Below are 144,179 nucleotides of genomic sequence, written 5' to 3'. Positions count from 1 at the left end.
TTTTCTGCATTTCTTGAAATGATATGATTTTTCCCCTTTATTTTGTTAATATGTTAGTAAATTGATGTTTTTCAAGTGTTAAATCAATCTTGCACTCCTGGGATATATCCCACTTGGTAATGTTATATTATCTTTTTATTTCCAATATTTTGTTGAATATTTTTATGATTATGTTCACGAAGAATACTTGTGTGTGTGCATATATGTATCTATATACACATGTACGTACATACATATATTTATGTCTTTGTCATATTTTGGTGTCAGGGTGGTATGGACTCATAAAACCACACACACAAGTATTGGGTATATTCCTCCTTCACTTACATTCTGTAAGAGTTAGTGTAAATTTCCATCATTTCTTCCATCATTCCAGAATTCACCATCTGGGCTCAACGCTATCTTTGTGTTAAGGTTTTTCAATAAACTTGAATACAAACATTCAAACATTTTATTAATGCATAGCTATTCAGATTTTCAATTTATTTTTGTGTCTATTTTAGTAAGCTATCTCTGTCAAAGACTTTGTTCATTTCATCTAAGTTATCACATTTATTGGAATAACTTTGTTTATAATATTCTCTTATAATCTTTCTAAATTATGTAGACATTGCAGTGATTTTCCCTCTTTTATTTCTGATAATTTGTGTTTTCATTCATCTCACTAGAGAGTTATCAATTTACTATTCTTTTCAAAGAACCAACTTATAATATTTTTGTCTTTATTGTTTGCTTTTCTCTGTTTTACTTATTTCAGTTCATCTACTTATTTGGTTTCAATTTACCAATTTAATTTACATTACTTTTTCTAGTTTCTTATGTGGATACGTAGAACAAATTTAAACAATTGGTCTTTTCTAATATCAGCATTAAAACTGGAAATTTCCCTCTAAATGCTGTTATTACTATATTTATTTTCATAAAGTTCAAAAATTTTCTAATTTTTCTAGTGTTTTCATCCCTTATCAGTGAGTTATTTAGAAGTGTGCTGTTTAGATTCCAAGTACTTGGGGGCTCTTGTAGAACTTTTTTTTTTTTTTTTTTGGTAATTGATCTTTCATTTGATTCTGTTTTGATCAGAGAACAGAAACTGTAAGATTTCAGGCTCTCAAAAGTTGCTGAGACTTATTTTATGGCCCAACATGTGGTCTACCTGGGAGGGTTCCAGCTGCACTTGGAAAGTACGTGTATGCTCTAGTTGTTGTGTGGAGTGTTCTATAAAAGTAAAATAGGTCAAGGTAGTTGATAATTGTTTAAAATTTTCATATTCTCATTTTTTGTCTAGTTATTCTATGAATTACCAAGAAAGGGGTGTTAAAAATCCTGTGATTTTGGATTTCTCTGTCTTCCTTTCATTCTCAGTTTTCTTGTAAAAAGAAAGTACTTTGAGGTTTATATTTAGAAAATTGACCATTTTGTATTTGTAAAATGTTCCTCTGTACCTCTGATAATAGTTTCTGTCTTTAAGTCTACACTATCTGGTACTAAGGTAGCCATATCAGCCTTCTTATACTGATTGCAGATATATCTTTTTCAATCCTTTTACTTTCAACCTATTTTTTATATTTACAGTCTCTTGTAGGCAGGATATGTCTTTTTTTCTATTTAGTCTATTTAGATAATCTCTGTATTTTAGTTGGAATATTTGACCCATTTACATTTAACAAAATTGCAAAACAGTCATACTTAATGAGGCTAAGCTAGCCTGAAAAATGTAAAAACAGATGGAGAAGAACCTAAGAATCTCAGCTGAAAATGCGCTAGCCCCTGCCAACTGTTCACAGATGAATGAGAGAGCCCTTCAGAGACCAACTGAACTACCTCAAGCCTGAAGAACATCAGCTAACCCACAGAATTGTGAACTAAATAAACAGCTATTGTTTTAACTGCTAAGTTTTGATTACACAGCCAAAAACTAGCTGATACACTACCTCACTGACTACTGTTTAATTAATTGACTGTTCTAACTACACTTTCCCATAACTGTCTCATCTTTAAGTTAGTCCAAATGTTTCTTTGCCTGACACTTTTCCCATGTTATATATCTGTAGAAAATCTGTTAAGTCCACTTCTGGTTGAAAACAAAACAAAAAAACAAACAAAAACACTTTTGCTAAATTTCATTCTGTAGATGATTTCATTTGAGTATGGTCAACTTCTAAGATCTCTGCTCATCTTCAAGTAATGTTTTCTTAGATGATCCCAAATTATCCACCTAAACTTCTATTTTAATCTTTAGGAGGCTGACTTTTTTCTTTAATATATTTGCCTATTCTTGACTTTTTCCGCTTCTTTCAAAAATAGATCTTCAATATTCCATCAGTTAGAGTACTTTCTTTGGGCAGCCAGAAAATCTCACCCATGTCTATTTTTGAATGCTGTTATCGAGTCAGTATATAGGTGGGGACTGTAACGTCTCTGTGAAAACTTAATGGTGCTAAAAATCAAAATACATGGAAAATCTATACAGTTGACCCTTGAACAACGAGGGGGTTAATTTGAGTATAATTTATATTTGGCCACTGTATCCACGGTTCCTCCACATCCGAGGGTTCAGCCAACCATGGACTGTGTAGTCCTGTAGTGTTACTGCTGAGAAATATCCAAGCGTAAGTGGACCCACGCAGTTCAAGGGTCAGCTGTGTATTTATATATGGTTATCCTGAGGTTGCTCTAGCAGAGAATGAAATGTCTCAGGGAAAGGATGGGACCCATTAAAAACATCATTGGTCATTAACTCACAAATATTCTAAATATAGCAAGCTTGTATATGCATCTCACAGGCACACTGTCTTCAATATGTGTCATTGATGAAAAACACATTAACTTTCAAACTCACTTTCATCAAACAGTTGAATCAAACAAAACAAGAACACAAACTGCCGGGACCTGTGAGAGGGCACTAAGCCGTGCTCATATGTTATCAATACTTGTAGGAGCGCCCGTGCTCTTATTGATGATGGTATGGAACAAGATTTTGTACACAAATACTTTTAACACTTCATGTATAAATAAAAAAGAAATGAAAATTTCAGTTTAGTAACATTTTGGACCCTGAGAATCATTTTCTAATATAAAATTCAGGATTCCTAAGAAACAACGCAGGAGACTAAAATATTAGGTACTGCTGTTGGCTAAACTACATTTGTTTTCATGCCCTCACATTCTCAAAGCACAATGTTTTATTTATGGGAACTTTATATAAAACTTGGAAAATTGAACAAAAGCAAACAGATATGGTTTGCCTTTTTAGTCATGAGAGTTCAAAACTTACCAGTTCAACAATGTGTTCACAGGACCGCCTAAAACAACATCAGGGTAGACGTGGCAAAGATGGGTAACTCAAGCCACCTTCATGCCTCTTTTGAGTCACAGAATTGGTGTCTTGGACCTGCCATAGTTAGAGAGAGTTCCAGGTTCAGCAGGCGGCAGCCCACATGTGTGGGAAATAAGATTTCTGGCTTCTAGGTCCTGGACCTACAAACCATGAAACTTGGAACATCTGGAGACTTGAGTTGTGTGTTGCAAGAATGAAGAGGAGGAGCTGATAGAGGCCTGGGAGGAATCTTTCCCAGCCGTCCTGGCTCTACAGGAGCCCTCCCTCCATCCGTCTACTCATGATGGCCATCAGGCATAAGGAAGGAACTCTAGGTCTTAAGCCAGAGCTGGCAACCAGAGGTTGGTTTCCATATTTACCTTCATGGATTCTAATTATTAATGTAGCCCTGGGAGGTCGGGAGACAGTGTACAAGGACCACAGGTGGTCACCACATCCCTTAGATGCAGAGTCAGTTTACACCATTTCCAATCTTGTACCAGGAACAAGGGGCCAAGCTGCCAAACTCCTGGAGAACAGGAGACCCCACGGTCAACCAGCAAACCCCAGGGACAAAGAAAGCAAAACAGCTTCCACAGGGCGTGCACCCCTCTAGGCTAAGCCGTCACTTTACCGCTGTTTTCTGGTCTCTTGTGCTCACTTCTCTGAACACCCTACTTTTTCGCCGGTTCCTTTTAAGGTTTAGGGGAAAGCAGTTGATACAATAGACAAATGGGTGCCATGGAAATGCAGAGGATAGAAACAGAAACACTTTATCCTTCACATAAAGTTCTACATATTTCTGAAATAAACTAGCTTTTCAAACCGGCCCTACCTTTCTGATCCGAGGCTGCACAAACAGCCAGCCTACCGCCCCAGGGAAGACCCACCCCACGGTGCAAGGGCTCTGGATTCAGGCCACAGTCTGCACCCCCAAACTCCCCCCACCAAAAACTCCACTTACCCCTATGACTCAAAAAACCCTGGTTCAAAAGGAATAGATTGGAAGATTTTCAGTTTTCCCTGTAGCTCTAAGGGCTTCTATTCACGGAGGCTGCTGCTTACGGCCCAGGGCAGCCTGAGGGACCAGAGCTCGGCACCATCCAGACAAGGTCTGGCTGCCCTTCAACCCAGACAACTCAGTGCAGCTTCAGAGCTGAGAGAAGCACAGGCAGACCCCAGGGAGGGAGCGGAACGCAAGGGTGATGGCAGGTGGAGTCATGGCAGGTGGGTGACAGGTGCCCCCTGCCCCCGCTCGGATCAGGGGAAAGAAGAGTTCTCTCCAGAAAATGCGTCAAGCTGGCACCCCTGGTCCCACAGTCTTCCTGGGACTGATGACCCTCCACAGGGCTTGGAGGCAGACCCTCCACCTGCAGCGTCCACCCCCGCCGGCCTCCCCAAAACTGCAGCATGTTTTCTTTCTCTTTGCTTCGTGGGGCCTGGAAATCACACCTCATATTCGAAGCTCCTCTACCCTCACAGGCCGTGTCAGGACCCAGACCACGTGGACTTGGTCAGCCTCTGAGATGGTGTCCACAGCGGCCAAGCTTCCAACAGCCTCTAAAAGGGGCAGCTTTCATGCTAGTCTTATCATTTCAGATCCAAAATAAATCTATTTAAATAACTAAAAACAAATGGTATTTTAGATGCTCAATATACCTTGAAATTTCTTTTATGATAGTTCTTGGCCTGACTGAGAGGATCACCCTGCAAGATATGTTGGAAAACAGGAAAAATCACCACTAATTGTCCTCCACACACCAGACCTGTGTCCACAGAGCAGCCTACGTGATGGGGCATCATCCCTGCCTCGTAGATGAGGAAGCTGGGAATTTAAAACCCTCCCCAGGTCACACAGCCTGACTTCTGCACCCCTCCCGCCCCCTGGGGACATCCACTCCGCACCTGTGACCTGGACCAGGAGCCCCTCGATGTCTGGCCAGACACCTCAGGGATGAGTGAGAAATGACCCAGCACGTCGCAGCTGCCCTTTCCTCGGGTCAGGACACACATGCACACTTCCAGTTCAGGCGTGTGGAGGACAGAGACCTACCTGGCTGGGATGTTTGGTGATGGCTGAGCTAGGCCTCTTCCACCTGCCCCTCTGTGATCACCCACTGAAGAGTGTCGGGGTCCACACTTAAATGGAGGCACTCTCCCTTGTGAAAGGTATGAGGATTTGCATGGATTACTTGAATGAAACCTTTACAAAACTTCTTTTACCTTATGTGTTTAAATATTGTATATAAATATAAGAAAATGTTCTACCAAATGTGTGCATTCTACAACCCATGATATTTCCCACCTAGAGCTTCAGCCACGGTCATCCCAGGTGTGCCCAGGGATTTGGGCTCTAGAAGCTGTCCCCTGGGGTGCACCTGCCCAGAGCAAAGGCGAGCAGGTCAGGCTGTGTCGCAGAGGCTCAGAGCTCATGCCCAGACATTTCCTCAATAGAGTGAAGAAAACGCCTTTGAAGCGATTGCTCTCCAAACTCCCCTCTGCCTCTGGCTTCAGTCCTGCTCCGACCCTTCTCAGTGGCGTGTGGCGTTTCCTAATTGACCAGTTTAGCAGAAGGACATCATCTCTCGAGACAGTCCCAGGTGTGATGTCTGTGGTGACTGGATCTCAGCTCAGCTGCTTCTTCCTAAAAGTTTAACTATATTCACTGTCAAGTGCTGGTCGAACCACATGGGAAGGAAAGAGGGAAAGCTGGCAGATTCTGACATTTCAAACATGGCAATTTTCACACCAGGGTCACTTCTGAGAAAGGTGTGTCCAAAAATAGTCCCAAGCGATCAGCATCCACTAGTTGGAGCCTATAAACAGGCAGATGGGATCCGCACGTTACCCTGCAGGTGGGTCAGGCAGGCAAGCTTGGGTCCCGAGGCCGAGGCACAACCCCCCGTGGAACCTCACCTCGAAAAGTGTCCAGGGTTAGCAGAAGGGGGGTCGTTTCACTCAGTGAAGTCGGAGGACGTGCTTATCCTGAACATACGTGCAGACCCTCTAGGCCACCAAATAAGCAGATGTGCGCAGAGAAACAGGACATGGAAAGATCATTTTCTGCTTTGATTTTACGTAATTGCAAGTGGGAAAGGAGAAAGAGCCACCCAAGTCCGTGCATCCTCCAATCCTGCCCCCCTCCCAACCACACGAGTCAGGATTCCCCACCTGGACCCTACTTCCCAAAGTTCAAAGGCGCTGCTCTCTGTGGTGAGAACTTCTGAAGATGGAGCCCGCGCCTGCCTTTGATTAGAAGTCAGCCGTGCTGCTCGGTGCCCTTGGTGAACAACCCGAGTCCAATCTAAAACGAAATCCCAAATTTAATCGCCCTTTCATAATTAGCAGTGCTGTATTGATTGCATGTGTCCAAAAGCAGAGTGAGTCTGAAGAGCCTGAATTATGGGAGGTCAAGTCAAGCAATGCTGTGTCAGGCAGGGGGCGGGGGCTGGCCCCTCTCCAACCTCCCTGCAAACACAGTGCAGGCTGTTTATATCTCCCTGCTTTTTCTGTCACTTGCTAAGCCACCATGGGGGAGATGAAAAATTTGAGTACCGGTGGTGCATAAGTAATTTGGCCAGATGCCAAGAGTGGCCAGTGGCCTGCCACGCAAAGCTGGTGGTGGAATTTTGCCTTTATTTGGTACCAGAGGAAGAAAGAAAATGAGCAAGTGAGAGGGATGGAAGCCAAGAACATCTTCTTGATGAAAAACTCAAATTTCTTTTTGAATTTTGAATTTCGGTGGCCAAGGGCTTTATCATTACATTTTGGTGCCAGTGAAAGAAACCTACCATTAGCCCTCGGTGCCCTGCTCCACGTGCCTGACACATCCAGCAGATGTCTCATATCAGGGACAGAATGCTTGCCCGGTATTAAACAAGGACAGATAAGGTGCCAGACACGACCGCCCTTCCCGCCAGGCCACGTGCACTCAGGATGGTTTACACTCGGGCATGTAAAGTGAGTAATCCTGTCCTGGTGTTATACTGTAAGGGGTTATTTTTTAGAAGGTGGGTGAGGTGGAGGTCAGTATCTTATTATTTCTGCTCCTTGAGATGGTCTCCTTTTTTTGGCTGACACCGTGTTCTACGGGCATCTGGTTGTTGTTCTACTGTGAAAACAATACAAAATTAGGTTTCTTAATCTACTTTTCCTCATATTATCACTACTATGGCCATGGCTTAGCTTTCAAATTTATGTGTTACTAAACTCGAAGGTTTATCTCTTATAAAACAAAGCTGATAAGTTGCAAGGCAGTAGGAAATCTGAATCTTAGAGGATCAGAAGCCAAAAAAAAATTTTTTTTGCAAACATAGGATTAACTTTTTGCCAAAGTGACAGAGACAAGTTCTCCTGAAACGAACATAGGCTTAGGTGCCAATCTGGTGCAATTTGCCATCATCTCTGACTCATGAAACGATCAAGCCTTTCATTAAAAGCGAGCATGTTGGGGACTCGCAGAGGAGGTGCTGAGAAGCTGGGGCGGGGGAGCCTGACGGGGGTGACCTCCTGAGTCAAGACTTTGCTCAGCAGTTGACACATTGGAGGCCCCGGGGCCACCAGCTGCTGCCTGCCTGACCGCTCCCCCCGTTCACCCCCTACGCCGGCCCCAGGGCCCCAAGCCAGGCAGGAAAGAGACCCAAGGACCTCCCAGCAGAGCCTTTGGGCTCTCCCTGATCACAGATCACGGTACAAAATCCCTGCCACTCACGGGGCTGGTAGCGACAGGCTCTGATTTTTATTCCATCACAGTAAACGTGTTAATTAAACTAAAGCCTCCAGCTTAACTCTTGTGTGGGTTGACAGCTCTGACTATACAACAGAAAGTAATTTAGTTGAAAAGTGAAAAATACCATTTACTTGGATGAATGGTGAATTATGAAACTAGACCACTGAATTTGCACAGAGTGTGAATGGTTCTAAGAGATCTCCTAAGTTTGTCTTCTTTTTTCTCATTTGAGGGCACAGAGGCCAAAGTCCAGGGTCTTAAGCTAATTAGGTGCAGCTGGGCCCAGAGCCCTGTCCAAGCATGGACCTGGCAGCCAGCCCCCGGGACACTGCTCTTGGTCCCTCCCTCCACTGCCTGGAGCTCCACCCCCAACGACACTCCTACCCAACTCAGCGCAGACCAACAAGCTCATTGGTCATTGTTCAGGGACTGAAAGAATATTTTCTCAATCATCTCCGCCAGGCTGACGGTGACGGGTGATTTGGGAATACCCGGGCCCCCTCAGCCAATGTAGATTTAAGTTTCCTATGATGCTTCGGACCGGGGTGGATGGTAGAAGGAATCACCCCAGAGCACCTGCCTTTCCCACTCTATAAATATCTGCTCAGCAATGAGTCAAAAATCCATGTGAACTCCACATGATGACATTACAGCTTGTGCTATGATTTAGATATTAGGCATTTATTCAGTATTGATGCAGGAAACATTGTGTGGTATATATGATATATATAATATATGATATAAAAATATATAATATAAAAATTGGGGACATGTAGTACCATTTTGGTGAACACTTGCTGGTAGTCCCAATCAAAGAGATGCTTCCTCTTGGATTATTAACTGCTATTTTGATTAATTAGGCCTTTTTGAATATTTTTCCTGTGACAACCATTATAAACCAATTTAAATAGCTATGTATTTTAGGAGAGTGTTTTCAATATCACCTACGCAAGTGGCTTTGATTTGGAAAGAATTAAAAGTCTAAAAATTTCCATTCTTCATCATTAAACTGAGTAAAGGCATTGAGTCAATCATTCAGAAACATTTTTTTCTTTTTTTTAAATTTATCTTTTTGAAGTATGATTGATTTACAATGTTGTGTTAATTTCTGCTGTACAGCAAAGTGATTCAGTTATACATATATGTACACATTCTTTTCATATTCTTTTCCATTATGGTTAATCACAGGATATTGAATATAGTTCCCTGTGCTATACAGTAGGACCTTGTTGTTTATCTATTCTATATATAATAGTTTGCATCCGCTAATCCCAAACTCCCAGTCCATCCCTCCCCCACCTTCCCTCCCCCTTGGCAACCACAAGTCTGTTCTCTGTGAGTCTGCTTCTGTTTTATAGATAAGTTCATTTGTGTCATACTTTAGATTCCCCATGTAAGTGATATCATACAAAAATTGTCTTTCTGACTTCACTTAGTATGAGCATGTCTAGGTCCATCCATGTTGCTGCAAATGGCATTATTTCATTCTTTTTTATGGCTGAGTAATATTCCATTGTGTATATGTACCACATCTTCTTTATCCATTCATCTGTCGATGGACATTTAGGTTGTTTCCATGTCTTGGTTATTGTAAATAGTGCTGCTATGAACAATGGGGGCATGTATCTTTTTGAATTATAGCTTTGTCCAGATATATGCCCAGGAGTGGGATGACTGGATCATATGGCAACTCTATTTTTAGTTTTTTGAGCAACCTCCATACTGCTTTCCATAGTGGCTGCACCAACTTACATTCCCACCAACAATGTAGGAGGACTCCCTTTTCTCCACACCCTTCCAGCATTTGTTATTTGTAGGTTTTTAAATTATGGCCATTCTGACCGGTATGTGGTGATATCTCACTATAGTTTTCATTTGCATTTCTCTAATATTTAGTGATACTGAGCATCTTTTCATGTGCCTGTTGACCATCTGTATGTCTTCTTTGGAGAAATGTCTATTTAGGTCTTCTGCCCGTTTTTCGATTGGGTTGTTTGCTTTTTTGTTATTGACTTGTATGAGCTATCTGTATATTTTGGAAATTAAGCCCTTGTCAGTCGCATCATTTGCAGATAATTTCTCCCAGCCTGTAGGTTGTCTTTTCGTTTTATGGTTTCTCTTGTTGTTCAAAAGCTTGTAAGTTTGGAGGGACCTTCAACATGGCGGAGGAGTAAGACATGGAGATCACCTTTCTCCCCACAAATACATCAAAAATACATCTACATGTGGAACAACTCTTACAGAACACCTACTGAATGCTGGCAGAAGACCTCAGACTTCCCAAAAGGCAAGAAACTCCCCACGTACCTGGGTAGGGCAAAAGAAAAAAGAAAAAACAGAGACAAAAGAATAGGGATGGGACCTGCACCTCTGGGAGGGAGCTGTGAAGGAGGAAATGTTTCCACACACTAGGAAGCCCCTTCACTGGCAGAGATGGTGGGTGGGCAGGGGTAAGCTTTGGAGCCATGGAGGAGAGCACAGCAACAGGGGTGCAGAGGGCAAAGCGGAGAGATTCCCGCATAGAGGATCGCTGCTGACCAGCGCCCACCAGCTTGAGAGGCTTGTCTGCTCACCCGCTGGGGCAGGTGGGAGCTGGGAGCTGAGACTCGGGCTTCAGAGGTCAGATCCCAGGGAGAGGACTGGGGTTGGCTGCGTGAACACAGCCTGAAGGGGGCTAGTGCACCACAGCTAGCAGGGAGGGAGTTCAGGAAAAAGTCTGGACCTGCTGGAGAGGCAAGAGACCATTGTTTTGGGGTGCGCAAGGAGAGGGGATTCCTTCCCTGTCTGCCCACAGAAGGCAGAGCATTGCCTAAACGAGCTCCAGAGACAGGCGTGAGCCACAGCTGTCATCACAGACCCCAGAGATGGGCATGAAACGCTAAGGCTGCTGCTGCAGCCACCAAGAATCCTGTGTGCAAGCACAGGTCACTATCCACACCTCCCCTCCAGGAGCCTGTGCAGCCCGCCACTGCCAGGGTCCCGTGATCCAGGGATAACTTCCCAGGGAGAACACATGGCATACCTCAGGCTGTTGCAACGTGATGTCAGCCTCTGCCACTGCTGGCTTGCCCTGCATTCCATACCTCTCCTTCCCCCCAGCCTGAGTGAGCCAGAGCCCCTTAATCAGCCTCTGCTTTAACCCCGTCCTGTCTGAGCGAAGAACAGATGCCCTCAGGCGACCTACACGCAGAGGCGGGGCCAAATCCAAAGCTGAACCCCGGGAGCTGTGCGAACAAAGAAGAGAAAGGGAAATCTCTCCCAGCAGCCTCAGGAGCAGCGGATTAAATCTCCACAATCAACTTGATGTACCCTGCATCTGTGGAATACCTGAATAGACAACGGATCAACCCAAAATTGAGGCGGTGGATGTTGGGAGCAACTGTAGACTTGGGGTCTGCTGTCTACGACTGATTTGTTTCTGATTTTTATGTTTATCTTAGTATAGTTTTTAGCACTTGTTATCATTGGTGGATTCGTTTATTGGTTTGGTTGCTCTCTTCTTTTCTTTTTTTAATTACTTTCTTATTTTTTTATTTTAATAATTTTTTATTGTTTTATTTTAATTATTTTATTTTATTTTTATTTATTTTATTTTATTTTTTCTCTTTCTTTTTTTCTCCCTTTTTTTCTGAGCCATGTGGCTGACAGGGTCTTGGTGCTCCAGCCTGGTGTCAGGCCTGAGCCTCTGAGGTGGGAGAGCTGAGTTCAGGACCACCAGAGACCTCCAGACCCCAGTAATGTCGATCAGCAAGAGCTGTCCCACAGATCTCCATCTCAATGCTAAGACCCAGCTCCACCCAACGGCCAGCAACATCCAGTGCTGGATGCCCCAAGCCAAACAAATAGCAAGACAGGAACACAACCCCACCCACTAGCGGAGAGGCTGCCTAAAATCATATTAAGTTCACAGACACCCCAAAACACACCACTGGACACAGCCCTGCCCACCAGAAAGACAAGATCCAGCCTCATCCACCAGAACACAGGCTCCAGTCCTTTCCACCAGGAAGCCTACACAAGCCACTGAACCAACCTTACCCAGTGGGGGCAGACACCAAAAACAATGGGAACTATGAACCTGCAGCCTGCAAAAAGGAGACCCCAAACACAGTAAGTTAAGCAAAATGGGAAGACAGAGAAATACACAGCAGATGAAGGAGCAAGGTAAAAACCCACCAGAACAAACAAATGAAGAGGAAATAGGCAGTCTACCTGAAAAAGAATTCAGAGTAATGATAGGAAAGATGATCCAAAATCTTGGAAATAGAATGGAGAAAATACAAGAAACGTTTAACAAGGACCAGGAAGAACTAAAGAGCAAACAAACAATGATGAACAACACAATAAATGAAATTAAAAATTCTCTAGAAGGAATCAATAGCAGAATAACTGAGGCAGAAGAACAGATAAGTGACCTGGAAGATAAAATAGTAGCAATAACTACCACAGAGCAGAATAAAGAAAAAAGAATGAAAAGAATTGAGGACAGTCTCAGAGACATCTGGGACAACATTAAATGCACCAACATTCGAATTATAGGGGTACCAGAAGAAGAAGAGAAAAAGAAAGGTTCTGAGAAAATATTTGAAGAGATTATAGCCAAAAATTTCCCTGACATGGGAAAGGAAATAGTCAATCAAGTCCAAGAAGTGCAGAGAGTCCCATACAGGTTAAATCCAAGGAGAAACATGCCAAGACACATATTAATCAAGCTATCAGAAATTAAATACAAAGAAAAAATATTAAAAGCAGCAAGGGGAAAGCAACAAATAACATACAAGGGAATCCTCATGAGGTTAACAGCTGATCTTTCAGCAGAAACTCTGCAAGCCAGAAGGGAGTGGCAGTACATATTTAAAGTGATGAAAGGGAAAAACCTACAACGAAGATTACTCTAACCAGCAAGGATCTCATTCAGATTTGATGGAGAAATTAAAACCTTTACAAACAAGCAAAAGTTAAGAGAATTCAGCACCACTAAACCAGCTTTACAACAAATGCTAAAGGAACTTCTCCAGGCAGGAAACACAAGATAAGGAAAAGAACTACAAAAACAAACCCAAAACAATTAAGAAAATGGCAATAGGAATATACATATCGATAATTACCTTAAGTGTAAATGGATTAAATGCTCCAACCAAAAGACATAGACTGGCTGAATGGATACAAAAACAAGACCCGTATATATGCTGTCTACAAGAGACCCACTTCAGACCTAGGGACACATACAGACTGAAAGTGAGGGGATGGAAAAAGATACTCCATGCAAATGGAAATCAAAAGAAAGCTGTAGTAGCAATTATATCAGACAAATTAGACTTTAAAATAAAGACTATTACAAGAGACAAAGAAGGACACTACATAATGACCAAGGGATCAATCCAAGAAGAAGATATAACAATTGTAAATATTTATGCACCCAACATAGGAGCACCTCAATACATAAGGCAAATGCTAACAGCCATAAAAGGGGAAATCGACAGTAACACAATCATAGTAGGGTACTTGAACACCTCACTTTCACCAATGGAAAGATCATCCAAAATGAAAATAAATAAGGAAACACAAGCTTTATATGACACATTAAACAATATGGACTTAATTGATATTTATAGGACATTCCATCCAAAAACAACAGAATACACTTTCTTCTCAAGTGCTCATTGAACATTCTTCAGGACATCATATCTTGGGTCACAAATCAAGCCTTGGTAAATTTAAGAAAATTGAAATCATATCAAGTATCTTTTCCGACCACAACACTATGAGACTAGATATCACTTAGAGGAAAAAAACTGTAAAAAATACAAACACATGGAGGCTAAACAATATGCTACTAAATAACCAAGAGATCACTGAAGAAATCAAAGAGGAAATAAAAAAGTACCTAGAAACAAATGACAATGAAAACACAACAACCCAAAAGCTATGGGATGCAGAAAAAGCAGTTCTAAGAGGAGAGTTTTTAGCAATACAATCCTACCTGAAGAAACAAGAAAAATCTCAAATAAACAACCTAACCTTACACCTAAAGCAATGAGAGAAAGAAGAACAAAAAAACCCCAAAGTTAGCAGAAGGAAAGAAATCATAAAGATCAGATCAGAAATAAATGAAAAAGAAATGAAGGAAACAATAGCAAAGATCAATAAAACTAAAAGTTGGTTCTTTGAGAAGATAAACAAAATTGGTAAACCACTAGCCAGACTCATCAAGAAAAAAAGGGAGAAGACACAAATCAACAGAATTAGAAATGAAAAAGGAGACGTAACAACTGACACTGCAGAAATACAAAGAATCATGAGGGATTACTACAAGAACTACATGCCAATAAAATGGACAACCTGGAAGATATGGACAAATTCTTAGAAAAGAACAACCTTCTGAAACTGAACCAGGAAGAAATACAAAATATAAACAGACCAATCACAAGCACTGAAATTTAAACTGTGATTAAAAATCTTCCAGCAAACAAAAGCCCAGGACCAGATGGCCTCACAGGTGAATTCTATCAAACATTTAGAGAAGAGCTAACACCTATCCTTCTCAAACTCTTCCAAAATATAGCAGAGGGAGGAACACTCCCAAACTCATTCTACGAGGCCACCATCACCCTGATACCAAAACCAGACAAAGATGTCCCAAAAAAAGAAAACTACAGGCCAATATCACTGATGAACATAGATGCAAAAATCCTCAACAAAATCCTAGCAAGCAGAATCCAACAGCACATTAAAAGGATCATACACCATGATCAAGTGGGGTTTATCCCAGGAATGCAAGGAGTCTTCAATATATGCAAATCAATCAATGTGATACACCATATTAACAAATTGAAGAACAAAAACCATATGATCATCTCAATAGATGCAGAAAAAGCTTTTGACAAAATTCAACACCCATTTATGATAAAAGCTCTCCAGATAGTAGGCATAGAGGGAACCTACCTCAACATAATAAAGGCCATATATGACAAACCCACAGCCAACATCATTCTCAATGGTGACAAACTGAAACCATTTCCTCTAAGATCAGGAACAAGACAATGTTGTCCACTCTCACCACTATTATTAAACATAGTTTTGGAAGTTTTAGCCACAACAATCAGAGAAGAAAAAGAAATAAAAAGAATCCAAATCGGAAAAGAAGAAGTAAAACCATCACTGTTTGCAGATGACATGATACTATACATAGAGAATCCTAAAGATGCTACCAGAAAACTACTAGAACTAATCAATGAATTTGGTAAAGTAGCTGGATACAAAAGTAATTCACAGAAATCTCTTGCATTCCTATACACTAATGATGAAAAATCTGAAAGAGAAATTAAGGAAACACTCCCATTTACCATTGCAACAAAAAGAATAAAATACCTAGGAATAAACCTATTTAAGGAGACAAAAGACCTGTATGCAGAAAACTATAAGACACTGATGAAATAAATTAAAGATGATACAAACAGATGGTGAGATATACCATGTTCTTGGATTGGAAGAATCAACATTGTGAAAATGACTCTACTACCCAAAGCAATCTACAGATTCAATGCAATCCCTATCAAACCACCACTGGCATTTTTCAAAGAACTAGAACAAAAAATTTCACAATTTGTATGGAAACACAGAAGACCCCGAATAGCCAAAGCAATCTTGAGAACAAAAAATGGAGCTGGAGGAATCAGGCTCCCTGACTTCAGACTATATTACAAAGCTACAGTACTCAAGACAGTTTGGTACTGGCACAAAAACAGAAATATAGATCAGTGGAACAGGATAGAAAGCCCAGAGATAAACCCATGCACATATGGTCACCTTATCTTTGATAAAGGAGGCAAGCATATACAGTGGAGAAAAGACAGCCTCTTCAATAAGTGGTGCTGGGAAAATTGGACAGGTACATGTAAAAGTATGAAATTAGAACACTCCCTGACACCATACACAAAAATAAACTCAAAATGGATTAAAGACCTAAGTGTAAGGCCAGACACTATCAAACTCTTAGAGGAAAACATAGGCAGAACACTCTATGACATAAATCACAGCAAGATTCTTTTTGACCCAGCTCCTAGAGAAATGGAAATAAAAACACAAATAAACAAATGGGACCTAATGAAACTTAAAAGCTTTTGCACAGCAAAGGAAACCATAAACAAGACCAAAAGACAACCCTCAGAATGGGAGAAAATATTTGCAAATGAAGCAACTGACAAAGGATTAATCTCCAAGATTTACAAGCAGCTCATGCAGCTCAATAACAAAAAAACGAACAACCCAATCCAAAAATGGGCAGACGACCTAAATAGACATTTCTCCAAAGAAGATATACAGATTGCCAACAGACACATGAAAGAATGCTCAACATCATTAATCATTAGAGAAATGCAAATCAAAACTACAATGAGATATCATCTCACACCGGTCAGATTGGCCATCATCAACAAATCTAGAAACAATAAATGCTGGAGAGGGTGTGGAGAAAAGGGAACCCTCTTGCACTGTTGGTGGGAATGTAAATTGATACAGCCACTATGGAGAACAGTATGGAGGTTCCTTAAAAAACTACAAATAGAACTACCATACGACCCAGCAATCCCACTACTGGGCATATACCCTGAGAAAACCATAGTTCAAAAAGAGTCATGTACCACAATGTTCATTGCAGCTCTATTTACAATAGCCAGGACCTGGAAGCAACCTAAGTGTCCATCATCGGATGAATGGATAAAGAAGATGTGGCACATATATACAATGGAATATTACTCAGCCATAAAAAGAAATGAAATGGAGGTATTTGTAATGAGGTGGATGGAGTTAGAGTCTGTCATACAGAGTGAAGTAAGTCAGAAAGAGAAAAAGAAATACAGTATGCTAACACATATATATGGAATCTGAGGGAAAAAAAAAAAAAAAAAAGCCATGAAGAACCTAGCGGCAAGACGGGAATAAAGACACAGACCTACTAGAGAATGGACTTGAGGATATGGGGAGGGGGAAGGGTGAGATGTGACAGGGTGAGAGAGTGTCATGGACATATATACACTACCAGATGTACAATAGATAGCTAGTGGGAAGCAGCCGCATAGCACAGGGAGATCAGCTCGGTGCTTTGTGACCACCTAGAGGGGTGGGATGGGGAGGGTGGGAGGGAGGGAGATGCAAGAGGGAAGAGATATGGGAACATATGTATATGTATAACTGATTCACTTTGTTATTAAGCAGAAACTAACACACCATTGTAAAGCAATTATACTTCAATAAAGATGTTTAAAAAAAAAATTAGGATGAATACTTACCTCAAAAAAAAAATAAAAAATAAAAAAATAAAATAAAATAAAATAAAATAGCCAGGACATGGAAGCAACCTAAGTGTCCATTGACAGATGGATGGATAAAGAAGATGTGGCACATATATACAATGGAATATTACTCAGCAATGAAAAGAGACAAAATTGAGTTATCTGTAGTGAGGTGAATGGACATATAATAGAGTCTGTTATACAGAGTGAAGTAAGTCAGAAAGAGAAAAACAAATACGACATGCTAACATACATACATGGAATCTAAAAAAAAAAAATGGTTCTGATAAACCTAGGGGCAGGACAGGAATAAAGATTCAGACATAGAGAATGGACTTGAGGACATGGTAGGGGGGGAGGGTAAGCTGGGACGAAGTGAGAGTGGCATGGACATATATACACTACCAAATGTAAAATAGATAGCTAGTGGATAGCAGCTATATCGCATGGGGAGATCAGCTTGGTGCTTTGTGTCCCCCTAGAGGGGTGGGAGGGAGGCTCAAGAGGGAGGGGATATGGGGATATATGTATACATATAGCTGATTCACACTGTTATACAGCAGAAACTAACACAACATTGTAAAGCAATTATACTCCAATAAAGATGTTAAAAAAAAAAGCTTGTAAGTTTGATTAGGTCCCACTTGTTTATTTTTGCTTTTATTTCTATTGCCTTGGAGAGTGATCTAAGGAAACTTCGGTACGATTTATGTCAGAGGATGTTTTGCCTATGTTCTCTTCTAGGAGTTTTATGGTGTCATGACTTATGTTTAAGTCTTTAAGCCATTTTGCGTTTATTTTCATGCGTGGTGTGAGGGGGTGTTCTAGCTTCATTGGTTTACATGCGGCCGCCCAGCTTTCCCAGCACCACTTGCTGAAGAGGCTGTCTTTTTTCCCATTGCATATTCCTGCCTCCTTTGTTGAAGATTAGGTGACTGTAGGCGTGTGGGTTTAATTCTGGTCTCTCTATTCCGTTCCATTGATCCATAGTCATTCAGAAACATTTATGGAGTGTCTACTAGGTTTCAAATATTCAGCTAAATGTGGAGTAGAGTCTATAGGAAGCAAAACAGATACATTGTTCCTCTTAACACAGTTACGATCTAGGAGAACCGGAGGCTTTTCTGATGCATGCTTTCACCTGCAGCCCCAGCCCATGGACACGTAGAGATCCACGTGCACTGCTGAACTAAAGGACGGATAAACAAAAGATGCTCTGAGGGTTCTAACCCACACCGCACATCCCAGAGGGATGATACTGACCTAAGGAAGCCAGGTCTTTACCTTCTTAGGATGTAGAACTGCAGTGGCACCGGCCACCGCATTCTGCCACGTATGGACCATACTTTCAGTAGCTACTTAGTGCAGAAACTTATAAGGTTCACTTTTGAAGGCATTGGGTGACCTCAGTTTTATATGCAAAAAATAATTATTTTCCTTCTTTCTCCTGTTTTCAATTCAAAGACATTCTTTTCATAAAGCCCAAGGGGAAAAATCAAGTAAATGTTAAACAAATGCACTTAGGAATAAAAGCTAAAAACCGAAACCAAAGCAACATCTCGGGCACGACTCAGGTAAGCAGTCCTGGCGGGTAGCAGCCTCAGGTGTCCGGGGCTTGGAGGGGCAGCCAGGCCAGTTGGAGGACAAGGGTGGCCCAGGGCCAGGCCCTCAGCAGTGGGTGGTCTGCTCCGGGCAGGGCTGGGCCGTGGGCTGCAGGTGAGCCCCCAGTGTGTTTCCAGTTTGGGGAACAGAAACATACCATAAAAGCTGTAAATATATACAGCTTGCCCTTCCCATATGGCAACCATGTCTCTGGACACCCTTCCCGGAAGACGGCAGTTGTTTCAAGAGAATTCCAGAGAGAAACAGGTTCGACCCGGTGAAGTAACCGCCAGAGGCTTGGTGTCCTGAACCGGGTGACAGAGGAGGTGAGGGGAGAACAAAAGAACAAAACATGTCTGTTGTCTTCCTGATCCGGGCCTCTGGCTATACTTTGCAATCTTTCTGTTTTCTTTGGACTAGCTTGAGTGGAGGATTGTCATGCATTTTTGAACTGCACTGAATGCTACTTTCAAACTCTCCTAAGATGAACAAATGCTAAAAAGCCAACTGGGGGCCAAGGGCTTAGACTGAACACAGCCTAAATGTTTGCTGCAGCCCACCCAGCCCCACGGTCCCTTTTCTCCATCTGAACTGAATTCCAGATGTTTCACAAGCACAAAAGATCTGTATTGTCCTCTGGGCACAAGAGTGATGCAGCCCCTCCCTTGAGTCCAAATAGCACCTGTGAAGCATTTACACCCAACAGCAGAACATGGGCTCCCAGGGAAATCTGCTTTGTATAAAAACTGGGCTCATTTTAAGATGCAGTTGTGAATACAAGCATCAACATTTATGATGTCACCTTCATTCTCTTCCTTGACAAATTCATCTTATATCTTTTTTATTCAATATTTTTAAATTCTCACTTTCTTGTTAGACTTACAGTATTAAATTCCAGTTCTGCCACTTACCCCTTAATGAGACACGGGGGGCATCATTAAGGCTCTAGGACTGGGTTTCTGGGTCTGTAAGCACGGACGATCGATCGATCGTAATGCTGACCTCATGAAGCCAGAAGGGAACCCCCGACCGTGCTTCAAAATGCACACACCCCGCACTTCCCCTTCTTCTCTGCCGGCTTTGTTTCATCATCTGACACACCGTATGTTTTTTTCTATTTGTCTGCTGATCATCAACCCCCTCACCAGAATGAAGTTCCATGAGAACAGAATTTTCTCCATTTACTCACTGCTGCATTTCCAGCATCCACAACAGTGCTTGACACGTAAAGGGCGCAGATGTTTGTTGAATGAATGAATGTGTGTTTCCAGCTCATGCAGCTACTGGCACGTAGGATGCACCCATCAAGTGTCAGTAGCTATGGTGCTGGCCCTGGAAGGTCACCCGCAGAGGGTCTGCTCTCTTGTTTAACAACCCAGAACAAAGAAAAGTACTTTATTTGCATGAAACAGTCAACATGTATTTATAGAGTAGCTTCTACACAGAACATTAGAGCATATTTTGCAAAATGTACTCTGTAAACCACCAACATCAGATAAGTTGGGGGATCTTTAAAACAGACTATGTCTATATGTGTATATATAGGGGGCGGGGAGAGACGCATATAAATAGATGTAATGTGGTATGCATGTGGAGGCGGATATGGATGGGTCCTCCTTACTGAATCTGAATTCACTGTTGATGGGAACAATATCTGACTCTCTTTCGTGGCATTCTTAGTTTACATAGGAATCACCTGGCATCTTGTTTAAGGAATACAGGGCTCTGGGCTTCACCCAGACACTTGGTCAGCAGTTCTGGGCACCCCCAAAAACCTGGCCTTTAAAGCTCTCCTATTTCATCTGATGCTGGTGGCTACAGACCACATTCTGCAAAATATGCTCCAGTGTTCTGTGCAGAAGCTACTCTATAAATGCTTGTTAACTGTTTAACCTAAAAAAAAAAAATTCTTTGTTCCTATTTACAAGCAAGAGAGCCGGATATAGATAGTTTAAGCAGCAAAGTAAATTTTAAAACGGTGTAAGATGGTAGAAATATCTCCAAGAGCCAGAGCCAGGCTTCCAGCTTCACATGGAGCCATCGCAGGGGCTCCTCTGAAAGGTGCTCCTGCCACTGGCCACGTGGGGGGCCGGCCAGGTGCCAGGGACTTCTCCCCCGCCCCTCCCAGGTGGGTCACTGGGTCTCACTGAGAGCTCAGGTCACACACCTGCAGGGACACCTGAGACAGAGCAAACGTGTGGAGCAAACATCTAAAGCCTTGATTCTGGCCTTGAATCTGCCACTTACTAAGGTATTCAAGATGCCTCACAACCTCAAGTAGCAAAGGCCCCCAAGAGCTGAAACACCCGCTGAAATTCTCCTCACTTCCCAGAGGCCATGAAGCACTGCCTACAACTGAAATGCATTCAAAGCGGCCACGGCAATCACTGCTTTCTTAAAAGAGGTGTGGTCATCCAAATGCATGGTCTGACATGCATCAGCCCAAATACAGCCACCAGCCACGGTCTTACATGTGCATTGCGCCAATCTAAGCAAACAATCAGCCCAAAATCACAGTAACTACTTGTTGCTAAATTATGGCAAAAGGTGTCTGTTTACCAGCATCACAGGTTATTCTCTTCATGGTATTGAAGGAAACAGAGCTGAACACTTTGGAGTGGCTAGAACATAGATAAAAATGTAAAGAAATTTTAAAAATAAGTTTTAGGAGGCATATTTTCTTTCATAGTTGTAATAACATTAGGTCATTAATAACTATGAGAATGGTGTTAAAGTATGCAAAGTTGCATAGCACAGAGACTAAACAAAGTGCTTTGAATGCTGGAAGGCAAGTCACTTCAGAATATGGGAGTCATCATTTAAAACATCTAGCCCTTACATAGTCATTCAACTCATTGTCTAGGTTGAGAATTTAAATTATAGGCTCAAGATTTTCACGCTGGACTAGGGCTGCCTCTAATCCACTTCAAAGAAATCTTTCCATTCTCTCATTATTTGGGGGAGGAAGGCAACATTTCTGCCAAAAATAAAATGCTTTCTGTAACAATTGGCTATCTGAAATAAAATTGGGGAATAAAACAATGCCTCATTCTTGGATCACTCAACATTGTCATGTTTCAATGCAATGTTGATTCCAAGGCAATCAATTTACTGTGTTGAACCCACAAAATTATATCATCAATTATTAGTGAAAGCAATTGATGTGTTTCCACTTTATTATTTTGAAATTTTTATGGAGTCATTTAAGGAGATGTTTTAGCCTCTGGTGGAGGAAATCTTGTGCATTGAAGACGTGCTCTTCAATTAAATGGTCAATGTCCTTCAACAGGGATTTCCAATCAGATTCCAGTCACTACCTGCCAAGGAAAAATACTGATCGCTGGATAAGCAAGAAATGTTCACGAGAAACCCTTGGGCAAAATAAATGACTTGTGTTTTATTTTTAAATGTATAAAAGATTCAGAGACAGAGAGAGGGCAGGAGAGAGAGAGAAAGAGAGTAGGTGCTGATTTGTCTCTCCATTTATATGAGATGCGTAGAAACAGACTCTCAGGGACTCTCCAAACTACTTAGGAGATGAATGGAGTGAGGGGGAGAGTCCTGATTTATTCTACATTAATATAAATTGTTTATTTCTTTTACAATGAAAATGTATTTTCATGTTACTGGTGTTATTTAACAAAATTAAAAAAGAAATACAGTATCATACTGTACTTTTAGATATGTATTAGTGAAGGTTAACAATTGACACAGCACAATAAATAACTGTTTATACTGTTAAAAAAAGATTCAGGTGAGAAAAAATGTTAGTAAGCAAAGGAATAGCTGGCTATAAAACCCCCAGGTTGAAGTCCCTTGGTCAGCAGAAAAACTGAAATGGAATGCTAATTAAAGCTCCATTTAGCATGAAGGATAAATTAACACAGTGGTTACCATAGCAACAAAGGGAGTCTAAGGGTATTGGGGTACCTGCATTAAAACAGGTAACATCATAGTTGATACACTTGTGGAATAAATTGATCTTGATAATTCACTGCACTCATTCTCACCTGATGCATATCACCCTGTCTCAGAAAAACTGGGCCATACAGGACCAATGTATTTACATAAATTACATTAAGAAATAAACTAACAGAAAACACTAAATACATGTAAGACAGATGAATTTTGTTGACCATCAATTGCCACTGAGATTTCCCAGACAACCTCGGCTTGAAAACTCTTTCACTTCACCTAATGTCAGTGTCCAGGGGTCCAAGCAAGCCCTGGAGACTATGGGGGATTTGTTCCACGTCAGCCTCCTAACCTCAGAGATGCTCAGACACCGAAGCCCCAGCTCACAGACAGCAGCTTCATCTCCTCCTCCTGCCTGCTTCTGTGAGAGGCACAGCCCCGCCCCTCATCCACCTTTTACCCAGTTGGTCCCCACGAACACGGATATCCACTCAGATACCCGACTCTTGTTCTTTTTACAAAATAAGCCCGTATTTTCATCTTGTTTACATAGTTACCTTAAAAAGGTTAGCGTAAGAAACTAGGAGGCCTAGTGGGAGCAAACTGGAGCAAACATCCAAAGCCCTGATTCTGGTCTTGAATCTGCCACTTAATAAGCTGTGTGATCTTAAGACACTTAATTTTTCTGAATACTTTCCTACAAAGGTGAGAGCATGGGAATAGATTAGTAATGTTCAATTTTTATTAAGCAGTGAAATTCTTTAAGTTTTTCAGAAGTGTAATATTAAGCAGAAGCTCAATTTACAAATGAAGGAGAGTTGTTCTAGATTAAGGGCCCTACTACCAGAAGCTCAGACTTCCTGGCCTCTCATGGGGCTCCCTGGAGCTCTTGAAATACCGGTGCTAGTTCCAATGCAATATGACATGAGAATATCAAGTAACTCAACAACAAGAAAAACAAATGGAGATTTTCACACAAAGACATGGTAAGCACAAAATGGTACTGTCTCTAAAATGGGGACGTCTCAATTCTTGATGAAAGAGGAGATATGGGGAAGTTGTAATTTGTAAAGGGAATGACCCAGGTTAACATTTACAGTAGCAGCCTTGAATCACAGCAATTGATTGGGGGATAGGTTGTTTCACTGACAAAGTAGCATGCATTAGGTCGAGTCTGGTTACATGGACCAGCACACCCAATCTGCAGTGGCTTGACCACACAGAGAATTATTTTTTGCAGAAAACAAGCAGACGTAGGTAGACAATCTAGCTCGCAAACAGCAAACCTACAATATCACCAGCGTCCCACCGGCTTTCTGCCTCATGCAGCCTGGGCTTGGCTCTTGTCTTAATGGCTTCCGCTTGGCCCTGGCTTGGGGGATAAGATACAACATGTGTAGCCAACCAAGGAGCCACCACCCCCTCACACGGGGCTTCAATTAGCAAGGGGACCAAGGAGAACACGCATCGGGCAGCTGTGTCTTCCTCTGACCTTCCCATGGGCTCTCTGCGTTTTCCTCTGTGTCTGCTCCAACGTGGCTGACTTAAACCACCCTTGTGGTCCCTTCCTTCCAGCTCCCAGCAAGGCTCGGCCAGCAGGAAGCCCATCTGAGGGAGGGAGAGAATGTGCTTGGGCTGTCATCCCCTTGCTCCCACCCTGTAAAGTCGCCCCAAGGTCATTTGTCTCTCTCCTGAAACCAGATCCTCTGCATTGTTCTGACCCTCATCCTTCTGGGTCTGGGAGGCAGGAAGCCCCTAAGTACTGCAGTAGCCTTTGTGGTTTCCCCATGGCCTGTCCCTAACCTTGTAAATCATCATATCATTAAATTTCCCCTACTAATTCTAATGACAGATGAGTGCATCTGTGAACCATGCCCTAGCAGAGTACCCACTTTGGCCAACCAGCCTCTGGACACAGTCTTCTGCCGGAACCTAGACATTTCTCACCTGCATGTTGCCTTCAGTTCAAAATCCAGGATCGCAGATGATGTGAGGACAAGATGTGGCTCCTCCAGTCCAACAACCCATTAACCTAAAAGATAAAACTAGCTGCCCTGCCGACATACCCCACGCACTCTGGTGCTGAGGAAACAGAAACAAAACTGAATCACACGATAAACCCTCGGTCATCAACACGCTGCGGACACTGGCTCGGGAAGACCCTCCACCCGCGGACGGGGAAACAAAACCCTCAGTCTGAGGCAGCTAACGTGAGACACAACGAAACATCCCGACCAATGACAGAGGTGCTGGACCTGACGTCCGAGAGCCACTGACCAATCCCCGAAGCTCCTACCCTGACTTCGTGTACGTGTGTAATGTACATACATATGCACGTATATGTGTATATGCATTGTACATGTATATTTTAAGCCACCTTTGAGTTTCCCATTATTGTTACAAAAATCATTGCTAAATCATTCATTCTCAACTTTTAGGTCAACTGTAGCCAGAGCGTGACAGACTTAATGGTGGTTTGAACAGAACGTGTGACTTATCAACCTTGAAAGTAAAAATCAGAGGCCCAGATGCTGAGGTGATTGAAAGAAAGAAAATGTTTGTAGAGTAGAAGGTCAGGTGTATTATTGATAATAAGTGTAAGGTTAAAGTGTAAGGTTATTTGGAAATTTCCAGTGGAACAAGTGGAAAAGCAAAACACAGAGAAATAATTCCGTTTGTCTTGGACACCAGGGAAAGAGCTGGGAGGATGCAGACCACACCCAGACGTCAAAGGACATAATTTTAAATCGTCTAACATGTTTAAAATAATGTAAATTAATGCTTCTAACTTTTAAGGTGTGTGGAATCCCCTGGGGTCTTACTGAAATGCAGACTCAGATTCTCCGGTGTGATGGGGGGGGTGGGGGGGGTGGGGGGGGGGAGGGGGGTGTCTGCATCGAGAGGATGCCGGGCTGGCCGGGGACTGGTACCACCTGCACCTGGGGGCCACCACCAGCTGCAGGAACGGCTTCAGGAACTGAACATCTCCTGTGGAGAGGAAAGGACTCAGGGCCTCAAGGCGCGAGTTGTTTTATTCTGTTTGAGGTTGTTTACTTGATCTGACCATTATAAGTCAACAATTTTTGGAAAGGACAGTGTATACGTAGAGAATGTGGCATAATGTGCAAGTGGTCTCTCCTTGACCTTCGAAGAAGATTTTCTAGGACGTGATGATGAATGATGATGATGATGAATGTAACAAGAATGACAATAATAAAGATGAATCTTTCTTGAGTAACAAAAAGGAGCTGCATTGTACTTCTACGTATTCTTCCAAAGCCCCTCGCCCTCACTCCCCAAACTCAAGTTTAGCCAGAGTCCGCTTGGAGGTAATGAGGCTTAGAAATGCAGAATTCCACAGCAGTAAACACGACATCTTTGTATATCTGCAAATATCACAATGTTCTTCCGTAGCTTATCATTATTTAAATATTAGGATTAAAATAACTATTGTAAAAATATAAAGAAATAATCAAAATAATCCTAAAGCATCCAAGATTGTTTTAAAAATCTATTTCTACATAGTGACATAAATTTAAATTTACAAAAAATAATAATGAATAGCAATTTTCCTTATGAAGTACATATTTCTTTAAAAATAAATTAACCAGATTCTTTAAATAACAAACACCCTTAGCACATTTAGGATTCAATTCAACTTAAATTTCACCCATGTTCTCAGGGATATACATAAGCAATTACAAGCATATTCTCAGGGTCAGCTCTGCAAAAATACTTTCTAAAAAAATTAGCTAGTTACTCAGATGGAATTTCTACAGATGCCAAACATTTGAAAGCATCTGAATGATTGATTCCATTTTTCATTTTTCGTCTGAATGTTCTTGCTTTTTGTAGAGTGGATATTGCCATACTATATGTCAGTTTCTCAAAACTGAGTGCATTTTAAAAGATGGAGGGAATTATAATTACCAAACCCCTGCATATGGGACTATTCTTTCACAAACCTGCTAATCATAAGGGTTCAAATAAAAGTCAAAAATGTAAAGAGCTCTTTTACTTCTTGTACATACAAATTATATCAGAAACAGAGCTAGGCCCAATGAAAGCTACAACTTTGGAATTGATATAAATTTGTTTCTACCATTTTCTATCACTCTAATTTCAACGTGCTGACAACGAAAATGGAATTTCTTCCTACTGTGGTATGTACGTGAACTTCATCATTAGAAATTTCATCAAGATTTGAGTAGGAGCACAGTCAGGAAGTAAGACGCACCGTCAACCACTTTAAATAGGACCTCAATTAATTGTAGCAAAAAAAGTCCCTTGAAAACTGTTTATTGCTATCACTTCAACTAGGATTGCTTTTAAAATTACACTGATCAATTCCAGGTTGTTCCAACAGAGATCTCCATGAGACTGGTTACATCCTCATTAATGCCACGGTTAGTGATGACATTTAGTCAGGGCCTGCCTGAAGAAAGTCTGGTACCCAAGATTCTGAATAATGCAAACTGGATTCACTTTCTGCTATTTATGTCCAGCTACTACTTTATAAAATAAATGCAATACGATATTAAAATGAAGTGCCACGCTTAAAGGCGCTGTCTTTTCTCAGACTCTAATGTCCCCACTGTGTGGGGGGAAAACAGTCCCCCATTGCCATTGACTTAAACCCCGTTGTACAAGATATTGTTCACACTTCTGCCGTAACACTGTTAGAATAGGCTCATTGTTCCTACTTTGCTCATTTTTAATGTGTGTTTTTGTAAATATGCAGAATGGTTACCTATGAAATAAAACCATATGATACATTAGCAGGACTCATACCTGAAACATGCAGCTTTTCAGTAATGCCCAGGAGTAAAGAAGAGGCAGGACAACGGGGAAGGGGTATCACGCCAGGTAAGGACTCGGCGTCGAGGAGGTGAGAACGAAACCAGGAGACCTCAGCCTCTTCAGGTCTTTAAAGCCTCTGAAAAGGATCCATAATAGGGCATAATAATTACATGACTGTGGTCATTCGTTTATAGATAGAGGAAAAAAGATAGGAATAAAATGGATCTTTTCTGGATATGCGAGCGTAGGCTAAGTGGGACCAGCACACGGGTTACAAAAATTCTGAATCCACATGCTGCCAGCAATGGAAGAGTAAACGTGAAGTCCGCCAGTGACATGAGTACGATGGATTGTAAAATACTAAGCCGTTCAAGAAATATCCACCAATACCACTCAAAACTGTGAAGGAAAAATAGTGAATTTCAATTTGAACATATACAGAGGGAAAATAAGCCCAAGTGTGCCTGATGCACATCATCAATTTTTAGCTACTCAGCAGCAGAGCCTGGGTCCTGAGAGAGGGGTACCCGCGCACTTAGGGGGCAGAGGTGACAGCTAAACTCGGTCCGACACCATAGTCAGCAGGAGGGTGGCAGGTGCAGTGATGATGCTTTGACAAAGTTGTCGTGGCCACTCCACTATGACAGGTTCTAAGACAGACAACAAAAAACATTGTCATATAAGGACAAAAGTAGGATTCAGAAAGGACAGAGGCCAGGTGAGTATTTGGTCAAAGGCAACCGAATCACGAATCGTGTGAAAACCCAATACGGCCTCCTGCTTAGTTACAGACACGTCGGTATGCTTTGTCTAAAAAGATTTGCAGATGACGGATTAAGAGCCAAGAATTTAAGGGACTAGGCTTGGCCTCAGCGACTGTGCCAGAGTAAGAGCAGCTCCGCTGCCTGCCTGATGTCCTGTGACTCCAAAGCCGCCCCGCGGTGCCTCGCGCTAGATTCCAGCAGAAGAGGACAAAGACAGGCACGTTTGGGCGTTTCGGAATCACGCTTATGTCGAACTAAAGAAAGTATTTTAATGAAAAGCAAACTTATGGAACTCACTGCCACAAAATGCTGCATAAACTACAGACATAAACGTGTCCAAAGGCATCTGTGAGGAATCACTCCAACATTTATAAACAACCTCAGGGATGACACAGCAAAATCAGGATGTCAGAGGACAACCTGAGTTTGGCATCTCCGAGCCTTCCCAACGGTTCCCCAGAACGCAGAGCTGGAAGGATCTGGAGTCCTTCTCGGGGGTTCCAGTTTTGTGCTCTCGGTGCAAAGCTCTGCACCTGGCACACAGGTGGACCGGGCCACACCCAGTGCCGTCCACCTGCGCACAGGTCCTCAGCCACAGGCTCGCCTCGGAGGTGAGCTGCGTCCACAGGCCCAGCAGCACAAAGCGGTCAGGTGTGCGGCTGTGTCCTCTGTCCCACACAGAGTAGGGTAAAGGCAGGAGAAGGCTTTGATTTAAACTTTTGTTTTGTATTTGTTTTATTTTGCCTATTTTTTCTAAGTAATCTAACATTACCTCTTTTTTTTTTTAACATCTTTATTGGAGTATAATTGCTTTACAATGGTGTGTTAGTTTCTGCTGTATCACAAAGTGAATCAGTTATACATATACATATGTTCCCATATCTCTTCCCTCTGCGTCTCCCTCCCTCCCACCTAACATTACCTCTTAAGCCAAGTAATGAGAACTTACTTTGCACGCTGTGGTCGGTATTCCTAAATCTGTCGAGAACTATGTCGGCACGTGGTGGGCGCAAGACCAGTATTTGCTGAATGGACGGATGAATTACCTTATGGAAGTTAAAGTTTATGTTTGTTCTTTTCACTGTATTTTTAAATGCACACATGGAACCTTGCCTCACTGGGAATGCTGATCTCAGGGTGAAACATTCAAGAAAAAGAGACAGTTCTCTCAGGCAGTGGCAACTTTCTCTCCTCTCCAACCTCATCTCCATGTCCTCTCTCTGGGCTTCTTCCTTTTTTCACTATTACTGCAAAATGGCTGCTTCCGTTCTTTAGATTTCAGTTCAAATGACACCTCTTCGGAGAAGACTTCTCCAGCCACCTAGTGAAATGTAGGTTCCCCTCTACCCCTTGTCATCCCATCTCTCTCTCAGCAATTCTTTCTTCCCTTCTTCTGCACTCTTTGTAACTTGCTAGTTTTTATTCAGTCCTCTATTAGCTGGCGTGAGAACGTCACTGGGCAGGGACCTGGTGCAGCGCTTGACGCACACAGAAGGTCCACGGCTCCGTGGAAGGACGGCAGCTGCCTGGAGGGAGGGGGGAGTGAGGGAGTGAATTTTAGGCCCCCTCACTGGTCCATCTGCCGCTGGCAAACCCTCTGGGCCCATTCTCCACATCCACCTCCAGAGCTATCTACGTAAAATACAAATCTGAGCACCCATGGTCACTTATTACAGATCACAGGAGAGAGTCCACAGAACTCAGAATGGCCTCTTCTCTTCTCGTTTCTCCCTTACGCTCTGCTCCAGAGAGGAACTCCTCAGATGTTCCATATACGCGATGATCTTTTACACTGAGATACCCTCTCCCTCCTTATCCCCCCCCCTCCATAGACCACCTGGCTCCAGCCCGACACATGCACTCCATCCGCCCTGGTCTCACTAACTGACATGCTCGTCACCCCAACAAACACCGAGTCTTAGAGGCAGAAATCCTCACCTGTGCGTCCTGCGCATCTACCGACTCACAACAGCCTCAGCTGAATGAGTGAGTTCAGGTTTCTCTGCATGAACTCACCCTTCCTTGGCAGAAGTATAGAACTGTTTCCGTTTGATGTCACTGAAACTGGGTTCTATCAGGACCAGGAATCAGCCTGCATGTGATGGGTACTGAGTATACCAAATCCGCTTTGTCTAATGGATTGCATTATAAAAGTGGCAAAAATATTAGAGAAAGCGGTGCTGCCATGTTCAAATGTCCCCATGATTATAAGTAAGGGTCAGGTGAGCAAAAAATAGATCATTCTTAACAATTCATATCCTTAGCCAACCGTACATATCTATCACCTTCACTTAGGAGCAGACTGTGTGCTGCCTCAGATTCAGCAGTAGCCCTCACCCAGTGGTCTGAGTGCTGGCTGGTCACATGGACAGTTAATACTTCAGGATATTTCAGTCCACTTTCTAACTACAGATTTTCCATGCAGCTGTGAACAAGTCACAAAATGCGGCTGCCCCAGACACTCTGTAGGATTTCGATGATGCTCTCTTTCACGGCATATTGTAAGAAATGATGAAATATACAAAAAAAGACTTTTAGGACAGTACACACTAGGAAAGACTTAGACATTTTTAATCAGTTTTTTAAAAAAAATTTAGACACTGTACTAAAAGGTTAACATACATTATCTTGTTTTAATACTCACAAAACTCCTGCAGTAACAGATTCTTGTCATGTCCCTTTTAGACATGAAGAAATGGGGTTCAAAGGGGAATCTCACCCAGGTTCACACACTGGGGAGTGGAAATCAGACCTGAGCCCATGTTCTTCTCCACCCTCCTTGGCTCTTTGGTCAGCAGAGCTGCTCTCACCTACTTTCTTACGATCCAGACTCCCATGGCTCTGTGCTCCCACCTTGGACTTGCATATGCACACCTCTCATCCCAGCAAGACAACCCCCCATCATGCAAGAGCATTTCAAATATCACTTTGCCTACAAAGTCTTATGAGATAGCTTCAATTGGATATCATCTTTTCTTATTAACAGTATATTGGTCACGACTTTACCATATGATCAGATACTTTCTAAAGAGATGGTCCATGTTCAAGTCGTCTTTGTAATTCTACAACACTGGTTTTCATAGAATAGGTGCCTAAGTATTTAAGTGATGTTTTATGAGCATCTGTCAGAAAAAATACATAAAATAATATCTTTATTTGTCTTTTCAAAAATTTTACTTTGCGTGCACAATGTTCCCTGCATGATACTAAGCACTGGCGATATAAAATAGCTCCTGGCTGCAAAAATATGATCGTCTAATGGAAGATACAGAAAAGTAATGCAGGATACCTCAGAAACTAAATGGAGCGAGTGAGGTTGGTGCCGTGATAGGAAGAAGCAAGGATGCAAGCCTCAGGGAGGTGGGGGCAGGGTGTTCCCAGAGGATCTGGTGTCTGAATTGGGAGTAAGGATGAGTTATTCAGTGAAAGCAAGGAGTAGAAGGATGTGGTTCTGGACAAAAAGAGCAGTTTGGGTGAAGGTCCAGGGGGCAAGAATTTGTGAACAGCTCCGCATGGCCGAAGCACAGATCTTGAGACTGGGGTTCCCTTCAGGGAGGTCAGCGGGCCTTGCAGTCCTGCCTGTCTGCCCCGAGCCTGGCACTTGGCTGCACAGGGCTGGTTGCTGGCACACCCTCCGTCCCGTCCCGCTGTCCACAAGAGGGGCCAGGGCCCCAGACCCTTGGCCAGGGGTTAGGAGTTGTTTCTTCCTGAATTGCTTAAGGGAAAGAAAACATAACATGTATTAGTTTTCTGAAGAGAGCCTGCCCCTCCTACTCACACTGATCTGAACCCACCCCTTGCGAGAGGACAAGCTGGGTGTTTGGTGGGGTGCTGACCACGGGAACTGGGCAGGAGTGCCGTGTTCCGGCTCCCGGCGTGCTCCACCACTTCTCCCGGGCCAGATGCAGAGAACCCAGTGGGGACTTCGGATCCCAAGAAAGACAGAGCCTGAGTGACAGCAGGAAGAGACCACTCCGCTCCACATATTAGACCAGGACTTGAGAGCAATAAAGTTTTATTGCATTAAGCCTCTAAAATGTATGGACTGTTTGTTAGAGGGGTTATCTTACCCTAAAAAGCACTACTTGGTTTGGGAATATCTTTGGAATATGGCACCTTTTTGGCACATTGGAAGTGCCTACATGACCCCAATCAGTACATGTGTCTCCTTTGATCAGGATATTTGATCTCCTGCAGCAAAAAAAAAAAAAATCCAGAAAATACATTGATGTGGGTATGTCGTATTGTTCCTCAGCATGACTATACTTTGTATGATATTCCCATGGGCAAATCTGACTGTTTATAAATTTGAGATGGGCTTTTTACCAAATAGGAGGGTCTTTTTTTAATGTGTTGATGCGGGGTGTGTACATTTCAACGTACTCTCATTGTTGCCATCAAAGGGTGCCAGACTGGAGCCTCAAAGGACAGATAAGTGTCACCAAGCCTCAAGACATCTTCCCCAGTTGGATTTTATAACTGAACCAGTTCCAAGGAACAAGGTAAGGTCCACACTCCCTTTAAGCCTTTCGCCTCTGCGAAGTCCTCTTCAGCTTGGCTCTGGGGAAAAAATCTGAGCGAGAGTCAGTAGGTCATGCTCAGCGTGTCCCCAGCCTGTGCACAGCCCTCGGCCTCTATCGTTTCTGGACCAGCGTGCAACGTGGTTCTGCAAATTCAAAAGCGTGTATCGAGGAGTGAAAAGGGGGTGGATGAGCTACATATCCTTAGAATAGCATGCTCCCTCTCATATCTGAGGGAAAGAACTAGGTAAAAGCTGTATTTCGCTAATCCAGAATACACTACTAGGTAGCGTTGTTACTTATAAAGGGTTACATGTGTTATTGATACATTTATACTGAGAAGGTCAGTCCTGTTAGAAAGCTTTCTTCCTAAATGCTTTATACAGTTTCTGGGACATTCCTAGCATACTAACCTCATATTAATAGTGAAAATAACAGAGCTGGTAAAAGTTAAACATTAAGCAATATTTCTTTATAGCACATAACGTTATCCTTTATGAAAGGTAATTGTTTTCTCTCTAGTAAGAGTTTAGTTAGATTATTAAATGATCAACATAATGGTTGAACAAATGTAACAATTCCTTTTATTTTTTAAATTTTTTTAAACATCTTTATTGGAGTATAATTGCTTTACCATTTTAAAACTTATAGTTCATTAATATATATCTACTTTTGAAGTCTTTGAAGTCAGTTTATAGTCATCTCAAATAAAATATATTCCTTTTGGGGGGAAAAGAGAAAATTGATTGTAGTTGAAACATTGGAATTTTACAGTGTTTATAAATTAAAAAAAAAAAACCTTTTTCATCTGACAACATAGATCTACAGTAAAAGTAAGTTAAACACAGCTCTTCCCTCTTTGGTTAGTTTTCTTTCTATGATCCAATATAGTTTTCTCAAAATACTAAATCAAATCTAGAAAAATAAAACATTAGTTATTTTTTACCAATAATGCTAGAATATAGTTTGTTGTGTAATTTTCTCATTTATCTTTTTTGGGCACTTCATAGTAGAAAGTTGTTCACTTTCTAAAGGAGGGAATTAAATTACTTAATATGAATATATCACCTCCTCTTGCCTGAAAACAGATGTGAAACTCATAGTGATTATTTCAGTGAATTACCTTCAGCTTTTTGTAGGAAACTTGCGTTATGCTGTTTTTAAACTTTGTTGGTAACAATCATAGAATTATATAGCTTTAGACTTCAGAAATCATCCAGTCCAACCACCATTTTGCACAAAAGATAGCGGAGAGTCTAAGCGATTTGCAGCTACAACTTCACATTTCCACGTGAACCGGTTTACAGTCCGCTCTGCCTTCACCAGCACAACTTAATTTAGCCAATCAGGTGTGCTAGCAATCTGCACAATGCACATATTTCTGGTGATAGGAGAGCTCCAAAAAGTTCATTCTGACAATACCACAAATGGAAAAGCTCAGTAGAGACTCTAAATCAGTGCACTCTTTTATTAAGTTGAAAAAGTCTGTAAAAAAGTCTCAAACTGAGGGCACCTACAGTCATTTCAGCACAGAGCTTTGCAAAAACGGATGAACTAACACATGAACTGTCTGATCCTCAAATGCCAGATCTCATGAATCTAAAGACTGACCAAGTACCAGTTTTGTCGTTGTTGTTTATACATCTAAATATCTAATAAGCTGGGCTGAAGTGTTGGCATATATATAATTGGGTGGTAGAAGGAGTCATTCAAGGAATCCATTTGTCTGTCCCGTTAAAAACTGCAAAATAAGAAAAAGGATAATAGTGATTACTAACAAGACTTCTTTGGTTGGTGGGGCAGTGGAAGATAGTTCTTACTGGTATTTTTTAGAAAAAATATCTAGCTTTTGATATGGTAAGATACTATTTAGAAAGAAAGATTATTTGTAAATTTAAAATAATATGTGATTGGGCTAATTTCTTTTCTTTTTTCACTGCAGCAAGATGTTTTTCCAAAAACAGATTCACACCAAAATATTTGACAATAGCAGCGTCACATGCTTCCATTATGCCGGAAAGGAGTCCCGGCGCAGACAGTACCCGGGCTGCCTGTGGGATGCTGGTGAGTGCTGGCGGAGAAAGACTTGTCGCTAGGCGGTGCTCTCCCAAGAGGAGCTTAAACTTCCATTTACACACAGAAAGGGGAAAGGGAAAAAGGAAAAATACCTCATTTTATCTGCTTCAGAGCAGTTTGATATGAATTTTTACTGTTTCTAGAGTATATCTTGACAGAAACATTCACATTTTACTCATATTGCTTGGGGTGGGGGGGGGGACCTCACTGAGAAATCAAACCATCTCCGTTAAACACATACCCTTAAAAGGTGCGTGTGTGGAAGGGGCTGGACTTAGATGCTCACAGCTCAGTATCTTTCCTCTCTGTTCTGTTTACCCCCACCTGACTCTGCCAAACTCTCTTGTCTTCCTGAGGAAACAGACCGAGGGAAGGGAGGGAGAGGGAGAGGCAGAGGCTCGGCGCGGGCCCTGCCTGGGGCGTCGAGGCCGCCCGCGCCGCGCCCGCAGCGTCCTCGCCAGCCATCCCATCCACCCACTGTGCGCTGCCCGGCTAATGGCTGAGGCTTTTAATTCTGGTCCTCACGCACCCTTTCGGGTATTGAACTGAGAACACCTTTCTCAGCCAGATCGCCGACTTGGAGGATGTCCAGCTCCTGCCCAGAAAGCGCCAATAAAATGGGAAAGTGCGCAATTGATTGGTAATACATTTTACAAGAAAAAAAAAAAATTAAAGGAGATAAATTGTTGAACTCTCACAAATGTGCCTGCCTACATCCAAAGAACCAAAACTTTCTGAAAGAGTCGGGCCTGGAGGGAGGTGACCCGGGAGCGCTCCCGCGGGCGTTTCCGGGGAAAGGGAGCGAGAGAAACCGGGGAGCGGGTGGGCGCTGACGGTCCAGAGCGCTGTCCTCGTGCGTGGGTCCGCGGGCTGGGAGGGGGTGGTGGTGGCGGGGGAGGGGTGCTGCCGGTGTCCTGCCCGGCAGCTGTGCCCCGAGGTGCCCAGCCCTAACCCAGCCCCTGCCCTCCGGGCTGCCCGCCTGGGACCTCGGCCCCAGAGTGGTCCCCAGCCTCGCCCGCAGATCCCCCCAAAACGCACAGACTCCAGTTGACTTATTAAATGTCGAGGCAATCAGGCAGCTCCTTTTTTAATAGCCCAAGATCTACATTTAGACAAAAACAGATCCGAGTTCCTGGTAAAGGCGTTTCTTCTCATCCTGTCACAAGTGACAGGAACGGAGGGAAATAGACTGAAGTAGAGAAGGGGGGGTGAAGGGGAGGGACAAAGGGGAGGAGGAGGGAGGTGGGATGAAGGGGGAAGAGGCAGGAGAGGGGGAAATGGGGGAGGTGGGGAAGGGGAGGGCGAAGAGGGTAAGGGAGACCGACAGGGCGGGTAGAGATGGAGGAGAGAGGAAATGGGGGAGATGCGGGGATGCAGGAGGGGGGATGGGAGAGGCGAGGAGGCGGGGGGAGGGGAGCTGGAGGGAGATGGGGAGAGGGGTAGAGGGGGGAAATGGGGGAGATGGAGGAGGAGACGGGGGAGACGCGGAGGGGGCGATGGAGGGGGTGGGGAGAGGGGGAGACAGACGGGATAGGGAGACATGGGAGGAGTTGTTGGCGGGGGGGCGGGGGGGTGTCTGACGAAGATCCGCGCGGGGATACGAACACTTCAGCGGCTTCTAATTAAAGCCCCGCGCCGGGCCCTCGGGGACCCGCCTGACGTCGGCGGCCGCGGGGATAAGAGGCGCCCCGAGGTCCGAGGCCGGACTCTGCCGGCGCGCACTCCAGGCAACCGCGGGTTCCCAGCTCGGAGCTGCCCAGGCACGGCGTCCGCTTCCCCGCGCGTCCAGTGCGCTCCGCCGGCCCGGGCGCCGCCGGGCATGGAGTAGCGAGCGGGGCGCGCGGACAGACGCCGGGACAGACGCCAGAGGACGCCCGCGGCTCCGGGGCGCGGGGACAGGTAACCCGGCCGGGCTCCTGCGCGCAGGTGGCCCCGCGGGCGGCGCCGGGCAGGTGTGGGCCGGGCCCCGTCCCCGGGGGCCAAGGGTTTTCCAGAACCTGGCCCAGCGGGCGGCCGGGGCGAGGGTCCCGGCGCGGGAGCTCCTCGGGGGGGGATCGGGGACAGCGGGAGGAGGGGGCGACCGCCACACAAAGGCGCTGCTGGAAACTTGAGCGCGGCCGCTCCCCGAGGGAGATGGGTGTGGGCCCGACCCTCCGAGCCGCCGCCGCCGCCGCCCCGCTCGGCGTCTAAAGGGGACGGAAAGTTGTGGCGACGCGTTGAGCCGCGGGGCGCCGGCCGATGCGCCATTTCCAGGAAAGTTCGGAGGCCGGCGGCGGGGGCGGGACGCGGGCGCAGGGCGGCCAGGGCCCGTGTCGCCCGCGCGCGGAGGGCGGGCGCACCCAAGGCTTGCTCTCAGCATCAGCGCGTGGCACCTCGGGGAGGGCGAGTCCTCGGGGAGACCGCGGCCCAGCCTCCCGCCGCCGGGCCCCTGCCCGCCCTCCAGGCCCGGGACGGCGCGGGGCGTCCCTCCACTGGGTGGGCGGGCGGCCTCTGGGTCCGCAGGGCCGGGGCGCGCGGACCGAGGGGAGTGGCCTCTCCCGCCCTCCCCTCTCGCCCCGCCGACTGGCTGTCCGGGTCTCCCCGCACCCCTGTCCCTGCAGCGAGCCGAGCTCCGGGAGCGCGTCGGATCCGCCCAGCCTGGCCGAGCGCAGGATGCGCGGACCCGGGCGCCCCCTCCTCCTGGGGCTGCTGCTCGTGCTGGGGGCGGCGGGGCCCGGCCGGGGGCTCGCGGAGACCCGGGAGGCGGCAGACAGGCAGACGCTGCTGCAGCTCATCGTGGAGATCGTCCAGGAGCTCAGGAAGTACCACTCGGGAGAGTCCAAGAGGCTGCAGCTCTCGGGCCGGCAGGACTACACCCTGGGCCGCAGGGCGGTCTCGGACTACGGGGCTTACCCGGAGGAGCAGAGAGTGGGTGAGTGTCCCCGCCCGCGTGGCTGTGCAGACGGAGTGGGCCGCTTCCCAAGACCTCTCGGGGGTGTGCGGTGTTGACGGCGTGTCCGCCTGTCCTGTCTCAGGAGACGCTAGAAGAGCTAGTACTTGCTTGCAAATAGAATTGTCTTTGAGAACGCATACGTATTTTTAAAATATAAATACATTTTGACTGTTAAAAAAACTGGGAAATATTTTTTTTAGAGAAGGAAATAGGAATTCCATGAATGATGCCTGGCAGATAGCATAACTATCCCTCATCCACTTCTAAGATGTGTGAGTTGTCACCTAGGTCAGTAATTTAAGCATAGAACTGTCATCTGTTATTTTGGAAATGGAAATATTTTCAGCAAAGCAGTTTCAACTGAGACAGAAATTCCCATTCCCCGCCCCCCGCTCCCCATGGCAGAGCCTTCCCAGAGTGGCTGCCCCTTGGGAAATTACCAAGGAAAGCATGCAAGCTTTTAATGCTTTCATGACACAATTAGGTCAAATATGATAAGGTCAATTTTATATAGACTGACTAAAGTTAGTTGTAAATGAAGACTGACATTTAGGAGATGTCTGAACCTTGCAAGTAAGATTCTTATGGAAATGTTCCCTCTTCAGATGAGGAGAATTGGTGGTAGTGTGACCACGTGCCATCGCATTACTAGTGCAGAACAGGTGAGTGAGAATGAATCCAGATGACTGTAAAAAAAAAAGCAAAAACAAGGCTGAAATCAGAAAGACTGTCAGTCAGGTTAGTTACCGACACGAACTAGGAGCTGTGCCGGTACAGTCTTTCCCTGGGAACTGTACCTTCATCTCATCCAACCAGGTCAATGTCTGTTTCCATGCGTTCACACCAGCCTTCATAACAAGTGGTTTTGACAGCAACTAACCCTTTTTCTAAATATATACCTAGAAGAATATATACCTATAGCAAATTTTTTGTTTGAAGTATGAGATCAGGTTTTCTGCCTAAACTTTGAGAGGTTGTGGAATATGATTCCCAAGCTCTTCAAGATGAAAGTGTCTACGAGTGGTTTATTCACTGGAAGATAACTGTCACACACACACACACACACACACACACACACCCCTTTCTCTTCCTATAACTTTACAGTCCCTGCCCTATCCTAGTGGTGGAGACTGGGCATTAATACCGGAGCTTGGAGAGCAGATAATATGATTTGAGGAAAATGTGCCCTATCACCCGTCTTCACATTGTCACGTACTGCAATCACGGGGCTGCTGTGTTCAGGGCAGAATTTCCAGTAACTTTAAACATTCACTTCGGATCACATGAAAACATGCTTCTTTCAGGCAATTTAATAATTAATTTACTTTCTCTCAAACAGAAATTGTTCCTCGAGATCTAAGGATGAAAGACAAGTTTCTGAAACATCTTACAGGTAAGCTTTCCAGGCATTACTTCGCTGCTCCCCAGCTCCTGGCATCCCGCAGCCCTCACAATCTGTTTCTTCTTCCACGTTCCAGGTCCTCTTTATTTCAGCCCAAAGTGCAGCAAACACTTCCACAGACTTTACCACAACACCCGAGACTGCACCATCCCCGCCTGTAAGTGATCGCATCCAACTCGCTTTACAAATGCCAGTACAGTGTAGACAAGACTTCAGGCCCCTCCACCTAGGTGAACAGGCCTCTGCCTTCTGTAACCCGGGTTTGCTAATATTTACTCCCTGTTGACTATACAGTCAGGGGCTGGGGTGAGTAGACCACTTAAGAAGATAACTACAGGCAGCAGCAGCTAGTGCCAAACGGAACACGGTTTACAGTCACTGGAATGAATCGGCTCTTGGAAGGGGCTGGACTCTTCCATGCACGTTCTCGAATTCTGGTCTGATGCCTGTCCTTGTATCCACTCAACTCTGACAGTGGAACAAATGTTTCAAATGAGTTGCTAAAATGACTACTGCAGGGTATAAGGTAACTATGGTTGGCCCTGGGCCGTCCCCACCGCCCTGGCCAGAGACTTTTTGTGTCCACCAGTAGTTACAACCCCATCACCCAGGAATTTTGCTGCTATTTCAAAATCCTGCTCTTCTGCTTGGCTTCATCACTAATTCAGCAAAGCAGGTGCCCTCTTCTGTCTGGCTCTCGGCTGTAACTTCCCGGTTCGTCCACAACCAAGTGTACTTCATTCCCCCAAAGGTGGTTCCCTGTGCTCTTCACAAAACATACAATGATGACAAGTAACTTATTCGCTAGAGTGACATCTGCTAGAGCCCTACACCAATTTTTTTGTGTGTAGGGACCACAACTTTCCTTCCATTTAAGGCTCACAGGAGGGCAGTGGTACAAATAAGCCAGGTATCTTAGGAGCTGCTTTCAGGACTGTCCCAAGGGGCAGTGGACCAGACCTGCCTGTCCTGCTCAAAACAATAAGCTCCTTTCCATGACGGGGAAGCTGCTCTGTGCAGGCAGCAGCATCACTTTATGTGGCCCTCGTCTCGCACGTCCCCAAACATGGCAGGAAGACAGGCAGCGCCTTCAGGAGGGAGCTGAGGTGGTCCCGGTCGAAGCTATCACAGGGACAGTGGCACAAGTCAACGGGTGGCACCCGCGTCCCAGCAGCTCCATGCTCCAGTCTCACCCTCTCATCGAGGCCACGTGGACCTGGGACACCTCACCTCCCTCTTTCCTTCCTCTGAAATGGAATCACCTTCTGCTTGAGAATTACTAACCTGCTTCTAGGGGTCAGAGAACCTTCTCATTTTGTTTCAATGTGTATATATTTTTATATTAAATCTTGTTTTACAATAATAGGATCATAGATTCTAAATTTGAAAGTGACCCTTAGGGTCATTGCTTGAATCCTTTCATTCACGGGCAAGGAGACAGACAAGGCACTTAGGCTGCATGTGCCCCATCGCAGACGCCACAGGTGCCACCCACATTGCCGCCTCCTTTGCTGAGTGGGCCGCCACCAAGCTCCTAGTCACCCGTAAGGTGAGGCGGTGGGACCAGGACCGGTCAGAAATGCCCCTGGGCCTGGAAGCAGATCTGTGCCCTGAACAAGTGGCTGCTTGTTGGGTCCCACCTCTCTCAGCCCATAAAGAGCTGCAGAGACAACCTGGCCCCTTCTGTGCTGCCCAAGGCTGCATACACCAGTTCCCGGAATCCTGGCCGGTTAGACAGAAGGAACCACAGACCTTCTCACTCAAGGTGTGGTCCTGGGGTGAGCTCCTGGGAAGAGCAGGACTTCTGAGTCCACCGCACCTGCTGAGCAAAGTCTGCGCCTTAAGGGGACCCCAGGTGGACATCAGGGTGGAGAACATGTGGCCCAGCGGGGTCGCGGTCGCCCTCAGGATCTCAGGGTGTGTGGCAAATGCCAGTATCTCCTTTGAGCTCCTACAGTCCGCTGCTTCCACATGTGGTCTCTTTAGGAAAACCACATCCTAAAAAACATGGCACATCTGAAGAAGAGCAGAAAAGCCAGGAATCCTGATGACCCTGCTTCCAGCTGTCAGATAATGTTTTCCTTTGAGCCCAAATTATTATGTCCTCTAGATATTTAGCGGGTGTGTTTTTAGAAGACTTTTAGGTGCTTCCCTAACATGCTGTGCATATTTATTGCTATCAGTTTACTCTTCACTCAGAATTTCAGCTAAGAGTATGAATTCTTCCATCTTTAAGTAGGATTTTGTGACTCTTGAGAAGTGAACTTCATATTGAGGAATCCCTTTATGGGCGTGATTGCTGTCTCCTCTGAGGCAGCACCTGTGAGACTAATGAAACAGGAAACCACATGAGAGACCTAGGAAAACCAGTCTGCGCTCAGAAATCAGCTCTTGCCTCCCTCCATTGTCCAGCCAGGTTTTTTTGCTCTGGTACTTGGCTGTTGACCCACTGTCTTTAGAATTTCTGTGCGGAAGGCTTTGTGTTATGATTAACTCAAGAGGGGACTCGGCCTGCACGTGACCTAAAAGTTAAGTAACACAGGGCACGGGAAGACCGTACTCTAGGAAGTAAAACGAAAGCTGTTTTAATAAGCGCAGCAGCTACTGCGAGAAGAAAACAGGCAGAGAGCAGCCGCGTGGGAGACTCTGCATCCCCACTTCCCACAGCCTCCCAGTTACATCATTTAACTTCTGTCACGTGATGCTAAAGGCCCCGAGGCACCATAAATGATTAAATCAACAACTTCGAGCCACGATTGCAGATGACAGTCTATGTATTGTTTTCAAGGAATTCAGAATATTTAAAGGAATGAATGGCTTTAGCAGTTGCTATGCTTGTTTAAAATGAATGCTATTCATTTAAGTTGTTGAGGTAGCTGACGAGGGTCTGTGATTTATTTCCCTTGTAGACTATAAGAGATGCGCCCGGCTTCTTACTCGGCTGGCTGTCAGTCCGATGTGCATGGAGGGATAAGGTAAGCTGACAGCCCAGTCGCTGTGGCCCACACACCAAAGACTGGATGCATTTGGGACATGAAAAATTCATGGGAGTTTAGAGACAGTCATTCTTTAGGTAAAGTAGCCTTACTCTGAGTAAGGTTGACAGAACACTCAAAATAGCTCTAGATACTGGCCAGCGGTAAACACACAGCACCCCAGGAAGCCACTGAGACCTGGTCGCAGGAGGACACGCTGGCCGAGCTCACATTAACCTGCACACAGCCCACTGGCTACTGACTTCAGTGCGTGACATGGTGTGCATCTGCCCACCCACTTCTAGGCTTTCATTCAAACATTCATAAATAAGTATATGACCAACCATATAAGTATATGACCAACCATGCAAATTTTAGCGACGTATCTGGCAAATGTTTGCATTGAATTCTATCATTATACCAATACACTTATAAAGAATAGCTAAGAATAGGTATCCTCTTTAAATGTTTCTATCAAAAAGTTATTTTTTCAAAGCCTCTGATGGTAAAAATATAAATACACATTGAGTTTATGAGCTAAACTTTTTACCTTGGCCTCGTGAGGGCTGACATGTAACACATAAACACTAACTGTCAGCAAGAGTCAAGGGATGGGCTGAAAGGTTTTATTTCCCTGAGACAAATGCCATCGATTTCAGCCACAAACTATAACTTCACAACTGGACACTAGCTGTGTGTCTTGTGTGCTAGGCACGGCCAGATGCTGGGTCTACCTTGCAGTCAGATGGCTGCCCCTTCGTCTCCTGTAAGTGGAGGAGGGGTGCTCACCATGGTGAAGGCTGCGCTGAACAACGTCTGCACAGATGCTCGGGGTCAGCCGGGCAGTGGGTGCTGCCCTGAGCTGCGTCCTTAGCGCTGCTTCTTCCCATCAGAAGTCCCACTAGCAAATGGGGGTTCAGTGAAACAAGTGGTTAGTGGAGGGTATCATCCCACATTTTCCACAAGCTCACTGAAACTTGTATAACACTTTCTATGTGGGGGAAGTGAAAGCACAGTTTTTAATGCCAAAGCTGAGAAATTCCTCCACCTTCACTTCTCATCTGAATGCTGTCCAGTTTCTCTTCCACTGCCCACGTGGCCAACAGAAAACTTCTTATTTTTAAAGCAAGGAATGGATTCTTGCAAGTCTCCCAAAGTACCTGCCCGGGGAGATGAGAATGTTGTCTTTATTAAGCATTTCTTTATAGTTAAAGCATCACTATTTCCAAAGATGAACCAGGCACATTCTTGGAAAACAACTGCCATCTACTTACAAGTGGGGAGACCAGATGCCCAGCGTCCACATCCACCGGAAGAACCGCTCAGGCCACAGGCTTCCTGTCTCTGTGCCTGCGCGCTAACCCCGTGCTTCCCCACAGCGGGTCCCCAAAGACTGGTCTCCTGCAGAGACAGCTCCCCAGAGCGAAAAGTCGAGAGTAACGGTACCCAGGAGCCTACGCTTGCGTGGAACTGCTCCCGAGCATGGGCCTACCTCTGCACCGTCTCAGGACGGGCACGCCAGGGCTTTCCCAACACAACACGGAGACCCACATCACACTGGTCACCACTGTCAGTAACCGTGTTCACTTTGGCCAAGAAATGGGTAGTTTAAAATACAGATACTTCTGCTAAAATAATTTTATAACATTTTAAAAGATTAACTTCTTCCAATTCCAGAAGTTCTAAACCGCAGTAGCAAACTCTTCACTGGTTGGTGACGATGCAGACAGTCAAGGGTTTCTGTGTACCCTGACGTCCCAGTGGGCAGAGCACACATCCTGCGTTAGCAGCAGGTTTTCCTTAAGTGGCATAAGCTGTGTCCACATACCTTTCTTCTGATGCCCTAACACATGAAGCTGTCAGGACAAAGCTGCAGAGTAAGATTCCTCTTCCTACTCCAGACCATAACCTCAACTTCTTAAAGGCTAAGTCTGAAAGAAGTAGTCTTGAGAGGGGTCCGAGCACAGGGGCCCTCCACACTTGTGGTCTCAGAGCAGAGCCAGAGCCCGAGCCCTTTGCTCCTTCTTGCTGAAACTCATGACCTGATCTCCTCTGAGCCAAAGAGAAGCTGTAGCTTCCCAGCCATCCTCCCACACAGCAAGAGAGCCTCCCAAACACACCCCTTCATTACCTGGACTTGCCGCTCGAGTAAGTTATAAGTCTGAGCCCTGGAATATTTTCAGAGAAACGGAGTTTTGAGTAACAAGTATCCAGCTCATTCTACAAAATGCAGCCTCATCTGAGCAGCCCAGGATTGCCCCAAATCAGCGTGGACGGAACTACCGAGGACTGGACGGCAGACGCATCAACACTGAGCGCTGTTCTTCAGATCCTAACGAGCATTCTCTTCATCTGTGATGATTTTCATCCCTTTAGCACCGCAGGCCCGTGATGACTGAGGACTGAGTTACTTTCCAGAATAAAACAGACACACATTTTGGAACACAGGGCGACATGCACACTGTAATTCCTCATATCTAGGCACACACTACGTTACACGTAATTTAATGTATAGGTCTTCCAGAATCACTAAGCAACTGTGACTCATTCTTTGAAACCAAACGTGTTTGTTTCGCAGTGAGCACAGCACCGTGCAGGAGCAGCGGCCCAGGAGCCACGAGAAGTGCCTTGGAGACCAAAGGACAGAACCCACTGCCTTCCGGACACACCCCGTGAACAGAGCTTTATTTTTGCAGACAGACTCTTCCATAATTCCTTTACCTTGAGTTTTGTATGCTGACACCGTCTGCGGACACAGAGTCAGTACATGGGTGTGCCCGACAGTGACGCTTGCCACTGGTCGTTTTAGAACACCGGAGAATGCTCCACATTTGATGTGTCATGCTGTGAAATGGCAGAGAGATATCTCATTTTCCTGATTAGGTGACATCACAAATATTTCTTTAGAAGCATAAGCAGAATCAGCAGAATCTAAAACTATATTTTCATACAGCGTGTGGTATTAGTTAATATTTTATTACTTTTACAATTAAATTCCCAGAGTATCATTTGGAACTGCATGAAAAATTAAAAAAAAAAAAAAATGAGAGAGAGAGAAAAGAACTTCAGTTGTGGAGACATTGGAGTGTAAATCTGTGTACATGCTCAGGCTAATTTCATTTGTCCTTTGTATAATAAATGTAAAATAGTACCCAGATACTGTGCAATATGTAAATACTGTAAATAAAACGCAAGTAATAAATGAAGTGTTTGTTATAATGACATCTTCAAAGCGACTCTTTACTTCTGAACAAGCTCATCGTTGGGAATTCATGATTTACAAATCTTTTGAAAAGACTGAAATACTGGCAGGATATCACAGAATATAAAAGGCATAAATAAATAAAACGAGAAAGCTATGAATTCTTGTAAAGGACATCAGCATTTTTTAAAGAGAGTGGCACTACATATTGGCGACATATTTCTTAACGTACGTGATTTGGTAGCGAATATTTCAAATAAGGCTGCATCCGTATTTCCTGTATGACTTTGTATGGAAACACTAAACTCTGTATTTCCTGTATGACTTTGTAATGGAAACGCTAAACTAAGAGGGACCTTAAGACTTCCAAGAAGCTCCAGATTTTTACAGGTAGATGTATTTTGAACAAATCTGACTGGATCTAATTTTTTAAGACAAGTGAATTCAGCAGTGAGGTTTTCTGTTCATATGACCCCTAGTCTGGATACAGCCTAAGGACAAAGTCAACTTAGGAATCCTAGGATTTGTCTGAGGATCTGTATTTAAGACATATATGTAAATATTAAAGAAAACAAACTGTAGAGATTTATTGATCAACATAAAGGAACAGAAAAGAGTAAGAAATTTCCTTACTTTGAGAGTATTAAGCAATTACTGAACGATTAGGGCACTAGGGTGTAATTTTTGAAGTGCTTTACTTTCCTGTTTGCTAGTTGCAGGTAGACTTTTTCCCTCAATTCTTTACTTTTTAGAGCTACCATTATCAAATTCTCAATCCACCCAACCTCCCCCGTTTCAGGATAAGCCCTCCTGGAGGAATCCCGCAGGCCGCCACACACACGCCTGGCCAGTCTTCTTGCCGTGGCCTCCCCAGTGTCCCTGAGTCTGCCGCCCGCGGTGGCCTGGTGGGAAAGCTGCCTTGCTCATCCCTCAGGCCCGAGTGAGTTCAGGACTGAAGGTCCCCTATCTGGGACGCCTGTGATACTGAGGACTAGAGGCCGTTCCTCTGAACTCTCCCTGCTTCTGAGCGACCGTCACTCGCACTGATCTGGGCCTCAGAGTCCTCCCAGGATTTCGGGTCATCGACGATGACCTGGGGTGAAGACCGGGAGTGGAGAAACGCTGTCCCTCATCTAGCCATCCACAGGGGTCTGCTTTGGGGTGCTGGCCCCAAGGAGGAGAGCCCACACCCCACTGAAGACGGGGGCAGAGGCAAGGCCACTGTGGCTGCAGGGCTGCCAGCTTCTTCCATGAACAGGTTACTCGAGTGGAAGCAACGCGCTTCCTTAGGCACTTGGCCTCCTCAGGGTACTGCCCGACACCGAGCAGACAGGTGCACATCACACATCATCCAAAAGGGACAGTGGAGGCAATGCTTTCTGACTCTTCTCCACCTGTCAGTAAAAAAACAGGCAGACACCACACTTGTACTTAGTTGTATTTTTGTAATTTCCCCAGTTTATTTGAAAACAATCTTTTCTGACATATATTCATATGAATTTTAGATCAGTTATCTCCAAGTGCACAGAAATTACCTATATTTGCCTATAAACTAAGCACTGATAAAAGAATACTTATCAATACTTAAGCATTCCAACATAAAAGGACTTTTTCCCACTTACTATTTTTTTTCCCACCTAAGCTGATCTGTATTTGACATTCAGGTTAATCACATGCATGTAAAAGCAGACGTGGTCCCCAAACTGACCCTAAGGTAAACCAGCACACAAGTGTCCTTCTTCCCAGACATAATTACATGTCCAGAGGCAAAGTGGTGCAAACGGGAACACGTAAGCTGACTTCCTTATGAAATCAACTAGACAGACACAAACTAAGGAGTGAAGGTGCTGAAGGTGAGTCGCACAAACCTGCCACCTTCCTGTCCTGTAAATGCACAAGTGTGCACTGTGCACACGTGTGAACACTCCTCGCCAGCATCACGGGACACCGGGCCCTGGCATCAAGAGGTAGAGCAGGGCAGGGGCCCCGTCCACACAGAGGGAAGAGGTAGTGCAGATTCTTGGAAGCGCCGATGGGCTCAGATGCTGACGGGCCTTACAGTAATGTTTTACTTCATTATGTTCTATTTTGCTGCTCTACTATTTTGTTTGTTCCACTATTTTTGTAACTGGGGCAAAGTGGGAGGTTCAACTAGTCTAAGAACATTTACCCCATAAACTGTCTGAATCAAAATTTTTTATTTATTCTTCCACCAAACGCAACAACTGATTTCCATCTACAATTATTTTTTAAGGTAAGAAACAGTGAGTCAACTGAAGAAAGGGCTGCGGCCTTGGCTAGGGAATGGTGACACTGTGACACCTGAGAATGCGGGCCTGGGGGAACGAGCCTGGGCCGCAGCAGGACTGGACCCGGGTCAGCGAACCTTCTCCAGGAAGGCTCTGCAGCACCGCACACACTGCTGGTAGACGGTCTCAAAGTCAGCGTCATTACCCTGAAAAGACAGGGAAAAGGAAGAGGAACAAAGCCTGCGTAAGGAAGAGGCCCTTCGGGAGGCTGCCTCCGACTCCGGACGTTAGGGCCCACAGACGGGCTGATCCTTGCGTTACCCCTGCCCTGAACCGCAGGATGGAAGTGAGAGCCGTACTTACATAATAAGGGTCTTCAATGATGAACTGTTTCTGTGGGTCGTAGCTCCCAAGCAGTTCGATTTTCGCTCTGCAGTTTCTAACTTGATTACTTTTCCTATTCAAATCTCTGTAAAGTTGAAACATGAACTTCGTTTTCAGATCTATGGTTTCAAGGTAAACTGGGACATCTGCTAGGCTTTGATGAAGCATCCATATCAAAATCCAGCAAAAGTGACCTGATTTAAAGAGGAAATCAAACACTCGGCAGCTCTGTACAGCCCTCCGTGGGGCTGCGGTCATGGGGCTCTGTCTCAGGCAAGGGAGCTCGCAACAGCAGGGGATTTACACTAAACGTACAGCTTTGAGTCAGACAGTAATTAGCATTCTCCTGAGAAGGTGACAGAATGGAACGCAAAAAGCCTTGAGAACCAAGTCCCAGAGGGCGGGAGGTTCCACGCTAAGGTGTCCTGACGGTGGTCCTTGCACCCACTCCACTGCCTAGGGGGGCTCCGCTCCCACCTCCGCTTTCTCACTGAGCTTCGTGTGGACTGTTCCTGCATTAGGTTACCAAATCTCTATGGGGGACAACAGAGTCTAACGGGAAACCCGCGACGCCTCGGAGCACAGACCCTCCCCAGGAAGCCACTGAGGCTGAAACGTGAAGGGCAGGTGGGAGCAGGGGTGGCTCGGGCTGCACCACCAAGTGCCAACCACGTCTGGACATTTCATTAATAGACAGGGTGCCACACAGAGTTCTCTAACAAGACACTGTTGATGCTACTGATGAGCTATTCTGTAGGTGAGAAAAATGAGGACAAAACAAAACTCACAAGTGAAAAACAAAAACAGAAAATCTATGTATTTTAACGCAGTTCGTGATTAATGAAAACCTAGGTAAGCCTGTTGCATCTGTACCTGTCCACCCTACAACAGTGACTAAAGGAAAGAGTTTCTGTTAATCAAACACGTGCAACCTTTACGGGTTAGCAGTGAAGCAAGGCAGTGTGGTTCTGTGCTCACACCGAGGGCTCAGCTCTGTCCTCTCGGTGAGGGCAGACACCAAGGGCCCTGCAGGCGGACTGCTGAGGCATCTCACTCGGCAAGACCTATTGTGTGCCAGGCAGCACGGTGCCCGTCTTGCAACTGGCGCACGGTCTGCTCATATGTTCCCTTTGGTCACTTAGCCCGAGTCTGCCTCTGTATTTGTAAAATATATCGTATTCATTTATCCTTGCATGGTCACATTGTATCATACTGTTTGTTAGGTTTAATTTTAATACATGACGCCCGTAATACATGTAAGCCCACCTCAGACTTCACGAGGAGAGGCCCAGGAAAATGCTCTCATCATTGGTTACCAATGCCTGGCTGAAGAAATGCCACACCAAGTTCCTTGTTGCCCAGATCCATGTCCCCTGAGGTCAAACGCACGTGTGAGGCGACAGGGAACGGTGGTGAGTGTGACTCATGCCTCACAGAGCCTAGGCTAAAATTCCAACACACCCACCGCTGAATCTGTGAACTTGGGCAAGTAATGTAACCTCTCTGTGCCTCGAATTCCTCTTTGATAAGACGGAGCAACAGTGCAAACCTTCAGAGGACGCGCTTTGGCGTGCACAGCACATGATACGCACCATGCTTATCCATTTTTATCTAATACGTCAATCTGACAGTTTTTGTTTTTTAAATTGATTAAGGCAATCAACAATTTAAATGAACTAAAAAGTCTTCTTTTTTGTTAGTCTTTTTTTGGGGGTTGGTGTGGGGCAGCTGTAAGGGGGCATAAGATGAGAAACACAATAAAACACCATGCTGGCCGTGAATCTTTATAGCAATAACAAACTCATTCTCCTGCAAAACAAAGCATCACCTTATATATCAGACTTTTCCTTATCAAAGGGTGTGTCTCAGTATAAACAGATGTATGAGACTTCAATTCTAAATTATTCTCTGGATTTCTTACTATTCTAAATAAGTACTTCTACATGTTGTGACCATCACTATATATTAAAAGTTTAAGGTACTAGAAAAGTCATTTTGGACAACAAACTGCTTAGCCTATTACTAAACTGAGTTGAAGAGAAATACCCTTTAAAAATACGATTACCTCAGGTTGCTTTCATCCATACATAGCATATAATCAAAAGTGGCAAAGTCTTCTTTGGTAACCTAAAAGTAAATGAGAAGTGAAAACATAATGTTTACGTCTAGACCAATCAAGCCTAGAGGATCCAAAACAGAAACTAAAAAAAAAAAAAAAAAAAAAAGGCTATACTTGAATCTGCTACTCACTAATTAAGTTATAAATCAATTAAGGTACTTTAAAGTTAAAACAGTTAACCTGATTTCCTAAAATTGTATTGCAAATAAATTTTATTTTATACAGTTCCCTAGAATAATCATTAAGTAGTATAATATGTGGATGCAAAGTTTATACTTCATCTTCGACTTCTTAGAAACAAAGTATAATTCAGTTAACTTATTAAAATGTTCCGTATCTGAGCCCTAGTTTTCATTCTACAAGTCCTCATCCTCAGCCCCAGTGACATGTATCAACTGCAGCACTGACGGCTGTCCTCGTGGGGCTTCCCTCCTACGCAGGGTGGGCAGCTCTCAGGAGTGACAATGCCTCACAGAAAAATAAAGCAGAGAAGAGGGCAGAGAGGAAGACAACATTTTAAGTAGGGTGGTCAGGCTCACTAGAAAGAAACACATGAGTAACTGAATCTCTGGATCTTCTCTATTCTGACTAAATATCCATAACTTGGACATGACACAGAAGAGAGTGCCACTCAGTATTTTTACTAATTCTAACATAAACTTTGCACTGTTTTCTGACATAATTCATAAACATAAGCTCACTAAAATATAAACAAAAAACTCTTATGATTTTTTACTAGTATAAATAATGACAGAATAAGAAAGGAACAACTATATTCAATTTTAATAACCTATAAGGGAAAAGAATCAGAAAAAGAATATATATATATATAACTGAATCACTCTGCTGTACACCTGAAACTAACACAGCATTGTAAATTAACTATACTTCAATTAAAAAAATGGTAGGCAGGTAGGAAGGAAGGAAGGAAGGGAAACATGCCGTAATCAAGGATGGAAATAATTTCTAAGAATGCTTTCAATACTCATCTTCATCACTAAAAAAATCCTCTAAAATATAGTGGTACAATGAAACTACAAAGATTTTGAATTCCTGGTTAAACAGAGTAGTGACACTCTACTATAATCAGTGTTGCGAAAGAACCATAAATATACTCACTATTCTGTTAAAAATAATAAATTTTGGCTCTTAGTATGCACTTGCATTAATTTTTAGTGTAGCACATTAATAAAGTACTGGGACCAAATTTTGCTAACATTCCCAAGGTACTAGCTTATTTTTAAATCTATTAGAACAAACATTACAAGTTATTTCCCCAAATTAGTTATCTGAGAAATGTCCTGGGATTAAATATTAAACATTGTTTTTAATTTTGGAATGACTGCAATTGCAGATCCTAAGAAAGACTTAGTAACTGACAGCTACATGTAGCTACATGATGTTTAGATGTTAAAATGACTGTGGAAGAAGAGGAACAGCTATAATTAACATCTTATAAAGAATGCATGGTAAAGGATTTCCGCTTGCAGCTATAAATGAAATAGCTTGTGGCAAAACAACCTTATTGCCAGAAAAAAAGTAGAAAACGCCCATCAAAACTAAACACTTCTGCACAATCATTAACGTGCTCCCATGACACCCAGGCTCAGAAAGGCCAAAATCTCAACCGCGTGCACAGGACCAGGTATGCAAATTGGCGGGCCCTCTGCTGCTACAGATAAGCCTGGCTGCCTGAGAGGGCTGACCGGCCACAAAGGGCAGCTGGCATCTTGCTCCCGCCCTCAAGAGGACTTGCTGACCCTGGGCCCTGGCTAGAGCTCGGAAGAGAGATCTCAAACTTCCTGGATGCAGAAATTTTTAACTCTTAAAAATTATTTAGGCCTTCCCTCTAAACAACTTGTTACTTAGGGTTATATCTATTGTACCAATATTCACCAAAGCTATTAAAAGTGAAATTTTTATAACACTTATTATTCACTTAAAAATAATAAAAATTCATTACCTGTTACTGTAACATTTTTATAAATGAAAAGCAGCTCTACTTTCCACACGGAAACTCGGGGAGGAGAGTGGCGCTGCTTTACATTTTTGCAAATCTCTTTAATGTCTGCTTACTCAAGGCAGACGCTTCTCCTGTGCGCTTCTCCATTTGATCTGCTGAAATATGCAAACCCAGCCGCACACAAGTACGTAGCTTAAAAGCAGTATTTTACCAGCCATTGTGTAACTGTGGATATTCTCTGATGCAACACCAAAGCTCATTAGCAGTGGTTTCTTACAGGTTATTTGCAATGCAGAACATGAAAACATACGAGCAAACTTTTCCTACTCTGTCCAAGCTCACTGGTTATGGTTAGTCTGACCCTTTGAATGGATCCCTGACTCACACATTTTGACCTCACGGGCCTAGGGGTCCCTGGAACCCACTTTGGGGACTGTGCTTTAGACTCTCACAGGAGGGGCTGTTAGCAATGTCTGAGGACATCGTGATTGTCACGATGGGGGACGAAAGGGGTGCTCAGCATCGCGTGGGTCGAACCATCCGGCCTCCCAGGTCACGAGAAGCCTGGGCAGAAGGCCGCTGATGGAAGGCAGAAGCACCAAAGGGCCAGTGGGCAACCTCACTGGCTGGAGATGCTGGAGGTGAAGCTGGCACCCACACGTTTTCTCCTCAGAGCATCTGCCAAGTTCCTAAACTATTCAGAGAAAGAAGCCAAGAGAACAAGTGGAAGGCCGCACGCAGCAGACTCAGTGAGGAAGGAAGAAGAACTACTTCAGAAGCTGCCAAACAGGAGCAGCCCTGTGTGCCGAACACCTCCCCAGCAGGTGGGGCTCCTGGAAGTTCACCCGAGAGGGGCCCGTCCAGCACAGCCCGAGCCCCGTGACGCAGGTCCAGCAACCAGCCAGCTCCAAACCAATCCCTGCCTTACCAAAGCGGAGCCATCTGGGGGCAAAGGACCTTCACCCAAAGCTTCTACATTGTTTACACATCATGCTCAGCATTTAATCCAAACTAGCAAGCGTACCAGGCAATACAACAAAGAGGAAAAGAAAAGAAAAGCAGACTCACAGATTACCCAGGTATTAGTTACTAGACTTTATTTAAAATAACTGTGATCGGAATTGTTCAAGAAAATATAGGGCAAGATGTAGAATTTCACCAGAGAGCTGGAATCAATTTAAAAGATCAAATAACACTTCAAGAATTAAATAAAGTAACAGACACTAAATATTCAATAAATAGAGGCTATGGACTGTTTGAAAACATAGAAAGATTTCTACATCACAAAACAGGTCAGTAGAAAAATCTCAGACTGAAAAACAGAGTGAAAATGATGGAGAAAGTAGAAAAAGCACAAGAAATTTATGTTCAAAATACATTTAGGTTGAATCTCAGAAGAATGAGGGGAAGAAAAATATACAAAGATAACAGCCCAGAATCTTCCAGCACTGATGAAAACCATCAAGACACAAATTCAGGAAGTGAATTTGACCACATAAAACTGCTGGTAACTACACACCAAAGAAAAACTAAAGACAGCAGAAGAAAATGACAGCAACTGCAGGAAACAACAAAAAGACAACGGATTAGATGAATCCTTCCGAACAGTTAAAGTAGAAATACCATCATTGTTTGACAAAAGTTTTTTAACAGAAGAGGAAAAAAACATTAGCTAACTTGTTTTATGAGGCTGCTCGACCCTGACACAGTGTGTGATGCGGGGTGTGTATCCAACAGAACGGCACACGTACAAAAATATTCAGTGGAACTCAGCCCCAAACTAGAAACAACCCGAGTGTTCATCAAGAGTGGAACTGATAAACTGTAGCCTAACTGTAAAATGATACTGAGTCCACAAATGAAGATGACTGAAGCTTTGCTGTGAGCAACAATATGGAGAATCTCACAAAGGAAAATGCTGACAGAAGTATACACACTATAGGATTCCACTGCCATAAAGTTAAAAAGGTAGACGGCATTTTGAGTGGTGACCTCTGGAGTAGAGGGAGTAGAGCTGGTCGTGCCGTAAGATGCACTGAGCTCCCTGACATCTGTGTATGTGTCAAATAAAGTTTACTGAAAAGGGAAAGAATGTATGATAAAGTAAACATCCCCACAGAACTAACCGGATGTGAGAGTTCACATACCCCAGGGAAATGATTACGCGCGCTAAAAAGAAAAAAGTAACCTAAATGTATTTTGTCTATAAAACCCAGGTTTAATAGAAATGTTAGAATAGTTCTCATACAAATTGTGATACTCACTAAAGAGGAAATCTGTAAACATTAGAAAATGCTAAAAAATAACAAAGATCTGATGTGATACTGACATATCCTACTAGGACTTTCGAATTTTTAAAAAAATCATTGTTGAGAAAATTTTCTTAAAAGCAACAGGAAAAAGAAAAAGAAAATAGATCGTGGAAATACTACTTCTAAAACTAGTAATAATTTCATAAGCAGTAACTTTCTAGCTTTGTTTTTTTAAGGCATGTGTATTTAAAATATTTCATTTGTACCCACTTTTATTATAAACTTAGTGTATGAAAAATAATCTGATCTTAAAAATAGAAAACATGGAAGTATGATTGCTCATAATTCTGAAGGTCTACTCAAAATAAATCTACATTATTTAAAAAACAGAAAGTAGAAATTGGCAAGGTATGCAAAACCCTGAAGAGATTAGAATGGACAAATGATATAAAAAATGTTTAATCTCCAATGAAAATTCCACTTAAGAAAGGGTCCTTAAAATAGTTAATTTAAATAGTAAATTGTTAACATGCAGAGTGAACTGATGTAGCCAGAAACTAGTTCACAGATCTCAGTTATCTAAGTCAAAAATAATGTGTGTATTACTAATTTCTGAGACATTATTAACATATTAAAAGTGTTTCTATAGTAATTTTGTTTTGTGAATTTTCTGGCTCACACCTCAACAAATAAACCTGTAATTAAATCCAAGTTCTACCACTTTGCAGCTGCGTAACCTTCAATAAGTCATTTATTTTCCCTCCAGAACTGTTTCTTGATCTGCAAAATGTGTTTACCAACCACTCCTCTCCGTAATTGATAAAAATTGAGAACTGCCAAAATTTAAAATACGATGTTATATGGCAAAGCAATCTGCAAAGTTTTAAATAGAGACAAAATTTAGTATAACAATGACTAAGGAATCTTTATCCAGTCTTACAAAAAGTTCTGATCCAAGCACTAATACTAAATTATAGTTCTCACACTGCCATCCATACTTACAAACATGCAATATATTTGACAACTGATTTTCAAAATATTTGGCTTCTCACTTTAAAGGCCTCAAAAGCTCATCTGACACCAAGCCATGACCTTTCTTGGCCTATAGAGCCTACGTTTTGTTAGGATGGATACAAAAGGAAGTTAGCAGATTTTAGCGAGGTTTTTAAAAAATCCAATTGAATCTCCACAAAATAATCATATTGATAAAAATAGCAGTCCCTTTAGGACAACACGCGAGTCAGAAATGAAGCGTGTTTCTGTGGCAGCTGGTCCCTGGGGTTATAGAAGGTGCCAGCACCAGCACCCACAGCAGCTCCTAGACTGGGAGGGACTGGACGGGCCGCCTACGGACCCCGACGTCTCGCCACGAATGCTGCCATGAAAACCTCAGCACCCCACCTCCCGCGGTTCCACGGGAGTCTAGAACCCTGTAGCCCAATAACGTGCCCACCAGACCAAGTGGCTGTTTAAATGAGTTACAATTTAAAATTCAGCCTCCATCACACTGGCCATATCTCAAAAGTGCAAGAGCCACATGCAGCTGGTGGCTTCCACCCTGGAGAGCAGATAAGGCATACCATCCTCCTCACAGGACGTTCTGCTGGGCCACATTCTAGAACCAAAACCCAGAAGTACTACTGCTGGTGCACAGGATATGCATCCATAATAATATCAGCATTACCCTGTATTTCTAAGGCACTTCACAGTTGGCAATATGTTTCTGTATTTATAACAGAAATTTATTCTAGCAACAACCTAGTAATGGAAGCAGACTAAGTCACTATGGCTTAAATGTTTAAAGACCTCACAGATAGAAAAAAAAGGAGATGACAGCTCAGGTCTTCCAGCTCTTAGCCAGGGCTCTCTCGACCATGCATTTTAATAAGTCAATTCCAAGACCATGCAAACCTTTCAGAACTGTGGAACCAGAATGGGTGTATTGTGGCTGGTTAGGCCGACCCTAAATAAACACACTCAAATAAACACACTCATTGTACATAAGTCTGGTTAAGCCTCTCACAACCTCTCAGGTTACGGGATCAACGTATTAGAAATTAAACAAGGTCTCTTCTACCTGTCTTGCTTTATGGGCTGTGTTAATGCCATGATCTCTTAGGCAGCTCACAGCTCTTGGATCTGGCGACCGGCCCACGTTCCAGTCAGAAACAGCGCCACTGTCAATGACCCACTGCAACACAAAACACACAAGTGCACCTTCAAGGTCAAGTACGGTACCTGCCGGGCAACGTGACTCATGGGGATACCATGCTTCTTCATGCAAGCCTGCCCCCGATAATCAGGAGGGTTTCCTAGTTCATACGTGGACGTTGCTGCACTGTCTATCCTCCACTGCAGGAGAAAAAAAGAATTTTTTTCACAATTTTCTGCCCCAAAGCCATTCAGGTTGGCCTCTTTAAGGTAGTGAACAGTACTTACAGTATCTGAAATGTTTTGGTCAGTTACAAGTTTCCTGAAAACTGCTTCTGCGATGGGTGATCGACAGATGTTACCTTAAAAAAAAGGAGGGGGCAGAGTGAGCGTCTGGTTTGAGGGAAGCGAGGTACTCTTCTCTGAGGGGACCGTCCTGCCAGCACCTGGCAGAACCTGGGGCAACAGCTGAGCCAACCCTGCTCAATGATTTCACACCAACTGTCCAAGTACTCAAAGTACAAATGACAAAGACCTCAGAAATCAGAACAGTTATGACCAAAATCATCGTTTTTCAGGTTGCTATCACTGACCCAGAAGCGAGTCGTGAAATCAACGAAGTGGGTGGCAACCAGTCTATTTTAAAATGAAATACAACAGAATAGAGTTTAAAATACGTATTTTCAAGTATACTGCACATAATACAGATGAATATTGTTTCATAAAATACACAAGCAAATGTATTTAGGCCTAAGAGTAGTTCCACACAGACTTCTACCGCAGGACCCATGCGGAGCCCTTGCTTGAGTGCTGTGGACCCAGAAGTCAGCCAGCTGGGGTAGGGATGGTCCTCCAGGCTGTCCAGTCTGCCCAGAACTTACATCAGCTGCAAGTTCACAGATCCCCAGAGCCACCCTCACTTCAAACCAGCTGGCCACTTCAAACCAGCTGAACCTTACAGGTTCAATATTTCTCCAGAAGGATTGCAGAATTCAGGAAAATGCTACACTTATGATTATAGTTTTATTATCACAAAAAGATACAGAGTAGAACCAGCCAAAGTCAGAGAGCACAGCAAAGATTCTGGCAGAGTTCCAAATAGGAAACTTTCTGGTCCTCGGGGACGTGTCACATTCCCGCCACCCATGTGTGACAGTACTCAGAGTACTGCCAATCCAGGACGCCTCCCAGAGCTCCAGTGCCAAGGATTTATTGGGGTTTCATAAATAAGCCTAACTGATTGAATTACTGGCCTGTGGCTGAACTCAGTGTCCAGCCCCTTCCCCTCCCATGTGTGGCTCGCAGCCTCCACCCCGAGTTACCTCCTCAGCAAAAGCTGTGTAGGGCCAACCCTGAATCACAAAACTCTCCTATCACTCCAAGGGAATTCCAAGGGGTTTGAAGGTTACCTCCCAGCAGCCAGGATAGCGGCAAGACCTCTCATGAAATGGGGTCAAATTCCTTACTACACAGGGGAAGAAAGATAAAAGACAGAAAATCTTCCCTCAAAATATTTCTACCACGTGCCAAGCAATGTATTTATGGGAGATACGGAATTAGCTATAATAAAAACAAGAAAATAAATGCTGATAGACAAGCAATATACTACAGGAGCACAGGAAAAGATTCTAAAAAGCATAAAGAATAAGCAAGTTTCTTATGAGAAAAAAAGAAAGAACAATTAGGGCTGGTCTTTAAAGGATGAAGAGTATTTAAATACTGGTTAATTGTAGGAAAAAGGTAATCTGACACCACTATGTTCTCTCTCATCTCCCACTGTGCTGGCTGGGACACAATTAACAGCACACATTCTTTAGACCTTTAAAACATTAAACACTTAATAATCTTGCCAAAATAAGGAGTTCCGTTCTTTTCTGCTATTACCCTTACCAATGGTATACATCTGACACTTCCTTGCACTTCAGTCTGAAAAAGGTCCAAGTAAACGCTTGGAAGGAATAAAACTTTTATCTTTCAGAAGTGCACTGTTGTTAGTGTCCTGCATACAGGCTGCCAAGTGAAATGGCAAACAGCAACCTCAAATCCCCCCAGAACTCCACGTCTCACCCCCTCCACTGGCAAAGCTCTGGTCCAACACACAAACTCTCTCTGAACTGTGGGTCTCCCTCCTGTGGCCCTCACCCCTTCTCAGTCCAATCTCAACACAACAGCTGAAGGCTTCTTTTTAAACCTCCCACCTCTGCTCAAAATCCTCCAATGGCTTAACTCGCTCAGTGAGCCCAAGTCCTCACACAGCCTCACCAGATCTGTCCACCACAGAACCTAAATGTGGGTCTGAAAACTAGGGCTCAGGACCCACCAGCTTTGTATATAGTTCTCAATGCTAAAAATAATTTTTTACATTTTTCAATAGTTGAAAAAAACTCAGAAGTAGAATATCTCGAGAATATTACATAGAATTCAAATCCCAGTGTCCATACACAATTACAGCCAAGCACAATCATTTATATATTGGCTAGGGCTGCTTTTGCACTACACCTCTGGTATGACCTACAAAGCACAAAATATTTCTCTGGCTCTTTACATAAAGAGTTTGCAGACTCCTGCCCCAGAACACTCACTGTATGTGAGGAAGTAACTTCTCCCCTATGCACCAAGAACAGTACTACTTATGTATCCACTGGGAACTGAGAAAACAGTCACATTATCTCTGAGTCCTCAGGTACAGAGGAGTGTCTGACTGAGAAGGTACTAGGTCACCAGGCCCAGAACTTCAGCTTCCCGGCCGTTTCTTGAACATGGCCAGCACCCCCACTTCAAAACCTTTCACCTCCCTTCCTCTGGGTCCAGGGTGCTTTTCCAAAATACCCTACACTTGCTTCCTCACCTCCTTCAAGTCTTTTGCTCAAATGTCACCTTCTCGGTAAGGCCTCCCCTGAACAGCTTACTTACAGCTGCACTCCCCTTCCTCTCCCCCTTTCTTCCTGCCTTACTGTCCTAACCAAATACTTGATTGTTGATGACGGAATGTGAGCTCTAGAGAGGCAGGGATTTTTGTCTGTTTTCCTCACCACTATATCCCTAGCACTCAGAACAGTGCCTGGTACCATGGCAGTTGCTTTAAAAAAAAAAAGTACTGAAGATAAATACTTACAAGCAGACCTCTCCCATTAAGAGCCACCATACTGCATTATGTCAGCCTAATCAACAATACTAAGTGAAATAAACAAGGCAATGGAATCCTGTTAGATGCCCAACCTGAGCTGAGCTGCCCTTTAAAAAAATGTGCTGAAGCCATCAGTCAGCCTTCAGTGGAGAGCTTAAAAATCAAATGATGCCTACTGTCAAAGTGAAACAAGGAGGCCTTTTACTTTTCCCCTCATAGAAATTCAATTCTGCAAATACCTAGTGTGCATCATATTTTGTCCTAAAGCTGGAAATACAAAGAGAAATAAGCCACAGTTATTGCCTTCAAGAGGGCTAAGTCTAGCTATAATCTCAGGAGGCTATCAAGTAATTATAATAAAATTTGTGTGAGGAAAGGTGTCTATAAAGGGTCATGGGAACAACTACCTCTACCTAGAGGATCTGGAAAAAGTAAAGAAGGGAATACTTGGGTCTGACCTTTTAGAAAGGCTTTCCAGGCAAAATGCAAAATGGGTTCCCAGAAAGAAGCACACAATGGAAGGCACACTGAGCATCTGAAGTACTGGGGAACAGGCAGTCCAGAGGGTGTGTGGGTAGGAAACGGTGAAGGGGATAAAGTGGGAAACGCTGAGCACACTTCTGTGGTCTTCTTTAAGGGTGCACCTAAAGAGGAGAGGAAGGAAATGCAGGAAATGCAGACTCATCGGAAGGTTTTAAGTCACTGGGCTATTGACCATGTAAGCCTTCCTCTCTGGGGAATTAAGGAGATGGGGTGGAAGCACTGAGGTGCCCTATCAAAGGAAAAATCCTGAAAGCTAAAAGGAAAGTGAGCTCTATTTCAAGTAAGGGAGGCTAACTGTTGAAATCCTAAAAATGAAAATAATTCTGAGCTGGAAGGTACCTGAAGAATTAAAAATAAAAAATACCTTCATTTTCATGTAGAGGAATATTGGCACATGGGGCTGTTACATAGCGACCTAGGGAATCAGGTCTCCCTGGTTTGGCTTTTACAATCAAGAAATCCTAAACCTTTGCACTTCCCCTGCCTTTAGGTCAGATCCATTTGTGAGCATGGGCCAAGGAAACAAGCCAGCAAACCAGTGTTGTCATGGGTTTCGGCGCATCAGGAGGCCCTTAAAGGACAGATCAGTCCAGTGGCCTCGAGTCTACCTGATGAATGGGAAAAAGGGATTCTAGGCAAGTGCAATGCCAGGAACCCTGGCTTGGAGTACAGGTGCTGCAGGTGAGAAGGGAACCGGGCTTGGAGAAAGGACTGTACACAAGCTAGAGGTCCAGGCATGCATAGAGGACTTCGGCAGGTGACAGGGGATCCGACTCGGAGACAGGACTGAACAGGGGACCCCGCTTGGAGAGAGAACCGGGCACGTCAAGGACACCCCGCCTGCAGAGCTGCCCGGGCAACTGCGCCACGCTGACGGAGAGCGCGGCGCCCCATGCCACCCTCGGGTGTCCCCTCTCCGGCCTCCTCCGCATCACCGTTCCTGGTCCAGCGGCGCGGCCCAGAGCGCACGAAGCCCTCCCCAGCCCTCCAGGAAAGTCAAAGTGGGGGTAGCTCGGCGCTGTCTCACCCAGACACACGAACAGCACTGACTTGGTCACCTGTTCGGCCATCTTTCCGCGCTCATACAGGCGCCCACTAATCACGTCGGAACTTTTCTGGCGCGGCGCATGCGCACCGCGAGGGGCCCGCTCCCCGCGCCCGCGTAGTCCTGCCCCGGCCCCATCCGGAGCGAGAGTGCAGTCTCGCGCTTGCGCAGTCTGGCCCCAGAGCCGCCCGCGCGAGGCGGAGCCGAGAGCCACCCCGAGGGCGGGGAGGGGAGGGGAGGGGAGGCGTGGGGGCGCGGGGAGGGGAGGCGTGGGGGCGCGGGGAGGGGAGGGGTGGGGGCGCGGGGAGGGGAGGGGTGGGGGCGCGGGGAGGGGAGGGGTGGGGGCGCGGGGAGGGGAGGGGAGGGGTGGGGGCGCGGGGAGGGGAGGGGTGGGGTGGGGGCGCGGGGAGGGGAGGGGTGGGGTGGGGGCGCGGGGAGGGGAGGGGTGGGGTGGGGGCGCGGGGAGGGGAGGGGTGGGGTGGGGGCGCGGGGAGGGGAGGGGTGGGGTGGGGGCGCGGGGAGGGGAGGGGTGGGGTGGGGGCGCGGGGAGGGGAGGGGTGGGGTGGGGGCGCGGGGAGGGGAGGGGTGGGGTGGGGGCGCGGGGAGGGGAGGGGTGGGGTGGGGGCGCGGGGAGGGGAGGGGTGGGGTGGGGGCGCGGGGAGGGGAGGGGTGGGGCGGGACCAAGAGCCACCTGGAAGGGGAGGGGCCCAATGGGGGAGAGCTGGCGTCACGCGGCTCTGCGGAGTGACCACCCGAGGGCAGGAGAGGGCGTAGCCCCGAGCCCCGGGGTTTTGGGGGCCACAGACTGAAGCCAGAGAGACGGGGCCTGATGGGTCCCCGAGTGTCCTCGGAGAGTAGGGAGTCAGTCCTGGGGTTCAGGTGAGCGCCTGTCACCTGGGCCGCGCGGCCGAAGGTGAGGCCCGCTATCAGGGGCTGGGCGGGGTCCGCACGGGCACCTCCTGGTACCCCGAGACCCCCGCCCCCAGTGCCCGGGTCGGAACCGCTGCGCAAGGTCCGCTCTGCGGCAGGACGGCCGCTGGGCTGCCCAGTCGTCGAAGATGGGCTGCTTCAGCAGCCGCCCTGGGACCGGTGAGGGCGAGCGCACACCTCCCTTAGCTGCTGTTTTTGTCCTGCGAATATGTGTAAACTAGGTGCTTTGCCCTGGAAAAGCGGGTGTTTACCTGCTCCCTCACCTGTCGCAGGTGTGCACCTCGCTAGACCGGTCCCTGCCCTGGGAGGCGGAGCCGAGCGGGGAGGGCCCCTCCTCTTCCTGGGTAGGTGTCCGCAGCTCCAGGGGCGCCGGAACGAACCAGGCTCGGGGTCGCAAGTGAGTACGGGTGTCGGTGACGCCGCTGAACCTCACCTGGAATCGGGACCACCCCTTACGCTTTAAAAAAGTTTTGCTGGGGAGGGTAAATGTTTGGTGAAAGAGGTAGAAACGATGTCTTTGGGATTTTTTTTGCTGTTGCGCCTCTGTTAACACTCAGTTATCCCACAACTGTCGAAAGTTAAGAGGAACCAGCTCCCTGGACTCTCCACAAATGCAGTTGTGATTCAGGTTTAGCCCCAGTTGATTCAGTTCACAGAATGGCTCTTCTCGTTTTTAATTTTAGCGATTATCATTCACTTCGTTTGTAAATATCTAATATTTGAAAAGCCAAGTTATTAGTCACTATCTTTTTTCGTTCCCGACTGTTTTCGTGGGGGACATTCTGGACCCTTGTTGGACGGTTTGGGCTCAGGCTGCGCCTGGCTCGCGCAGCAGGAGTCAGAAGGCTGCCGTTGTTTCTGGGCTCCCCAGGTGTAAGTGCCAGGCCCTCCACACCTCACCTGGCCCTGCCTGTGACCAGCCGCAGTTCCGGGGAACCTCTTGGGGCAGAGTGGCCGCCTCCCTGGTGCTGTGAGCACTGGACCTTGGACCTCTTTACTTTACTGTGGTGGTTTTTCCTTGTGTAATGAAATAGGAAACTGCTCTGAACAGGTAGATGACCATAAGGTAATGAGATTTACCCTGCTAGCTGGAAATGTGTCATTTTCACTTCATCTCAACAAATAGTTCTGTCACCACTGCTGCTGCTGAGGCTGAGTTGCAGAGAATGACACAGACAGGGGACCCCTGCCCACAGAGAGTAGGAATCTGATGGCCCCAGAATGTTCTACCAAAGGGGTGGAGGTTTTCAGGTTTTCTTTTGTATACGGAACAGGCGTGTCCTGCATTTTTGTCCTCAGGAGAGTCTTTATTGAGGTGTGGGAGATGCCTGAATTAATAATGGGTTAGTCAGAAACTCTGCACACACGCACCTCAGAGAAATAACAAGTCTCCATGGTGCTGTTTAGTTCTTTGTGTGGCCTGCTATTGGAATACCTGCGCAGTGACCAGCTGGAGGTTAAAATCAGTTGTTACTTCCATCCTGTTTATCATGCATAAACTAAGGAGAATTGGTTATCTGGTTTACAAGTGTTCTATTTAAACAACGTTTCTTTAAAATGAGTTAATACTATCCCTCATCTTTTGTAAGATTAAAAAAAATATTTAAAAGAAATCTGTGCTCGTCAAGAGTGATTTGATGCTTTTATTCCATTTAGGAAATTTTCTCAGGGGCTTTCTCACTGTTTAGAAAGAAGGATATGGTGTTTGGAAAGAGAACGCTGACAAGTCAAGGGGATGTTGCTGCCGTGTCACTGAGTGACCGGTGGTCACAGACGTCTTTCTACAAGTTGCCTTATGCACAAGTGTTTCATGATAAGACATCATCCTGTGCAGTTTAAGACCTAAACACACTGAATTTTTATTTTCTTTGGGGGGAGTCCATTTTTCACAGTCACTGATCAGACTAAAGTGGCATGTGTAGTTCTGCTCTGAGCCAGGCTCACTCTTCAGTTTGAGAAAAGGTAAAGTGGTATAAGTCAAGGGTCTCCTTATGCTGGAAGTTACGGTTCTTGTCACTCCATACTCTCTGTCCCCTGTCTGAATCCTGTGGTCAGGGGAACAAGAAAAGAGGCACAGGCCACGGTAATGTTTGGGGCTCAAATCATCAGTTTAGTTTGAAGTTTGGATTAGAAGTTAATGACCTGACCAGAGAGACCAGTTTTGATTTCTAGAACTGACAGACTTTGTCTCCTTAAGACAAAGGAAGCAGTTAAACCCAGGCCACAGAGAGATAAGAATTAGTTTAAGAAACAGTGGTGTCTACCTAGAGGGGTGGGATAGGGAGGGTGGGAGGGAGACGGAGGGGATATGGGGATGTATCTATATGTACAGCTGATTCACTTTGTTATACAGCAGAAACTAACACACCATTGTAAAGCAATTATACTCCAATAAAGATGTTAAAAAAAAAAAAAAGAAACAATGGCCATAGTTATCAGGTGGTAGTGTCCGAGATGATAACGTCCTAATAAAGCTAAACTCAATATTTCAAAGGCTTTCAAAAGATTACATAGATACATAAAGTTTCTTTTATTTTAGGTAAGGTTTATAGCCAAAATAAAAATTAATAAAGTTTCCTATAGGTAGCCCTCTCATAATTGAGACTCCATTAAGGAAAATAATATATTAGATGCTTGTTGACAGAGGGAAAGTTTGGGAAGCCCTTGAAGTCTTAAAATGATGAGGTATTGGGAGGGGGCCTTTCCTCTCCCTGCTTTCATTCTAGACTGGAGGGCTAGACTGGAAGCTAGTCAGTTTTCTCACCCCAGGTGGCAGTTTACTCCAAATAGTATTCTAATGTCACTGTGGCCCCCAGTCACCCCAGCCCTGAGTTTATTGCCCTATGACCAATATGGGAATTATTTCTACATCTTAAGCTCATTTCAAGCTTTTGAGGTTTCCAAAGTAAAAATTTTCTCCTCAGTATTAAAAAAAAAAAATCCTCTTAATTAAAAAACAAAGTCTTAGTATGGAAATTTTCAAATATTTCAGTTACTTTTTAAAGAAAACTTTACATCTGTTTTCTTGGCTTGAGGTTTGGCATCCATCCTTCTCTTAAGAGGAAACTCAAATATTTATAGATGATTTGCTTTGCCTTGGAATTCAAGAGACTTAAGAATTTTATGAATGTTGAGATGCAAACCATGACTTAATAATGACCTTATCGTCACAACTTCAGCAATATAATGATATCAACATTCTGATCAGACCATGCCCCTCTGCCTAATGGTACAGCAGAGGAAAAGTGGATGAGCCATGACTTGATGCTGAGGACAGGAATTGAGGCTTGTCTCTAAATCGTTGTTATTATTTGTTGGCTCTGACAGAAAAATTCACCATTATACAACTATTACCTGGCAATATGCTCTTATTAGAAATGTAATAGGATCTGTACTATTCAAACAAATTAGCCAGGTTCTTCTGGAATTCAGCTGAACATGAAGGTGTCCTCACCATGACCAGCCTTGTGACACCCAGCTCGCAGTGACACAGGGCTGTGTCTAGCACTCAGGCTTAGTGATTGAGCTTTGTGGTCTGCAGGCATCCCGGGCTGCATGTGAATTCCCCAGTCCAGTAGCTTTCCTTCCCATGTTTATAAAAGAGGCTCTGACCTTCCCTACTCAGGATGTTTGCAATAGCAACTCTCAACTGTGGAATTTGCTTATTTAACTGGTTTAATTCTGCTTGGTTGATGGAGTTCAAAGTAGAAAGTCTTTTGGGGGTAAGGTTTATGTATCATTTACTAAGCTTTCGTTGCACGTGCCAGAAAATCTGATCCAAATTGGCTTTAGCAGAAAAGTATTTTACTGGTCCATGTGACTGAAGAGTCCAGAGCTGCTTGTGGCACCAGCTGTGGCCCAGCCCTGGGCTCAAGCAGTGCCGGCAGAGCCCAGGTTCTTTCTCCAACTCTAGTCAAGCGCTCCTCTGCATGGCTTTGCTCTCAGGCTCTCCCCAGTGGTGACAAAACCTTGCAGCAAGTCCAAACAGAGGTGCCTGTGAAAGAGGCAGTTCCGGCAGCTCCCACACAAGCCCTTGGTCAGATGCTGATGTGGATCAGCCTTGGTTACAAAGCTCTGCTGTAGCACAAGGAGGACACTTGGTCTAATTCTGCAAATGGGTCCCCTTCAGGTGCGGCATCAGTGGAAACAGACACACTGTGCTGGTTCCGAAACCAGAGGCATAGATGTTCAGTAGGAAAAGGAACCAGTTTCCACTGAAGTTTATTAATTCAAGTCAGTGAGATGTACTGAGCATCTGGATATATGAAGAGGGCTCTGCAGGGGCACAAAGCTTTGTAAAAAGCACTGCTTCTGGCCTGTAAGGATTGCAGCTGAGTGGTGGACAGCTGTGTGGGTATGAGTATCAAATCACAAACTCGAGTGCCGGAAATGTAAACATTCTATTGAGTCCTCGTTTTCAGTCACGTCTCAGAGTGGGTGTTGAGAAGAAGCGTCAGGTGTATGCCGTCTCTGCCCACTCAGATTTGCTTCTGAGTCTTCAGTTATCATTAGTTCTGAAGCTGGCCCCTGCTGCACTCACAAGGCCCTGACATCCCAGCTCTGATGGAACAACAGCAGAGTTTCCTGCAAGCAGAGAGCTGGCTCTCCCATGCCTTCTGGGCTGAAGGGGTCCTAGTGGGGTGAGCACCACTCGGCAGTGGGGCTGCTTGAGGCTTTTTAGACCAGTGTGCTTGTTGGTCTCCTTACACTCAGATCTCCTTAGTTTGTGGTTTGGTTGGGTTTGGTTTGGTTTTGTCCTCCTTTTCCTGTGACAACCTAGAAAGGACTAATTTAAGGTACTATGCCATCAACTTGTACCACGCTTCCCTCTCACCCTCCTCTCTCTCAAGATCTAGGAAATGTTACAGAGTCTGAGAGTCAGGGAACCTTTGCTCTTACTCAGCACACATTCTTCTAAACCCACTGGATTTTCTATGTAAATGAGCCTTTCCTAGTCCTCACAGGGTTTTGATCTTTAATTCCTAAAAGCAACAAATGCTTTATTCATTTAACAAATATTTATTGGGCACTTACTATATGTTATTTTGGTGTGTGTTGGAGATATTACAGTTAATAAAATAGTCAATGTGCTTAACCTCATGGCACTTACATTCTAGAGAGGGAGATTAGGTTAGAACGGTTAGATTAGATTGATAGATAGACAGATAGACAGACAGACAGCGTAGATAAAAGCCATGGTGTAGACTAAATATGGTGGAAAAACTTTGAGGCGTGTTATCAATGAGATATTACTTAGCGCATTTCTTTGGAGAAATGACCATAGGTGTTCAAGACTGGAAACAGAGAAACCACAGAGGAAGCTGCTGAACAGACACTGCAAGAACGGATATTCCCTGGGCGAGACTGGTGGCAGGGGAGGGGGGGAGATGTAATCAGATTCGGAGCATGTTGAAGGTCTATAGGGTGTGAAGGTCCAGTAGGGTGTGCTGGTGGATTGGCACTGGGAATGAGAGAGATACGGAAGTCCCAGTTGGCCCAGGTGTTGAGTGTGAGCTCCCTGATGGATGAAACCTACCTGGAGAGGAAACTCGGGGAGCAGGTTTGGAGAGGAGGTTAGGGCATCACAGTTAAGTCTAAATGTGATTAATTTGAGATGCTTACTTGGATACTTGATTTCAAGGTCCAATCAGTAATTGATACGGTGAGTCTGACATTTAGGGAAAGGTTAAAGAATAGATCAAGCTTGGAGGATTATCAGATATAAATGGTGCTTAAAGTCACAGGACCTGAGGTGTGAGTGTGAATAGGAAAGGTGGAGCCTTGGGGAAGCGGAGAGGACCCTGAAAGGGCTGGCCTCCACTTCTTGGCTCCTTCTTGGAGGCTGTCAACGGGGAAAGAATGCACAATGCGAGAGTTGTGAGTTAAGTTTTATTTGGGGCAAAATGAGGACTGCAGCCCGGGAGACAGCCTCCCAGATAGTGCTGAGGAACTGCTCTGAAGAGATGGGGTGGGGAGGCCAGTATACACGTGATTTCGGTGAAGGGGGTACATGTAATCAAGCACACATTTTGGCAGAAGTTTGCTGCCAGTCACGAGGAGCAGATGTCTCTATCGATGATTTTAGTGCTTTTCTAGATATGAGAAAATGCGAGAAACTGTGCTCTTAAAATCTTCTCCTGAAAATATCTAAGTATCTGAAGGCCTGTTCTGCCAGTTCTTTCCAGAGCACAGAGGGCCTCATTCCTGAACTCCGCCCTGAGCTCCGTTCAGGGTGTGTTAAAGGTCAGCGACTGCAGTGACCTAATCTTTGTAGAGTCAGATGGAAAGTGACAATTTTCAGTTGGCAAGACAGACGAAGGCAGTGTTAGCAACCTTGGCACTGCTGGGTCCTCTGGGACCTCTCCCACAAGACATGGGGGCAGGTGTCTTCCTTGCTTCTTGGGTCAACCGTTGTTTTGTGCGGCCCAGGTGGTAAAGCTCTGCTCAGCTGCCCCAGGAAGGGGTGGCCCCGGGGTGGGGGGCTCTTGCCAAATCTCAGGTCTGGTCTAAGATTTAAGTTACTCATGGTTTCAAGTAGAAGCGGTGTTTAAAGTTGATTTTGAAGAATGAGTGGAATTTTAAGAGGTCAGAGGTTGGCATTTTTTTTTCCTCTAGGGCCAGACAGCCCGTATATCAGGCTTTGGGGGCCACGAGGAAAACTGAGGCTATGTATTGACACTTACACAAGAGAGAAAACAATCTTCCACAAATTTTTATTGATGAAAACTGAATTATAATAATAATTGAGAACTTTTTTTGTAATCCAAGTCTACTGATGGGTAGAATGTGATTCTCTTTATGGGAGAACGTTTTCAACTTGAGTTCACTATTTAGCGCCCCTTATCACGATAGATCACCAATGTTCAGCTATCAATGCTGATCTATGATGGGATGTTACCTATTTCATCTTTGAAAGTGTGTTCTCACACAAACTATTCTTCTTTTGATTCCTTTTTTTCAACCAGCCGTTCCCATGGGAGAACAGGTAGTGGCTGGCTGTGCCGAGTCCTCGGGGCCTCTGAGCTCCGACGCCCCTTCGGTACGTGCTCTGGGCGGAGCGGTGGGGCTCCTGTAAGGGGCTGACGCCGAGCTCCCTCGGGATGGGGCAGGCAGGGGTCAGCGAGCGGCGAGAGGCCATCTGGCGAGCCCGTTTGGCCAGAGGCCCGGGAAGGCCTCTCAGAGTCCTCTCCACAGCCCCCTGCGCTCAGAAACCAGAGGCCCCACTGCTCTGAGGACTCCGGCCCCTGCCGCACCCAGAGGGAGCCCAGTCTGGTGGAGCGCAGCTGCCCGCCATCCTCGGGCTGAGCGACAGCTTCTCCAAGGAGGGCTGCACCTCCTCACATTTCCCCCCGAGGACTGTCCCTCAGCCGAGGGCGCCACACAGAGTGAATAACTCCCACAGTTAATATCCCCTCTTTGACCCGCTGTGTGCATCCCACCTGCCATTGGACTCTGCCTGCTACACCTTCTCCAGGTGACCAGGGGGGTTACGGCCAGAGGCGTAACTCGGGCGCAGTGAGGAAGGCACAGGAAGGGGCCTGTAACATGAAGCTGTTTTCAGGCATGTGCTAATAGGAGCACTTGGTACAGCAAAGATCTATCTTTTTATCCATTTTAACATTTAATAAAAAGGCAAAACTACTGCTTTGCTTTTTTAGAAGGACCTGCGAGTAGTCTATTAGGAATGCTGTGTAATCGAAGAGAAAGATATGAACATGTGGTATGTTATATTTTATGTGCTTTTACCCAGTTATCTACCCCCCAAACTAATTAAGCGATTAGAATGTATATAAAACAAGTCTAGTCCTAAGTTAGAAAATAAAAATTACAGATACTTCTCCATCTTTCTTCTGCAGCAAATACCATGCAGAGATGAGAAATACTTTTTAAACATAATAAGTAGGGTTATGTTAGCTGCAGCAACAAGCCCCCAAATCTCGATTTCTTAGCACAAGAAGAGTTGTGGTGGGCAGCTTCCCCCGTGTTCTGATCCAGGGGTCTCCATCCCTCCCACTGTGGCTGTACCCTGGAGACTCCTTCAGGCAGCCAGTGACAGGAAAGGGAGGGTGCAGAAAACGCTCCTTCCCACTATCTTGGCGTAGAAGCGACACCCATTACTGTCTCTGGGCAGCCGCTCCCGGGGCCAGCGCTGTGCTGACGCGGGAAGCACACGAGTGTGTGGGAAACTAGCTAACACAGCAGACCCCCTGCATGCGACTTGTTCATTCCATAAAGAGTAAGGTTACATCATCATAGATCCCAACAAAAATTAAGAAAACAAAGGCCTCATCTAGTCCTACGCCAGGTATCAAAGCACGTGCGTTACAAATGGACGGTGCACGTTAGTCGGTTTTCTAGTCGCGCTCCGGTTGCCTTGCTGATCGCCAGCTCGGTACCGCCTTTGTATTGACCCAGCGGAGAAGAGGCGGGCTCCCATCGAGTCTGTTCACACCGGTTGTGGTTTTCAGAAGCTGCCAATTGTGTCAATACCATATCGGAAACTTGGAAATGCCCCCTACCATGTACACTTTTTCTTGATCACTGTGGAATACCAAAAACAATTGTATGTCATTAGCCGGCTACTGACATTAGTCAAGTCATGACCAACAGCTACTTCCATAAAATGTACTTTAAAGGCCCAAATATCTACATAAATATGTTCACTTGGAATTTTTCTAGGTTGTATTTTTTCTAAGACCTTCTAAATCCAGGCTGTATAACCAAAGCATTGATAATAGGAAAAGTTTAAAGACCACTAGTAAATTGACATAATTTTAAATGGATGTTTTAAGATTCCTTCCCTATTTAAAAATTATGTGCTTCTGAGAATTTTTCTGTGTTCATCTTTGTGTTTCATATTCACCATTGCAAGTGAAAGTAGAGAACCAAGAGTATCAGCCTTTCAGTATCTCAGTACCATCATCAGAATGGGACAGTGTGATTTTAAACAAATACATGATCGAGAAGATGAAGAGCAACTTTATGTTAGTTCCTAAAAATTCAAATTTCAGAATTGTCAATGATATACAAATGCATATAATAACGACTGAATATTTATCGTATAGCCACTCACCAAATCCCTGTGCTTTGAATTATGTGTGCGCGTGTGTGTGTGTGTGCACACACGCTCGCACATGCGTGGGGGAGGGGAGGCTTTGTGTGCTCTCTTGTTTGTGTAAAACATAAGGGTACATTTTTCACTTTTCTACACCTCTTCATGCAAGACATGTTGTTGGCTGTGAGAGGTCAGATTTTAAACAAAAGACAACTTATGGAGTAATTATTCATAATATACATATTTTTTTACAGCTGGAGTCATACGTTTCCACTAATATAGTAAATATTTAATAGTACAGGATTCAATTTATGCTGAGCAGTCTTTGTTCTGTAATATTTCAGACATACAAAAGACTATTGAGAATAACAATTTTTACATCCATGACTTACTATACACAGCCTAAGGGGAAAAAGTAGTTTCCAGTAAGCTTCCTATATAAGCCTTCCCCGGGGCCACCCCATCCCCCAAATCAAATATCATTTTACTTTATTTTTATATATAAATATTTCTATAACATTTATGTAAATGTTTATGTAAATGTGTGATACCCTATATATCTTTATGCAACTTGTTTTTGCTGTCAATATTATTCACATTTTGCCATGTTGATACAGTAGATCTAGTTTATCTGAAGTTCTGTATAGAATACAATTTTAATACACCAAACTAGATATATCCGTCCTCCTCTTGAGGGACGTTTGTCTCCTGTTTGAATGTATTTATTTCTTTGTGCTGTTAAAGGCCCTGCCTCGGTGGCTGGGCTGCCGCAACAAGTTACCACAGACTGGTCGGCTTACAACAGACACGCCCTCTCCCGCGTGGAGGCTGCCCGTGCGGTGTCACGCGCTTGGAGGGACGCACCCCTCCAAGAGTCCTGCCTTCTCTCTCCCAACTCCTGGGGCCCCAGTGCTCCTAGGCTTGTGGCCGCATGGTCTAGCCTCTGCCTCTGTGGCCACGTTGCCTTCCCCTCCTCTCTGCGTCTTCCCCTTTCTGTCTTCTTAAGGACTTAGGGGCTACTTGGGTAGTCGAGAATGATTAACTTAATTACGTCTGCAAAGACCCTGTTTCCAAATAAGGTCCGTTTCACAGGGTCCAGGTAGACGTGAATTTGGGGGCCACCATTCAGCCAGGCAGCCAGTGCCTCTGAGCACGTCCAGGAGTAGTATTGGCGGGTCATCTCCAGCTGTCCTCAGAACAGCTCCCACAGCAGCTGCACTTACTCACGTCCCCACCAATGGGATAGAGGCTTCCCTATGTGCCCCTGCACAACCTACACATGCTCATTGGCAGGCTTTTTTAATTTCCGTCAACCTAAAGGACAAGAAACGGTAATGCATTATGGTCTGGCTTTGCGTGTCCCTGGCTTCTAGGGAGTTTGATCAACTTTTCATATATTTATTGGCCATGGAGGTTTCCTCTTCTGTGGATTAACTAGTTGAACACTTTGCCCCATTTTCTATAGTGACTTCATATTTTTATTGATATTAAAAGATCTTTATATATTCTGGGTGTGGTACATATATACAATGGAATATTACTCAGCCATAAAACAGAATGAAATCATGCCATTTGCAGCAACATGGATGGACTTAGAGATTGTCATACTGAGTGAAGTATGTCAGACAAAGAAAGACAAATATATGATATCACTTATATGTGGAATCTAAGAAAAGGGTACAAATGAACTTATCTATAAAACAGAAAAAGTTGCAGATGTAGAAAACAAACTTATGGTTACCAGGGGTTTGGGGGGAGGGATAAACTGGGAGATTGGGATTGACATATACACACTACTATATATAAGATAGGTAACTAATAAGCACCTACTGTATAGTACAGGGAACTCTACTCAATACTCTATAATGGCCTATATGGGAAAAGACTCTAAAAAAGAGTAGATATATGTATAACTGATTCACTTTGCTGCACACTGGAAACTAACACAACATTGTAAATCAACTATACTCCAATAAAAATTAAAAAAAAAAAAAGAAATGGAAGAAGCAAAACGTCCAGAACTAAAGAAGGATTTAAGAATTCAACTTGAAGAATTCTAAATTTTAAATAACAAAAGAAAAAGTAGAAGATACTAAAGATATGATAGAAATACAAATTGAAAAATTCAAATTGATTTGTAATTATAATAAATCAATTAATCATAAATCATCAATCATAATAAATGTAAATAAATTTTAAATTTCTATATTAAAAAATAAAAGATCTTTATATATTCTGGATTCTAAATCTCTGTCACTTATGTTTATGACAAATATCTTCCAATCTGTGGCTTATATTTTTATTTTTTAAATGTATGTTGATACAACTTTTTAAACTTTAATGTAGTTGAATGTATCTGTAGTTTCCCATTATTGTTGTGCCTTGTTTGTAACATTCCTCCATCCTCAAATCATAAAGATATTCCCTATCCTTTTTATTCTAAAAGTACTAAGTTTTGCTTTTAGTATTTAGGCGTTCAATTACATTGAATTTTTGTGTGTGTGTATGATGTGATATTGTAATCTAATTTTATTTTGTTTTCCTTTGAATGACCTAAAGTCCCAGAATAATTTATTAATCTACCATGTCATCTCTGTCATATATATATATATATATTTTTTTAACATCTTTATTGGAGTATAATTGCTTTACAATGGTGTGTTAGTTTCTGCTTTATAACAAAGTGAATCAGTTATACATATACATATGTTCCCGTATCTCTTCACTCTTGCGTCTCCCTCCCTCCTGTCATATATTTTTAAATATATGAGTATATATATATATGAATATTCCTTTCTTGCTTTTGTCATGAAGGTAACATTTTTAATTAAGTGCTGTGGATTATTCAATAAATTGTGTTGTATATTTTTAAAATATTAGGTTCTTACTTCATATCCTATACCAATGCAAGTTTGAGGAGGGTCAAATATTTAATATAAAATAAAAGCTCTGGAAGAAAATTTAGAATAATACTTGTATAATTTTTTTCTTAAAGGCCTTTAGTCACAATAATAGAAAGATGATAATGGTAGAAAGCCCAGAGAGATATTGCCATATAAATAAAAACAAATACTGAAAAACTATACATAAAAGTATAAAAACAAGAAGCTGAGATACAAACTTGTGACATGATTAAAATTATAGACAAAAGGAGTATGGCACCAGAAAAATAGGCAAAGAACATGAACAGAAAATATGCAAAACAAAATGTAAACAAACAAAAAAATTCTCTAGTATTCAGATTAAATTCAAATACAAACTTGTCATCCTTTCTGATGTGCACAGTTTGCCTCGACCAGCTTCCCCAGTACCAGTACGAATTTTTTATGGTAATACCCAGTGGTTCTAAGGTTGGATAGTAATTTTAGAAGGTGATTTGATAATGGAATAAAAAGCTAGACATTCTTGATTTTTTTTCAGTCATTAATTCCAACTCCTAAGATTCTCTCAAGATAACTACCATCGAACAGTGGTATCACTAAAAACTAAAAATGGAAATAATCTACTTGTTTAGCAATAGGAACCAACTGAAGCACACGCTAAAATGCAGACAGTAGTATTGGTGATTATTAGTCGTAGGGATGCCTTTCTTCTTCAATATTTGTGTATCTGTATTTTTCCTTTATTTTTACAATGCACTTATGCCATAATCTCTGGTTGTTTAAAAAATACAGAAAAATTTTCAGGGACTTCCCTGGCGGTCCAGTGGTTAAGACTCCATGCTTCCAGTTCTGGGGGCGCAGGTTCAATCCCTGGTCGGGGAACTAGGATCCCATATGCCACGCGGTGCGGCCAAAAAAAGAAAAAAGAATTCTTCCTCATAGTTGGGCCTTTTGCACTATGAATTTGAAAAGTAATTCTCCCATAATTTCTGGTTCTTTTATGGTTTGACTTTTGGTATTTTAAATCATCAATGCATTTGGAGTTTATTGTTATGTAATGTGAAACTGTGGATGACTTTTTCCCCCCAAAGGACCACTATTTATTGTGTACAACAGCTTTTCCACAATGATTTGAGGTGCAATATTTATCGTAAATTAATTTATATATTTGGGCCAATTTCTGAATTTTCTATTTTATGAAATTGATTTTTCTGTCTGTATTTACATCACTAAGAGGTAAATTACTGAGGCTTTATAATATGTTAAACCAGAGCTTATCCCCTTCATTCTTCTTCTTTCACACATTTTCTTCTAGCTTTTCTTTCTTATTTTTCCATATGAATTTGGGAACTACTTTGTTTAGTAGTTAGACACTTGTTAGACTTAAAAGAGAATATGAATTTGATTTCATTTTTTAAAAAGTAGAAAAACCATCATAAGAAAATTGAAAAGACAAATGGCAAAGAGGAAATCAATGTTTGTAACTCATATTCTAGAAAAAAAGGTTAATTCCCTTAGTATACAAATCAATAAGGAACAGAGAAATACCCTCCATAAATGGACAAGAAATAAAAAAAGATTTGACAGAAATGAAAGATATTCAATATTACTCATCATAAAAAACAAAAGTACACTGAGAGCTTCATGACAAAGAAACTGGTACTGGAATTGCCACTTACTGTAAACAACCAGAAACTGGGGAAAATACATGGAGCATCTGTTTTCATGTTGGACAACAGGCGAGTGGGTCTGGGATACCAGAGGAGAGGGGAAATTGAGGTAGAGTCCACAATTGCCCATTTTTCTGCCTGGAGCACTTTCCAAGCTGCAGCACAGGGAGGGAAGCCCACCGTGGCATGGGTCCTTTCTGAATGGGAGAGACACACTGAGTTTGGAGAGGCTGAGCAACCGGAGGTTACAGAGCAGATTCCCAGAGGAGAGCGAATCAGAGATGGAAGGAGCTCAAGAAATCTGCAGAGGGACCCTTGAGTCCTTGGCTGAGCAGGAAGCATTGTGTGAAGGGGACGCTTTCAAGGCAGGGCAAAGAACGACTCTCAGGAAGCTGTGAGGCAAACAGTCCTCAGAGCTTATGCAGCGTTGGGAGCAGTAGTTCCAGCCAGCCGCGTGGAGAGAGTGTGTCACACCCGAGGACGTTCAGGAGAGAGCCCAGAGTCACATGGTAACTGCAGGCCTGGCACCGAAGACTACACACTCCAAGCAAAACACAATAAAAGCAAGCCTTGGAAAGACTGAGCTGATCTGCAAGTGACTCCCTGGCGCCAGCACAAATGCAGCAACACTGTTTAAAGAAGACAACAAGATCTAGGTCCTCAACATGGCAGTGCTCACAGTTCTAGCAACCACCAAATTTCACTAGGAATGGGCAGAAACAGTAAAACATAACCCATAACTGGGAGAAAAGTCAGTCAAAAAGCAGACCCAGAAAGGGCAGAGATGATGCAATCATCAGACAAGGATATAAAAACACTTTTTAAAATATGCTCAAGGATTGAAAGAACAACAAAAACACAATGAGGATAGAAATGGAAAGAATGAAAAACAACCAATGGAACTTTCAGGGCTGAAAATACAGTCTTTGAAATGAAAAATTCATCTGATGGTCGGAACAGCAGGATTTATATTGAAGCCTCTTGATTTCTTTGACTCTTCTGGTTCCTTGTCCTGTGATAAAGGAATGATCCATCCCACATACTTCAGAGCTGGAAAGATTATGTGAGCATTGCTAGGATGAATAAACCTTCCTCTGAGTTTATGAATACCCAACCAATGCTGAACATAGAATGCTATACAAATGCAAATGTCCATTAATTGAAGTAATCACTCAATTCCTGAGTCTACTAGAATTTTACTGATAAGGAAAATCTGTGCAGACAGGTCAAACATTTTCAACACAATAGTCAAATATATTAAATTTTGTATTATCTGTTATAGACAGTAATAAAATACATCTTTTGTTCATTCTTAACATTTTAATATTTTTTGTTAATATTGTGGTGAGTTAAGAATTACAGGGAAAAGATACATAATTGGGAGACTGGACCAGATTTTAAGATCCTTTAGAATTCCATGATTTTATAATTTCTGAGATTTTGAGAGTTTAGGGTTTCCCAATCTCAGTGAATTTAATTTACTAGGAAAATAGAGATGAAATGATCAATAAATAAGGATTTTCAATTTATTTCCTTTGGTAGGATACAATTTGATAATGCTTAATTGTGTATGAGAAAAATGAAATTACAACAAATTTCTAACTTCTATTTAGTAGATCTCTTCATTAAAATCATTTTTTTAATCTTTCAGTGAATAACCCTATACCTTCCAATTTGAAATCTGAAGCAAAAAAGGCTGCTAAAATTCTAAGAGAATTCACAGAAATAACTTCCAGAAATGGACCTGATAAGATCATTCCTGGTAGGTAAATAAAATACATAATTTTCACTTCTACATCTGCTCTGTTTCTTACATTACCTTCTCAACCCTTGACTTCACACAGGTCCTCAGAGCACCTTTCTCCTCTGAGCCCGTCTTCCCGGCTGGTGTCCTGGGCAGCCTCCCTCTCCCACCCGCCTTGTAAGACTCCCTCTCCTCCTCCCCTTTGCAGGGCCCATGCCCCTAAGTACCCTGTGTCCTTTTCCACTTCCACTTTCCTCAAACTCACAGGTCCTTGTCCTCAATTTCTGAGGACTTTCGCAAACTCATCTTGCAAACTCACTAGCTAATCTCATAAATAAATTTTAATTTTGTGTTTTTTCTTTCTAGGTAAGATAGTTATACTTTATAGTGGTTTAAGAAGACTAATCAATGATTCCCAACACAGCTACACATCTGTATTCCCTGGGTCATTAAAGTGCAGTTCCTAAACTCCCCCCCCGACCTGCTGAATCAGACCCTGGGAGCAGCGTGGCCAGGAGTGCAGATTTTATCACGTCTCTAATGTGATTCTCCTGTAGTCAGGCTGACCACACAAGACCTGGTCCAGAGGCAAGCCTTTGGGAACCACTGTCTGTTCATTACTACTACCAGTTATTTCTAAAAGGTGTTTCAGAGAATACCTATCTGATGCAAAGACACTCATATGCAGACTAGCGTAGGCAGCTGCGGGCTAATTTCCCTCTTAGTGCATAACTCTCATCCTGCATTAGAGAAACCAGTTTAATTTCTTAAGCCAGATTTTCTGAAGTTATTTAACAGACCTTTAAGGGTTGTAAGAATTTCTAATTTGTTGTTGTTATAGTAATAATATTAAGTGCTGTTATTTTGGCCCAGCCACTCCTCCCATCTTAAGAAAACAGCGCTTCATAGAGCCTTGCTACTCGAAGGCAGATGACCACATCTGGGCATCACCTGGGAGCTTGTTAGAAATGCAGGACCTCAGGCTCCACTTCGGCCTGATGAATCAGAATCTGCATTTTTCACAAGATCTCCAGTGAGTTACATGCACGTACAAGTTAGAGAAGCACTGTGTAGCACTTGAAGAAAATTCAGCCAGAAGAACTCAATTTTCTGTAGCTCTGTTCTGAAGCAGGAGACAGAAGACATTTCTCAGTATACAGCAGCATCTACATACATGTCAGGCTAGATAAGCTGCATTTCCTACCATAAAAACGTTTGGGTTTGGATTATTTCTTGTGGATTTTGTCCAGCAAAATTCTGCCTTGCCTTTATTCTGCTTCCAGCCAAAGGCCACCCGACTCCCTTTCACTGGGTGTAGCTCAGAAAATGAAAACCCGTTCACACAGCAGCCTGAATAAGAGCGAAGTCCCGCAGGGGTGCGGGCTGTGTGTCTGATGGAAGCCAGAGAGGCCGCAGCTGCCAGATGACCAAGCCTCATCTTTCCTTGGGATGAGGAGGGAGGGCCCATTACGCGTACATTAAAGCTAGGGAGGTGTATTATGTGATAGGAGATAAAATCTAAAAAATATTTTAAAACAAAATGTCCAGACCCTTAGCCTTTCTTAGGCTGTGAGTTCACAGTCCTTTGGTGTGAGGGGCTCTGAGACGTAAGTGAAACTCAATTTAGAGAGTAAATCTGCAATCAGTGCATCCACGTTACAAATGAAGAGCTAATTGGACAATTATTTAGGGATTATTGGTATTTTAATGTCCCTGAATCTGGGTGGATAAGATATAAAAACACACCTGACATTTGAACTATGTTCATTTTAAAAATATACTTCTGTTATACCTAATGTTCCTGAGGAGAGGCACTACTCACTATAAAAGCACTGAGAATGGCACGTGAGGATGTTCTGCCAACAGGTGTTGTATAAACAAACCTACCTGATGGATAATGAAGCTGTCAACATCCTTACCATGTGTCACACCCTTTAGAACATGAACTAAGGCACACTTAGTTGATGACCATCGGAGAGAAGAGAGCCTTACTTCTAAACCTTGTTTAAGTACCAAGAGCTCCAGGAATGGTGTGTGTGTTTCCCTCCTCGTGCTCTCGGTTGAATCGTCTCTGAGAGTCTGTTATTAATTTAAATTTTGAAATGGTGTGCATAAGTGTATTAGAAATTTAGTGTTTCCTAGGGACACCTACAAAGCCTTTTTTGTGTATTTGAGTACACTGTCTGGTTTGACTTCCTTCACAGAATATTTGACTAAAATGATGATAAATTAAACTACCTTAAAAGTAACATTGGGATCCAAGAATAATTTCCAATGTTTAGGCTTCCTTTGTTATTTGAAAGATGTACTATTGTGTAAATAAATCCACAGACTAGTAAGGCACTGTGTTTAGTGGGTACCTATGTTAATACCCTTCCTTTTATGTAATGAACTTCCCTGAAATGTGAATAAACCAATATTTTGTAAATTGAATTATATTTTCAGTGCCCTGGTAGTTATGTGTTATTCGAATACTGATCAGATCACTTTATAAAGTCAAGAAACTTTTTAAAGTGGCAAAATCATTTAATTTTCCTGGTTTTGAATCCAGATGTTCATATTAACAGAAGCTGAACTCAGCAATGTGGCTCTAAGTTCAGATGTTCTGCTGCACATTGCATGTCAGTCACTTTTGAAGTTTCTCCTTAATACTGTGTAGATCTTAATTTCTTTGAAAATACTTTTATAACTTGTAAAATTATAAATTATGTTGTAAATTAATTGAAATCTCCAAATTATTTGTCCTGCTACTAGATATCAGTACAGTCTTTTCCCGGTGTCTCATTTCTTGTGTCCACTGCAGGATTCTGAGCACCCGCCCTGTCGGCTTAGGGCCACCAAAGGCTTCAGGCTCCTCTGTCCTGGGGCGGTTTCCTCGCAGTTCCCTGCGCTGCTGAGGCTACGGAGGCCCTGGTACCGGGGAGCAAACCTGCATGCACGGGCCTGCTGAGCTGTCACCTGCCGGGTGCTCACCTGTCTTCATCTTTTGCAGCACACGTCATTGCCAAAGCCAAGGGCCTGGCGGTCCTGTCTGCGATCAAAGCTGGGTTTCTGGTCACCGCGAGAGGGGGCAGTGGGGTCGTGCTGGCGCGCCTTCCAGATGGAAGTAAGCTAGCGTCCCTTCACGGGGAGGGGCCGAGAATCCTCGTCCCTTTTTTGTTCTGTTTCCACTGTGAACAGGTTTTGTAGGGAGAGAGACAGGTTTTCCGGTGCCGCCTGGACCACCTTCCTCGGGCCGCTCCCTCGGTTTTCTCTGTGGTCAACCGACCCACCCGTGAGACTCAGAATATCAGAAGATGGGGCCCCTGTCTTTACACACTTTGTTGTCCTTCCATAGAGCGTATACTAAACATTGACATTGTATTTCTGTTGTTAAATATGCATTCTTATTCCTCAGCTTCACCTTACACTTGCTTTCTTTTGTTTCATGGAAGCTTTTTTACCCCATTGTTCCTGTGCGGTATCTTAAAAATCGAAACATTTTAAAGAACATCCCCAGGGTAGAATCATATCAAGATCAGTATAATTTGGTTTTACTTTCTGGGGCGAAATCTAATACTTGATTTTTCAGACATGACATCAAAATATGTTTGCTTGAATCCCAAGAACCAACATACATAATATTTAAAATGTGTGTAGGTGTGTCATAACCAACTAAAAGGCTTTTATATGAATTTAACCTTTGCTGTTCAGTTATATAATTGAGCACATTTTTCTGTTAATAGCTCTTTTTAGTGTAGATAATTTAATTTTATTTTGAGGGAGAACGTGGGCCATCCACTGACAGGAGAGACACCTGGCATTTGGGGGGCGCACGGCCCCGGAACTTGAGTCAGCAGGATTTGTTGTCCCCTGTGAGGCGTCCCCACAGCAAATGAGAGTTCGCCCCTGAGGTTGTGGTTCAGATTTCATAGCTCTGGGCTTGGCTACGGAACAAAAAATGACATCATTCTCTTCTTCTCAAGAAGAGAAGCATTACCCAAATTTTCATGGGCAGATTCCCAGCAGTACAGCCAGACAAGTAGGCACGCTCAAATGGAGTCCACCGTGAGATGGGCTCCAAGTCTGCAAGGAGCCCCCAGCCCTGCAGCCCCCAGCCCTGCAGGTCAGCAAGGAGCCCCCAGCCCTGTGACAAGCAGGCACACTCAAATCGAGTCCACAGTGAGATGGGCTCCGAGTCTGCAAGGAGCCCCCAGCCCTGCAGCCCCCAGCCCTGCAGGTCAGCAAGGAGCCCCCAGCCCTGTGACAAGCAGGCACACTCAAATCGAGTCCACAGTGAGATGGGCTCCGAGTCTGCAAGGAGCCCCCAGCCCTGCAGGCCCCAAATGGTCATGGACCGGTGACTGTCAGAAAAGGGGGAGGAGCCGTCGACACCTGGGGCTCCTATCAGAACCTCAGGTGGACCTTCCTACTGGGTAAGATACCTAAGTTTCTCTCTCCCGTCTTCCCAAGTAGCTGCTGGTCGCTCTGCAGAGGGTAATATAAAAGCCACCCAGTGGGGCACAGCAAATCCCCAGACCCTGGCCAGGTGGGCAGTTTTTAAACAGGGCCAGTCCCTAACATAGGAAGTGGAAAATAACTTTGAGATTATGAGACATTAATTTCTGTAATCAAAACCCCTCTAAGCCCAGATAGATTCGTTCTGGGTATATTCAAGCACTAGCCTGTCATCTAGAATACATGATAGCAAGAAAAATTAGGCTTAGGGAGCTACTGAGCATTTTCAGAAAGTACTTCATCTAGACTATCCCACCCACCCCCCCCCAATTATTTTTTTCTAGACTTGTTTAACACAATTGTGTCTAGATCAGGAAAAATAGGCACACAATAATCCTGAAATGTACCATATCATGGCAAATGCAATTATTGTACTTAGTTTCCAAATGTAAGGATATGTATCTTGTTACAATTTTAATAATCTTGAATTTATAACCTATTTCTTGTGCTTCTACTAGGCACAAAGGGTGTCAAAACAGTTCTTGCCCTCCAGGATTTACAATAGAAACAGTTTAGTATTGTGTTGCCCTTAGAAGTGATTATAATGAACTCAGGATTTACGATAGAAACAGTTTAGTATTAACGTTACCCTTAGAAGTGATTATAATGAACTCAGGATTTACGGTAGAGGTAGAAACAGTTTAGTATTACGTTACCCTTAGAAGTGATTATAATGAACTCTTTTGAATCCATTTGCTCTCTTATATCTATGATAAAATACAAACAAAAGACTAGAATTCCAGCTCAATTATTTTGTAAAACATTATGAATAATGATGGTTGAAATTATCAAATGCTATGTATATTTAATTGGTGAGAATTCAATAGTTTGGTATTATGCATGTTTGTAGGGAAAGATTAGAAAACATAGACTTGTGAGTCTGTGAGGCTCATAATGAATACCTAACACCTTTCAAACCTTAACTTAAAAAATTATATATATTTATTAAAGAACATTTAAAAACATAGGCAAAAATGCCAAAATCTCATTATTTTAAGAAGAAACACTATTAATTCACACTTTAGCATTTTTCCTCCCCATATTTATGTGCCAAAGAGTTTTAATATTAGAGTAATGTTTGTTTGTTTTTATTAGAATGGTCTGCACCTTCGGCCATCGGGATAGCTGGGCTTGGTGGAGGATTTGAACTGGGAATAGAGGTGAGTGGGTGATGTGTGTACATACAATTGCCCTATTCTCTAAAAGCAACTGATACGTGAAATTTGAGTGATCTCCTACTGTTCTTGTTTGACCACCTATGGAAATTGTTCCCTTTTATTTTCTTGAATCTCTACCTGAAGCTATGTAATGTTTATCATTTTTCTCCTTTTCCTTCATTGAGGGTAGAGTTTCTTTCATTCACCATCTCATCTGTTTCCATCTTTAGCACATCTGTAGAACACATATTCTCAGATCTGACAAACTACAATTGGCAGTTTATGGCTTCTGATTGCAGAGTCATGGGTGCAAACAGCTCAATGCCATGTATCAACATTTGTGGCAAAATCCAGTCTGGTACCCCTAATGTTCAAACTACTTCCAATTTTTTAAGTAAAGATTGACTTTGTATTGTTTCATTTTACAACATTGCTGCTAATGATTATGGTTTCTAGCCCATTTCTAATCAAATGGACTAGACATTATACCAGCACACAATTGTTTACAGAGGTCGCTCCCACAGGGAGCATCTGCATGATATCAGTCTTTCAGCTGCTGCTTTATTGCTAAGTGATTGGTAAATCAAATCTCCTAATATTCCCAAATCATTTTCTTCTCAAATTTCAGTCAGTTTCTTCCTGAACTATCCTTTTATGAATTTGCTCTGTTGCCATAGTTTTAAATGCCCTTGGCCTTATTAGGAGGAAGTATTTCCACTACTGATTTTCATTTTTATTTGACCTTTACTTGCTGCTGCATAAATTTGTGATATAAAAAGAGGAACATATTTTAGTTTTGCTATCATGACTGCCTTTTGGTTGTATATTCAACCAAATCATGGCCTTCAGAAACGTCGCACTCGTGTGGAAAGCGTATTTTCAGCATCTGTTGTGCACCCCTGCTCACACCTCCTGGTACTGTACCCAGGTGTCCCTCATCACTGCCCTCTGACCCCAGGCTTTGGGGCTCCATCTCAAAGAGCATTTACTTATATTTGCCATTTGTGGAAACTTTGAATGCAACTTACCCTCATGGCTGTATAGAAGTTAACTCTGGAATTCCATTTAAATACTGTACATGGAAGATAAGCATTAACTTTTAAAAATATCCACTTCAAGTAGAGATTAGAAGACTGTACTAGGAGTTTGTGCCTCTTGAATATGACCTGGCTTTGCTTCCCTGAGTGTAGCCGTAAGGTTAGAGCTGTCAGTCACTTTTCAGTGCTAATGAGAGGCCGTGCTGGTTCCCCAGGAAGCATCTCAGACCTGGCCAGAAACACGCAGTTACCTTCTGGGTGCAGCTGTGGCCCAGGATGAGCGAGGGAGCTTGGGGGTCAGTGGCCATGCGCCCGCGGAGCTCCTGCGGCTGGATGCTCTTGTCGCCCCAGCTCCAGTTCCAATGAAGTGCAGCAGGCCCGTGGCCGACGCAGGCAGGGGGACCCACGCCCTCGAGTCTGCAGCCCCCCAGGCTGCCTGGGCTCCTCTCTGGCGTTCTTCTTCCGCCACACGCTTGCTCCTAGTGGGATGGAGTGCTCGGCACATGCGCCAGTCTGGAGATTTTCTTGCCTGGCCCTTACCTAGATTGTGAGTCCTTCATACCTGTGTCCCCAGACTGGCCAAGTATCAAGCACAAGTAGACACCCAAAATAAATCTGTTTCTTTAAAGCACTGTATCATCGGTTCAAACTATTAAATGTTTGTTGAATAATTTAATTATCTGCCATTCTGTTTTGGAATGGAATAATTAGCAATAATGGCTAACATTCACATAAAACTCTCACATGTACTCTCATAGAATCATTTCCATACCGTAGCCATGCTGAGTGGCCGTCGCTGCCGTCATTGTGTAGATAACTGAGTTATGTGACGCCTCCAGCCTGAGAATGACAGGCTGGCCATTCAGAGGGAGGCCTCTGGCTTCCATGGGTGCTTGGGTGAGTCTCCTCGTTTCTAGTGCCCCATCTGGTCCTAACTGTAACTTCCACCCGTATAACACGCCGTGGATTTCAGGGCACGGATGAGGTAGGCAGGGCGCATGTGATTATTTTCAACGCGCAGAGATGCTAAGCAGCTTGCAGAGGTGGTGTGTGGTTGTCTCTAACTGGTTTCACTGGAGACAGAGCCTGAGACAGGGCTCGTGGTGCACGTGACTTACTGAGCAAATGTTCTGGGTGAGGGGGAAACTCTAAGGGGCTGAGGGAAGCAGGACAGAGAAGGGGAAGGGTCCAAGCAAGGCCATGGTTCCAGGTAAAGTCGCCCTGGTCTGATAGGAAGAGAAGGCAGGTCTTACGACAGAGGCAAGGGGGCTGGCGTTTGGGGTCGGCTGCCCTCGCCACCTGGCAGCACGTGGGTGTGGCGTGTGGTGGCAGGGCTGGAGGAGACTGCAGCGCCCCCCATGGTGGGACCAGACCCCTCTCCTGAGCCCAGGACCCCCTGCGAGCTTCCGCCCCCGTGCTGCCTACCCCAGGGGGTGACCCCTTCATTACACGTGGAAAGCGGACTTGACTATCAGGAAGTCTAGATTTAGCTCCGCTTTGGAATCTCGACCAGGTTAAGGTTCTGAAGGTATGTGAAGTTAGGGACGTGTCGTTTTTTGACAGAATGTGTTGGCCTTCAGGAGCTTGGGCATTAGTTAAATATAGATTATGGCACTGGTCCACTCATGAGAACTGCTGAGAATTCCCAAGGTTGTGTAACTCACACACACCCACCAAACACAACAACAACAAATGAAAGATTTAAAAGTCAGTGGAGTAAGGAAAGATAATACTAAGACTTGGTTTAAACACCGTTAATATTTTCTTTCCAGGACAATTATAGCAGAGCCCAAAGGTCTGAAAACCCTGATACCTTGGATTATCCAATTGTTCGTTGTTTACCAAAATCCAGAATCCACACTGGGCCATCAAGTCAGATCAACCTCGCTTTCACCCAAGATTGTAATGTGAGAAAAATTACTCCGCTTTTTCCAGGAGAATTTGGATGAACTCTTTTACTTTAATGATGAGGAAGGCATCTAGGCTTAAGTTGAGAAACTACTGTTAGAGATCAGAGTTCAGTTTCCAAGTCCCCTAAGATTGCTGTGCAAGGGGAGGATCTGTTGGTGTGAGGAGTGGAAGGGGATGGGAACCCCTCAAATGTGGGTTGAACGTTGAGGCTGATGATGCCACATACTGAGAGTATGACAGCTTACTGCCCACATGATGAGGCTTTCTGGGGAGTGAGACAGACTCCCGAGCAGAATGGCTTGAGAGATGGGAAAGAAGACCCTTCTATGCAGGGTAGGGGTGGGGCTGGGGGGCGGTCTCACTAGAACCACAGGAGGGAGCCCTGGGCTTTCTCGCCAGGTTGTCTGGATTTGGGGCTTGAAAGCTATCGCTTCATTACAGGACGACAGCATCGGGACTCGGTGGCTTGGGTTCAAGGTGGGTAAACACTTGAGAGGGAGATGGGGCAGTGCCGTGTTGGGGACAGGGTGTCAGGGGACGAGAAGCCCTCCGGCTCCTGAGAACATTTCTCCCCCAGCTTTTCCTGCATGATAGTTGCATTTTTTAAAATTCTTTTTAAAGAATTGAGTTTAATTGTAAAACTCGCATTTTATTTACAGTTAATTGTATCTTAATGCAAACTTATTAAGAAACCTCTATCAAATTCTTAAATGTCTGTCTTAACTGTTTATTGCTCCATTGCTCCAGGTTTCTTTCAGGAAATCTGTTTTGCTTTTTATTCTAAGCTGTGGAAATAAATCAAGAGCCGTTGGCCGTACTGCTGCTCTTCAAACTGTGGTGCTTTGGACCTGGTTCTCTGATTAGTCATGTCACCAAAGAGCACAGGATTATCTTACTCTTATTTCAGGAGAACTGAATTGAGACTAGACATAAAGTTAAAGGATTAATTTATTTTCTTTATTGACTCATATAGTTGTGCCTTACTTAACTATCCTAAGACGTACCAAGTAGAAGGAGACATAACAACTAGAGCATCCACAAGGTCACGGCTGGAGACTTATACTATCTGAGTGTGTATACACTAAGCATTATGCAAAGTAATTTCATATATGTTATCTTAAAAAGTATATAAGATTTGGTTATATAATCTTGCAAAATTGCTTAGCATTGCATGAGAAACACTGAATAATTCTGTATCATTCAACACCATGATCCTCAGAAATTGTCCATGTATAAAATGGAATTAACAGTTGATATGAGTCACAGTGATATGTCTGGCATGCATCAATTAGCTGGCGTGTTTGGTCTGTCCTACGGAACTTGAGTGTATTTTTTCATGAAGGAATTCAAATTAAACTGTATCAGGAATTCCACTAGGCCCTTCCAAGTGCAATCACGTTTGGTAATAATCGGATTCTTCTGTCAGATGAAAACAAAGATTCAAAACATTTAAAGAACGATATAAATGAAGTCATCTTTTAAACATTAATCTGCTTGGCCTTTGCATATTTTATTGAGATGTGGTAAATATGCCAGGGTTTACAAATGATTTCAACTCATCTTTCAAACAACCCTAGATTTGTGTATATGCATACATACATGTATATACATATACCTATACGATTATATATACTTATAAATCTGATTACTATTATACCCATTTTACAGAGGAGATTGGGGCTTTGAGCCGCTCAATCATTTGCCCAAGGTCTCGCAATATGCCAGGGGCAGAAGTGGAATTAACACCCAAATGGTTTCCATTCTGAGCCCAGATTCCCAGCGCCAGGCCCTCAGGCCTTCCGTTCTCTGGCACTTGACACACGTGCTTGACCTCCCCGTGGTTCAGGGAGCAGGTCCTGCCATGGCCTTTAACCATGAGAAGGCCAAATGGAGCCAAAATGCCCCAGATGGCCCGGTGCTGCGAAGAGGAGCTGGGCTTGAAAGTCTGGCCTCCCCAGCCGGCGCCTCTCCTCTGCGCTCGTGGGGTGAGGGGCCGTGGCCTGGGCACCCTGCCCGGCCTCACCGGGGGTCCCGCCCCAGCGGAGGCGAGTCTGAAGAACACGCCTTGTCCCCAGCGACCCGCCCAGAGCGTGTGACTCGCTCCAGCTTTGCTTTTACTTGGAGGATTAACCCTGGTAATAGGCATAGCTACTGGTTAACTAATCTTCCTCCTGGTGTGCTGCACTTTGGGGCGGCTCCTGCTTGGGGGTCGCGTGGACCTGCAGGGGCGCCGGTGGGGACCAGACTCGGGCCCCCGGACCTTCCGACCTGCTCCTCGTTCTCGTTCTCCGGCTTGGCTTTCGTGACGTGCTTAGTTTGAGGAAGCCTTTTGACCTTTCCCACCTACCTGTGTGTGACCTGTTCAGGTGTCACTAGGACACGTCACTCAGCCTCACTAACCCGCGAGGCTGCTGAGAAGAAGTCGATGCCCGGAGACCTCCCACCACGTGCTCGATGCACAGCCCTGCGCTCCCATTGCCTGCGGGAAGGTTAGCTGCTTACATCCTCAGCTGAAAATACAGCATGACTCTGCTTTCATACTCTCTTTGGCTACATTGAAATTCTTGCTACATTACATATCGTATGTTGAGTTTTGGTAAACATATATTTTAAATGATATTTAGGCATAATTATTTTAAAATAAATGGCTGTCTACATTTCAGGTATCGGATTTGGTAATAATTTTGAATTATGACAGAGCAGTAGAAGCTTTTGCAAAAGGCGGTAACCTAACACTTGGAGGGAATTTGACTGTGGCAGTTGGGCCCTTGGGAAGGTGAGTACTCTGAAATCCCTTTTGAACAGCTCTTGGATAGTAAAGGCTTTAAAACTATATTGTTTTTCATTAAGAGAAACGAATTAAAATGACAGAAATTTATGATTTACACATGTCCCAGAGGGTTTGAGGCTGCTTACACATAAGAAATAAACAAAACACAGCCATTGTGATAAAATGAGAAAATCTGAAACTAAAACACACAAAAAGAAATTAAATATTTCAGAAATGCAGGCTGTTGTGTCTACCGGAATCAACATAAAATTTACCTTTAAGCTTTGAAGGAGCCAGCTCGAGTCAATTTTAATTAACTGAGAAAGGGCAGCGTTGATCAGGGAAAAAAGGGGTTTTTTTTCCAACTAAATTGTGAAAAATTGAAATGGAAGTGTTTTACTTGAGTGATGTTTACAATACTTAAAGTGTATTTTCCTTCTCTATTAATCAATAACTATTCTTGAGTTAATTGAGCAATTAAATATTTTAAACCCAGACTGTTTATAGAAGTTACTCAGTAAAATCATTTAAAAAGGTTTCTAAGTTCCATGAAAATACTCACTGTAAAAAGAACCACAGTCTTTTACTCTTGAGGTGTGTTTCCCTGTTTTAGGGAAGGAAGACAGTATGGGAAAATATCAGCTGTACGTGTGTTCTCCACGTGCATCACACTGTTCTACAACAATCTTACCTGCTATGTACTTGCCATGAACTGTCCGTCCTCTAGACCACTGTGAACACACCTAGCTTAGGCCAGCAGGAAGTAAAATATGTAAAAATGATTGAAGTTGGGGATGGGGTTGGTGGTGGGATGAATTGGGAGATTGGGATTGACATATATATACTAATATGTATAAAATAGATAACTAATAAGAACCTGCTGTATAAAAAATAAATAAATAAAATAAAACTAAAAAAAAAGAAAGCCCTATGGACGTGACCTCATTAAATATTCAATAAACAATATTTCTCCCCCCCCCCAAAAAAAATGATTGAAGTAAGTGCAGAGCAAGATCCTTCTTTTGGGTTAGAAGTACAGTGCCAAACAGTCATCTTTAAGTGAAGATGCTCACAGTTCTGTGATGCAAAGCCTTCTGTTTTGCAGGAATTTAGAAGGAGATGTCTCCCTAAGAAGCTCAGCTGCTGTCTTTACTTACTGCAAGTCAAGAGGCCTCTTCGCTGGCATATCTTTAGAAGGTAGCTGTTTGATTGAGAGGAAAGAAACTAACCGAAAGTAAGTGCAAGGCAAATAATTTTAATTGATTTGAAAAACGTGTGATGAGAAAATAATACTTTGTAGATTCATGTCGTTCTTAAAAGTGTACAGAGTACCTCTGTACAGGCAAGTGTTGTGTCGGCACCATTTTTCCAGCAACATTTGCTCACTTTGTGTCTCTGCATCACATTTCGGTAACTCCTGCAATATTGCAAACTTTTTCATTATTACTACATTGGCTATGGTGATCTGTGATCAGTGACCTTTGATGTTACTATGGTTACTGTTTGGGGCACCAGGAACTGCACCCCTATAGGATGGAGAACTTAATCAGTAACTGTGTGTGTATTCTGATGGCTCCTCAGACTGGCTGTTTCCACTCACCACCACCCCCTGCCCCCAAGTTTCCGTCCCTCTCCTCAGGCCTCCCTATTCCCTTAGACACAACAGTATTGAAATTAATAACCCTACAAAGACCTCCAAGTGTTCAAGTGAAAAGAAGAGTTGCACGTCTCTTAACTTTAAATCAAGAGCTAGAAATGACTGAGCTTAGTGAGGAAGGCATGTCAAAGCCAAGATGGGCCGAAAGCTAGGTCTCTTGTGCCAAACAGTTAGCCAAGCTGTGATTGCAAAGGAAAAGTTCTTGAAGGAAATTACAAGTGCTCCTCCAGTGAACACACAAATGATAAGAAGGCGAAACAGCCTTACTACTGATACGGAGAACGTTTTAGTGGTTTGGACTGAAGATCAAACCAGCCACAACATTGCCTTCAGCCAAAGCCTCATCCAGAGCAAGGCCCTAATTCTTTTTAATTCTGTTCAGGCTGAGAGAGCTGAGGAAGCTGCAGAAGAAAAGTGTGAAGCCAGCAGAGGTTGGTTCGTGAGGCTGAAGGGAAGCAGCCGTCTCCATAACGTCAAAGTGCAGTGTTCCTCATGAGAGGTTTCCTATTGTTAGGCTCAGCCTTTGTCTTTCTTCCATAAGATAGAGACCAATTTTGATTTAAAAAATACAAGATTTGGAAGTACTCTAACAGGCGACGAGGAGCTTCCACTTTAAACTGGCATCTGGCTGATTTTTCCCAAAACTGCTCTTCTGTATTTCCACTAAAATATGTCTGATTGCCCAGAAAAAGATAAAAAGCTAAGACTGAGAGGACTAATTCTAGAGCCTGGCAGGAATCCCACTAATAGTGACCCTGACAGGGCTGCCCCTGCTGGTGGTGGACACACGTCTGCCGCTTACAGCAGACTTGAGAGAAGTTGAGTACCAAGTCTGCGGTGCCCGTTTACCCAGAATCCCACAGCACATGCAGAAACGTTCAGTGCAGACCTCAACAACCAGAAGATAGGAGGAATGGGGGGAAAGTAAGGTTCGCAGAACTCTCCATCTTGTAAAGTCAAGAGAAATGTTTTTACTTCTGGTTTTATTAATTTGAGAAATTTAAGTTAAGAATGCTTTTAGACATTTGTGATTCTAGGCCTTTGGAAGATTTTCCAACTAAAGTTCACCTAAATCCTGGATAAACTAAAACAAATATACTTCTTAATCACTTGCAGGGCTTCTAAACATGTAAGGCAAATCCTTACATAATTTTGATACAAATAAACATTTTAAGGAAACTATATGTTAGCACCATTTTTATAAGAAGCTTAAAAAGTAAAAACCTATAAAGATGTATACGTATGTGATTGTAATTGTATGTGTATAAGTGTTTATATGAATATTTATATGTTTATTATATGCATTTGTATATAAATGTTCTATGTATGTTTTTATGTATAAGTGTTTGTATGTATATATGATGTGCTTTTATATTATTGGGAAAAGGATATAAATATCAGACCATTTATGGTGATTGCCTCTAGAGGTGAGCTTGGAGAGGTGAATTTAGAGGCTTTTACATGGGTTATGGCTTGTAGTTAGTGTTTGAAAAGTAGTATATATGAAGTGCTATATGTGAGTAAATCATACACACATACACAGGTGTGTGTCCTACATTTAACTCTAGAAAAGATCTCTGTCTGCAAAAGAAATGTTCTTAATATATTTCTTATTAGATTTTATTGTCAAGACATTCGAGCTTATGACATTTTATTTGGAGATATACCACGGCCTGCTGAAGCAGAAGATCTTTATGAAATTCTTGATTCTTTTACTGAAAAGTATGAAAATGAAGGACGACAAATCAATGCAAGAAAAGCAGCACGGGAGCAGAAGAAGGGTTCTGTAATGCTTGGTTTTTATATTTTTCTTAGTAGCCACAGAAAATTTCTTTATATAGAACATTCTATCCTTGATGCCAGGTTTCTAATAACCTACTACACTTCCCTTGTAATTTCATTAACATAAAGTTCTTGTGAAAATGTCATAAAACCTTGACAGTCATCTATGCAAATTTCAGGAGGAAACGTGGTTTTCCATGATTGCATTTCTGCAAGGATAGAACTGTATAATATTAATTAATAATACCAATAACTGCCGCTAGCCCGGGGCCTTGACGTGCAGAGGGTTTCGTGCGCCTCGTTCATCTAGTTCCGCACCTTTCGGAGCCGCGCGGCCCTTGCCGGGTCCATCGCTCTGCGCCTCGCTTTGCTCCGCCTGCGCGGTGTCAAAGGTGCCGGGATGAGGGAAGCTTCCGGTTATAGAAGCGCGCCCCCTGCCGTCACCCGCATGTTGTCCAGTTCAACCAGATGTGGCCCAGAGCAGTACATGTGCTCTGTTAATGAGTGCACAGGATAACGTTTGCGTGTACACCCATTGGGGGGAGGGGGGGGAAAGCCTTATATGGTCCTAAGTAAAAACAGAGTTTTAAAATCACGTGCATTTTTTGTTGTTGTTGTTCCTCCCAGGCTAAAGAATTGCCTTCAAAACCATTGTCAAGACCACAGCAATCGTCTGCACAAGTACAGCTGAATTCTGGCTCTCAAAGTAAATATTTGTGTTGCAATTCAAATATATTTATCATTAAGTAATCGTGAAATATTATTAAGAAATCAAGCTACATTTAATGATAGATCTAAAGTCATTACTTTAGCGTCAAATAGAAGAACTAATGAGTATTAAAGAGAGGAAAACAAATGCTCGGCCTCTTCTAAACATACAAGGCAAATTCTCATTCCTGTAATTTGTGAAAACGTCTATTCTCATTCAGAAAATGCTTTTTCCAATTGACAAAGTGATTTATCTTTAAAGTTTTTCTTTTTTTGTCATTTCTTCCAAAGACTATTATCCTGCTAATTTGAAATGGAAACAAAATAAGCCTATTTTTCTCATATACACATAGATTTATATTTCTGAGTATTAATTTGACCATACATTCTTGGGAGCTCAGGGTTTCATAAGGTGGTTTTAAAATAGGATAAATTCGTAAAGCACCAGGTTTTTGGCCTTTACACCTCTTTCCATCACTCATTTTTATGACAGTCACTCTTGGAATTCTGCTCTTCATGTACAGAGGTTACCAGTAAATAGCAATATACTAAAGTAGGCAATGTCTCATGTAATAATTAACTGTTCTGCAAGTGGCTTTGGGCTGTGGCTTTTGAGAGCACAGTGATGAATCTAACTTATCTCCTGCCTTTAAAGAACTTTCCTTCTAGGAGCAGAGATATTACAGGTGGAAAAGTAACTGCAATTACTGGAAGGAAGTACAGTTGACCCTTGAATAATGCAGAGGTTAGGGACACCAACCCCTCATGCAGTCAAAAATCCATATATAACTTTTGACTCCCCCAAATAGCCCATTGCTGACTGGAAGCCTTACTGATAACATAAACAGTTTATTAACACGTATTTTGGATGTTATATGTGTTACATACTATATTCTTATATAAAGTAAACTAGAAAAAATATTATTAAGAAAATCATAAGGAAAAGAAAATACATTGATCATACTGTACTGTATTTATTTATACAATAAGTTTACATTGTTTACAAGATGAATTGTCTGTCAGTACGTACATCAATATTGTCTTATATGATACAAAAAACTGTAAATGTTTTATGTATTACTAACACTAGATATAAAAATGAAAAGATAATGGAAAAAGAAATTCGTATTTACAGGTATAATAATTCATGCATTGATAAAAAAGAAGCAGCAATATGACTGCTTCATGGTAGCCTAACCTATACACTAATGAATGAAAAGTTATGAAATTTTTATGGCACACAGTATTACAGCCATATTGATAATACAGTATTAGAAACATTGTTACATTTTTTAAAAACCACTTACATGCGATGAAGACTGATAGTTTCTCCAATTATGAGAGAGAGAGAGAGAGAGAGAGAGAGAGGGGGGCATACGGTACAGCAATGTAATTCTTTGAAAGCCAAGTTATAAAACGTAAGAAAACTAACACATTATTAACTTTGTATTAAATATGACTCACCTTATGCCTATGTGAGGATAGGCTATCCACTTCTATACAAGTCTTGCCCATGATGTTCCACACGATGAACACTTAGGCGATGATGGTGATAACACAAAGACGTCCCATACAATTATTAGATTTTCACATGAGGACATTCACACATACACCACAGAAGAGTTTATTAACTGAACAGCATGATGATTATTTACTATTCATTAAGTGGAGGTGGATCATCGTAAAGGTCTTCATCCTCCTTGTCCTCACGTTGGTTGAGCAGGCTGAGGAGGAGGAGGAGGAGGGTTGGCCTCAGGGGTGGCAGAGGTGGGGGAGGGGCGGGGAAGGGGGAAGCAGGGGAGGCAGGCGCACTCAGTGTAACTTGATGGAAATGTATCGTAATTTCTGTCTGACATTTTTGCTTTTTCATTTCTCTAAAAATGTGTCCATAGGATCCCAGTCCTCCTTCCACTGTTTGCTTTAGTTTCAGTGCCCGTATCGTACAAGTTAAAAGCAGTCTTGAATAATCAGAACCCTCTTCCGGATTGTCTGATGTCAGTTTGTTTCTGGCACTGCTTCTACGTCTTCTTCCTCATCGTCTGGCACTGGTTCAGAAGCTCTCATCTCCATCTAGTATCTTTTGTTAATTCCTCCAGTGTGGTGTCTATTAGCTTTTGAAATTCTCCAAGACCCGTATCTTGAAACCCTTCACAGCAACCCCCCACCCCCGTCTATTTTGCCATATCTACAATCTATTTCATGATTTCCTCGATTGGCTCTGTTGTAAATCCTCTGAAGTCATGCACGACATCTGGAACAGTTTTCTCCAGCAGGAGTTTATTGTTTCAGGCTTGATGGCTTTCATGACTTTTCCTATAAGAAATAGCATCTTCAGTGGCGTAATCCTTCCAGACTTTCATAATGTTCCCTCTATAGGCGTTTTCTTCCGTAGCCTCAACAGTTCTTTCTGTAGAGTACCATGTGTGATGAGAGCCTTTAAAGGTCTTGATGATCCCCTGATCTAGAGGCTGGAAATAGAGACGTTGTGTTTGAGGCCAAGTACACAACTTGGTGGTCTACTCATGGAGTTGAACTCACGGGGTTCTGGGGGGCCAGGGGCATTGTCCAATATCAAAAGAACTTTAAAAGGCAGTCCCTTACTGGCAAAGTACTTCCTGATTTCAGGGACCAATCCAGAAAAAGGGTTCTCATGATCCAGGCCTTCTTTTTGTACAACCAAAAGATGGGCAGCTTGCGTTTATCTTTTCCCTTCTAGGCTTGGAGTTTAGCAGTTCTATAGATGAGGGCAGTCCTGATCACAAACTCCACTGCCTATGCACACAAGAGCAGAGTTGGTCTGTCCCTTCCTGCCTTAAATCCTGATACTCACTTCTCTTCCTTACTAATAAATGTCCTTGGTTGCATTTTTTTTCCCAGAATAGGGTAGTTTCATCTGCATTAAAAACCTGTTCAGGCAGATGTCCTATCTCCTCAATGATTTTCTTAATGACATCTGGGAACTTGTCTGCTGCCTCTTGGTCAGCAGAAGATGCTTCTCCTGTTGTCTTGACAGTATTTAAGCAGATAATTTACTAAAATTATCAAGCCAGCCTTTGCTGGTATTTAATTCTCCAGCTTTAGATCCTTCACCTTCTTTTTGCTTTAAGCTGTCATATAATGACTTTGCTTTTTCTCGAATCATATTAGAGTCGATAGCAATCCTGCACCCACATAAAAACTGCATTTTTAATACAAGATAAAAAGGTATTTCACAGAAGATGCAAGATTTATGTGACTGTTGGTGTAGCTGCAGCAACAGCTTCATGAATTTCCTTTTCTTTTTTTTTAATTTTTTTGTTTTTTGATGTGGACCATTTTTAAAGTCTTTATTGAATTTGTTACAATATTGCTTCTGCTTTATGTTTTGGTTTTTTGGCCACGAGGTATGTGGGATCTTAACTCCCCAACCAGGGATCCAACCTGCAACCCCTGCATTGGAAGGTGAAGTCTTAACCACTGGACTGCCAGGGAAGTCCCTCCTTTTCAATTTTTACAACGGTTCTTACACTGAATGTATTTATGTTGGAATAGTGGGGAGCTGCAGCTGCAGACCTCGATTTACAGTGTACATCAAGCAGTTCAGCTTTTGCTTGTAATGACTTTCCTCTGCTTCTTGGAAGCACTTCCAGGACCACTAGTGGCACATTGTATGGGTCCCATGGTGTTATTCAAGGTTTACGGTATCATACTAAATACAATGAAAAATACACCAGAACCATGAAAGCGGACTTATTACAGTGACACACAGTTTACTGGAGAGATTGCTTCTCGTGTGGGGATGATTACGTGCGACCCTTGGCTCACCTTGGCGCTACAGCAACAGGAGGTGGCTACAAAACTATTACAGTAGTGCAGTACGTACATTTATGCACTTATGATTTAATACTGCAGCTTTACATTTGTTTACATTTCTCTCCACTGCAAATAGTGCCATGTAGGGTCTATAAGTGTGTGTGTGCATAAGTTTTGATAAATTTTAACTTTTAGTAAAAGATTTGGGTATATTTTATCGTAGCAAATGATAAAATAGACTAGTATCTACATAAATTCCATGCATTCATGACACACCTAACTTTTTCTTAATTCTTTTGATATTTCTGGGTTGTGCATTTCATCTGTGAGTTTTTTCAAATTGTGGCAAATCTCAGACAAAATTTCCAGTGTATTTATCGGAAAAAACCCACGTGTAAGAGGACCCACACAGTCCAAGCCCATGTTATTCAAGGGTCAATAGTATATGATAAGTTCTGGGAGGAGGACCGGAAGTGTCAAAGTGCTGCCGAGGGCACGAAGCCTATTCTGCCCCTCCCCCTCTGTGTTCTGTATCCATTTGCCCAGTTTTCATGCCCAGGTGAGAACTGGGCCTGAAACATGACTCATGGCCCTTATATTGATTCCTGGCTGTGCCTTTAGCTTAAATTCACCCCTTCCAGGAAGATCCTCAGGAACTAGACCTATTCTTCTTTATTACACACCCCCCCCCGCCCTAACAACTTACTCTGTATCCCATTCTCTTGGGATGCTGCTTTTTTCTTCCAAATGGGATAGTCTATTTTTCTTTCATGTTGTGGTGATTAATTTGTTTACGCTCTTATTTTCAGTAGCAAGATGTGAGCATTGAATCTATTTTTATTGATATTTTAGATCTGAGTGATTACATAAAATTTGACCCATGTGTATACTTTAAAATACATAGTGTTTCTAAAATTTCCTTGCTAAGAGAATAGGTATCTGTATCATGCTTACGTAAAAATCCTGTTAGTCCTCAATATCAATTCCTTGTCAGTGTAGATTAAAAAGCTACTTACCTTATCTCAAGGAACTCCTCTCACCTAACAATGGAAAAATCTTGGAAGATTTGTTTCTTTTGCATATTCTTCCTGAGCATGTATTTTAAAATCTCACCATCATCTTTGGTCACTGGATCCCCTACCCTAGCCAGCCTTGGCTTGTCTGTTTCCCACAGTGATCTCGTGTCTTCTGATCTGTCGATCTGTGTCGGCAGGGGCTGCTCTCCCTACTTTTTGCAGTGTCCTTGCCAGCTCACCTTCTTGTCTGTGCACGTTTCTGCAAACTCAACTCTATTCACCATATGTCCTTGTGAATACTCTCCTTCTCCCTTGACTTTTTCAGCTTCATTATTTGTAGCTCGATTCCTATTTTTTTCACATGCGCATCACCTTTTCTCATGCAGCGTATCATCCCCAGTTGCGAACACCCATTTTTTATTCAATAAAAGGAAAATTTTAAACTGGTATCTATTTTCAACCTTTTATTTTAAACCTGACCTATTCCTAAGTTCTTTATTAAAAAACAAAATCTTAATTTTTAATTTTTTATATATCCTCACATATATAATTTTATATAAGTACATATGTGGTTCATAAATATGGTTTTTGAAAGCATTTTTTTTCTTTTTCTTTTAGGAGTCATTCCCTTTTTCCCATTTCTCCTCTGTCTTAACTTGCACGGCACCCTCTTCCATACTCATCCCAGCACACCCATGTGAACAACAGGAGTGATATTTTTCTCCATGTTTCTATACTCCTACACGTGGGCACGTGTGCAAACACGTAGATACGCATGGGCAGAATATTTTGCTGTTGTCTCACAAAAATGCTGTCGTATTATTTATGCTTTACTGTAGCTTGTTTGTCTGTGGGTTTTATTTGTTCCTTTTGCTCAACAGCACCTCTTGGAAATCCCTGAATCAACTGATACAACTCTAATTAATTCTTTTTAAAGGCTATTTAATATTCCATCGTGTAGATGTACATATTTTATTCAGCCACTCTCCTACTGATAGATATTAACTTTCAGTTTTTTTCCCATGCCGAGCAATGCCACAATTAATATCTTTTAAAGTTAAGTTGTCTACAACATTGGCACTTTTTAAAAGATAATTACCAGGAATGGACATGACAGGTCAAAGGATATATTTTTAAATTTTTAACAGATTTGGTAGATTGCTTTTTAAAAGTTTCTACTACTGCAGAGTCTCATTAGCCATTCCCCACCATATACACTCCCCACCATGTGCACCCCCATCATATAGCTACACTCCCTACTATGTACACACCCCACCATATACACTCCCCACCATATACACACCCCACCATATACACTCCCCACCATATACACTCCCCACCATGTGCACCCCCATCATATAGCTACACTCCCTACTATGTACACGCCCCACCGTAACATTCCTCACCATATTCATTCCTCATCACTGCTAGTGTTGGAGTGTCTTGAAGTGTTTACGAGTCTGAGGGTTGGTTATATCTCCTTGTTAATTGGATTGTTTTTGTCCCTATTAGTGATTTAAATATTTTTTCATACTATTGCTGGTGTTTGGAATTTACTCTTGTCTGAAAAGTCTCTTTATTTCATTGGTTAATTTTTTACTATTGGAATATTTGTTGCATTTTCAACTTGTAGGAGTGCTTTGTGTATTAAGGACTTTGTCATTTGGATGACAGTTTTTTCTTCTACATGTATCATTTGTCTGTTGATCTTATTTCTCATGTATTTTACTATATGAAAGTTTTAATTTTTATGTAAAAATGTATCTGTCACCTATTTTCATAGGTTTTGTAATTTTTAGTCATGGTTAAGGTCTTCCCTCCTATACAAGATTGCATTCATGGTATCCTAAATTTTCTTGCAGTGTTTTATTCTTGCAATTACTGGATACTTACTCTTCATATACTTTAAGATCATTTTACCAATATTCCCCTCGACCCCCAATATGCAATTCTAGTTGAAGTAATATTATGTACTTACATGAATTCTGTGATTTTTTGATATTAATTCCAGTAACATTACATATATAAGCTAATAAATTTGGCATTTGTATGATAATCTTCCTATTTTATGCTTTCCATTTGTTGAGATATTATTTTATGTCTTTCCTAAGATTTCATAGTTTCTGTGCCTTTCTTGTTAAATTTATTCCTAAATACTTTGTGATTTTGGTTTGCTGTGTTGAATGGAATGTACTTTCCCATTTATATTTCAGAGTGCTTATTTTAATAGTTGAGAAAGTCTTAATTTGCATATATTTTGTCTTATATATGGTCACCAACCCCAAATCTCTTGTTTATAGTCAGTTGTTAAAAATAGATTCTCTGATATTTGTACCCTCTTCCCCACCTTGCCAATGTTTATTTCTATATTTTTCTGTTCATAAACTTCTGAGGCCACTGGCCTTCAAAGTGGTGTACCTCTATCCTTAGGGGGAACACAGAGGCTGCAAAAGTGCACCTGGGCATAGGTAATTTAAGAGATACAGTTTACAGATGACCAGTTTCCACATGTGTTCTTTCTTAAAGCCAGTCCAAGTGAGAACATGACGTGCAGGCTACCCTCTCTGTGTTCTATCCTTTCACAGTAGTTTGTTTTCATACTTGAATAAGAAAAGCAAACCCCAAACCATCTTAATCATACTACAGTACATTGTCCCCAAAATGTAAGAACAATGATCCAGTTTGAAATATGGATGTTAATGTTGGTATAGTTAGTTAAGTCTGATGAGCAGTAAATACTTTGTAGATTAGGTGATTTACTTTTTTTTTTTTTTTTTTTTGCTTTCAACAAAGCTGAAGAGAGACCTAATGGCACTGTTATCTGAATTTATAATAAGAATAGTAATTAATATTATCATTATATATTATTTTTAAAATCACATAGCTACTTATCACCAAAATAAAAAATTATAATAGTAATAGTTTATTATTTCATAAGTAATATTTTATTATTGCTATTGTTTTGATGATAGATCACTATGCGATTATTTTGTTTTTTTTTTACCTCTATCTTAGAAGGGACATACAAAATTCTGTTACATTCCTATAAAATATCTCTTTCTTGCCCTCTCTAGTTTTTATAACAACCAGCTTTCTTAACACCTATATCTTTAAAAAAGAACACTGAAATACAATTTTATGTTGAAACTATGTCATTCCAGAAATAATAGTCATCCTGTGTATATGAACTAATTTTTAAAAGTCTTGTCCACTTATTGAGATTCATTTCAAATAACGTTTTACTTTCCTGTTTAGTAAATTAACAAATTCATACTATATTTAAAGTTTTGATCAATGTGTGCTAATAATGATTATGATAACTCAATCTATAAGAAATTATTTAATAGATGATCGTGTTACATAAAATAAAATTTTAAAAGTAAATTTATGTACAAATTTTTGTTGTAGAAACTTACATAAAGTACAATATTAATACATTGCTAAAAAATCTTTGGGACAAATGAAATGAAAATATGATTTGAAGGTTAAAAGTTAAAAACATCTTGTTGATTTTCTTTAATGAATGCTGATGGGTTCAGATCACTATCCTATTTAGATCCTTTTATCCAAAAAGGGAGTGAAATGAATGTGAATTGATATTGAAATATGCTAAAAAGTACACCCTTAAGCTTACAGTTAACAATTTTAGGTATCAATTTAAAAACATACAAGTGAATACTTGCTGTTTAAAAATTATTTTAGATGTTAAGCAAGCAAGAATGTCTGAAAATCACTGGCTTGGGGATTACAAATTTTCTTATTCAGGTATTTTCTGGAAAAAGAGGTGCCTGTGTTTTTCATGAATGTGTAATTGCAAGGCCATGAGTTGTAGTTTATGTGCGTCTGGTCATACGGATATCAGACATTTACCATCTGCCTTACGTTTGGTCTATTTTCAGGTAGAAAATAGGAATACCTGAGGAATATTCCGGTATTCCTCTTGATTTAAAGATGATAAAATAATGGTATTTCTATCAGTTAGAGTGATTTAAAATATTTGCTTAACGGAACAAGCTTTGACATTCTTGGGTATTTTATATACTATATACTAATAAGTTTTCTAAATGTTCCCCCTCTTTTATTTATCTATTTACTTTTTTTCAGGTAACAGAAATGAATATAATCTCTATCCTGAACTTCCCAGCTACCGTGAGAGAGTTGGTAAATAAAAATATCTCTGTTTTAAAAATGATTCATAACCATCTTTTAATCACAAACTTCCTAATTAATCTGGCAGGTTGTGAAAATATCTGGGAAGTTGTTCAGCACCGCTTATTTGATTTATGGGGTATCCACGTTATCTTGAGAAGCACTTCATTTAAAACACGCTCCGCACGGTTAGAATGATTAAACTTGATAAGGTCAACAGACAGGCTGGACTTGCTTGGGGAAGGGGGCCCATCGGGACCTGAGGGATAAGGGATATTGGCTACAATTGAGCAGAGGCTGTGGTCCCCCCCCCTGACCAATGTGGATTCCCCCCAAGAAGGCCTTGGCAAAGTGACTCTGGGAAGTAGGGTTCCTTTTCTCAGATTTCTCTAAAGTCTGTACCTGTAGTCTAGATGCCTAATAAATGTTAGAAATATCTCTTAAAAAGCAATGAGGGAAAATGTCTAATAATAAGAAACAAAACCCTAACTGGGCTCTGGAGACAGAGGCTCTGACTTACAGCCAATACTCTCATTCACTGGCTGTGTGATCCAAACACAATGTTACTTCCCATGGTTGGGTGGTTGGTTGGGTTTTGCTTTTATATTTGAGAGTAGGACAATTTAAGTGGTATAAACAGCACGTAATAAGTTAATATAAATATTAATTTATTTTAGTTCTTTCTGAAAGTATAAGAGATTTTGAAGAAGAAAATGTAAGGAAAGATTTAAAGTCTATTTAAAAAATAAATCTTACTTTACATTACTGTGTGAAACAGTTAAATTCTTACCAAGGACTTCCTTACACGTGGTCTATCAGCCTTGCAGGGAAAAGTCACGACCCACAGTCCTGAGGCTCAAGTTGAAAACCCATTTGAGCGGGACATCTGGCTCCCCACAGCCTGTCCCTTGCCCACAGACGAGCTGCAATTTTGCACGGGCATAACGATAATTCTCCAGATTGTACGTACTTTTGCTTTGCACCCTTTGGAAGCTCCAAACCACCTTGTCATCTGGCCTCTCGGTGAAACAAGCTTGGAGCGTCCACAGCCCTGTTTACTGGGGTTTTTTGTAACTGAAGGTCTGTACCTCCTCGGCCAGCCTCCATCATCCTCTTCTCACCCACCCTATGACTGTCAGTGACACTTTGGGCACAGTGGACAGCTCTCTATTGTGGGGCTGTCCTGTGCTGTGTGGGTTTTAGCAGCCCCCATGGACTAAGCCCACTCGATGCCAGTAGTACCCCCTCCCCAGGTGTGACAACCACAAATGCCCCAGACTTTGCCTTTTGAGAACGGCTAGTCTGGTGGCCTCGCCTGGGAGCCTCATCCGGCTCACTCGCCATTGACCCTCACACTCCTACAGAGGACGTGGTCGCCAAAGTTATAGATGCCACACGTAGCCTGGAGGGACGTGGGTGCTAGGATCAAGTCAGCCACCCAGCTCATCACTGCAGTAAATGTGAAAAAAAACCAAAGCTGTGTTCTCTTATTTCTGGTTGCTTCTTGAAGGGGACCTTCCAAAGGCTGAGATTCTTCTTCTGAGTCATGTCTTGGGCCAGATGTGTTGGCTACATATGGGTTACATTACGCAGGCTCCGCTGAGAAGTAAAATAGCAACATCCCGTGGATGCAGACTTGCTAATTATGAGCCTCAGAGCAGCTGCCAATCACCAAAGCTGATTGTAATCTGTTTCCTGTTAAGTGTAGCCCTGATTTGGGAGAGAAAAATAACCTCTATTTGAATTAAACTTGAATATTTTGATGAAAATGGTCAATTGCTTCAAAGATCCTCCAGATTTTTTTGAGTGCAGGAATATAAAACTTGAAGTCATATATTACTCAGAAGGAAGGCGTCTGTGAACACTGGCTGCTATAGTAACCCAGTGGGCTTTGCGTCCATGGTTTCCAGGGTGGTCACCCTTCCTGGAAGAACATATCTCCTTGGCTCACCTTTTCTAATGAATTTTTGTGTGGGCATTAAACTTCTCCTTATGGAAATTATCACAAATATTTACAGTAAAGAGGAACTTTAAGTCAATTTGAGCTTATTGAAGAACAAGCTAGCAGCAAGGCATGGCACTGAGTGGCCTGTGAACGGGTCCCTCCTGGGAGCACCTGCCCTTACTCGGGCCCGGCTCACTCCTTTGTTTTCACATGAATGAACTTTCCCAACAACCCCTCAACTCCCGACTCTCCTACACTCCTCCCAGGAGGTAGAGGGATTTGCCTGACTGTCTGCCTGTCTTAGCCATATTCTTCACTAGCTCTACCAGCCATGACACCTCCCTCTCTGCCTCACCTCTGTTCGAAACTCGAGTGGGAAGAGGAACGCTGACTATTGGCCTCCTCAAACCCAGCAGCACTGCCTTGTCCTCTGCTGCAACTCAGAACCATCTGCTTTGCCCTTCTACCCATCTTTCCCATTATCTTATTTGGAAACTACAATTCAGAGGCAATGGCAACCCCTGGTCGGGGGGCAGGGATTGAACCAAGTCTGTGATCCCCTCTGTCTTTTCTTTAGGTCATAATATTGTTCTTCCTCTAATTTATTCATCGTAAAATATATTTCTAAAACTGCTAAAAACAAATTCAGTTATCAGTGATTACCAGGGGTCATCAGCATCGGATATTCTTATTATTTGTACAGTCTGGATAACTCAGTGATACAGGAAAATATAATAGTTCTCCTTGAAAGTCTGCCTAACAAAAGTAAAATGCACTGATGAATCCAAGTTCAGTCTGTTGAATGCAATTTAAGACTCATATGGTTGCTGAGGACCCTGGGGTATAATCTCAATAGTGATTAAGATTGCCCGGAGACAGACTTCCGAGATTCAAATCTCACCCCCTTGGGCAAATCACTTAACATCTGCAAGTCTCAGGTTCGTATTCTGTGAAGCGGGGATGCGGGAGCTGCCTCCTAGGGAGTGAGCAACGAGGGTGCTGATGACAGTGCCCGGCTCAAGGAACAGGAGCTGCTCTTATTATAGCCACACTGAATGACACCTGTTATCATGGTGATCCCCATTCCTATGCATCTTTGATTTTGTACTTAGTGCTACAGATGTGTACATGTGTGGCAGCTAAGATGGCTATGGCTTCCAGAACATTCCCTGATATTCACAAGCACCCTTTTTTTACGTGCTTCTTTCTATTATCCGAAATGTCTGGGAGACAAGAGGTGGAGGAGGAGTTACTCAAGGGTTTTCATTAATTAATATAGGAAAATAGTTTTCAGAATGATTTTTTTCTTTAACATTAACTTACATTCTTCTGATCTAATCACAATGAGGCATGGCATTTCTGCACGTCCCATCTCAATGTAGTATTATAGCTACTTTTCAAAGTACATAGTAATGACTGTTCATTCATATGTGTTAGTAGTCATTTAGCTGGTTTTGATTTTATCCAGACTATATCAAAATTTTATTCTTTTAATGACATACTTTTAATCTCATTTCTTAAAGTTAACAGGTTAAAAGTAAATACAGTATAAAATATAAAAATATACAGAACTTTTCTGTTTTATAGAAAAAAACTGTACCAGTAATATCGCTAATATAATTAATTATATTAGTTATTATTGAAGTTATTTCTTTAGGAGAACTCAACTACGTGGCTCATGCTTTATTGAAAGAACTGTAGCACCATCTTGTGTGAGATTCACATTCAGTGCTTCAGTAAATGTAGTTTAACTAGAGTGTTGACTATTTTCATTTCTTACTAATAGGGCAAGGTCACTTTATTTTTTCTTATTATAGTATTATAGGCTCAAATAAGTAACTGGATTTAGAATTTGGTTATTTATATTTTCAGTACAACTGTACTGAGATGCATTTAACAAGCATCTAATTGCACAAAATTATATGAAACATGGAAATACCAAATTCCATGTAGCTGAGTACCCAGAAAGTATGTTTCTTTAGATTTCTTATGATGCTATACAGTTTGTAATATTTAATGTCTTTTACTCATGTTACCCACTCAATTCTCAAGGTATTTTTTTCCCAATATGGGTTGAAGTTCTGATTAAATATATGTAGACGTGCTTCTTGATGTGCTAATTTGAATTTCATCTCTCTTTTGAGAGAAAGGATCAAGTAAGTACAGAAATGAAAACAGCCATAAAAGGCTGGGGAAAAGAAGTGTCTACTGATGAAACAGCAAATGCATCCGAGCTGGAATCCTCATTATCAATGACCACAGAGCACAGTTTTTAAACTGAATCTTTTATGATACAATCAAGAGCATAAATATCAGCTTTTGTCTAATAGCTATAATTCATTGAAGCTACCATGACTATTCTATTAAAATTGGAAAAACAATAATATTATCTTATAGTTTAGTCAAAATTTAAACAATTATAACCACAAATATTTGCCAAACACCTATTTAAGTACATAGCAATATGCAGTTTGACTTGTGTGGATTTAGGAAATGTTATTACCAAATATTTGCTCTTTACAAAGAAGAAAAGCGTAAGTTTAATAAAATGATGAAAATCACACAGACCATGTGCTGTGAGTTCTGCTGGCCTCCGACATCAGAATACCAAGCCCTGAGTTGTTAATTTATATCTTACCTACACATACTTCCAGTCTTTCTCATAAAAATGTGAATAAATACTTTTTTCTTGTTTTAGGCAATTTGAACCAACCTATAGAAGTGACAGCACTATATTCTTTTGAAGGACAACAGCCAGGAGATTTGAATTTTCAAGCTGGAGACAGAATCACAGTTATATCAAAAACAGATTCACATTTTGATTGGTGGGAAGGAAACCTTCGAGGTCAAACTGGCATTTTTCCAGCCAACTATGTTACCATGAATTAAAGTTTATATTATTTTCTTCTTTGAGAATTACAAAAATATTATTACTATACTGGCAGGATTTACTATTCAGTCAAACAATGTTTAGTATAAGTTTAAAAACACCTCTGTTTATTCCATAAACTTTTATCCAGTATGTAAAAGATTTTGTTTATATATATATATATATAAATATATATATATAGAGAGAGAGAGAGAGAGAGAGAGAAAGAGAGAGAGTTACATATCTTTAAATACTTTCCACTGATTTTTATCACAGATACTATTTAATAGTTTAATATCCTCCAATTTATATGGTCATATTTCTTTTGTGTTCATTTTCAAACATCACTAAACATTTGATTTGGCTAGGTATATGATGACTTTATTTTATCTGGAGAATCTTAAGGATAGGGGCATGAATACCAATTTATATATTTGCAAAGTGACTAGAAAAGAATAAATCAGCTTAAATAGTGTATTAAGTAATACTTAGAGTTGTAGGTATTAACTAGAATATTAATCCTTAAAAATTATCTCTATACCTTCAAAAATTATATATAAGAAACACACTATGACAAAGAAATTCAACCACTATGCATTAAAAAAAGATGACATCTGTTAACTTTCCTTCTTTATGAGGTTACGCTTGTTCATTGGTAGCAGTAGAATAAAGTTATGTTGATATGGTTCCATTGTCCCTAAATAAATGTTTTTAAAATGCTAAGTTAATGTCTTGATTTTGTTTTTCTTATTTTCTTTTTGTAAAGTAACCAGAGGTCTGTGGTTGGTCTGGATGTTAAAACCCACCTCCATGACTATGCTACTAACCTCTTTTTTTCAGCTTTATTAATATATAATTGACAAAGTTGTAAAATATTTAAAGGGTACAACATGATGCTTTGAAATACATATGCATTGCGAAAGGATCCCCACTTAGTTAATTAACACATCCATCATCTCACATATTTACTTTTTGTGCGTGTGAGAACACTTAAGTTCTACTCTCTTAGCAAATTTCAATTGTATGATGCAATATCATCAACCATAGTCACCATGCTGTACACTAGATCCCCAGAACATATTCCTCGTAGAAACTGGAAGTTTGTATTCTTTGACCAACATCTCTTAATTTCACCCACCTCCTGACCCCTGGTAACCACCAATCAGCTCTCTGTTTCTAGGAGTTTGGCTTTTTTAGATTCCCATATGAGATCATACAGTATTTGTCTTTCTCTTACTGACTTATTTCACTTAGCATAATACTCTCAAGTTCCATCCATATTGTCGCAAATTCCAGGATTTTCTGCTTTTATTTATATACACCACATTTTCTTTGTCCATTCATCTGTTGATGGACACTTAGGGTTTTCTACTTTATCAGTATATAATGACATTCTTTGTTCTTATGACAGTATTTGGCTTAAAGTCTATTTTTTCTGATATAAGTATACATGCCATCTGCAAACAGAGATAACCTTACTTCTTCCTTTCCAATTTGTGTGCTTTTCATTTCTTTTTCTTGCCTAATTGCTCTGGCTAAGGCTTCCAGTACTATGCTGAATAGAAGTGGTGACAGTGGGCATCCTGATCTTGGAGGGAAAGTTTTCACATTTTCACCGTTGAGTATGATGTTATCTGTGTGCTGGCCATATATGAGCATGTTGTTTAATATCCACATATTTGTGAATTTTCCAGTTTTCTTCTTATAGTAGATTTCTAGTTTCATATCACTGTGGTCAGAAAAGATGCTTGATGTGATTTCAATATTAAATTTATAAAGAACTGTTTTGTGCCTAACATAGGCTCTATCCTGGAGAATGTTCCATGTGCACTTGAGAAGAACGTGTATTCTGCTGCTATTGGTCTAACATGTTACTTAAAGACAATGTTTCTTTATTGATTTTTCTGTCTGGATGATCTATCTATTGGTAAAAGTGGGGTATCAAAGTACCCCACTATTATTGTATTGCTGTCTATTTCTCCTTTTAGTCTATTAATATTTGCTTTATATATTTAGGTGCTCCTATGTTGGGCACATAAATAATTACAAATGTCATTGCCTCTTGTTGAATTGACCACCTTATCAGTATATAATGACATTCTTTGTTCTTATGACAGTATTTGGCTTAAAGTCTATTTTTTCTGATATAAGTATAGCTACCTCTGCTTTCTTTTGGTTTCCATTTATGTGGAATATCTTTTTCCATCCCTTCACTTTCAGTCTGCATGTGTCCTTAAAGCTGAAGTGAGTCTCTTGTAGGCAGCATATAGTTGAGCCTTTTTTTTTTTTAATCCATTCAGCCAGTCTATGTCTTTGGATTAGAGAATTTAGTCTATTTACACTTAAAGTAATAATTGATAGGTACGGACTTACTATTGCCACTTTGTTCATTGTTTTCTGGTTCATTTTGTGATTCCTTTGTTCCTATATTCCCCCCTTGCACTCATTCTTTGTGATTTGATACTTTTCAGAAGTGGTATGCTTAGATTCCTTTCTCTTCATCTTTTGTGTATCTACTGTAGATTTTTGCATTGTGGTTACCATGAGGGATTACATAAAACATCTTATATTTGTAACAGTCTGTTTTAGGTTGATAACAACTTAGCACACATATTAAAGCTCTGCGTTTTTACTCTCCCCCCCCCCCATTTTATGTTTTTAATGTTACAATTTATCTCTTTTACCTGTGTGTCCATCAACAAGTTCTTGTAACTATAGTTATTTTAATGCTTTGTTATTTAAACTTCACACTAGATTTATAAGTGATTTAACCACCACGATTAAAACAGTAGAGTATTCTGAATTTAACTCTAGCCCTAGACTATTGGCACAGCTTCCAGTTTTGATTCCTTGCTTCCACACTGCAGCCAAATGATACTTATGCTCCAGATTTTTATCCTGCTTTGTGTTCTTATAGACTTACATTTTATACATACATGTGTTGACTTTTTTATAACATAATTCTTAAGGCATGGAAAAAGAATGAAGACTCGCATTATCATCACCCAGCAAGAAATAAAACACTCTTCCCAATCTCCCTCCCTTTCTAACTCAAAGGTAATCATCATCCTGAATTAGCTGTTTATTAATTCCATATATTTCTTTATACTTTTATTACATATGTATGTGTCCCTAAGCACTATGTGATATTGTCTTGCATACTTGTAAGCTTACAAAATTTAAACTTTTAAACTTATAAAAATTATACAGTGAATGCACTCATTTGCAATGGGATTATCATAAATTATGATGTATACATTCAAGGAATTAAAAGACAAGGTGGAGAATTTCAGCAGAAAATTGACACTACAGGAGAGAAATGAAAAAATTGGAATTGAAAAATAGAATAAACCAAGAACACAATAAGTGGATTTAACAGTAATTTAGACATAGCAAAAAGAGAATCATTGAACTGAAGGTAGGTCTAAAGCATAGTGAGTTGAAAAAACTGAAAATACAGGAAAGACTTGTCTGCTCATTTTTCCACACTGATTGGATTACAAGACTTAATGGTATTTTTTAAATGTAGCAAGTTAAGCAATTTTTCTCACTTTTTTTTTTTTTTGCAGCTTCCCTGGCTGTTCTTTTTTGTTTATTTTCATGTGTGAACTTAAGAATCAACTTAACCATCTCCAGAAAAAAGACTTACTATTTTTTTAGTGGGATTGTGTTAAATTATATTAATAATATATATACATATATATAAAACGTAAGGAAAATTGTCATCCTTATGATGTTCATTTGTCCAAAGCAAGGATAATGGATGTCTTTCTATTTGTCCAAGTCTAATGTTGTTTTTAGAAGTGTTTTAAAGTCCTCACATGATATTTGCATATTTCCTGTTAAGGTTACATCTCGGCACTTCATCATTTTTGTGGATATCTTAGTTTCGCATCTACCTACTTTAAATATCTGATCATCTCATTTGTTTACATGCCTCCCGTTTCACCAAAGGTCCTTGAGGAGAAGACCAAGTCTTATTCAACTTTGTATTTAGTGCCCAGCAAAATGCTCTGTTACTGAATGAATTTCCCTTTCTCAATTGAGGAAAAGAAGAGAAGACTCAAGAAAATTAAACCGTTTGCCAAGGGTCACAGACTGTTAAAAAGAACTGGAACTTCAAATACACTCTTCTGAGTCTACAGAAACAGTCTATATTTAATGGAATTAAACAAAATCCTCCAACCATTATTCATATATCATATTTGTTTTACACTTAAGACTTCACTAGTAGTCAGCTCTTGTAAAAAAGATAAATTTTTTTTTCTCATCCAAGATGTTCATGAGCATTTCTTCAATATTATCTACAATTTGGAAATTTTATCAAGAGGTTCAATTAGAATTAAAAATACTTTAAAAAATAAAAAGCTAGAGGCCTAAACACCTTTTGAGTTTTGTCTTTTGCCATCTAGAGTATTTTCTGTACACTCTCTCTTCAATTTCAGTATTCCCATTTTCCTGCCTATTTAAGTACCTCGTTAATTTATGGTCACATTGAGTGGCCTGGGATCTGAGACTCAACATCGTGTGCTGTCAGTCAGGGCTGCATTTACAAAAGACAGCAGTAAATTTTAACAACTACCCCCCCAAGTGTTTCCAGCATCACCAGGCCTCTTCTTTTTGAAGTTGTGTCCCAACGTGGTCTTACCTTACTGCTTCTAGGAAAGGTAAAATGAGGCCACGGGGTTTCCTGAAAACACGCGTGACACAGTAGCCAACTCAGACCAGAGAGAGACAGCAGGCAGGAAGACGTCGACAGCACAGCCCGCTGTGGGGCAGTCAGGACGGCTGAGCGCAGAGCGCTGGACACCGAAAGGCATGTCTCCCTGCCTCAGAATGGGGCGCGTTTTAAATCCGTCACAGAGAATTCATCGACGCTCCCTCTTCCCGGAAGCTTGAAGTGTAGAGGTCAGATCCCTCAGTGCTTGGCATGGTTCTGTGGGTAGACATCGTGCTCAGCCGGTTACCTGCTCTAACAGCTTAGAGATTCACTCCTGAAGACACTGGCTTGGCAGGGCCCCAGGGAGGCCTGCATGAGCAAAGAGCCAAGCGCTTGGCACCTCATACGAGTTCAGTATTAGCTCACCCTTCCCGGGGCAGTACTGGCCGTTCTCACAGAGCACCTGTGTTATGGTGCACCCTGTTTTCCATGCAAAAGTCATGCACAGATTTTTTTCCTTTTTAGCTAAATTGAAAATTGAGTAAGTGATCCTTATGTTGCATAATAAAAAGCCTTGCACTTACCAACAGAAGGTAGTTCTTTAACAAAAGTACTCCATCATTCTAGAACCTCCCCTGCAATCAGATTTGCCCTAAAAGTAATGATAAAAATGAACAGGGCAATGCCTTCTACTATGGATATAACAATTTATTTCGTGGCTTAAAAATTAAAATAAATTTTACAGAACTACAAAGAAAATCCAGCCCATTCATTACAATAAAACGAAATGGTAACAAATGTACCACATTAATGCAAGATGTTAAAATCAGGGAAAACTGGGGGTGGAGGTGACGAGGACTTGGGAATTCTCCATACTAGGGGCTCCTTTTCTTCTGTAAACCCAAAACCTGCTCAAAAAGTAAAGTCTTAATTTAAAAATAACATGAAACCAATCCATTTGATCTTATAACTTAATCCACTCATAAGTAAATTTTAACAGCTGAGGAAAATATAATTTCTATTTTTATATGACAGTATTAGCCCTTGTTTTCAAGATTCAAACATCACTATAATTATAGCATGTAATTTAAACCTTTCAAGAAAATTAGAAGTTACAGGCTGAGGATATTCTGGGAGAAGACGTACCACTTTTTTCTTTCTCATAGGCAAGAGCTCCTGAAGGCCGCATGAACAAAAGCATGGATTTTGAAAGAATGTTCAATTCCATGTGAAATTGGATCAATAATAGAATTTCTGAGTCTTGGTCAATTTTTATCACAGCCACGTAACAAGCTTTTGGGAGGATTAAATGAGCTAATGGATGCGAAAACTCTGGAAACCTCCAAGGAGAGCAGCAGCAGGGCAGGGCTGGAAGCACTGGCTTCTTCCTCGGGGTGGGGGTGGGGGGGAGGGGGGGTTGTGGGGGGGCGGGGGCGGGGGGCCTTCCTCCACACACACTACCCCTGAGGGCCAACACTCTTGAGCTCTACGACAAATATAAGTCGGATCCGAGGTAGGGAAAAATGTTTGGAACACTTTAAAAGGCTATTTCCCACAGCATAAGGAAGATGCAAAAGGTCATGAATGTCTATTTTTTAATTTCACACGTATTCGAAGAATGTTCAACTGAAAGTTCCCACTGAAGTCATCTAGGAGCTAATTGATGACTACTTTGGGGTGGGGGAGAAATGCACCCGCAAACACAGTGGTGGTTTCGGTCATCCCTGTGAAGATGGGGCTCATCTAGTGGGCGGAGCCCATGTTCCCCTAGTGATACTGGCAAAAAATCTGTCCTGGATGAGATTCTTCGGTAACAGGAGAGTGAGCCCAGCAGTCAAGACTGCAGGCTCTGGATCCAGCCTCCATGACTGGGATGTCAGACAACTTATTTAATCTTTCTGTGCCTTAGTTGCCTTATCACTGACGGTCACATGAAGCACTTAGAACAGTGCCCAACACGTGAAAAGCTCAATAAATATTAGCACTTCTTTGCAACCAGAAGAATGTCTAGCTGACACACTGGCTTAACCAGCTTTTTCAAGCAATCGCTTGTACTGGCAGTTTAGATAAGCTATATCAAAAAGGGAAGAAACAATTCTCTTCTGCTCCAGAATGCGTTGTATGTATACTGGTGATGGGGCCAGCTCCTTAGACGCAGACAGGGATGTTTCCTCCAGGTTTGGTATTCACAATACCTCCTCAAAACAAAATTCTGCTAAGCCCGGGTCCTCCACGGGGCTGACCCCTGTAGGTTCCTCCTGCCACCTGCTGGGTGAGCCCCCAGCGGAATGAGGCTTCGGCACAAACAGCTTCACACCTGGCTCTGTTGGAAGGAGCCCCTCCCCCTCCTGTTTTCCACCCTTGGGCTGATTCCAGCTGCAGGGCGAGGAGGACTCTCAAGGCTAAAAGCGTGGGCGGGTTTTCTTTGCTCTTTGGGAGCTTCCCTCATTGATGGGTCAAATATGAATTACGCTGAAGATTTAACATGACGGTAAAAATTGTCAGTTACGGTAAGAGCAGGATACTGCAATCTCAATTTTAAAGAAAGTCATATAAAACATTTCAAATTTGAGCTTCACGAATATTTTCTCAAGCCAGGTGGCAGTAGTAAGTGAAAAAATAGACCTTTTATGCTCTCTTTCAAGACATTATGAAATAGTTTAACACAGCAAAAGAACAATCCATTGCTCTAGAAGTCTTTTGGAAACAAAAGTATTTTTAAAAATAGTTACTTTCTTAATTTTTGTTGTAAACTAATGAGAAATTAATGAGAAGTAGTGGTAAAATAATTGTGATTTTTTTCAAACACATGAGTTGGTATTTGGAGAATGGTTTAACATTGATTTTCTTAAATAAAACATTGATTTTCTTAAATAAAAACTTACCTTTAAAAAAAAACAAACAAACAAACAAAAAAAAAACTTACCTTTATCTTAGAGTAAATGACATCTACTCAAAATATATATGTTACTAACTCTTCATAAATCACCATTTTTTCTCACTTGGGAAATATCTAAGTTTTCATTTTGTAAAACCAAATAGCTACATTAAGATATGTTAAATTATTTTTATTTATAAAAAGTGATCTTTTTTTTGAACTCAGGCTTACATATAAATATTTCCTGTTTTTATTTATGTCAAATGATACCAATTTTCCATTTAAGATGCCAATACAAGATTTCCTTTTGAAAAGTGTTAAGTAACAGGGAAGATGGTTTTCTGATGTGGTAAAAAAACTTGTGAAATTATATATAAGTGACTGATGTTTGAGAAACAGTACCTTAGGAGATATAGGCACCCGCTTTTAAGAAATGTGGCAAATATCTGCTTCCTCTTAAACCTAGAATTTCACGAGAAAGATGCTGTTACTGCAGTAGAATTGTTTAGAGAGAACGTGTAAAAACGAATGACAGAGATCACTGTGAAAGTCAGGTTCCATGTTTGGTCTCCAGTCTACAAAACAAACAATGCAATGTACAGTCAATGAAACACATTACTGATTTAATTTCACTTAAGTTAAATTGGGGGGGAGACATAAAATAAACACAATCTGACAAATGCAATACTACAGACTAATGTTAATATTATGGAAAATTGGAATAATAATTGCCCTTCCTGACCCTATTTCTACTCAAAATTTTCATTAGCGTGTTGGATTTCACTATAAAGGTCTTGGTTATCACATTCTTAGATTAAGCAAATTTGGCAGGGATTACAAATATGTAAAATGACAGTTCAGTATATAAATGTGTTTACAAACTAGAGTAAAAGGGCAAATCTAATATAATCCAACTACAATAAACACAAGAGTCAGCATCTTCTTCCCCTCCCCACAGCCCATTCCCCCGGTTGAATAAATAAAGGTGGCAAAGGAATAGTTTTAAAAAGCAAACATGGCAATTCAAGAATTTCCATACTCTTAATTCACAGTCTATCTTCAGCAAGATATTGGGTTGGCCAAAATGTTATTGAAAAACCCAAATGAACCTTTTGGCCAACCCAATATCTATCTTAGGCAAAGGAAAGGAAGGAAATCTGTCTTCTCAAAATACGGTTTTCTCCTCTTGGGACCTGAGAAAAGTGGGCCAGCCTGACACTCTCTCCCTGGTTTGATCCTGCAGTGTCCTTCGGAATGCAAGAGTGTGATTAAGTGACTAACGTCAGCATGGATGCTGACGAAGTAAACCACACAGGTAAAAGCATGTGGGAGCGTCGGGCATTTCTGGGGGGCAACCAGGAGAAGATGGGCATGTCTGACTTGGAATCGTCTGGAGTTGGACAGGTTTTGTGCTTGTCTGGAATCCAATCTCTGTTATAGTATTTTTGGAAATGCCTCTCTATGTACAAGAACACAAATGAACATTGAAGGTCCCATGATGTTGACATTCACCTCCAGGGAGCAGTTTCCAGTAAATTTAACAGCAGTATTTGGAGATCACCATGTAAATAAAGCATCATTTTAAACTGCATCAAAGAACATGAAAGTGACATAAAATGAGAGGAAAAACCACAGAATGAAACTAACTGTGTTGCAGGTGTGTCACTGGAAGGGGAAGGAAGGAAAAGTGCTAACCTAACTTTAACAGGATTTTGACTGAAAAAAACAAACTTAAAATGATGCACTAGTCCTACACTGTAGTTAGTAAATGTGTTTGGTGGTGTGGGGTAACAATCATGACTCTGTGAGCACTAGGACTGAACAAACAGATAAACCCTGTGTTACAAGTACAGCAGGGAATAAGGCGAGAATGAGCCCTTGGTTTGGGATTAGAATCAGAGGCATCCCCACGAGCTCATGGGTTTTAATATGTGTACAGATAAACGGACGCAGGATGTCCACACCGTGCATTTCCAGCTCTGTCCCCTGAGAGAGCCCAGGAGCCACGGCACCCTGGTTGTCCTGAGCTCACCCAGCACCACGCCCCCCCCACACCCCGCCCAGATCCTGGCTTTGAAATACCATTAAAATACCATCTAAATATCAATTGAAGAATTGGCTGATTCCTGGGTTGGGGGCAGGGAAAATACAAGATGAGCCTGGGAAGTCTGTGGGACCAGAAAGTAAGGACATGCTCAGAAAGGGTCTGCAGATGTGGGGAGGGCCAGGTATGCGCTGGGGAGAGCTCCCAGTGACCTGAGCTTGAATAATCTGAGCAAAAAAATAATGAAAACTATCTATTATAACCCAGAAAACAAACACCCAGAGTCGATACTGATATAAATAATTGAATAAGTAAGTAAATGGGGAAGAAGGGCAGCTCTTCCGCAGGGAAGATTCTAATCAATAATGTGAAAAGAATCAAGAAAATATAAAATCGCCATTAGAACACTACAGTAATCATTCTTGCAGGCCAGATCCACTCACGGATGCAAAATTAGGGGCAAGGGATTCATACATATCTTCAAAGTGTCTCCCCAAGATCTTTGATTAAAAGGGATAAACAGTAACCTTACGACGGAGAAGCCCAGTAGATAGTACTTCAGCCAAGTGACCAGGGCTAACACCATCAATAATAACATTGAGAAGCAGTCTGCAAAGTACCTGAGCATACTCTCCAAAAGCACTTTCTCAGTGTGAGAGATGGGGAGACTGAGAATGTTAGATGTTGAAGGAGAGCAAGGAGACAGATTCCTGGAACAACAAAGGGCATCGATAGAAAAACATGAAATCCAAATAAAGTCTGCAGTTAATCGTTTTGATAACTGATAAGATATTAACATTGGAAGGAGATGGGTGAAATGTATGTGGAAAATCTATGCAGTATTTTTGCAAATTTTCTGTAAGTCTAAAATTATGTTAAAATAAAAAATATACAATTGCAATTGACTTTTGTGCATGAAGAGTTTTTTTAAAGTTTTGCACGTTTTTAATCATTGCTTGAGTATGCCTTTAAGGCCCGAGTCTCTCTACTTGGCATTCTTAAGGGTTAGGGCTAAATTGCTGTGCTTGGCTGGGTTGTTATTGTATTTGGCTTTTCTGTATGTTTTTATATGCACGTTTACATTATTTCATAACTGTGCTTTTATTATCATAGCAGAGCAAACAGCGCTGTCTGTCTTCAGACACAGCTCTTGTGGGACTGCATAAGCAAAGGATGGAAAGTGGAAACCAAGGAAGGAGACTTTGCCTGAAGCAAGGGGTCCTTCTCGCTTAGCTTAGCAGGTCACCTGGTGCTCCTAGGGCTGCTGTGCTCATGTAGGAAGTGAGATTTCTGGGAAACTTCCCAAACTTTGACATTAGTTTGAAACAAAAAGAAATCAGTCCTGAGTGATTTCTCTTTCCTTTCTCAGCCTGGACAGAGCCGTGCTGTGAGCACGGTGGTTTCCAGACGTCACCTGGTTTCCACGTATGGTTAAGGTTCACGCTCAGATAAACTCTGTGGGGCCAGTTTAGTATCTGATAGACTGATCCCTCCGTCAAGTACCCCCAAATCCTTACTGGTTACAGTGTAAATCCATAGGACTTGTGTCATACTAAGAAAAGAGTGATTAAAGAATTTAGTTAAAAACAATAAAACAAAATTTTAAAATCTCATGTCATTATTTTATATTCACAAAGGTGAGCAATGTTTTTTTCCTTTAGCATGTCGAATTGTCCACACTTTCACTTAAGTCAAATAAAAATATTACATGTGTATTTCAGTCCTCATGGTTTACCAAGTACTTTCCAAACCATTCTCTCATTTAATCCTCACAGCTGAATGAAGATAGTACCATTGTGCAAATATCAGTGGTGAAGAAACTGGGTGTCCTGCCCAACATCACACCGCTAGTAAGTGTCAGACTCAGAGCTCCAAAACAGGTGGGTGTGCTGGTTCCAAACTTACATGGAGGCTCCAGTCAGCCCTGAGACTGTGGGGAAAACAGCTGTCTCACCGATGGCTCTCAACCATCTACAGGTAGGGGCCTTTCTACCATATCCTGTCTGGGTCCTGAGTCTGAAGTAATGTATATAGAGTCACATGAATTTTAAGTCAATGTGATATGCTAGAATTAGACTGCTGAGCACAGTGGTAAATACCAGACCTGGACTCAACTGCTTACAAGTTCTATGATTTATGTAAAGGACTTTCCATCTTTGAACCTCAGGCTTCCCATCTGTAAAACAGGTATGAAATTAGATAATGCATGTAAGTGATTTCATTGAGTGCTGGGCATTTAGGAAATGCTCAGTAAGCATTACTGAAGTGTTTTTACTGTTGTCACATAAAGTTTGCAGCTTGAACTGGCGATCATCGTTGATCAATATGCGTAAACCCAACTGGGCGCTCGGATGCCAGCCACCCGTAGAGCCGGCGTGCTTCACTTAGCTCTTGCCACCTTCTGGCACGATCATCAGTAGACATGACCATCAAGGAACATGAACGTAGGAGATACTTGAGCGTCACACAGGGCTGTTAATTCAGGAATCACTGCACCCAAGGATTTTGTGGACACCTTCTGGTTCTAACTGTAGTTTCTGAGGCATGTTTATTGAGGACTGAACCTACCTCTAATGCACACTGTATTCTCTATGCCTGTTTCCATCTCCGTATTTCCCTGATAGGACGGGGCTTTGTTGTTGCCCCCTCGGAGCTTAGCCTACTAACCGACCTGCACTAACTGCCAGTTAATAAATGGAAGTTGGGTAAGTCTTGCAATTCCCATGTTAAAATTTTGTACCTACATATATAATAAGACAACTTTCTAATGAAATCTATACTAGTCTATTATGTTAAATGCCTATTTGACCATCTATACATTCAATCAACATGTGTTTATTGAATACTGTGTGCCAGACACCGTTCAAGGCAGAGAATAAAAAAGACAAATATCCCCGTGCTTCTGTAGTGGTGTGAGAATTATTACTGTATTGGTGCAAAATAGGAGGTTCTAGCACTCTTGTCACTCATCAGGGTCTAGAAAGATAGCACAAGGATGCATTAGAAGCAGTGTTTGGTAAAACAACTCTTTCTGATGCCATACTATGAAATAAAACTGAAAGTCATCCAGGTTGCATGAAAACTTCTCAGATCACCTCCTTCCTGCCCCAGACACCTGGAAGCCAGGGGTTTCCCACAGCCAAAACCCAAGCCCGCCGGTAACATCTTTTTCCTGCCTGCGAGCTCCTGATGCGCACTCTGTGTCTCGCTCATCTTCTCTCCTCAGGTCTATCACAGAGCACACGTCAGGTCGGCAAAGGCCCAACCCAACTGAAGTAAGTCTGTAGCTTGCATTCTTGCACTCTTGCAAAGCGGTTGAAAACAAAATTAAGGCAGAAAAAACCATAAATACATATGGGTGTAAGTTTGAGGAACTCAAAAATGATCAACAGACTAGCAAGGCTAACTTTTAGTCAGTGTTTTGGACTTTTATCCCCCTAATTATTCTAAAATGGTCACATTGCTTTATTCCCACACAATAGGCACAAAACAGAGGAGGAATACCTCCTTTTACAGACCTTGGTTGTTCTGAGATGCACCCATCTCTCCAAAAGGCACCCTTGATCTGAATTTATTTTTATAATTACATGCACGTTATCTAAAAGAAACAAAGAACATGGGAAAGGATAAAGTTTAAGATAAACTTTAAACTGTGGGAATGCAGACAACACAGCTGGAGAAAAGAGAATGACAGGGAGGGTTTCTTAATGTCTGTGCTGTAATATACTCACCCCAGCAAGATGACCCACACCATGGAGACTGGAACCAAGGATGCAAGAAATGAGATAAATTAATTTTATTTTTAAATATTTCATGAGTTTCAAAGTACGTGAAGCCCAGGAAAAAGCCAGCTATTGTTGGCCATACAGGTAATAACCTTTAACTTTCAAAGGCCCTTTGTGGTTCAATATTATTTTATTTACAGCCATATGAACATTATATTTATTAGTGTTGAGAAATTCTGAAATATGACACAGCCGTTACCATTATGATTATGGCAACTAAATAACAACTCAGAAAAGTGCTTACAATATATTGTTCAGAGAAAATTAGGATACACAATTTTACATGCGTTATGAAATGTATACATGTTTGGAGGTTTGAAGGGAAAATACAAGTGAACACAGGCTGTGTGTCAGGGTGCTGAGGTTGTGCAGTAAAATTTTTCTTTGTCTAACATTTTATATCATGTTTTATTTTCTTAATAACAGCTAAAAAAGATTTCAAGCAGAAATTAACTTTTTTCCAAAGGGTAAAAATAAACATAACCAGGATATTAGTTTGCTCTTCTTTGTTCTGGTGTACCTTTGCCAGACAAGCTGGAATTTCTCTCTTAGCACCTCCACAGAGATTATAATTACAGGGTCAGTCCTGAGGAGAGAACTTCCCATGAGGTTACACGGTCAACCCCGTAGAAGCCAGGTCGGTGCATTACAATGTGGATGGGTTAATGTGTCACTTAGGTTCTGAAAGTTACCTGGGCAGCCATCCGCATCAGTACGTTTCCTGTTTAAGTCACTAGAAGTAAATTGTCTCTTACTGAATAGGAGTAACAGTGAATATGTAGCAGCTGTTCCCCTGCTCCCCGCCTGGGTGACAACGGAGGGGTAGCCCTTGCTTGGGCCTCCCTGCCGCCCACTGCCCAGGTCTGCCCTGGGGTGGCTGCAGCAGTTATGTTGGCTCCACTTGGTCCAGGTTTTTAACTCTCAACAATATTTGAAGGGTTTCTTAAATATAGGACTTTAAAAATGCTATAAAATATTTAGTTGAAAAAGATTGAGTTCATACTATATGCATGCAGGCACAAACCACATAATTCTAGAAACAAGGTGATTAAAGTTCTTAAGTTTCTGTTTCCCAGGCAGTTACAATGATTTCACTAAGCCTCCCACATTCTATGGAATGGAAGTTCTATTTTCGGTTTAATTCTTCTCCCAGGAAGAAGTTCTCAGTATTGTGAGCTGAATACTGCTGTGAGTGGTAATAAGGGACCTGAGGTAAGAATTCAACAACACTGTAGCATAGGGAACTCCACACAAAACTGAACACTGGATACAGAATGAAATCCATCCTGGACAAAAATTATTTCTAACTACTGACGACACTGCACTTTGCCCAGCCCTGGGCTCCTGGCAAAGAGCAAAGGTTAGGCATCCCCCCTTTGTGTTCTGAGAAAGGACCGACTGCCAAGAACACCTTCCCCACACCTGAGATGAGACCCCCTTGTTCACCAGCGACAAGGCCACTTGTCCACGTTCCCGTTCTTTGTCCCATAAACGGTTAGCTGAACTGCTTTGTCGCCACTGCTGCAGGAAACACACCTGTCGGCTTGTTAACCAAACTTTGGCTAAGATTCGCTCCTCCCCGTGGCCCCTGAACTTGGACCCTCCCTTGAGCATTAAAATGAGGAATGCCCCCTCTCACTGCATCTCTGCGGAACAGCTGACCTCTGACCTCCTGCCGTCAGGCTTGCCCACACCCATCTTCTTATCCTTGTCGACTCCTCCCCAGAAAGACCAAGACTCTTCTGCCCAGGCTGGAGATGCTTGAAGGTCTCAGGGTCAGAACCTCCCCTCCATTGTCATAAAGTCCCCTCCTCGAGGTTTGTTTGATCTGACACCACACTGGTTGAGAATTACACTAAGTTCTTAACCACAACGAAGAATAGCAAAGAGGGCTCACTGTCTGTGATGTGGCGACCTATGGACCAGGGAGCCAGGAAAAACAAAAACAAACGAGACGTTTGAAAACTTACAGCTGAGGACATAGACAAACAAAGCAAGCCTTGGAGTCTACTCTGCAAGAACAGGCAAGTCGTGACTGGCTCAGCACATGCTAATTCCTGGTGGCCAGAAGCGTGGGATTTCACAGGGCTCACGTGGCAGGAAGTGGAAATGGCCTTTGTAAATTCAGGTCCTCTGAAAGGGGACAACTAGAGTGCTTGAAAAGCAAATCAGCCTTGGAGAAATACTTAACTCTCTTTGAATCCTGGTGGAGGGAAAACAGGATAAGAGAGAAAAAAGTCACTCCAGGGTCTTCCTGAGCACAACGCTTCAGTTTGGGGCTTCAGTCCACATGCCTCTGTGACCCCCAAACCCTAATTCTAAAATGTAAAGGCCAGGACTAGATAGAGCAAATACGCATCCTCTTTGGGACAAAGGGCTTTAAGGATGGCCTGGGTTTTAGGGCCATATAGGCCAAGAACCAAAATTTCAGGCCTTTACAAGATATTTTGGTAGAAGAGTGACAATCAGATGTGCTCTAATGTCAGGGAGTGGCGGCCAAAAAGGGGCCACAGAGGAATTACTGTGGAACTTCCAAATGGCTTGGATGTTGAAGGTGAGAGCAAGGGAAGAAGGGGGTCCATTTGCTCGATGGGGGACTTGCAGCTCTCCTTTGGCTACGTAAATTCTCATGTGCCTCTTAGACATCCAAGGGGGTGCTCTCAAGTGAGACCTGTGTCTGCAGACCTAAAGCCCAAAGAAGGCTAACATCTACCTGTGGAACATGCATTTACCGAAAGAAGAATACAGAAGAGGAGGAGGGAGACCGGGTCCTGGGAGAGCTCTGTGAGGGGCAGAGCAGAAAGACTGGGGCTATGAGTAGCCAGCGAAGTTGGGAAAAGCAAAAAGATTTAAAACCAAGAGAGGGCTTCCCTGGTGGCGCAGTGGTTAAGAATCCGCCTGCCAATGCAGGGGACACGGGTTCGAGCCCTGGTCCGGGAAGATCCCACATGCCACGGAGAGGCTAAGCCCGTGCGGCACAACTACTGAGCCTGCGCTCTAGAGCCCACGAGCCACAGCTACTGAAGCCTGCGCGCCTAGAGCCCGTGCTCCGCAACAAGAGAAGCCACCGCAATGAGAAGCCCGCGCACGGCAACGAAGAGTAGCTGCCGCTCGCCACAACTAGAGAAAGCCTGCACACAGCCATGAAGACCCAACGCAGCCAAAAATAAATAATAAGTAAATACCTAAATTAAAAAAAAAAACCAAGAGAAAAAAATAGTTAAAATGAGAGGTACTGGTCAAGAGGACCAGAGCTACTGGGATGGCAAGTGAGGTGGAGACAGAGGAGAGCCCCTGGGGGGTTTGGTGTGGAAGTTAATGACAGTCTAGACCACAGTCCTTCCAGGGGCGGGTACAAGCCAGAGCCCCCTGGAGTGGGGTGAGGGCAGGGTGAGGGGAACTGCGTGGAGGGAGGCCCAGCAGGGAGGCAGGTGAAGCGTCCGCTCTGAAGGCGGCGGAGAAAAGCGCAGAAGTGGGAGCATGTGGGCAGGAATGGCGCCTGCAGGGCCCGGAGGGGACACCTGAAGGGTGGGGCTTCGAGAAGGTGGCCTTTGATGTGTTCAGACTCGTCCAGTTACTGTCTCAGGGTGGAAGGCACACTGTGCTCAGAAATAGTCGGGCTGGTAGGCTTGGGCTCAGAAGACCAGGGCTTTCCCACCTCTGATCTCATGTAGCTCAGTCTCTACATGAGACGTGGGAGGTTCAGGAGAAAAGAAAAAGCATAAAGTGGCCACCGTGGGGACTCGGCGTCGTTTCTGGGTGGCCCGCAGGGCTGGCTGAGAAGCATGGTCTGAGGCTAAAGGGGCCCGTCTCCAGGCCTGGGGTCACCCTGGGCTCTGTGGGGCAGACCCAGAGTGGCGGCCACGGCTCCGGGCCGAAGGGCAGGTCAGGCAAACACGCAGGGCAACCCCAGGGAAGGACGCCCACCTGCCCGGATGTCCCAGACAACGGACACAAGGTGCTGGTGTGGTTTACTTGCAGAGTTGTCGCCTGACTGGTTCAATTCGGCGCTGATTCTTCGGTTCTGTATTATTTGCAAGATTCCCCTTCAGGGGCCAGCTCCTTCTTAGAAGGGGCTTAGAGGCCAGTTTAAGAGCAGACAGCGAGAAAAGACCAAAAAAGGGGTGGGAGGACACTCTTTGAGAGGAGAGATGCCAGGCTTCGCTCTGGTACTGAAGACAAACTGTGTGTGTATTTTCCCCAAGAGAGTCGGGAAGAGGGAAGGATGCATGGAGGGGAGACACCCTGAGAGACAAAGGGAAACTCACTCAGGTGCGTGGTTGGTTCAGATCATATTATTACAAGTCCTTCAAATATGCTTTGGTCAGTAGAAAACACTGTGACTACCTCTAATATTACTTATTTAAATATATGGACATATGGAAATGTATCTCAATAAAGTAATTCAAAGGGAGAATGAAATTATAATAAAAGTTACTCATTGTATTATGAATCATAACGTAATCTAAATGTCCAACAGTAGCACTGAGCGTAAGAGAATCACATATAGTCACTCTATAGGGTATTGTACAGCATCCAAATAAAATCTAAATATGGAGCAGCACATTATAATACGCACAATATACTAGAAGTGAAATAAATACCAGAATATTTTTTCTAAGCAATGATTAAAGTGAGGTAAACATGATTATACATATGAACAAGAACTGGAAAAGTGTGTGGGAAAATGCTAACAAATGACTTGTTAGGATAGGGAGAATGTCAGTGAAAAAAAAAAGGATTCTGAGTTTGTTCGGTTTTTACAGTCTTGTTTCTGCAAGAGATGATCTTTGAAGCTCCACCCATGCCCGCTCTGGTTCACCACAGGTGCATGTCGTGCAGACAGAGGCTCGATGGCGATAGTCACACAGGCGTGCGTGTATCTGTGTCTGCAGACGGGTCCTGGTGAGACCACCGTGGACGTGCCAGGTCCTGGTCCCTGAGGAGGAGCGCTCCCGCTGTCACCGGCTGGGTAACACCAGCGTGGCCTGATTCTGGTCTCTGGAACCTACAGTGAGAGTCTGCTGCCCCTCCTGTGTGCCCAGGGCCTGTCTCGGTTCAGAACTAACTTCTATTTAGTTTGCTCTCTATTAGATACAGGTTGTGAGCTAGTAATAAAAAATACATTTTAAGGATTGGCGGTTTTTTTAAATCAACCTTCCCTTCAGGCTATGGTGAGTTATTGGTTATGGGAAAATGTCTATATAGGCCATAGAAGGGCCAAGACAATGTAAAATTGGAAGGTTAAAAGAATTCTAAAGTAACCCTCTCTTTCTTTACCTCCCCCAAAGCTAGAAAGTTTTAGGAGTCAGATGTTTTCAGAAGGGAAATAATGTCCCAGGGAGGACTTTTTGCAACTCCGAGGAGCAGATCTTTGCCTCGTGGCCTATTTATAGCTGCTCTGAGCTTTGGGGGACGGGAAACGTCCTGAAAGGAGCTTCCGTAGGCAGCTGGCAAGACCTTGACCTCCAGGCCTGGGGAGGTTAAGAGTCGCAATTCTCTGCGGAGCCCTGCTGGTCCAGACACAGGCAGAAGGCACCGGCATGGCTGGTGGGCTTCAGTGCAGTGCTTCTCAGACAACGGGAGCTGACCACAAGCGGGGGTGAGAGGCAGAGAGTCCTGGTTTATGATATGGTCAAGCAAGCAAGGTTTTACAGCTGATTTTCCAGGAGTGAAGTAGACAATCCCAAGCTCTACCAAGGAGCAGGGAGCAGAGGCCAGGTGAGGGCTGGTAGAGCAGCGTGAAGGCCTGGGGGGGGGGGGTGGCCCAGGGACTGAGGAAGCTCTTTCTCCACGAAGAAAGACCACTGGGTGTTCTAGAAAAGTCTAGACGCTGTCCAGTGTGAAAGGGACTCTCATGCCCTGGTGATGAGAGAGCCAAGTGTGGCCACGTTGGTAAACAGTGTGGCAGCCGCTTACGAAGTCAGACACACACTGATGCTGCGGCCCGGCAACCCGCTCCTACATGTCCGCCCAGGAAAGGCGAAAGCTTAGGGCCCCACAGAGTCTGAATGCAAATGTCAGCTGTACCTATAACCACCCCAAACTGGAAGCAACCCAGAGTCTCTCACTGACGAACAAGCTGCGATACATACACTCAACGGAATGCTGTTTAGCAATAAAAAGCAGTGAAGCGTTGATTCACATAGCAAAGAAAAAACAAAAGACACAGGGAGGGAGGTCCAAGACCCTTTGAATAAATAGACATCAATAATGACAGAACGTGGGGAAACGGTCACTTCAGGGCACCCTCCCTGGTCTGAACGGATTTCCGACCGTTTGGTTACAGTGGAGGAATTGCTAAGGGTACTCAAGCAGCCAGAGACTCTTGCTGTGGTGAAATGGGAAAGCACAGGTGTAGGGTTCAGAAAGGCTTGAACTCACCTTCACAAGCAGTGACGTGACCTCAGGCAAGTGCCTCACCTGCTCTGAGCCCCAGGCAAGTCCCTCACCTGCTCTGAGCCCCAGGTTTCTTCCTGGGCTGTCCTAGGCATTCAGTAAGTGTTTCTTCCCTCCCTCTCAGTTCTCTCACTGAGAAAATAGTGCCATATTTCCTTTATTTTTCTTCTATCATAATTATAGCAACACTTACTTTCTCTCCAACTTAATTCTCTGATATTTTCACCAATCATAAATCCAGCCACTTGCAGCCCATCTACCTGCTGCTGGGAGCACCTTGCCGAGCGGGCTGCTGCCCTGCAGTAAGTGAACAACAGTGGTTCTGCGAGCTACGGCAGGTGAGAAAGAGCTGACGGGGTGTGGCTGGAGGTTTTGCAGGGAGGCTGGTAGAAATAGGTGCAAATAGAAAAGTGCAAGTGGTAACAGAAAATCCACAGACGTGGGTTGTGGGACAGACCTCAGAGGTTCCTCAGTTTAGCTGGCAGTTCTTGGACCCAGGGTCACAAAGCTTCTACCAGTCTGAGTAATTGTGTCCTATGATTGGGTAAGCACACATGCCTTCTAAAAATTTTAGATTTTATTTCTGATTGTGGGTACAATCACATTACATTAAATTTGGCATCATAAACATGTTTGAATGTCCAGTTCAGTGGTGTTAAGAGCATTTACGCTGTTGGGCCACACATCCCTAGAACATCTTCATCTTGCAACACTGAAACTCTGTGCGCGTTAAACACTAGCTCCCCACTCTCCTCCCCCAGCCCTCAGCAAACACTTTTCTACTTTCTGTTTCTTTGATTCCTTCTGTTTTTTTGTTTTTACTTTAGATTCCTCATACCAGTGGAATCACACAGCATTTGCCTTTATGCTGAGTGAGATAAGCCAGTCACAAAAGACCCTCAAAGTTCATCCATGTTGCAGCATGTGTCAGAATTTCCTTCTTTTTTAAGGTTAAATAATATTCCATTGAGTGTGTATACCATATTTTCTTTATTCATTCATCTTCCAATGGAAACTTACGTTGTTTCCACCTCTTGTCTGCTGTGGATAAACCTGTAATGAATGGACATGGGCGTGAGATCCTGTTCGAATTCTTGCGGGGATAACCCCAGAAGTGGGATTGCTGGAAAATATGTAGGTCGTTCTATTTCTAATCATTTGAGGGAACTCCATACTGTTTCCGTGGTGACGACACCGATTCCAGTTTCTCCACATCCTTGTCACCACTTGCTATTGTCCATTCTTTTGATTGTAACCATCCTTGGTGGGTATGAGGTGGTATTTCACTGTGGTTTTGATTTGCATTTCTGTAATGATTAGTGATGCTGAGAATCTTTTCCTGTGTTTATTGATCATTTGTACATCTTCCTGGGAGAAATGTCTGTTCACGTCCTTTGCCCATTTTTTAACAAGATTATTTGTTTTGTTGCTGTTGCTGCTGCTGAAGCGTACATGCTGTTAAATCATACAATTACCTTCAGTTAATAAAGAAACGTGGTGACTTTTTCCCTCAAGTGTTACATGCACCTAGAATCTGTCATCTGATATTAGGGTTAATACAAGTATTAAAAAAAAGGAAAAATGTATCATTTTGAGATTTCATTTAGTTGAGGGTTTCTCCACCTCAGCACTACTGACATTTTGAACTGAATAATCTTTGTGATGCATATTCTGTGCATCATAGGTGGCTAGTATCACCCTGTTCCCCCCCAGTTGTGACGAACATGTCATCAGACATTGGCACATGTTGGGGGGGCAGGGACCTGAACACCCCTGGTTGAGAATCACTGGCTTAATTGTATGAGGATCCAGGAGTCATTGTGATACCGAAGCCTCATTGGAATCTTATTCTGGGTGTTACCCAGGACGCTAAAGACCTGTTTTGTCAAGGTTTTCCTTTCTCACCCAAGCAATATTTCACACTGGAGTGAGGATGATTTTGTATGCCTTGTAAGCACGTGTGAGAGGGTGAAAAGAAAGATATCCACTAACTCTCCTTTTGAAGGTTCTCCATTGGTTAAACTTTTGGGATACAAATGACTCCAAGGGAAAATGTTGATATTTTAGAGGAATTTATACTTTCTTTTTACTTAAAAAAATCTTATCAGCAAATGGTTTGAAGCCAACATGGAGATACAATTTGTTCAGAAAACAACTAGGTTAGTATTATTCCAATTATATTTGACATGTGTACTGTACTCTAAGAATATAAATATAAAACATCTCTCTCAAGACCACTTATAAATAGTCCTAAAAAAATAAACTCTCTGTGTAATTGCTCTTCAATTTTGGCATGCGCACATATTCTTTAAAAATGACAACAAAAACTCTCCTTTAAATTTTTCCCTGGTGTCCACTTCAGCAAATTAAGTCTATAGTTTACCAAAAATTGTTTAACACAGCTGACATGTCTTCTTAACTGCATTAATTATTAAAGAAAATATCAAATAAGTCATCATCTCTTTCCTACAAGGTAATGGAGTATCATATACATATTACTGTATATTTTTGGCATATATGCACATGACTATAATACTTTTACAGATCAATTTGGCAATACATAATAGTATTAAGAAAAGAAGATTGTTTCTTCCAAGTCTGAAATGAACTAAAAAATTATTGCATTGCTATTTTTATAAACTGCTTTTTAGATTTTAGCATTTCTCCATTTAAAAAAAAATCCCTGAACATAATTTTAATTATTACATAATATTCCATTTTTCTCCACTTGCTAAATAATTTCTTGTTGTTATACATATGGATTATTTCCAACTTTTCACTGTCGTATACATCTTTGTATGTAAAGTTTTCTTGTAGCACTCATTTGCCCAGAGAAATTTCTAAAATACTAAGTCAAAGGCTGTATTTCAACACTTTTGATATATATTAACAACTGTTTCTTTAACAAGTTGTACACATTTGTTCAACATCAATATAAATAAGTATTTCCAATATGACATGTTTCCAAAAAATCACAGAGGCATGCTGCTTATAGAATTACATAGGTATGCATTTAAAGATGAATACATTTTTGTTTATAAAAGTAGAGATGTTAAGCAAAGAAGTAGCTGAAATAGCTAACATCTACATGTTTCCCAAAGGCTTTTTTAGATTTTCCAAATGAAAACTAATAACTATTTAAAAACTAAACAGTCCAATGCTTTTGTCTTATACAATTTTTCTTTATTTAGGCAAGTCGGGTTTCTTTCTTCATAGCTATTGTTACTCTGGACATGATATGATATGTTGACCACAGGATTCCATATGCAGATAACACACTCATAACTAATCAAAAATATAGGCTCACTTGTTTTTGTTTTTAAACATAATTTCTTTTTTATTTTATTTAAAAATTTTTTATTATTGAGATATAATTGACATATAACATTGTATTAGTTTCAGGTGTACAAGGTAATGATTGAATATTTGTACACATTGTGAAATGATCACCACAATAATTCTGAGTACCATCTGTCACCTTGCATAGTTACAATTTCTTTTTCTTTTTCTTTTTTTTTTCTTGTGATGAGGGCTTCGATTGTGTATTTCTGTTTATTCTCACAACTTTGTTAATCACCACTTTTATAGTTTTAACTATTCTCTTCCTAAAGTTATCTTTCATATTGGTCTTAGGGGTTATTTTTTATTTTTGTATAAGTTGAAATAATTGTAAGAATACTATAAAAAACTTCACCCTTTTTCTCCAGTTGTTTACGTTTTGCTTCATTTGCTTATTATTTTATAGATCTTTATTTGTTTTTATATGTGCATATTATTTTTTCTGAACCATCTGAGAGTAAGTTAGAGACAGTGGACCACTTTATCCTTAGATACTCAGGTGGATATTTCTTAAAAGTGAGAATTCATGGTGGAGGGATAGATTTATCTAATGCTATAAAACAAATTACACCAAAACTTACTCGACTGAAACAACGAACACTTCTGTGCCTTAGGGATCCAGGGTGACATAGCTGGGTCTCCTGCTCTCGCATCATCAGCTGGGGCTGCGCTCTCATTTGGAGGCTTAGCTGAGGCGGGCATGGCTTTCGCACTTGTTCCATGGCTGTTGTCAGGGTTTGATTCCATGGACTTTTGGACTGGGGACCTCAGCTCCTTGTGGCTGTTTGCCCGAGGCCGCCCTCAGCTCTTCGCCTTGTGGGACTCTGCACAGGGCAGCACAAAACGTGACAGCCAGCCTGCATTAGAGCAGGCAGAGGCGAGAACACGAGAGCAACAGCAAGGAGGAACTCAGAGTCTTTCAGATGCCTCTGCTGGAAGCATGTCCCGTCACTTCCTCCACATTCTGTTTATTAGAAGTGGGTCACCAGTTCAGCCCACCCTCACGGGAGGAGTTTGCACAAAAGCATGGGTACCAGGAGACAGGATCATTGCGGGGGCACCTCAGGGCTGCCTACCGCAAGAAAGATTTGATCAGTTCTGACCACCCATCTCTAGAGAGCTTCCAAAAGTTGAATAACTCTTTTGAGGCTGAATGCCACAACACATCTTCCCAAATCAGTTTGATTATGTGTGCTTTATGTTACAAAAAGCAACAAAAACTAATAATACTTTCACATATTTATAATAGAAACACATTTCTATTGATGAATTATTTAACTGGAGTATTAATTTCCCTTAGAATAGTTCACATTCATGGTCCTGGAGGAACTGGAATACAAATCGTACTCCTAACAGTTTCCCTTCCCCAGTGAAGAGCAGTGAATATTTGGAAATAATTAAATAATTTGCACATTTTCTTTAAAAGAGATATCGTCCTGTTTGTTTTCCTGTAAATACGCAAAGGAAGTTTTATACAACGCAGCTACGCAGGCTGCCTGATTGCCTCTCTACCCCGTCTTCAGCTAGATCAATACGCCAGCTGCGTGGCTGCAAGAGCAGCCTGTCGCTGTGTGGGGAACAAGAGTGGGCCTGGGACAAGGAGCTCCGGGCAGCGGTGTCTCCCGCTGAACACGGGCACCCCGAGGGGCTGCCCGGGACTCACCTCCATAAACACTCACGCTCCTGAGACAGATGACGTCTCTCGGTTTGGGGCTGTGCCCACTTATTCCTTTCCTTTTTTTCCTCTTAGTCTAAAAGCGTTTAGGGAAACCTTGAGCTAGGCCCAGTGGGCCAAAGGAATAAGATGCCGTCCCTGTATTTAACTTGCTCCTAAGGCCAGCAGGGGAAACAAGGGATGCTTGCAAATAACTGCGCTGCGGGTTGAAAATGTGCACAGAAGGTCACCTTTCATCGAGAGGCACAGGAGTGAAGACCCGTGAGATTCAGCGGTCAGTCGGGAGTGACTGCCTGCTCCGGTGAGCCCTGGCTTCCTGCCCCCCGCGCGCGCCCTGCCCCTCGTCTGGGACTACGCCCCGCTCTCTGAAGTTCTCGCGCCTTCCGCCTCTGCCTTACGCAGCGCCCAGCACTGAAGAGACTAGCGCACCGATTCCCCTTTCTGGTTCAAACAGTGCTCTAGGCACTTCGCCAGGCCACACGTTTCACCCACACGTCAGCCCTAAGACACAGATATTGTTATTTTTCTTTAACTAGAAGAAAACTGAAGTTTAAAAAAGTATGTCCACATCTTCTTTACCCATTCATCTGTCGATGGACACTTAGGTTGCTTCCATGTCCTGGCTATTGTAAATAGAGCTGCAATGCACCCCACTGTGAAGCAATTATACTCCAATAAAGATGTTAAAAAAAAAAAAGTATGTCCAAGCTCTGAAACCCAGTGCCTTTCCACTTTCCTCTCAAAGCCCAGTTACTTCCTGATGGACACGCTCTGTTGCCAGACTCAATAAGCAATAAACCCAGAGTCTCCACAACTTTCTTCTCTGAATCAGAGCCCTCTAGCAATATAGGCTTTTTGCAAATTTTACTGCAGTAGAGGTATCTGAGGCCTTTGCCAGGTCACAATGCCAAAGCTAAAGGTGGTCTTTTCTCTGTAATACAAGCATCGAGGCATTTATGACTCAGGAATGAAAGCTTCATCTGGCCTAGCCTAGGCATTTGAGCTCCCAGACCCAGAAGGATTTGTTTTTGCAGGAGCTGACTAACCCTGCCTTGATCATGGCTTGCAGGAATGCAACACCCCGAAAACAGACCACGGCGTTTTAGAGAATTTTGTTTACATGACACTAACCCCCAAATGACCTTAAATTCTAAATAAAAGTTCCATAGGCAATTTGTATAAGAAGTTTGTTTTTAAAGAAAATAAATTATATGACAGGTTTATTATATATATTACAAACTAGACTGGTGTACATTTTTCTCAACATTTAAAAATCTGTAATTAAGACCTTTCAGTACATAAAGCTTACATAACAAAATCTAGCAGAAATCTATAAAATCTAAACACATTCCTAAAAGAAGGGATGGTGCCACATAGATTTACATGCCGAGGCTTCCAGGGAGGCTGCCCTGTGTGGAGACATGCGTGCTCTCTTTAACCGTCTCAACATTTTGTGTCCAAGACAGTCTTAGCTCACAGGAATTTTCAAAGCACATTTGTCGGCCTGCATCCTGTGGCATTTGGCAAGTGAGACTTGTTTAATATAAGGTGTCGATAAAGCCAAGGTTACGGTATCTAAAAATAATCGACACTAATCCCCAGGACAGCATATTCAGTTAGTGTGCCCTGTGCCCTTTGCTTGGATCCATTCCGCCAGGGTCCAGAATCCTATGCAATGGCACCCCTTTTTTTCCAAAAGAAGAAACAGGCAGCCTGAGGATTTAGGTGACTTGCTGATGTTCACAAAGTTTAGAAGAGGAATAGCAAAGAGCTTGTCCTATTGTTTTCATTATTCAAGATGGGAGTGTCAAGTGCATTTGAAGTCACCGTTGTTCGTTAATAACCCAACACGCCTTAGGTTACAAAGGCTCTCTGCTAAAATTGAATGTTTTTTTTCTTGGGAGTCACACAGTTTCAACTTGTTTTATTTTTACACATTTCCAAAACAGATCATTTGAAAGATCAAAGAGGTCTGTATTCACGCGGAATGAAAAATCTGAAGAGGGTAGGCAAGAGCACAGCTTTCGTTACCATCCCGAGGGTGTGATGTGGCTTCATTGTGTCACACAAAAGACAAGAGTAGCGTGGACATATATACACTACCAAGTGTAAAATAGATAGCTAGTGGGAAGCAGCCGCATAGCACAGGGAGATCAGCTCGGGGCTTTGTGACCACCTAGAGGGGTGGGATAGGGAGGGTGGGAGGGAGACGCAAGAGGGAGGGGATATGGGAACGTATGTATATGTATTACTGATTCACTTTGTTATAAAGCAGAAACTAACACACCATTGTAAAGCAATTATACTCCAATAAAGATGTTAAAAAAAAAAAAAAAAAGACAAGCAGTGTCACTTCACCTCGGAGAATCTGAGCTAGCCAGAGCTGACTCTTAGCGGTGACTTGCCCCTTTATTCTAGTTGGTGCTAAGGTTAGCCAGGACAACGTAGTATTGACATTTTTGGTCTCACTGGGGGGTGTATGTGAAGAGCGTGGATGTCCCCAGCCATGGATGTGGGGAATGAAGCAAGGCGGGTGTTTATTCGAGGTGCTACACAAGAGTCACTGATCTTTCTCTGTGGAGGGATCCATCCTTTGAGCAGAGGTTTGCAAGTGGGGAGGGGATGGGGAATTGCTGTGAACTTCAGTGGCGCTGCATAGACAGAGGAGGCGATGTTTTATGTCTTGATGAAGCATCAGTGCTTTGATCTTATCTGACATCGCAGCCTTTCACTGCTCCTCTAAGGCTGCAGCAAAATGCTCACTACATGAAGCTATGACTCAGCTGTGTTTTCTGGTTTGCAGTGATGTCTCTAATACCCCTTGACTGTTTATACTTTATTGGGACTAGGAGGTACTAAAAGTTCCTCTCCAGGCACTGTATCCTTCCAAACACTGTGTACATTCTCTCTCTCTCTCTCTCTCTCTCTCTCTCTCTCTCTCTCTCTCGCAGCTGTTCTCTTTTCCTAGAGGCTGTGTGAGAAAATGAAAAGGAAGTCAGTTCTGATGAAACGCAGAGGCGTCTTTTGGTTCTAAAGGGAGCTGAGTTGGATTCAGCAAGCACACGGCCATTAGTGTGTGAATGGGACTCAGTTCTGGACAAGATGAGATTGCCAGTAGAGACAGCAGTCACCCCGCGCCAGCTGCCCAAGTAACTGTTTGTCCTTTGCTTGCACAGCTCACCACGTGTGTGCATGAACACATGATATGCACTCCTGTGTGAGTCGTGTACAAAAGACCATGCACACACTTGTATACTCATATGCATGTGTGCACTTGTGTGAGTGCACCTGTATGCATAACATTCGTGTCTGCATATGCGTGCATGCATGTGCACATGCAGGTATGTGTGTGTGCGAGCTCGTGCATGCCTTGTGTTTGATGTGCGTGCTTGTGCATGTGCCCACGTGTATATGTGTGCCCGCGTGTGTCTGTACATATTTCTATGTGTTTGTGTGCATATGTTTGTGCATGTGTGGCACATGCATGTGTGTGTGTGGCACATTTGCTAATTTAGCCTCCAGACATCTGACAGGAGTCAATCTTTCCCATATTTTTATGTGGGTATAAATTCATTTTAATTCCTTAACATGGACATTTGTGCAGTTATCTGGGTCATTCCTTCCCAGTGAAGGTTTAATTGCTTCACATCTGGAATATGTCAAGTTTATCCTTCTTGGGATCAGTGTCATAAATGTTCTCCCCTTGGGTCAGTTCAAGAGTCTGCTGCCAACATGATGCTCTCTGGTCACATGGGTTCACATGAGTTCTGACTCCATGGACATATGTTCCTGTGGTTAAGGCTTCCTTCTTTTACCTCCGTTTACATATCATCCTTTCCTCCGCTCTCTTCCCTCTGCCTCTGTCTCACGTCCTTCCCAGGGTCTCATCTTGGCCGACTTCTTTTGGGCAACGGAAGCAGAGGCCACGGAGTCAGTCCACCTAACTTCTGGTCCCATCTCCACTTACTTGCCCAATTAAAGCTGTGTTCCAGAGGAGGCTTCATTTTATTTGGTCTTGGATTTCTCAACAGTTAACAATATTTAGGTATATTAATTTAATTACAGGTTCGTTTAAAGAACAAACAAGACAGTATATGTCAGTCATTTTGTAAACTTTAAGCTCAGATCTTGGTATCATTACTTACTTATAAAATGCTCCACTCCTTGCTTCTTCCTTGATTGCTGGCCTGGATATTGAATTAATTCTATCCTTTCTATTTAAAAAAGTTATTATGTGTGAAATTGCTGATATTAGACTATTTTCACCTCTAAGAATGTCACTTTCACGTGGTTTATCCTACTAATTAAAAATATAGCAAAGTGATACATTTGCATTGTCTAAAACCTAAACAGGGCCAGTAGATGACAACATAAAAATGCTGTTTGTGTCTCATTTTGCTAGGGGGTTAGTTTCTCAAGAATAAGCATATCTGCTTGTTTACTTTCATCTCTTTTTCACCTGGAGATCGTTCCCCTTAAATGTCTGGTGATGCTTTATTTTCTGTTCACATTTAACAGTGTCACTTCAAAAAGGTGAACGGAATCTACATTGTCATTAGTAAGGTTTGTCATTAGCAAGCGGCTTTCTTTGGGGTAATTTGATAGGGAGTGCTCACTATGTTGAAATTTCCCAAATATCAGAAAGGGGTGTCTTTGGTCTAGACTCTTTCCTTTCTCTAGAGGAAAACCCCTCCTCTCCTCTCGGAATGAGGGCGCACGGTTGCTGGCGTTTTGCTCCCTGGTGGCAGGGAAAATGGGTGTGCAGGGAGGGTTGGGGTGAGGTACTGAGGGTCCACCATTCCAGGTACAGATTTTAATAAATCCCTCTGTTTTCAGAGAGCTGTCTCAGTTCTGCTCTGGATGCCTTGACTCTCAGCATCCAGAGCTCCTCCCCACATGTGTGGACTGTGGTTTCCTTCACCCTGTGTGAGCTCCAAGTCAGTTCTCGTCCTCTGCCGATCGCTCCTCCACCCCCTATGATAGAGATACTGTGATAACAACGCTTTCTTGGAAGGAAAGGCTATTATGGGGGAGTACTTGGTCCACCATCTTTAATCTGGAAGGCTTTCTCCTCTAACTAATAGCAAAGATTGAGAAAATATGCAGTAACTCAACTTTGGGGACAATGTGAACATCTTGAGGCACCAACTTATTGTGTTTCCTGAAACTGGTGATAAGAGTATAGTTAATTACTTAGTTTCTGCTTTGTCTTAAATATATTATGCCAGGTTTTTGTGGTATTATTCACCCTCAGAAAGTACAGATCAAATTTTGATATAACGTTTTCTTGGAAGAAATTACTTAACTACTCTTTAATGCCATACTAACAGTGTCACCAAATCTTTATTTGAGACAAAATTGATTCCTTTCTCTATATAAATTTTTCTCCATATAAAGATATTGTACTTTGAGAAAAACATATATTATTTGGGAATTCTAATGTCTTTATTGGTTTTCTTGAAGTTTTTGGATAAGACAAAATGATCTGATATCATATTCCTGTTGAACATCTAGCTGTGGGTGCCGGAGGAATGGGAAACTTTTAGAGGAAAACAAAGACAGGGTGGTAACTATCACTGTTACCCTTTCACAGAGGCGTAAACTGAGGCTCAGAAATTTTTCAGGTGGAATTGAAACTAGCACCTGATTTTATATTTTATAATTGAGTGTTCGTTCTCTTACACCACATGGTATTCCATCCCTTTGAATTCTTTGCCAAGGCTGACTAGCTATGAGCGTCAGCCCTCACACGCTGAGCAGGCATTTATGTCTCTTATCTTCTGTTGGGGTGCGGCGTGCAAGTAAACTTGGCAGGAGTCTGTACGGCCGCCTCCCGGTGTTTGTCACGTGGGTCTGCACGGCGGCCTTAGTCCTCTGCGTCCTGGGCTGTATCCTCGACAGTCTCGTGGCGCCGCCTGGTGGCCGAGGTCCACCCTGCAGCGCCACCCCGTCCCGGGAAAGGGAAGATTCCAGGACCCCGTCCTGTCCTGTTCTATCAGAATCCTCCACCTCCAGAGAAATGGGATCCCACATGGAGGCAAATTATCTGATTCAGTTAGTGAGATCTGAGAGGCTGAATACCTTTGACGTCATCAGAGCCAGTAGCTTTCAAAATGCGTTGAGGGAACTCCAAGGAGCTTCATAGACTACAAATTTTATATTTAAATTCCAGTTTAACCACTGTGTTTCCTCCACTTCTTGGCATGCTTTTTCATGTTTTAATATTTCTGAAGTCAGGTCACACCTTACAGTTGCTGCAGTGAGGTCTCTGATCTCTGGGGAAAAGTATCAATTCGTGAGTGGTGAAGGTTCAGTTAACAGGATCTCAACATCAAGAACGTCCAGTTTACAATCATTAACTATTCCACAATGTTTAAATGCAAGAGGATCATATTTCTTCCTTTTTAGAAGTCAAATTAGATCTAGCAGAAGCTCCCATATATCAGGATGTGGAAAACTCCTGTTCACAGAGTTTTGTCTTCTGCACCAGAGCCCTGGACCCTTGGGCAACCTGAGGAAACCCAGTAGCACCTTATTCCTCCCCCTCCAGGCTATTGTCTCACTCCTTTCGCTATAACTGCCAAGTGCTGGTCCTTCACAGGACGGGGGAGGGGGGCAGCTGCCCCTGGTCTCCTGGGAGGGGTGCTCCTCAGAGGACTTCACAGCGGTCCGATGCTGGTGGCACTTTTCTCCTTACACCGTCTTTTGAATTATATTTTGTCTCAGGGTGGCCTTCCTGTCTCTTGTTCTTACTCTGGCTTCGCATGACCTTGACCCATTAGAGCGATAGCCTTGCTTCTATGTATCATTCTGAATGTTGTCCTCGATTAAAACTTCATTCCAGTATTAGAGCCAATAGAAAAATTAACTAAATAGTTCTTCCATTTCTATATCCACTATCGCTGATAGTTTGTGTTTTTTAATAGTTACTTAATTGTCATGCTAATGGACTTTTTTTCCTTCAGTTTACCCGCCTGAAATAATTCCAGCCCACAGAATAAAACACTGAATATTTTGGCAGGTGTTAGGTTAATTTCTATAACTTTTCCTGATATGAATTGAACTTGCATTGTTTTGCTTTCCACATTTGCTTTCATATAATATCTGGATAATGCTTCTCTGGTCAATAACACTGTGATGGTTAATTTTATGTGTCAACTTGAGGCCAAGAGGTGCCCAGATTAAACGTTATTTCTGGGTGTGTCTGTGAGGGTGTTTCTGGCTGAGATTAGCACTTGAATCAGTGGAGTCAGTCAAGCAATGGCCTTCCCTCCAGGCCATTCCCTCCAGTGGGCATCATCCAGTCTGTTGATGATGTTTCCATCACCCAGAAGGAAAAGCAGAGGGAGGAGGGCTCACCCCTTTGCTTCCTGGCCACTCGTACTTGGCAGGGCAGGGACCTCTCTTTAACAAGAACACCCAGGGCAGAGTCAGCAGCACCCTTGACCAGGGCAGGAGCAAGGGGTGTGAGAGCCCCGCACCGAAAAGTAATTACTATCAGTATTTGGCAGGATTTCTTCTAGGATAAGCTTTTTAGTCTATTTTGTCTTCTGCTTTCTTGTTTAAACGTTATGCTATACACACTTTTCATATATCAAAAGTATTAATGACATTTATTGGCTAAGTCAAATCTCATTTAACCAAAATATACAATTTATTTAAACCAGTTCCTTATTTGGGAGGCTTTTAATAACTTTATTTCTTCTTCACTTTCTTTTTGTCTTGTATATCTCCAGATAAATATGTTTAAACAAATTTGATCATTTAATTTGGATAGATATTGTGAAGTGGAATTAATAAGGCAAAGAATATAAACTTTTTAATAGTTCTAATGTATATTGCTGCCTTTCTCATCATATAGATAGTACCATTGTATGTATGGCTCATCACTAAAGTATTGACAATATTGCTTTCTAATTTTTTAAAATTCATAATCTGTAAATATTTTATTCTCATTTTTATTAATTCTTTATAAATATATAGGTTCTATATTTCTAAAAAACTATACTGCCCAGTGTTATAGTGTTTATAGATTATTCCTAATTACAAGTACCTGACTTGGAGGTTACTGTCTGGAGAATTTAACCTTGAGGTCCTTAATGGGAGCTATAGCCACTCTATATTGTTATAATATTATATAAAAATATATTTATAGTCACAGGTGCTAACCTCATTTGTGAAGCTATGTCTCTCCTTCACTTTGATGGTCCTGTGAGTTATCAGCACCACCTGGTAGGTTTGGCTTAGCACAGTGACTGTCATTGGAACCGTATGTAGCCCTGCTCTCCTAGTCGATACCGTACCATCTTCTTCGGTTAACCTTCCAGCATCCAGCCACAGGATGGCATCATGAGCTAGGGAAACAAGCTAACTCATTGGTTTCTGATCACCGTGTATTCAGGTTAAGAGTAGACTTAAATTCTATTCAATAAATGCACAGATCTCCGAACATTGACTCAGAGGGAAAAGTAGCATGCTTGCTAGAAGGAGTTGACCTTATTTTAATAGAACCAATAGCAATGTTCTGGGCCACTATAAGCCACTGGCTTGATATAAATTAACCAAAAAATTCTTTAGCATATGGTTTAATCATTCCAACTGTCCAGAAGTCCGGGGATGATAAGGAGTATGGTGAGTTACAGGTATTTATAGGGTTTTAGAGAGCCCTAAGTTACCATAGAAACAAAATGGCTTCCCCTATTGGATTCTAGATGGTTAGGATGATACAATCCATTAAAAACTGGGATGATATAATTCAATAAGACCTTGATCACCATGTCAACGTTTGTTTTAGCCATTGAGAACACTTTCTTACCTTCTGATGGCAGAATTTCTAGAAAGTCCATTTCCACCAAGTCCCAAGTCATGATGGCCCCAGTGGGCTTCTGTGCCTTAGAATAGATGTTCTTCATAAAAAATCTTTCTGACAAACAGCACTGCTTTATGTCATTTCCTGAATTAATTGGCCCTGTTACAAGTGTGGTAAGAGTCCAAGATTTCCAGTATACACTTTTGTTCAAATGAGTTTGCTGGCATGGAAAAACCACCAGAGCAGATAACAGCCAGGACAGGGATAGCTCCACTGGGCACCCTCATTTTCCTATGGCATCTGTAGCTCCTCTCAGTTTCCAACTTTCCAGTCCTGGGAGGGGTGCATACTGCTGCAACTGTCAATAGGCGGCCCTGGGCAGAAGTACTGGGGCTTCAGTTTCCCCAGTTCAAACTTTATTAGCCCTTTTTGCGGTTTGGTTCTCAAATTCACATCCTCCAGCTATTTCATCTTGTTCTCCAGGATGCATTACAGAAATCTTAGGTAGGAAACTGCAATGACTCTGATAAACCAGCAACTTTCCAGGTGATACCTTAGTTCCCATCGACGTTAGAAGGCCTCTGTTCTTTCAAATGTGGCCCATGGCATGACAGTCCCCAAACGTACGTCAACCATCAGCAAGGGCGGGTTTTCACTTTAAGACCAGTGGCTCATTCAGCAGTTTGCCTAACAGCTGTGCTGACTTTATGTTTGGCAGAGCATAAGCCCCCGAAACCATGAGGACTGACTTTCCCGGTGTGTCTCTCATGGACAAGCACAGTCAAGTCAGCCCTGGGAACGGGAACAGCATAGGAGCCAGACAGGGTGAGCATCTCCCTGATGGGGAGTTCTTTGTAAATTATTTTCATATGTTACATTCTTGAGATCATAATTTTCTACTATTTTGAACACTGGCATTTTCAGTCTTTTACTAAACATATTCCATATTTCTATAAAGTCCTATATCTGTGGGCAGTAACTAAGTAGGAAGTCTTATGAGAACTAAATGTGATGAGTCTCCACAGGTATGTACTACGAAGCTATAAGTGGTGCACAGAGGTTAGGGTGTCCCCTCTAGTTCTGGCCCTAAAGGATGGGTGGCACGTGTTAATGGGTGCAGACAGAATTTTCTCTGGGTTTCTCACTTCTTAGTCCCCCTTCTTGCTTCAACACCCATATTACAGAGTCCTTTTGTGTTTAATACCATTTGCTCGACACTGTACTTATTCAAGCAAATGGTGTAAGTGCACGCATGCAGGTTGTCGGTCTTTCGCAGAACGCCTTACTTCTACAACGTGCGGGCTCCGTGGCTCTGTGAGCGGCCGGGCGTGGCTCTGTGAGCGGCCGGGCACAGCTCTGACTCTCTGCCCTGAGCTGTTCCTCCTCCTCTTCTTCCCAGGAGGCTTGCTGTCCCCCTGCTCTGGGAAGTACCCTTTCTTGTTTGCTAACAGATTGAAACAGGCCCCGTTGTCAGCATCGTGACACTTGCACCCAACGGCTGTAGCTGTAAGTAGCAATAGGATTTTCCCATTTACATATTTTATGCCTAAAATCTTGAGGTTTTACAAGGTTATGAGATTGCAAGTTGATCTTCCTCACTTCCTTCAAAGACTAAACAAAATGCAGTGCTTTTCTGTGCTTTTACAATGAGGACGAAGGGGCATGGTTGCCATATCAACTGAGAACTTCTACTGAAGGCTTTGCACTTACAGGTGTCGGGCACCGTTTCTGCCTCCCCTGAGAAGTTCCTAGTCTAAGTCATCTGAGCCCAAGCGTCCCCTTTCTCATGTTCCTGAACAAGACAAACGTAGGGAGATATTTTTAATCACCCACATCCAAACAGCTCCTTTGAGTAGCTAATTTGGAATTACTGCAGCTTAGTTCAGAAAATATAGATGTCTAGCATTAATATTCCTGGATATTTGGAACCGGAAGCAATGCTGAGATGGTGACGGAGGCCCAGCGACAAGGCAATCAGTGGTAGTGAGACCAGAGAACTGGGTTCCCGTTTAGAATTCTCCCCGCAATGCTGCAGCTGCGCCCTGCGATGCCTATCAGGCCTGGTCCAGGGCTTGTCTGGTAGCTCTAGGGCTGAGTCCCACAGGTTGATACAGAGTTGCTCTTGAGGCCATTTATCCTAATGAACTGTGCTATCCTACCAAGCAAGTCCTGACCCTATCATCACACAGCTTTTAAGCACATCCTTAGCATATGGGTCACGTGTTGAGCATTAAGACCAGATCATGTTAACGCATCAGCGATGGGTCTCACTGGACACTCCACTTCACGCGCAGCACGAAGCCACTCAGTCCTAGGTGTGCTTCTTCACATGAATGCCCTACAAGTGAATTTTATTTCTACTCACAGATTTCTGCGCTTTGAGACGATTCCAGGTGAATAGAAGCACAGAATCTCTATGATTAAAAAAAAAAATGTCTTAGAACATTAATGAAAAAAGATAAATGTTCAAATGTTGTGGAAAGTACAAATATCTATGCAAACACTAGCATCATCATTATGAGTGCTGTCGTCATCGAAGCTCACCTCTTCAGCCCTCTGGTAGATTGAGCATTCCAAGTCCCTAATTCAAGTTACTTTTCTAAACTAAGAATAAGAGGAGACTCAGAAAACACAAGGAGTAGTAGAGATTTTGACCAGAACATGACATTTTGACTGGTTACTTCTCATTGCCTTTGAAAAGTAATTTGGGTAACACTTAGACTAATGGTTCTCAAACTGGCTACATATTAGAATTATCCTGGGAACTTGAAAGAATAATAATGCCCAGTTCCCTTTCAAAGTCCTCTTACCATTTTAATAGGTATTATTTGAAACCCATCAGTCAAGTAAGTAGTTCTAGAAATTTTAAGTAGGAAGAAATTATGAAGAAAATCTGATTCAATTCCCTCCATTAACAGATGAGAGTCAAGGGATTTGCCAAAGTCCTATAATGATTTAGAGACAAAGCTTGGTCTAGAATCCAAGTAAGTTTGCCCTTAATCAATTGTTCTTCGAGAAGCAATATCTTTTGTGCAACCCTTTAGCAGAAATCTCTTACTCTTCATTTTCTAAGTTCTAGGCTATTCACAATGTTAACCAAATATTAGTTAGAAGGAACCCTCTATTGATATAAGAGCAATTGCTTTTATCTCTTGGTAAAAGAGGCTATCTCTGGGAACTCGGCACAACCTTCTTTCAATTAAGAAATCTCTTTAAAAATGGCAATAAAGTCATTGATGGAAAATATGGGCTTCCTGGTTAAATTCTGTTAAGTCACACAGCCTGTGGTCGTTTATATCTGCTGCCCTTGGCTTACACTTGGGCGCCTGCCAAGTGGGTTGTTCCACAGTTGAAATTCCTTCAGGATTTTGTCTTGTTTTCTTCTCTGTAGCCCATAATATCTATCTCAATGCCGAACACATAATGAGTCACAATTTATCATCTCTCTTGTGCCTGACTCTATGATAGGTTTTCAGGGCATAAACATGAATAAGACACGGTGGATATACGTATATGTGTAACTGATTCACTTCGCTGTACCCTGAAACTAACACAACATTGTAAATCAACTAGACTGCAATTTAAAAAGGTTAGAGGCCGGTGCACTCAACAAACAATTATTGACTTGAAGTAATTTAATTTCACTGCTTAGGGTTGAAT

The 144,179-nt window shown here is 42.5% G+C and overlaps 3 protein-coding genes across 6 annotated transcripts; 2 read left to right on the top strand and 1 right to left on the bottom strand.

The window, feature by feature from the left end:
- The first annotated feature begins 37,594 nt into the window (after positions 1-37,594).
- ALKAL2 (ALK and LTK ligand 2) lies at positions 37,595-45,245 on the top strand. The gene is made up of 5 exons (XM_061211383.1): positions 37,595-37,926; positions 39,287-39,340; positions 39,426-39,506; positions 42,259-42,324; positions 44,903-45,245. Exons 1-4 carry the CDS (start codon positions 37,668-37,670, stop codon positions 42,321-42,323), a joined length of 459 nt encoding a protein of 152 aa, XP_061067366.1. The 5' UTR covers positions 37,595-37,667; the 3' UTR covers position 42,324; positions 44,903-45,245.
- A 2,460-nt stretch (positions 45,246-47,705) lies between these two features.
- ACP1 (acid phosphatase 1) lies at positions 47,706-61,505 on the bottom strand. 3 transcript variants are annotated; one of them, XM_061210481.1, is made up of 6 exons: positions 61,342-61,505; positions 56,933-57,006; positions 56,732-56,845; positions 50,225-50,286; positions 48,139-48,244; positions 47,706-47,981 (listed from the first exon to the last, which is right to left on the bottom strand). In XM_061210481.1, the coding sequence occupies exons 1-6, from the start codon at positions 61,382-61,384 to the stop codon at positions 47,904-47,906; spliced, it is 477 nt and encodes a 158-aa protein (XP_061066464.1). In that variant the 5' UTR covers positions 61,385-61,505; the 3' UTR covers positions 47,706-47,903. The 3 variants fall into 3 exon arrangements, with proteins under 3 accessions (XP_061066464.1, XP_061066462.1, XP_061066463.1); XM_061210479.1 differs by lacking the exon at positions 56,732-56,845 and adding an exon at positions 56,571-56,684 and having other exon boundaries at positions 61,342-61,435; XM_061210480.1 differs by lacking the exons at positions 47,706-47,981; positions 48,139-48,244 and having other exon boundaries at positions 56,571-56,845; positions 61,342-61,435.
- Positions 61,506-62,075: 570 nt separating this feature from the next.
- SH3YL1 (SH3 and SYLF domain containing 1) lies at positions 62,076-107,621 on the top strand. Of its 2 annotated transcripts, XM_061210704.1 has the most exons (10): positions 62,076-62,686; positions 77,548-77,658; positions 80,633-80,746; positions 83,233-83,297; positions 88,906-89,018; positions 90,118-90,246; positions 92,287-92,455; positions 93,079-93,157; positions 102,072-102,128; positions 106,760-107,621. In XM_061210704.1, coding segments are annotated over exons 1-10 (1,029 nt in total). In that variant the 5' UTR covers positions 62,076-62,685; the 3' UTR covers positions 106,951-107,621. The 2 variants fall into 2 exon arrangements, with proteins under 2 accessions (XP_061066687.1, XP_061066688.1); XM_061210705.1 differs by lacking the exon at positions 62,076-62,686 and having other exon boundaries at positions 77,554-77,662.
- Positions 107,622-144,179: the final 36,558 nt, after the last annotated feature.

Source organism: Eubalaena glacialis, chromosome 14, assembly GCF_028564815.1.
Source record: "Eubalaena glacialis isolate mEubGla1 chromosome 14, mEubGla1.1.hap2.+ XY, whole genome shotgun sequence".
Classification (NCBI taxonomy): Eukaryota; Metazoa; Chordata; class Mammalia; order Artiodactyla; family Balaenidae; genus Eubalaena; species Eubalaena glacialis.
Note: the sequence above shows the minus strand (reverse complement) of the source record. Positions and strands in the feature narration are given on the sequence as shown.

Bases quoted from the DNA above. Each gene is read 5' to 3' on its own strand.
- ALKAL2 (XM_061211383.1), top strand. From the start codon at position 37,668: ATGCGCGGACCCGGGCGCCCCCTCCTCCTGGGGCTGCTGCTCGTGCTG. The intron at 37,927-39,286 runs GTGAGTGTCCCC...TCTCTCAAACAG, and splicing joins CCCGGAGGAGCAGAGAGTGG to AAATTGTTCCTCGAGATCTA. The intron at 39,341-39,425 runs GTAAGCTTTCCA...TCCACGTTCCAG, and splicing joins GTTTCTGAAACATCTTACAG to GTCCTCTTTATTTCAGCCCA.
- ACP1 (XM_061210481.1), bottom strand. From the start codon at position 61,384: ATGGCCGAACAGGTGACCAAGTCAGTGCTGTTCGTGTGTCTGG. The intron at 57,007-61,341 runs GTGAGACAGCGC...CTTTTTTTTAAG, and splicing joins AGTGCTGTTCGTGTGTCTGG to GTAACATCTGTCGATCACCC. The intron at 50,287-56,731 runs GTACCGTACTTG...ATTTACTTTTAG, and splicing joins TGAGTCACGTTGCCCGGCAG to GTTACCAAAGAAGACTTTGC.
- SH3YL1 (XM_061210704.1), top strand. The intron at 83,298-88,905 runs GTGAGTGGGTGA...TCTACATTTCAG, and splicing joins GATTTGAACTGGGAATAGAG to GTATCGGATTTGGTAATAAT. The intron at 93,158-102,071 runs GTAAATATTTGT...ACTTTTTTTCAG, and splicing joins GCTGAATTCTGGCTCTCAAA to GTAACAGAAATGAATATAAT.